We start from the raw sequence: 144,179 nt of genomic DNA, 5'->3' as shown, positions 1-144,179 counted from the left end.
TCCGTGCCTGTTTTGTGTTAAATCTACATCATTGGGAGCAGCCATTCCGTGCCTGTTTTGTGTTAAACCTGCTTCACTGGGAGCAGCCATTCCGTGCCTGTTTTGTGTTAAATCTACATAATTGGGAGCAGCCATTCCGTGCCTGTTTTGTGTTAAACCTGCTTCACTGGGAGCAGCCATTCCGTGCCTGTTTTGTGTTAAACCTGCTTCACTGGGAGCAGCCATTCCGTGGTGACACATTGTGCTGTGACTAACCCATCCTTGACACACACCAGGGACCGTGTCAAAAAAGAGTCCTGAGAGCACAGGGATCTGTGTCTGAGAAACCTCTCCTGCACAGGAAATAATCAAACGCGCAAACCACACAGCACCCAATTTAGACAGGATGAGTACACGGAATAGGATATCGATTTCTTCTTTATTGAGAGACCATGCTCGAAAAGCCCCCTTGTTCAGGTTAAAGAGGCACGCAGAACATAATTCTACCTCTGATTTAGTGGGGGGGATATTCTGTTCTCAGATTGAGTCATTGCCTCAGAGAACAGATGGGCTGAAACAATTAGGGTTGGAAATAAATTGCGCCATTTTCTAACATTTCATCCACATTCCCTAGCATCTAACATCTGTCTTTCTGGGGTAGTGTTGAAGTGGATAAAGGTCTGATCTGTCCTTGATCAGACTATTTGCCCACCTGGCAGTGCACCTTCCAGAATGCTTTGCTGTTGAAGCCAGTGTCTGTGTGAGGAGTTTTGTAAATCAATTGAATTTTATATATAATATAAGGAATAACATTTTAAATCAACAATAATGTTTATATCAATACAGTTAGACTACATTTTCATAGATTAGATTTGGTCCCTGCAGAAGTAAACACTGCTCATTTCATATTTTGATAATTCGAGAACCGAGTAACTGATTGAATTACACAGACCAAAATTCACACATCAATTATCAATTAATACCTGAATATTTGCTTTTTTCTGTGACCTCTGAATAAACATTTGCAATTAAATGTTTGCCTAATAAGGCCCAATGTTTTCAATTCTGGTACACAGTAGCACCCCTGGCTTTGAGAATCTCTGCCTGTTAGCAACAAAAGAAACATATTCAGTTAGTGTCACAGTTTTCAGATATGCCAGGGCTGAGGGAATGTATTGTATGGGCTAAGTTACTTGTGGAGATTTGAAATCTGTCTGTTGGCCCAGACACAGCAGCAGCTTTTGATATAAAAAACACACACAGTGCCAGGAAGAGCATTATTGAAAAGAGCCCTGTGAAGTGAGGAAGAGCAAGTGGAAGTGACTAGAAAGCATGTTGTTGGCCTGTCCTTACATCTGAAGGACAGGCCAACAAAACCCAAAAGGGTCCAAATGTAAAACAATTAATGCTAATAATAACACCAACATGAAGACGAATAATAATAATAATAATAATAATAATAAGAATCAGTTAAATATGCGCTGTCCTGATTGACCATAAATGGAACAAAAATAGACCTATGATTAAATTCCAGGAAGGCTATTAATGTTAAACTTGAAGTTTGAGAGAACCAAAAATGTCATTAATATTTCTTGCACAAGTATGAGACCTCCTGTGAAGTCTATCAGGGAGCAGGGCAAGTATGCTGCTAGATTTGCTGATAATAATATAATACCAACTTTACAGACGAGAACCACAATTCTTCTGAGAGGCACGGTGGCCAAGCTGCAAAGAATGGTCTTGGTTGCTTAAACAACGAGGGCATAGTTGCATTTGCAACTTTGTTTCTTTTGTCTTCTTTCGTGTCTTCTCAGACAGACTGTACAACAAACACCCAATTTATCCCCACCCTGAAGTGCAGAGCAGACCTTTAATTGTACAGGTCTGTTTTACTGCTTGGATGAGATTGGGGTCGATGGGACAGATGATATAACTTATCGATTGCTGAATCGGGGTTGTTTTTAATTAAAGAATGTGAGCTGAGGTTGCAAATGGCAGCACAGTTCAGGAACATGAAGGGAGTCTACAGATCCACTCATCTCACCTGTAAGGGAGGGAGTGGTAAGAGCAGTCATCGTAGGGCTGCCAGTTCGATCCCGCCCTGGGTGTGTCAAAGTGTCCCTGGGCAAGACACCTAACCCGGAAATGCTCCTGATGAGCTGGTTGGTGCCTTGCATGGCAGCCAATTGCCGTTGGTGTTTGAGTGTGAGTGTGAACGGGTGAATGAGAAGCATCAGTTGTACAGTGCTTTGGATAAAAGCACTATATTAATGCCAACCATTTACCATTTGCCATATGGAGGGAGCTGTGCTGCTGCATGCCACTCAATCACACCCACGCTCTGCTCTGCTCTACAGCCTGACTAACCCAAAAAGGGTCCAGGAATAAAGGTGCCTTGGCCAGGGAGGAGCATGCAGGACCATTATGAGCGATACTGAGGTCTGCAAAAAGCGCTTTCTCTGCGCCACCAGTCCATTTGTTTCAAAGGAACATTTAACATTTAAATGCTTCTTTACATCCTTAAAAATTATTGCAAGTTCTTAAACATTTCCCAATGTGAGAATTGTCTATATAAATCCACATTGCTTTAACCTAGCAATTCTCATAACAATTTCCTGATTCAGTGAGTACTGCAACACAAAGGTGGGCACCGGTACTCAGTTGTAATATAAAAGCATTCCTTGTATCTCAGCTCAATATTTGGATTAGGAATTATATACAGTAGGTGAATCTACTGTGCAGGAAAGACTTGTAGAATGATAGCAGTATTTTTCTACTAATGAGAAATGTGTGAAGAATCAGTTGCTTTGGGAGCACTACACAAAGTAGCATTCACTTAGAGGCTGTTTGAACACAATCTTATTTGATCTAACTTCAGTGCATTTTCATATAATTCCCGGTCAGTATTTACATATTGAAAGCAGAAACACAAGCATTTAAGGTTGCGTAGTGTTATGGCTATTAACATGGCAAAAAAAGATGCCTTCACATCAGATGCCTTTAAAATGAAATTATCTCCTCTCAGAGCTGCCAGCAGACAGATGATAATTGTTCTTATGATGAGAGAGACTCATCTGGCCGTGTGTATAGGGGACCGTCAGCCTACTGCAGTGTGTTAAGCAGTATCCCCCAGGCAATGAAGGACCTCTAATCAAATCTTAGACATGATTGTTTAATAAATGGTGAATACTGAACTGAATCACAGCAATATGCTAAAGTAATTACTTGTATAGTCTTGCTTCAGTCATGCGGCAATAATCTCCAAGGATTCTCGGAAAAGGTTATCGGCTTGGAAGGTCAATGGCAAAGATGAATCAATCAATTGTGTATGCAGATGTGTTTGTCTTCTCCTTGAAAGCATTATGCTTATCCTCTAGATTCACTTCAACTTTTTATGGGCTACTTATTCTAAATAGATCTTTCAATCAGCAGAGGAAACCTCTTTCTCTCCATTACTTCAGTTCAGTTTTTGGATATTGTTCATATTATTTCCAGTTTTCATGTATGGTTTGGATTAGCCCAGATAGTTTTAGCCTGTGATGAATGATATTTTACATATTTACAGAAGTTTCTTCGGGCATTTGGGAGTTAGCCTAAAGCCAGAAAATACACTTCAAGAACATAAGGAGAAAGTAACTCCAATAGCAGCCAGTGCAGTTACATTGTGCCTCCAGAGGTCATACATGCTGTATGTATATTCTCAAGCTAGCAACATGCTATACCTTCTCCATATTTGATAAAATAGTCTTTTGGTTACTTTCAACAGTACCCCTTGGCCAGACCAGCTTTATCTCTGGTCATTGGGAGTGAAGTGCTTACACCAATGTAGAATGAAGTACCAGCAAGATATAAAATGTATGTTTATAATGTGAATAAAAGCAATATTCATTTGTATTGTGTAAACATAATGCTGGTGTGCAGGCTGCCTTCTGCCTATTTACCTGGTGTCATTTCTTGACCATATTTCCCCAAAACTAGTCATAGTAAAACCGGAGGTCACCAGAAAACTTTGAATCTAAAATATCAGTTTCACAAAAAACTGTCTCAATTAAAATGATACATTAAAAATGTAATCATATTAAAAAGAAAAAAACACCAAAAATGTAACTAGTCCTTTTAGTCTACCAGACACATACAGAAAATAAATGTGTTCCCAATTAACTGCAGTGTCACAGTTACAGTGACACACAGAGAATTAGGAATGAAAATGAGCATTGCTTGTAAGCCCATGTGCTTAAATTGCTCTGGGTCTGTTGTTTGCTGAGTGTTGTGCTGCTCATTATAATGAACTTTATTTTGGCGTTGTATTACTGAGGAAAGCAGAGAATAAAACATTGCACATATACTGTATCTCCTGTCGCCTGCTTGGCTTCATTTTGATGTTTCTGTTTTAATTCAATTTTGCAGCATAACATTAATTAGTAGTACAGCAGTGATTTTGCCCTTTCCAGTGCTCTCAGACACAGACAGGGATGCAATGTGGTTTTCAGACAGAAATATGACCTATGAGGTATTTTCGAGTAAAGACGATAAATGCAAGATGCGGTTTAGTGTTTTTCTCCCCGCAGACCAAGGACCCAGCTGTAACTGCTGGCAAGTGACAGATGTCATAAGGTATAACATTTTGAGTGCTGTATGCAGGCCCTAGATAATAAAATAAATATTGTGTGGAGAGCCGGTTGTTCTAGACTGTTGCTCTTGTGCCTTTGCCTCAGCTGCTAGCTGACAGAGAAATAGAAATTAAAAGAGTTTACGATGTTGGCAGGGGATACCCATCACCCCGACAACAGCCTCGGCCAAGGCCATATCCCCATATCCCGCTGTTCACAATAACGCATCTGTTTCCCACGTTCAGACATTACAGCAGCATCCCTGCTCCGCTCCCAGCTCTGCCCCTGAATGAAGCATCGTTCTGATCCGTCGTTCAGCTGAACAAGGCCTCCTGAGCGCACTCTGAACACGGCCTGGTGAAGCGCGGCAGCCGCATATCCGGCCGGGCGCTGTGGGAGAGAGAGACATCGCGCAGTCCGAGGGGAGCACTCTCCGCTGCAGCTGTCCTGAGGCTCCAGGACAGGAGAAGTGCCCTCAGGCACTCTCGGAGAGACAGGCTGCTGGATAGCAGGGCCGCTGTGTCCAGTTTGAATGATCTTGGGGATGATGATGTCAGAACGCTTGAGTAATTGCGCATTCTTTTTTTCTCTCAATTCAGTTCAATTCAATTCACATAAGCTTAATTGGCATGGTAAGGGTGCACTTACTTTGCCAAAGCATACACCGACATAGCAAATGATATATGCAATTACAAATTGAACTACAATAAACATACAGAAGAAAGACATTTAATTTAATTTTAAATCTAGAATGATGACTTATACATCTGCTTTCTCTGTCATCGTGGCTATTTACTTTGAAAAGAGATGATCTTATATTGTGCTGAATAAAGTGGTTTCAAGGCATGTGTGTTTTTTTATGGAGGAGGGAGGCTCAGCTTCTTTAAAAGACTGTTCTCTGAATGGTGCGTTTGAAATGTCATTGGGTAGAGCTGCCAGTGCTCTCAGCCAGTCGAGGGAAGAATGTCTATAATTTTAAATCAGATGATCCACTTCTGTCATCTCCTGGCTTTATTACAGCCTGCTGTCTCTATTATATTTCATCTTGTTTTCTTTCTGCCTTCGTTGTTCCTGTCAGAAGATATGGAGGTCTGTGTCGTCTATATCAGAGCTGATCAACCTGTCCTGTCTTCATATACCACCTTCTTCAGTGTGTGCTGATCAACTTCGATTCGACTAAGCAATGAGCAATGCCGGGTTAAGGGCCTTGCTCCAGGGCCCTTATCCTGGCTACACCATGATTGAACCACCGACCTTGCGGGTCTTAGTCATGTACTTTAACCACTACGCTACAGGCTGCCCCTATTGGGTTTATTGGATTCATTTGTTTGTCTTACCTGTAGCTGAAATATAGAGGAATGGCATATTCAGTTCAGGAACAGCTCCAGATCCTTGTTCAAACCATCTGCTTTGCTGTCTGTGCTGTACACAAAGGCCAAAAGCCATGCAAGATGTAAACTGTTGCAGCCTTTGGCGGAGTATTGTTGTTTTTGTTTAATGAAAATCCATGTATATTTGTTCAGTTCATTATTATTTAACAAACAATCTTGATCAAAATGTAGGTTACAGCTAATTAACCATATTTATTTATTTTTGTTGCCAAACATGTTAGTTCATGTGTTTAGTTAATATTCTATATGCTTCTATTCATGAATACAGAAGCTATTTTCATGCTGAAAGAAAATATATTTTAGCCTTCATGCTTTTTTTAACATTTTCAATATAAAAGTTTAAAGCAGGCAATTGTAACCTTATAATCAATTAATTCCGGAAGACATGCTTGCTAGATTGCTTTATAAGACATATTTTAAAGTATACACAACTATTGCCTACAGCAAGAAAAAGTATTCAATAATTATCTTTAAAAATTATGCAAAGCATAGCTTTCAAACTGGCAGAATGTCTTGAATTATTTCTGCCAGTTATTATTTTCTGAAGGGAGAAGTGTCTCAGTCATAGGGAGTTGTGTGGTGTGATGTACATCACCAACAAATACTGAAAACTGCTTTTTTATTCTGCTCTCTTCATTTGTCTAAATTACCTTCATAATTTATGTATTTGAAGGGCAAAATTACTTTTTGGAACGAAAAATGGTCCAACAGAGCCATACAGATGGCTGGTTGATTACACTTTTGTGAATTTACTGAGTTATAACTGTTGAAGTTTATAACATCACAGAATGTCACTGCTCAAATGGCCTGACCCATGCAGAATCTACAATGAGGCATTCTGTGTTTCAACTGAACATCACCAGAGGGACTATGGTAGTGAATATGATTTGTTTTCCTCTGTCAATAATATGTCTGCAGGCTTATCCTGACAGCTAAGCATATAGAGCAGATTGAGGCTGGGCTCATTTAATGCAGTGGTTGTGGGGACCCCTGTGCATGCAGGTTTTCATTCCAACCACAATTGGAATCCCAGAATTTAACAAGCTGTTCAGTTTTTCTTTATTGGAAGCTTTTCATATTTTTGAAGGAACATGTACCCTCTTGAGCCACATCAGTATGTTCATCTTGTGCTTTCAGAATGGGAAAGTAATGCGATTTAAGTTACTTCCACCGTGGAATAATTGTTGATGCCAGATAGGGTGGTTCTCAGAAACTGGTGATCACTTGGGATTACAGTCTATACAGAGTTTACAGAGAATGGTACAAAAACATCCAGTGCACGGCAGTTTTGTGGGCAAAAATGCCTTGTTATTGCAAAGCCAAACTGGTTGACAGGAAGGTGACATTAACTCAAATAACATGCATTACAACGGTGGTATGCAGAAGAGTTTCTCTGAACACACAACACGTTGAACAGGCAGAGACAAAAACAGGCATAGACAACTATAAGCTTACCAAAATAACCTGTTTGGAACATCATTGTGTATTCATTGATTCATCAAATTTTTTCATATCCCAGGAAGGGATTTGTTTGGATTATTTTGCTTCAGTTGGCCAAACCTATTCAACATGTTAGTAGATACTCATTATAATGCTACCTGCTGTTCTTGCCAGCACAATGTACAAATTCCAACTACGTTACATGTTAAACCACTCACATGCATATAATTACCTCATAAATTTGAGTTGAAAAAGCAGATTTACTGCTGTCTGTTATGTTGGAGGGGAAATTATGGTTTAGGAGATGGTGCTATGATGAACACAGACAGGCTGAACTGCACGGTTGATCAGACCAGGCCGAGAATTTCCACATGAAAGAAATTACATTATGTGCCTTCCTTATGCAACCAGAAAACCATAATTCATGTCCAATTAAACAGTGCCCCAACTTAATATGAGTGAATATTAATTCTGTGAGTTTGAATTTAATCTGAGGCCAGAATTTGTAAAAATGAGAGATTTTACAAATGCAGAATGAAATTATGATGCCTTTTCCCTCCCCCTTTGCAAAGTGGCAAGTCACACATGCTTTGGGGTGATATATTGTGCCTTTTTCAATCAGTCAATGCACTTCCACTGTTGGCAGTAGACTAATCCAGATTGTGCCTCTTCAGAGTGTTCAAATGGGAACACATAAATAAAACTGCATTATTGTAATTACAGTCACTGTTACTCTATAAGCAAAGGCCAATTTAATGCAGCCATAGGATACACTGTGTTGTATTCACCCTGGTGTTTTTCATTTTTGTTTAATCATTAAAACTTCTTTGTGACAGTGCCTCTGTAAAAAGAGTGGAAGGGGGGTGGCTGGGAGGGGGTTTGGAAGGGGGGTGGCTGGGAGGTGGGAAGGTTTGGAAGGGGTAGTTATGATTGGGAATGTCATGGCACATCAGCTGTTTGATTTTCAGACTCTCCTCTCCTCTCTGATTTACTATTTTCACCCCCATACCACCCCCTCCCCCCTGCTCCCCATCTCTACCCTCCTGTCAAAGGTTAGACGGGGAGGCATCTCCTAATCAATCATCCTCAGATGGCTCATCAGATCACAGCTTCAAATACAAGGCCCTTTAATCTACTCCATTAGATGCTGACTTTATCTGGGGGCTAACAGTGAGACTTCTCTTAATACCCTGTCACACCAAGGAAGCAAGCGCAGACACAGGAAATTTGCAGAACAGACACAATGCAGTTAGGACAGGACATTTTTTATACAGCCAGATATAAACAGCAAATCTCTCAGGTACGATAGTTTCTCCAGATATTTTGAAAATACATAGATTTCACCAGAATAGATCCACTTAGGTTGATTATTGCGTTTTACCTGAAGTAATATGATTGGCATTTCTGCATAGCTAGCCATGGTTGGTGCTGATGTATGGTTATAGTTGGGTCACACTTTACAGTAAGGTTCATGAATTGGCATTAATTAATGTGGTCATTTTCATAAGTTAATGCATGTCTTAAAACAACTAACATATTTGTACATTAATATTTATACATTAGCAAACCATTCATTACAATATGAATTGGCAATAACTAATGTAGTTGCCATCATGAATTAATGATGTGCAAATACATTAAGAGAGGTGTACAGATTAATTTACAGGTAGTAGTGAGTTAACAACTGCATTAGTCAATGGTAATTGATGGAACCTTACTGTAAATAACTGTAGCTGAAACTGCTGGAGATTTTCTTGCACCCTGGTCCCTGCCACACCCGGAATATTCCCCAGGCTCTAGTACAGCCCAGGTGCACTGCAGACCTTTGTCTGCAGTTGATCGAACTGAGGGGCGGAACAGCCTGCTATATTCAAAGCATGGAGCCGCGTTGTGCACTGAATATCAAAGGGCCACAGTAAAGGTGTGAATGGGTAACCCTGTTGGCCCTGAGTGGAGACTTTATTTACCCTCTGAGCTGCAGTCTTCTTTGGATCCATTGTCTCCCTGCCGCCCTCTGTCCCCTTCTGGCACCAATGCATATTTCTGGTGCCCAGACTTTAAATTAAATGAACCCATGTAGTTTAAGGCGGCCTGCATTATAATCAGCTTCCTTTCCTCTGAGGGGCCCAGTCAGGAGAGGTGCAATGCACTGGGAACCTGCAGCAAACGGAGCTCGGGAATCGGTTCAATGGCCACGCTGAGGCTCCATCTCAAACCCCAATTACATTGTGCTCATTTAGTAGACTCTCTCATTTGAAGTCACTCTGATAACAGCCACTTATAATGCGAGAGAATACACAGCTGCAACATTCCCAGACCACATAGTGTATAGTACAATATTGTTTAAGTTCTAAAAGTTAGCTTTTACCTAACTTATAATAATATATATTGATTCAGACAGTTAATACCCATATGAATCCATAATGCATCCGATTGCAATCCAAAAATAGGTGCTGTGTATTGGAGTTTCCAATCATGGTGCCTGACAGCCATCCACAGAGATTAGGTGTAAATTAAAAGTGCTAGGTGGATAACCGACATGTCTATCGCTTTTTTAAATCAAACTCCAATTTCAAAAAGTAACAAGTATTAATTTGATACTTTGCATGGAACACCATTTGTGAAAATCTAATTTTATGACTGCATGCAATGGCCATGCAATGGATTACAAACAAAAATGCAACACCCTTTAAGGTTTTACTTTAACCAAAGTGTTTCTCAAAAGGACTTCATATAGCACACAGAATGCCTTTACAAGCATGATCTAATGGCTTCATAAATCATATATAAGCAAATGTCATGCTTCATAAAGGGTGATACAACACCTTCTTATGTGACATGTCATGCCAAATGTAACATAACCCAAAATGTCCCCATGCTAAATACCATAAGGATAACATAATGTATGCTTGTGTAGGATGCTAGGCCAACTGTGACGTAACTTTGGTCAGCGAAGATAATTTGATTGATGAGAAAACAGTTTTTGTGGGTCATGGACTGCAGGGCCTTGGGTCACTTAGGCCAACAGTGGAGGAGAAGAGCCACAATACATCATACACTAAAATTATGTCAGATGCCGGCCAACATATTAGAGAGAAATATATACAGCCAACTTGCTTTTTATTTTGGCCAGTAGTTTTTAATTCCCGAAGGATCACTGATATCTGCATTTGAATTACTGCTAGACAGGCACCAGCCAGGCTCTCTACAATGACTCCTGCCAAAGGATGCTATTTTCAGATTTTTTATTGTCAACTGAGTAGTTTATGCTCAATTATTTAATGTCTTTCAGAGAAGTTAATCTGTCAATCAACTATATACCCAGGCGGTCTGTAAGTATTTGGACAGTGGCACAATTTTTATTGATTTGGCTCTGTACTGCAGCACATTGGATTAAAAATGAAACAGTGAATATGACGGTCAACTATAAGAGGATATTTACATCCATATCTGGTGAATCTTTACTTTTACTCCATTTTAGAGTTACTCCATTTTTGGCCACAAAATAGGGCACTGTGGACTGTGGCGGTGGGGGTGTCAGCAGCAATAGCAGACCAGGAAACCAAACACAGAAGCATGAATAACAATAAACAGTAGCAAAACTTTTATTTGTTGTTTGGGATATATCATATTTTGGATGTATTGCTTTTTTTTTTGTATGCTTGAAAAGCACATGTAAAGAATAAATGTTATGTGTCACTTGCCATTCCACAAGCCATGAATCAGAACCATAATTTCGAACATAATTTACAACTTCGGCAATAATGTTCTTCGCTGCCGTTGTTTTTCATCAGATTAGAGATGTTGAACAGCAAAGGAACCATTTGTTCCCTCATGCCCAGGGACAGGCACTTTGAATGATAACGTCAGCGAAACGAGGTTACCGCCGCTGTTTTCATGGAGTCTGACTGCTGAAGTGGAGCGTGTGATCAACAGCGCTGCGCTTCGGCTTACCACACAGCCTGTAGACGTGCATTATGAAGCTGACAAATTCTAAGGTGTGTTGACAAGTTGACACAGCAAGAAAAAACCAAAAACAAGTGTAGCGGTCTGTAAAGTCGATATAAAACCGGGTCTCTTCTGACAGAAGGTGAAGCAGCGGGTGTGGTTAAGAAAGGGCAGCGGCAGGGTCAGTATTTATTTGGAAAACATCAAGAGTAGGAGTGGGATCTGGGATCATATTTCCTGTCGATATCTTAGCCATATACATTATGAGCTGCAAGACAAAACTGATCCTAATTTGCCACTCCTACACAGCGATGTTTTATGAATACGGGCTGTGGAACCTGCTAATGAATATTAATGAGCATTAAAGCATTATGCTGCAGGACCCATGAGGGCACAAAGATCCATACTAAAATAGCACACCTTGGCCTTACCTTGAGACTTGGATTGAGCCATTGGGTTTGTAATTTGTTTCGGAGAGGGCAGCAGCAAATGGTATGGTGTCTGTCTGCTCTATTGAAACCTGTCAAATCGAATATTGATCTAAGGTTGGTGTCTCTCTGCTGTGGGTCATGTTGACACTTGCTTTGCAAAAAAGCCTGTTCACTCCTATTAGTCAATTTTGCTGTAAGACTTGCTGACATTTTTGCTGGTTATTCTGTCAACGAACTGCCCCATCTCTGGCCACATATTTGTTTATTACTGTTATGTTACTTTTTCAGAGTTTGAATTTACCATGTGAACAAGTCATCAGTTAACGTTCAGCCTCAGAACTACAAGGTCAACGGCGCAGAGAGGAGACATAGGACCTGCTGCCCATGTGACCATGCTCTGCTGAAAAAAACAGCTCAGGCTTGGTGCCTTATTTCTCTCCCAGCTTAGCGAGAGCCCACACGAAGAGTGTAGCAGCTTTCCACTCTAATGTTTCATCTAATTTAATGATCATTATTCAATGTTTCCCAGATGGCAGTGCCAAGAACAAGACCGATGGCAGAATGACCTTGACGTGATTGAGCTTTTGAAAAAAACTGTCCCAGGAGACTCCTTGTTCTTACTGTTGTTTCATGTCAAATCCCACCGAACTCCTGAGACGCAGTGGGCTGATGTATCAGTGGCCCCTGGAGTCATTATTGCGGTGGATCAAGCAGAGTGTGGACTCTTTGTCCGCTGGGTGGGAATCAATGAGACCCAGGCTCGCTCAGCTCTATTTTGATTGGGAGGAACTCAAAGTTGCCCAGGCTGCCGGTAACCTATTTTTAGGTTGGTCATGTGACAGTGGGACAGAGATGTGATTGATTGGATGGGTTTACAGCCTGCAGTTGAGGATTTTTGCCAAGGGGCATCATTCTATTTCCTCAGTCCATTGGGAGTCCTCTGCCTGTAGTTAATGTGCATTGTGGCTGAAACATGCTACAGCCATGAACCGGTCTCTACCGTTATCTACCGCTCTGAGAAGATTAGCAAGCCCCACTAGCAATTCATGTTCACATAAACATATTCATGTTTTCTGTGGTAAACCATATTGGGAAATATATTATTTGAATGAAATGAATATTATTTTAAAGTAAATAACACATTTCCATGTAGTCATTGACCATTTTAAACCAATGTTTAACCTAAAATCTCTTTCTCTTTTTGTTCACTTTGACGTGACCAGCCATATTTGTTTACCACTCACATAATTCTTCCGAAGTGGGCACTACTCCTCACCCCTTCTTCTCACTCCATCTGCTCAGCTGCGCAGTCATTGTGTTTGAGAGCCCCTTTGGTGCAGTGTGACTGCAGGTGTCCTATCAAGGGTTCAACAGCATGCCATAATAAGAGGAAAAAACCCACCAACAGAAACCCTCCCTCCATGAATCATATGGGCAATTAAGCCCTGCCCTGCAGGATTGCAGCCCACAGTCAGATTTTTTGATACAGTTTTCATTTGTCCCACCCCCTTCGTGATACCGCTATTTATACCTCATTGCATTCATGACACAAGTAATTATGTAAATAATGTAGAAGAAATGATCTGAAGGGCCTGGCAGTTACAAGGCATCGTGTTTCTGAAGGCGGGTGTCCCACTGAGCCGGTTCAATAAGACACCGCAGGAGCGGAGACCCTGGTGAGAGGATCAGCCCTGCCCGCGGAGACGGGGGCTGTTTCCACAAGTGTTACAAACAGCATGCTACACGGAGACAGTAGAGACATGACATCCAAAACCTGGCCTAATAGATAGAGGCAGATGTACCAATCGCACTTGGGTGCTGTTCTTTTTGCTCTGGTCCTGGCATTTGGATAAGGGAGAAAACGATGTTGTATTTTGTTCAATACACAGTATAATATTTTTAACAAAAGTTATAGTTTCTTAAGTGCGTGTTATGTTTATATTTGTCTACTGAATGTTGATATATGGATAAAGTATGTGTGTAAGGGTTCCTGTGGCTGCCTGGTGTGGTGTGCAGATTCCAGTCTGTGGGGAGTTTCTCAAAGAGAGCAGACTGGAGCGGCCCTGTCGCTCGCCTGCAGAGTTCCTTTCTGTCTCTGAAAGAAGTAGAATGTGAATGAAACACCTGGGAGTCAGACACACCTTAAAAAGAGCCTGTGTGTGTGTGCCAGCGTGTGTGTGCGTGTGTGTGTGGTATGTGTGTGTATGGGCTTGCGAGGGGGAACAGCGACGGAAGATCAGCGGTGCTCAAACAGAATGCCAAACAGCAGAATTAAAGGCAATTGCTTGTTTTGTAAATATTTGCTGTTTGCTCTGCCTCGTCTGTTCTGATCACGGACACCGATTGCGACTGAGAATCGAAACTTCCCTCTCGGGGAAGGGTGTAGGCGTGAGGGGAGGGAATGGGTTTTGGCTTTCACCTGTAGTCTGTACAGTGATAGGAACTGGACTGTGACTTCGTCCTTGTGTTCGGTATTTAAAGCCCTGCTCTCCGTGTGCCAGTCGGCTGTAACTTGTAAAGTGCCATGTAACGGGGAAGCTCCTCTCCATATTAAGCGTGTCCTTGGTTCCTCTCCCTTTCCTGCTCTTATGAATCATGCAGTGCCTTCAGCTCCGGCAGCAGCCACTCCTCTCTCCTCCTTCCCCTCTCTGTCCCTTCCTTCCTCACTCCCCCGCTTCTGCTTGAAAACTTACTCCTCATTTCTCACTTTTATTTGACAAGCACTAATGTTTCGACATTTTCGATATCTGTCGGAAAGCATTAGCGTTTTGCTTCTGCTCTGAGACTGGTTTTAGACCTGCCGGAGATCCACTGGGATGGAAACGTTGGTCTGTAAAAGGTGTGTAAGGAGCATTTCAGTGCGCAGGCTTCCTTCTTTTCATTTTTGCCCTTTTCAACCCAGCGCCTTACTAAATGTGTGTATGCTGACCATCTTTGACATTTGGGTACATATGTATGTGATTGCAGGTCCATGAACAGATTTGTCTAGTTTAATTTGCATATGTTTTGTATGTATAGTATGTGTGGCTGTGCATTTTGTATTCATGAATTTGTGTGCATTTGTGTGTAAAGGTAGGTATGGTATGTTTGTTTGTATTTATGCATGGGCTGGTGTGTTTGCATAAGTGTGTATGCATATGCATATGCATGTCACTGTGTATGTATGTTTTGTTTGCCTATGTAATGCGAGCATGTGTAAATATGTGTTTGTGTCTGTACATGCTCAGTCAATGTATCCTTATACATGTGTGTGTGAGAGTTTGTGTGTGTGTGTGTGTGTGTGTGTGTTCTGGAGTAGAGGCATGTTTGCACTTGTTTGTGCATGTGTGTGTGAGAGTTTGTGTGTGTGCGTGTGTGTGTGGGAGTGGGGGCATGTTTGCGCTTGTTTGTGTGTGTGTGAGAGTTTGTGTGTGTGTGTCTGTGTGTGCGTGTGTGTGTGTGCATGTGTGTGTGTATGTGAGAGAGTTTGTGTGTGTGCGTGTGTGTGTGTGTGTGTGTGAGTGTGGGAGCGGGGGCATGTTTGCGCTTGTTTGTGCATGTGTGTGTGTGAGAGAGTGTGCTGGCACCGCTGTTTCTCTCACAGATAGGGCACACTTGTGCTCAAGCCCATTGTGTTTCATTCTGTACCTGCCCTCTAAATCCCCCCAGTCCCACCCTGCAAAGGAAATGCATCTTCCAGCCCTCCCCTATGAATGGGCAGCACCTCTGACTACAAAAACATTCCAGCTGCAGATGCCTCCTGCCCCATCCAGCCACCTACTGTATCTCTCCCACCTGCTGCAGTGGCAGCCCGGTCCAGCAGAATGCATTCCCTGGTGAAGGATACACACTAATTTACTAAGGAAAAGAGCCAATGATTGTATCCATTCACTCTGGTGGTGTGGCCAGTCGTGCAGTAGCCTTGGAAGCTGTGAGGCAGATTGAGTACTTGCCTTGATCTCTCTCTCTCTCTCTTTCTCTCTCTCTGTCTCTCTCTCCCTCTCTCTTTCTCTGTCTCTCTCTATGTAACACTCTCTACCTCTCTCTCCCTCTCTCTTTCTCTCTCTGCCTCTCTCTCTCACTTTCTTTCTGTCTGTCTCGCTCCATCTATTTATCTATCTGTCTCACAGTTGTGTGTCTCTCTCTGGTCGCTCCATACTGAAAGAAATATTATGTTTGTTTGTTTGTTTTTTTGTTTATTTGAATGATTCAGGTATTTCATGAGGCACCAGCATCTTGACAGCTGTCACCTGCCGGCATTTTAAGGCTGGCAGGTCTTCAATAGAAGGGCCTCTGGCGGAAACACGTACCCTCATTTCCCTGTTTCTCTGAAATTGAGGACTAAAGCCTAAAGGAAAAAAAAAAACGAGAACTAGCTCTTAATGATGTCAGTGAAAGGCCAGGTTTCAAACCCTGATTCATGACTGAGATCAATATGCTTTTGTGATTCATATTCGTGTGCGGTCATTCCTGGAGGCAAACACTGTATCGTGCAATTTACTGGGAAGCACCCCAAGGACATTTGCCCGGTAATTACAGTCCAACAGTATCGATGATACAGCCCTAACTGAATAACTATAGCGCTTTCATTTCACCTCGGATGTTCATTAAAGATGATTTCTTATCCATCTGTGTGAAATGCAGCACAAATTGAGAATATTTTGCAAGTTTTATTTTCTTTGTCGTCATTAGAACAGTTTTTTCATCATTAATTTCTAAAAACACATTCACATTCATTCATTTCAGCTTGGTTGTGTGATCTTACACCCATATGTGTGAGAAAAGCATAAATGTATGATTTTTGTATTTTTCAGTTTTTTCACATGAATGAATGTTGACAAGTTAACTGAATGAACACATTAATAGGGCATTGTTACAGAAGAGCATGTGTGCTCAGTCAACCTACCCTTTACCAATAAAGGTTAATTAATTAATAAATAAGTGAAAATATAGCTTCATTTTATTTTGTGTGAACTGCCCCTTTAATCAATCAATTAAAAGGAAATGGTCAATTGTATCAAAGGCCTTGGAAAGGCCAATAAAAAGGGCCACACAGTGCTGTTTATTGTCACAGGCTTGGACAATGTCATTGAGTATGCTGAGGTAGCAGACATTGGACTATGGCCATGATTATGGACCTAAAAGCAATAAACCAGGACAATCCATGCAGTTGGTTCGGTGGTGCAGTAGATGAGCTGTGGTGTTTGTTATGGAACGTTTTGATTGTGTTTTAACAAGTAATAAACAGGTAATATTGATCCTTGTTTAAAAGGCCAGTATTGTGCCCTTTTTTACTATGCCATATAGCAGTGACCAGACGATATTAAATCATTTAACAGGGTGTTGGGCCAACAAGTCCCTAAACAGCTGATCTTCCAAGGCCACAAGGAAGTTAAACATTGTTCCTGAATCTCCCATAAAGGCTCATTTGGGTCCAGATCTGGTGACAAAACGGCATAATGGATCACAGCCACGATAATGAAACCACTGGGTGACTGCTCGTGGTCTGTAAATAGGACCATTGTCACTGAGGAACACTATTCTCCCACACCCCTGGGGCAATTAAGGGGTGGAGGTGAACCAATAAGCAGTGCTCCGCTTTGACCTTGGGGCAGTACGCTCCACATTATGGAGCTACCAGAGCACTTCACTGTTGGAGCCAAGCACTTAGGCTTTTAGGCTTCTTCATGTGCACTTGTCCTTTTGTTGAGTACATGTTTAAGCATGTTTCATACATGACTGTATCACATTGCTCTACATCCATTGACTGTGCCCTTTGTACTTATGTACTTGCAAATATGCATATGCAAGTACATTGTGCAGTGCACAATGAATGGATTGTGCACTGCAACCTGACTACGGTATCCTTCTCTGTACAGTTCTCTATGGACTGTTTGCGACTCAAATGCACCAACGTCATGATCCAGGAGTGCACAGTTAAAACCACAGTTCCCTCAGAGCATCACCAGTGACTGTTGCAGCAGAAAATTGAGTTGTCTTCTTCACTGAAGCTTCTGGCAACATTCCCCAACAATCACCCCTCTTTCAAAGTCACTAAGCTATCACTATGATAGCCATAATAACCAAAATACTACATAGGGTTTTTGTACTTGACCGTAAGTATGCCTAAGCAGTGCCAAGGTGCGTTATTGGGACCTGGATGGTTGTCGAGCCTCTGTGTAGCCACAATAACATCCATGCACCTGTTAGGCCCTCCCTAGAGCAAGGCCCTTAACCCCACATTTCTCCATGGGGTACTGTCCCCTGCTTAGTCTAATCAACAAGTTGCTTTGGATAAAAGCCTCCGCTAAACTGCTGCTCTCTGGATGTTTTTTGTTTTTCATACAATTCTCTAGAGACCATTCTGCATGAAAATCCCAGGCGATCTGCAGTTTCTGAGATACTGGAACCGCCATTAACTGAAGCTCCTCACCCGAATCAGCATGATTTTATGCACTGCAGTGTTGATCAATCGCACTAATAAAGTGCTCAGTGAGTGTAATTGTCTTTTCCAAACTAATAATACATAATAAAATACATAGACTAACAAAACACAAACAAAAATAGCAATCCTACTGTACATAAGAAATGAATGCTCGGGGTGGGAATGGGATGAGTGCCCAGATGAAGTCTGAAGAGGCTAGTCTTCAGTCTGCGTCAGAAGACGGCCACATAAATATACATATTAAGTATTTGAGTGCAGCTTCAAAAAGGCCCTTCAGGCAGTTTCTCTCTTATGTAATATCTTACGCTCTTGCAGTAGTTTCTCTCACTGGCAGAATGTGACTTTTTCACAGTGTGATATGCACATAAATTCATTTCTTGTATTGATAGACAGTCTGTAGCCAGGTGGGGATATTGTCACAATGTCCTTGTGAATTTGAAATAGTTGAAATATCTTTATACTTCGGTTTTATGCCATTTAGCAGTCGCTAATTGGAGTCTGTGCTAATTCCCTCAGGGGCCATGCCCCCACTCTTCCTCTCCTATCTGCAGCATTAGCTGATTGTTCTCTTCTAAGAAGAGAACATGATTTCTCTAAGATGCGATATTTTACATAATCACATTACCTGCAACAGCCTGTAAGCATGAGTTTGATCTAGAGGGAACAACATGCATTGTCATTCAAAGCAAGGGCCCTTGAAACACTGCAGTTTTAAACTATGACATACTGTTACCTAGCAACAATAATCGCCCACTTTGATGGACTGCGAGAGCTTGAGAATTTACACGGGTCCCTCCGGGCTGTAATAAAAGCCATAAAAGAGCTAAAGAAATATGGCTGAATAAAAGTATACTGCTCCTGACTGTCGAGGAAAAACAGGACTCTGCTCTGTAATGCGTTTTCACCCTGGAATTTATAATAAGGCTGTGTCACCTTCAGGACATAGCTAGGGCTGCCCTTGTTCAAAGAACAAAATGTTTTTTTTTCATTTGTATGTGTATGTAAATGTATGTGTGCTTGTGTGCGTGTTTGTGTCTGTATCTGTGGATATGTATACATGTGTGTTTGTCTGTCACTGTATGTGTATATGCTGTTTTCTATGCTTTTTGTTATACATCAGCGATTTTTACAGCCACAATATAGGGAAACATTACTATATTTAATGCTATCATAACTTCAGCTTGTGCAATGTTACTATGCCCAAAATGCCAAAAGACAATTCAAATAAATATAATACTTTGTTTTAAAGTGTTTTTGCATGTGTCTGGTCTGATAGTTCTCTAACTCAGTGGTTCCAAAACTCAATCCTGGGGGCCCCATGTGTATGCAAGTTCTTGTTCCAACCACAGCTGCAATCACAGAACTTTAACAATCTATTCATTTTTCTTATTTGCTTTTCATATTCAGAGGGATTATTTACCCTTTTAAGCCACATTTTCTCAGACATAGCTATGCATACCATGAAGAATAAAACTCATGTTTTTATTGTACTATATTGCAAACAATTACATAAAAAGAGGTCCCATTTTTTGATCAAATGTTAGACTGAGGTTAAACAATGGGCTCCTAATTAGGTTGCTGAACACATGTGTTTAATTTCTATCATTATGCTTTTAGTGGCCAGGTGTCCACAATTTCATCAATTAGCAGCCTATCTTGGTCTTTAGTTTGATCAGTTAAAAATAAGTTGCCTTTCAATGTAATTGCTTACAATATAGCACAATAAGCCAAATATGAACATAGGAATTGTATTATTCATGGCCATGTCTGACATAACATGGTTTAAGAGGGTAAATAACCCCTTGAAACATCAATAGCACATAATTAAGAAAAAATAGCAGCTTGTTAAGGTTCTAGGAATGCAATTGTGGTTGGAACAAAAACCAGCATACACAGGGGTCCCCCAGGACTGAGTTTGGGAACTTTTGCTCTAACTGCAGTGTCTGCGGGTTTTTGTGGTTTCCTTTCAATCAGCTGCCAATTAAGGCCAATTAAGGCCTTGAGAACAAGGTGTGTGGATTCTTTAACCAATCAATGACTTGAATGAACCCAGAACACCCCAAAAACCAGCGGACACTGCGGCCCTCCAGGACTGGACACCTGTGCTCTAACTAGTTAATTTATTTGCTTGCTCATCAAGTTAGCCGGTATTGCCACAGTAGGAAGCCACTGCTGTTCAGAGCGCAAGTTAATCATGTAACTACCTGAAACAATATAATCCCTGACATAAAATTTGGACTATCAAAGTGTCAGTGATGGATCCATTCTTACCAAGCCAGCTGTTTATGCATGTGTGCCCATGTGTGCATGTATATGTAATATGTGTTTATCTGTGCATGCATGAGTTTGTGTGTATGTTGTAAAAGTGTACTTTTGACATGATTTCACCATGGGCCTAATCTCAAACAGCTATGCAGTCACAGCTTATGTTTTTCATACCTTTTGTAAAATGAAATGTCATTAAAATGAATGAAATGCTGTACTGTATGCATCACACAAGCACACTATCATGCGCACTGATGAAACAAGAGGTGAGTTGCCTCCTCCAGTATAAGTGCTTTAAAGTTTTATCATGAATGAAAGGCATACAAATCAAGTTAATGATTATAACAGAAGTTAATCATTATTACGCTTATTTTATCACTTTTTCTAGCAGTATCAGTAAGTACTAGAATTATAATAGCTTGGAGCTGCAGCGTAACTATCCGCAATCTCTGCACTGTGTGTGTGTGTGTGTGTGTGCGTGTGTGTATACACTTCTTTTTGGGGGTAGAGGAGGGAGAGGGTGTGGAGAAAAGCAACATTGGGTACAATAAGCATAATTAAATGTTTTACTTGGACAAGAGCCAGCATGTGTGGGCTGGAGTTGCAGCTCGTTGTAAGTAGCACTGATTCATCTAATAGCCAACAGTGGAGCTGACCATTCACACCATGCTGAATGCATATTTACAGACTGGATGGTGCTCATATATACAGGCTGGATGGTGCTCATATATACAGGCTGAATGCCTATGTACAGGCTGGATGGTGCTCATATATACAGGCTGAATGCTTATGTACAGGCTGGATGGTGCTCCTATGTTGAAGCTCAGGTCGCAGTACCCAGGCTGCTCCCATGTTTTCAAGACCTGCTTTAATTAATTAATTAATTAATTAATTAATTAATTAATTAATTAATGCCAACGTGCCCCCCTCCCCAGCCCATAATTTGCTATTTATAGTTTACTAATTTTTCAGCCTAAAGCTACTTTAAAAATGCATGTCATAGGGTAACCAAACACCACAAGCACAAGAGATACACAAAGTTACAATTATGGAAGTGCAAGACAAAGACAAAGAGAGAAAAAAGTATGATTTTTCCTTCCTGACTGGGGAAGGTCATTCCACCACCAGGGTGCAGGGGTAGGGGAGGCCCAGGGCCTAAGGAGCAGCTGGCAGGTGCTGAAGGAACTCACACAGAGAGGCAGATCCATAACTTTTCTTTCCTGATAAACAGTACCCCTCACAAACCCCCTTCTGCTTCAGCTCCTGCTTGAAGGGCAAACAGTTAAAATTGATAAGCGAGAACAAACTTTTGAATGGGAGATAGGTGCAGACATTGGGGGAGTGGTGGGGGGTAGTGTTAAATTGCTGATAGCAGGCAAGTATAGATGTGAAGTGCAAAGTGACCAGCTCATTATCGCCCTCAGACTGTAGCGGTACCAGGGGATAGCGGGCTATGGCGGGTGTGGTCTCTGGGGCTTCGTTCAGGAAGACTTTGACAGCACACTGCAGGCACTCTTTGTCTAACAGCACACTTCGGGCTCTTTGGGTTTTTTTACTCCATTTTCTTTTTTTTTCCTACTTTCAGAGAAGAACACAGCATATTATTATTATCTATTTATTTTTCTACAATCCATCATTCAGTAATTATGATTTCTACTAAGGTGTTTTATGCTCAGCATTTAAAAAGAACAGGGTGGATGCTGAAATGAGATGAGTGAGAGAAACAGAGAATTTTTATGTTTAACAAAAGCAATAGAGAAAAACATGAGGAGGGGAGAAAGAGAGAAAGGTGAAAGAGAGGGGGTTGAGGTCAGTTCTGATAAGAGTGTGAGATACTGGCGCCATTCCTTGGCCAAGTCCAGAAATTAATCTCAACAGAATCCTCCACGGGCTTGGTGTTGGCACCCCGTAAATATTATACTTCCTACACACCCACTTTTAAAACAATCGCGTTTGTGCTGAGTGAGTCTTTTTGGACATTTCTCTTCCTTTAAAACAGCATTTACCCCTCACAAAAATGCTGTCTGACCAAAATGTTAGATGTCCGTACAAAGCCTTACACAGCTATAAGAACATAATCCCTCGGAGGACTGTGAGCACGGTTCTATTATCCCACTGCCATTTTCCTGTGCCAAGACAAATGTCTCGTATCCTATCCACAGATGCGGAATTACCAGAACAGACACTATGTTCTGTCTGACAAACTGCTCCTGAATGCACACAGATGCTAAATGCAGAAATGACCAGATTGAGGTCCGCAGGTTAAATTTTTATGGACATTTTATACAGCTGGACATCACTTCAGGTTAAGTACCTTTCCTCAAAGGTGAAATGGCACTGACTCGCCTGGGAATTGGACCTGGAACCTGCAAGCATGTTGTGTATCTAGATATCCTACAGGCATCCCATGAACACCCCCACCAGCTCCATACAGCTCCCAGTCCAGGGCCTTCCCTACACATGGTGTTCGTATGCTCTACCCCTCCGCCCTGACCCCATCCCCTCAGGAACAGAGAACACTGCTGGCGTAGATCAGTGGCGGGCCCATTCCTGCATAATTAAGTATATTACATGTGTGGTTGAGCTGACATGACAGTTAGATGCGACAAAATGACTGAACTTTAAAAGAGCTTTGAATTAACCATGGAACAGTGGCTCGTGAAAGGACATTCATCCATGAAGAGGTGGTAAGTTGTGGGCGTGTGTGTACAATGTGTGTGTGTGTGTTTTGTTTTTGTATATCCGTGACCGTTGGGGACAGGGTAGTGGGGTTGGGCGGTAGGGGAATTGTAATGTCTGACATAGTAAATGTTCATTAAACCACTCAGTCCCTTCTGCCACTTTGATATTCCCTGCAGTATCTCCAGGTGTGATTCTCTCCCTCTGAAAGCAGAATGACTATGCTAACATGGCAGAGTTTATTTTGAGAGATTGAACATGATGATGGATTCAGAGCCAGGAGGCTTGCAATCAGTGCACCGCTGGTTTGCGTTAGCGTGTTTCGCGGATAATCACTGCTCTGCAGTGCCGGCTGACAGGACCTGGGAGTTCGTGCATCCCGTACGGCAGGAACTTATCTTCCGCGGAAATCGGCTGCAGCCCACAGAACAGACACCGCGCGGAATGGGAAAGCCGCGCATTGATCCCCTTGAACTCTCCTCAGCTCATTATCCACTCAAAAGCTCCCTGTTTGCAGCAGTCTGGTGGCGTTCAGAAAGATATATTTATTTATTTTGATCTGGCGAAATTGATTTTTGGCTTCCTCGGTTCAGTGGAAGTGTAAAGAGCTGAGACTCAACTGCAACGGTTTCGACAAGAACGATGGAATTGTTCGCGCTAATAGAAATTTCATTAGGCTCAGATAACTTGTCAAGACACGGGAGAGACGAGAGAAAACAAAAATGAATGGCCTTGGCACATTTTTCCCCAGATCATCGGGGAGAGGGAAATTAAACAGCTTAGCGCGGGGCCTCAATCTTTCCAAGAAATTAAAAGAAATGTATGATGCTTAAAAGTAAGGTCGTTTTTGTATGATCAGCGACCAAGGAGCTTGGTTGCAGCGGTTGAACCAGTTAGCAAGGGTTGATCTCTTGAAGTGGTGATCAGTGAAATGCTCACATTTAATAACCTGACTTGGACACTGCAACCTTGAACTGCCATTCATTCATAGATAGATAGATAGATATGGAGGGAGAGAACAATGTTTCTTGCCAATTGAATCGGGATGATTAGGTGGCAGGTTGAAAGAGCCAGGGTTGGGATTTTAGCCAGCACACCAGGGAACACCCTACTCTTTGCAAAGAGTGTCATGGGATCTTTAATGGCCACAGTGAGACAGAACCTCGGTTTAACATCTCATCTGAAAGACATTGCATGCCTTACAGTTATTTTTGGTTTGTTCCCCATTACAGTGCAACACAACCTTCAAAGCTTCCTGTTTCTGTCAATCGTCATTGTGCATTTGGCCTATGCAATACAGGACCATTCCAGAACAATTGATTATGCCTGAATGGTATCTAATTTCATTTGGAGAGGCATGCCAATGGCTGTCAGGTGGTTGGTGTGAAGCTGAAGCCCTGGAAGAGTTTAATTGTTCTCGTTCAGCTCATTATCCTCTCCATTTTAGAGGACCAACAGGGGAGGTGGTTATGATTTATTTATGGTACCAGAGTGAAATCTGAAATCATGTTTTATTTTACAGTAATTATTTCATTTTAATATTAACATGTAACATTTTCAGTCTGAATATGGTCAAAGCTTTTAACTTTGAATTAATTTCTCCTGCTGCAATGAAATTCTGGAAAAAAACATCTGTCTATTGCAATTTTTCTCACAAGATGGAGAACATTCTAATTACACCTGGTTCATGCCTCCCTGCTTACAACCATCTTCCTTGTCCCTAACCTCTCAATGTTCGTTTTCTTTGAAAACCACTTTCTTTTCAGTTCCTTGTTAAAAGAAGCCTGTTAATGCCAGCATGCGCTTCAGTTGATTTGCTTTTGTTTGTCCCTGAAGCAGAGCACAGTGACTGGCCATTTAGGCTTGGATGCGATTCATCTGAATACTCTCTGTACTAAACTCTGCATTCTCAATCAAAGGTTATTTCAGTTTGTGGGCAAAGCCTTTATTCCCTGAGAAGCTCTTTATAGTGCTATACTGTGAGGTATTGTGGGTGTAATTACGAGTGGCAGTATGTGGGGACCACACAAGCTTCAATATGAACATATACTGCGCTGTGTCTCAAAAGCTGCATCCTAGCTGGCATTGAGGGTGTGTGTGAAGTGTGAGATGACTGAGCCCCTGTGTTATACGTGCGTCTGGATGCTGGACTTGGCTCTCTGCTCTCTCTCCCTGCCAGCTTTGCTCTGACTCATGTGGATGCCTGCCCGTGGTACACCAGAGCAGCTGGGGTAGGCTGGCAGAAGTGCCTGCATCGACAGTCACGTGTGTGTGTGTGTGTGTGTGTGTGTGTGTGTGTGTGTGTGTGTGTGTGCGTGCACCTGCACGTGTAGGTGGAAGTGCAAGTGTGTGTATGTTTGAGTGTGTCAATGAATGTGTGTGAATATGTGTGAGGGTGTGCACATGTGAGCGTGATTGTGTGAGCGCGTGCATGTACACTCAAACACACACACACACACACACACACACGCTCATCAGGCTAGTCTTTCACTGGGGAGAGAGCCGTTTGCAGCTCTGATTGAATCACTGTTGGTTGTCATTCTGTCTTCCTTGCTTTCCTGGAGAATGTTCAGCTGTACAAAGAACCAGAGCCCAATTTACCCATGGCACTTTGAGCTGTAAATGCACAATTTAGTCTCAAACTGTGTGATCACCACTTATATCCATTCACCCATGGTCAACCACTATTGCCACTCCCAATGCAGGGCTCTTTTCTCCCTCCACATCACAATGTAACACAACGCACCATTCACACTAGTGATACAGTATATACCTTAAAAAATGGAGAGGATGGTAAATTAAGAGTGTCATAAACAGTATAAATAGTGGGGCAATATATGGTAGGAGTGCTGGGTCTCTGGCCCTGCCTTTTAAAAGGGACGTTGACTGTTCTTGGTAACCAGGGGTGTACTTGTCTACCTTTCCCAGACAGGTTGATACTACAAGCTGAGCACTGAATGTTAATTTTCTCCTTTTAGTCCTCTCCATTTCCTGATTTTGTGTACTAATTTTAATTTGTCCTGCTTTGTTTTGCCTTTCAGTGGCCATGGCTCACCCTGCCCCCACTTCACTTCATTTAACATTTTAATTTAAATTTGTGTGATGTATTTACTACGAGGCGGAACATGGCCACATCTGTTCAACAACTCTTTCTTTATTGCAACCAAATCCCAAGATGCCCTAGCTAGCTTTTTTCAAAATATTGCAATCCCAAGCGTCCAAATAACATTTAGCTCAGTACACCACAATTTGATACTTTATCACTCTTGATCGTACTATGCAGGATTTTTTGTCTTTTTTATGTGCAGTGTTTAATCAACTCTGACTGGAAGCCCATTTTACTCTGCTATAGTAATGTCATCCCTATTGGACACAATTGTTGATCCATCACAATAATACTATTCTTTCTTCTAAATGACAGTGGGCTGACAGTACAGTATGTCTGTGGGGGGCCAGGACACGAGTATCATTGTTTTGATTTCACCCTATCCGACAAAGAAGCCATAGCAGGAAGTAAGTCTTTCTTTTACTCTGTGTAATGCATCCTACCCTCTCTCCTGCTGAATTAATGTAATGTGGCAGGACAAAATCTGCTTCAGTCATTTATAAATTATGATTAATTTAGTCATAGTTCCCTGAACACAGCAAAATTAATCACTTCAAAGAATTGTTATGCTCTCTTGTGGCCAAGAATATACCATGCTTATGATGCAGCACACCTACTTCAACACAAAGCTAAATATCTAATTTTGTCTGTTTCCTTCCGATTTACACACAAAATCCATTTTGTTTAATGCTGCTGGATGGTTCCAAATTTGCTCATTTTCAAAATGCATTCTCCGTAATAATAATATGTAGCTTCTGGTAGGAAGTATGTAGTGTCCACTGTCTGACGGACCACTGGTTGTGTGGTACATTATATACTGTACGAGGGCTGTGCCTTTCTGGTTGAGTGGACTGCGGAGAATGGTTTTCTTTCTGCTTGGGTACAATGGCTATATATTCAATCGATTTTTTTGTAATGAGACGAAGCTGATGCATTTTCAGCAGTAAGTTTGAGAGCACTTGAATAATACAGTTTAATGCTGTGAGAGGGAGATACGTTTTGTGCATTTCATGTGAATAATCGTAGTTTCACAGCTTTGGCATATTTGAAGAGAGCCTATTAAGTTTGGCACATTTATCTGACTAATTGAAGTTTGACACATTTGATTTCAGTGAGACTGGTTAGACATTGGTCGAGGAAGACAGGTTTGTAACTGGACTGGTCGAGTTCCAGTATGAATGAGACAGGTTTTTATTTGAGAGACAACAAGTCATCACAGTTTGAGTGAGACAGGCTTGTCACATTTGACTGGTATGGTACCGGTCTGGTTCAGTTTGAGCGAGACAGATTGGTCACGTTTAAACACTGCTGGTTTTGTGTGGTGTGAATGTGCCACTATAAAGCTAATGGAGAACGAACGAGAAGGGAGCATTTGGGGTTCTGGAGCCACTCCCACACTCCCTTCCACACGCAGCAGCTATTGAGTGCGGATTATCAGTCAACGACGGCCAGTCTCCACCCTGGGGGGATATGATGTCAGTTCTGCAGTAACATGGCGGAATGTGTGTGGTGCTTTGTAACTGCGACAAAAACAGACAAATACAACACTCACAGTAGACAAGACTAAATAACTGAAGGCACACGTCACACAAGGCGCATCCCTTGCTCCTGACCATGGGAGACCATGGTGTCGTTTTGCAATTTTCACCAACTGCACCTCACCCAGTATCTCAGCTGACATGCAGGGTGACCTCTGCTGTCATGGGCTGGAGAAAAGAGAGCGCGCAAAGCGTGCGTCGTCTCCAGAAGCGAACGTCTCGTTCCTCTGATGAAAAGGAACAAATTCCGGACTCGTCCTTGGCATGCCACGCGCGAGGGGAATGTAGGGTCGCGTGCTGCCGCGGAGCCGTCTGTAGGGTCACGCTAATGCCGCCGATTTTCACAAAGTACTCCTAAAGACCAGGCCCATGACGCGCAATTACATGCACAGAACTGCTGATTTATGTTAGTGTCGCCTGCATTTTTCCACACCAATAGGTAGCACGCGGCAGAGAGATGGAATCTGAGCTGGCTCACCCAGCAGAACTCAGTACTGCCACCTAGGGGTCGGATGCATGTGGGCATGAGGCCCAGAGGGAAGTACGGGGGTCATTTCTTTCAGGGGGAATGAACAGCCAAAAAACTATTTGTGAATTCTCATAGGAGAGAAGATAGGAAACTTACACCTGTGCCATGAGCAGCGAATGCACTTGCACCTCTGTCATTAGCAACAGATGAAAGTCCTCCTCAACAACACGGCATTATCAGATGCTGGTGTGGAAGGTGACTTTGTGAGTTTTTCTCTGAAAATAAGAAATAATCACCAATGTGCTCTGGCAAATGAAGTAGCAGTGAACTCCTGTGGTTTCGGAGTGCCTCTTTTGTTGCCGTGGTGAAAGGTTGGAGCGGCCCGTTATCCTCCCAGCATACAGCAATGGCGTTTCTGCATGGAAAAAGCTCTCACAAAAAGCCCTTCATTTCCCATCTTTTAGTGTGTTTTATACAAATCACTTTTCATGTACAAATGATGGGGGAAGATGCATCTGTGACTCAAAGGTTTTTTGAAGCAGTGTTTGTGAAGACATCCTTTCTGCCTGCACGTGGCTTCTGCTGTTAACGCTTGATCTCCACATGTGTGTCATCTGTTGTTGACAGGAACACGCACTTGGTTTATTTGCCTGTTGGTTCATCTGCCACATATTTACAGTTAAATTGGAGGGTAAGTGATGGGTATAGATCAGCCCTAAGCTCTTCCCAGAGCTCATCCCCCTGCACGAGGAAGACTGTCACAACCATGCATTTATTCAGGCTGTGTTTAATTATTAATGGCTTTTTATTTATATTATTTATTAATGGCTTACGGTTTCTCAACAGATTGGAATGCCGGAGGTCAACTGTAGGTCTGTCTCATTGCTGTTTTTGTCTGTCACACATCAGTCCAATAGATTCTAAGCCAGGGTTGCACTTCCAAATGCTGGGCTAAAACTGGCCCAGATGAAATGTATCTACACTCTCTATAAATACACTGCAGTCCGTAAGTATTTGGACACAACGCTCCAGCAAACAGTTGTAGACAAACTATGTGGTGAAATTGCAGCCTTTCAGCTTTCATCTGAAAGAGTTTTTCCCTTTTTTTTACACAGCCAATTGTCCAAAAACCCTCAAATTAAAGTAATTATACTATACTATATAACTGCATAGCGGACATTAGGCAAATGTGGAGAGTTAGCACTGTGTGACACAGATTGGTTTGGCGGAAGGAGACGGGGAGATTGAGGGAGGGAGGGCGCTCTGCCTGTTCATGTGTGGGGTCGGCGGGACCTTGGAGGCTTGCCTTGCTCCGGTGGGCCTCCAGCAGGCTAATGCACGCATTAGCGCCTGCCGGCTGGGCCGTCACTGCAGCTCCCCAGTGTGTGCTCACACTGCCCTGAAATTAAACTACCCATCAGCATCAAGCCTTCACTCAGATTATAATTACCACAAATGTAAATGGACTTGAGAGGAAAATAATGGACTTTTCTGTTGTTTTTTTAATAACCTCCCCCCCACCCTTACTTGCTTGTTTATTTTTTTATAAAGGCTCCAGTGCAAACCTAGATGTGATTTGTCAATAATATTGCATTTTTACCAATGTGGATTTTTTTTCCCTTGCAGAAGAGTAGTGAGATGGCTCTCTTCCTAGGACCTGGCTCCCCCTGGTTAAACTAACTCTTCCAATATCCACTCGAGCATGATTCATCTGTAGAGGCTGTGTGATCTCAGCAGCCATCAACAAAACCTGTCTGCGCCTAAGTCAGCTTTAAGCTTGCAACAGACAGCATTCATCATCTGTCGTACCCGTTTCTGTTCGGTTAAAATGACTCTTGGCTGAAATGGTGACACAATTTGATTTCTCAGAAAATGTGACTCACCTCATTTCCGCTAGCGCGGCACCAGTTCCTCGAATTACAGTTCCCTCGTCCCTGTTTATTGCCATGTTGGTCGCTGTGAGCCTTCACCTCATGCAGGGCAGAGGGCAATAGGCTCCCTGGGGTGTACGATCAAGCAATGTGAAATATTGTGATACATGAGAAATATTTTGCCATTTTAACTACATTTGATTTATTATTTGATTTGATTTAGCATAGTTGTCTTATTTTGTTTAATTTGAATGGCAGGCAAAAGCAGACATGGATTTTTTGCGTATATTTCTTCATATATTTTTCCTCCGTCTTACCAGGTAGGTCAACTGAATACTCACTTTTATTTACAGTGACTGCTTGGGAATTTGCATTGTTTTACAAGTTTGTCTCCCAAACCCATACACCAAAAAAAACAACACACACATGTACGTATATATACACACACACACACACACACAAATGCACATACGTACACATATACACACACCCACACACAAACGTCATCAGAGCTATGTGCCCCTAGCAGACTTCAGAGGCAGATGCCTCGGTGGCACAGAAGGGAAGTTGTGGTGGAGTGACAGAAGGGAACAGGCGGCTCCGCTTACCAGCCCCACCATCATGGCTTGCCTTTACTGCCTGTTTTTGCTTTGTGGTCAACGTTATCAGCTCATGTAAACGCGGTCAGCCATGTCAGCCCTCTGTTAACCAGCACATCTCACAATGTAATGGGACGTCGTGATCCCTCCTCTGCACCTTACAGGACCCTGAACACGATGCATTAGAAGGTCGCAGTGCTTTGCTATCAGTCAATGTAATTAAGGTCTCTATTGTGACTGATATTTTTCCCTCCGCCTCAAACTTAAATGAGAAAATAATGTCAGTCTTCAGCAAAGCCAATGAGGTCCTTTCTCATGCTCAGAAGCCTAATAGAGTTCCCCTGCCAAAATGATTACTTTTTTATTGATCTGTCAAGGGTTATAGAAAAACTCCCTGGTCTCCTTCCTGGGCATAAATGGAGTGGATGGCCATCAGGGCGAAGGAGAGGCACTTTTGCTTTCAAGGCATGCCCCTCCACACCTTTTGATACGGCACATGATTAACCTTTTACTTCAGTTGTAACCTTTATTTAATTTTTTTATTTTATTTTTCCTCCCTCCTTCTGTCTTCACCTCTATCCTTTCTAGTAATTTCCTCATCTTTCTGAACTGCAGGGCATGGCCACGCTGTACCTGTGTGTGAGCTCCTAAGTGTTCATATTCGCATCTGACAGAATGATATACATACACCACTTCATTAGGTAGACCTGTACACAAATTCATTCATGCAAATGTTTAATCAGCTAATCATGTGGCAGCAGCTCAGTGCATAAAAGCATTCAGACATGGTGAAGAGGTTCAGTTGTTGTTCAGACCAAATATCAGAATGGGGAAGAAATGTGATTTTGACCGTGGAATGATTGTTGGTGCCAGAGGGCGGTGAGGTTCTCAAAAAATGCTGATCTCCTGGAATTTTCATGCGCAGTCTAATACAAGCCGCCAAACCTCTTAGTGGATGGGTTACAGTAGCAGAAGACCAATAAGTAAAAAAACTAATAAAAAAATACAAATGAAGTGGTCACTGAGTATGTATATACGTACACTCACTGAGCATTTTAGTCGGTATTTATTAGACTTATTATTTTACTTATTGGTCTTCTGCTGCTGCAGCCTATCCACTAAAAGGTTGTGTTCAGAGATGCTCTTCTGCATACCACCATAGTAATGTGTTGTTATTTGCTTTACTGTCACCTTCCTGTCTGCTTTGACCAGTCTGGCCCTTAACAATGGATTTGGATTAACAATGCATTTTGCTATATATAGATAGGAGGATATACAGTATCTACTGTTACCTCCTGCCCCGGAAAGCTCAAAACAATTCTATTCTGCCACCCCCAAGCAAGAAGAAATCTTGTTGGAGTGAATACCAAGAGTGGCTGCCAGCATACACCGGTGATATCCTTCTTTGTAGAGCTCTTCAGTGCTAATATCAAATTAATTCTTGCCCTAGGATTGGATCAGCATACATCAGTACTCTAGGGATGATTGCTTACTTTCTCAGTTAACCACATCTTTTAAAACATAACATTTTATAGTCTGTTGTAATGATCCTGTCATTTTGGATTGTATTATATGGACATTTGTGTTTTACTATACAATACAAGTACCATGCTCAATGTAAATGTATGTAAATTTTATTGCCTCTTTAAGAACAGCTGTTGGAAACTCGCCTCAGCCAAAAAACATTATAATAGCTGTTCCACCGCACAATGTACATACAGTATAAAAATTCAGCCACATCTGTGCTTATCTTAAATTCATAAGGGAAGGTCTGCATCAATACCAATGTCACAACCTCATTTCCACACATTTCTGCATAACCCTGTGATCACTACACCTAAATTGGGAAGAGAATTAGTCAGCATAAAGGCTTGGTCTCCAGCCGCAAGCACTATATGCACAAGGAAAGCGGGAGTGTTTGGCAGTGGAAGTGTGGTTTCTTATGTGACATGCATGCTGGAGGCAAGGTTTGCTTCTGAGCTGGGAATGGGCTACACGATTCATCTAATATTCAACTGCTAGCTCATATCTAATGGGAACATTTCTGCTGTTCTGTAGGTTCAAAGTATGTTTTAAAGTGAATCTGTGTGGATCACATTGTGTAATGTGGTTTGTTTTGGTCCATTCCAGGAAGAAATGTTCGCACACAGGTGTGAGCGTGTGCGTGTGTGTGTTTGTGTACGAATGTGTGTGCGTGTGAGTGCTGGTGTCTGCATTCCTCTATTATTACACTATTATGTGTGTTATATCTTTTATTATTTATGTATGCTTCTGCTGCATACTGTAACACTGTTCACTGTGCTGATAAAGATGCTTTGATTACTTGAAATATTTATCTTTTCTGGGAATTTTGAATCCCGTAAGAATCAAAATATATTTATTTTGTTTACTTTACAGGGAAAGAGGACAGAATCTTAGCTGTGGCAGAGTTAGACATAATATAATTCACATCTACAGTCCTTAGGCAGGCAGCTGTGATTATATGCTGCTAGAGTAGGAGATGCCAATCATTTTGGAGACGGAGTGATGCATTTCATTTAACCACCATAACAGAAACGCGGTCGCAGAATTCTGGGAATTGTAGCACACTAACAGGGTTTTGAACCTGGGGTTTCATCTAATGCCAGAGGTAGTAGGTCTCAATTGCCGGCTGGAAATTGATATCAAATGATAAAAATCCCTTAATGCAAAGGAACAGGATTGAAGACCCAAACAGATTGTAGTAGAAAACTTAGTGCAGATGGCTGAAAGATAATATTATATTTAATTCTAATTTCTGTATTTTATTTTTCAACTATACACCATCTTTATGAGTTTTTCTGCCCCTGAAGGGTTTGGCTTTATTGGATTTACACAGCAAGAGAGTGAAAGCTTTCTCAGAGAGCTTTTATTATTGCATTATAAAAATTTTTTTTACAAGTGTGTCTCTGCAATGTAAAGCCATAATGTAATACCAAAGAAACAATGCAATGCCCTATTCATTAAGAAATGCCTATTTCTCGTATGCCATAAGGCCACCATCATCTAGTAACAGCTTTCAAGCCTAGAACCCAAAGGTTATTACAATTTGACGGAGTTTCAACTGCTAGATTTCATTGAAATGCATTGATTTTGATAAAAGAATATACAGCACCCTTTGCTGCTTGCTGGCCAGAGAATCTATGTTCCCCCATGTGCTTTCACATACTGAACAGGTGAAGTGCCACTGTAAACAGTAGCATGATACATAGACAAGGCCACACCTGATAGGTGAATACCCTCTTAGATATGGAGAATGTTTCCTGGTGTTTCATGGGTATGCATAGGTAAAATCTGTAAGCACCCATCATTTGTCATCATTTGCCAAATGAGCAGAGGTGGGAAAGTAATCCTCCCCAGCATTTTGTTCCAATCACATGGATTTGCTAATTAGCAGTTTTTCAGCCAGGAGGTAGAACTAATGAGTTAAATCAACGGGCTGAGTTCATGAGTGGAAGAAACACATGGCAGGACTTTTGCTTTCTGAACCCTGGACTTTCCTCCTGTGAGTCTCTGAGAAGCAGTTATGCAAATGATAATTACCCGACTAACTAAGGGAACTACGGACCCGAAAAAATGCAAAACTAGCACCTGGCATAGAATACTGATGTCTACTTGGCAAGGAGATTAGCATTTTAATGTCACGGTGAACTTTAAAGTCTTATGAATTTCAATGAATGTGAATGAATCTATCATTATCTGTCACAATTACAATGATGGAGCGAAGGCCAAGTCTGGGTTCTTTTTTGGTACCCTTGCTTTAACAGTTGTTTTGGAAACATTGACTTCTTATTTTTTGTTTGTGACCTTTGGCAGAATGACAGGCTGCAGTGGGAGTTGCATGCCTAAGTGTCCCTCAGCACGCCTTGTCAGGTGAGGCGACCTCCCTCACACGCTCTGCTCTGCTGAAGCACTGGTCATCTGCCGTGGTATTGCCGTATCGGAGGCCAATCTGTGTGCAAATGGAGCACAGATGCCCTGTCTTTTTGAGCCCAGTCGGATGTTATCAAGAGCAACTGCCTGCCCAGTTGGAGTTGTACTAGAGATGCTGGCAGTCCTGAAATGTCCTGAAAATAGTCTGTGCGCCTGCAGCCATGAAAAGAGAGTGAGAGTGAGAGAGTGCGAGAGACAGAGAGAGAGAGAGTGAGGAGACAGCAAAATAGTTCCAAACTAATTCCCTCTTTCCTTTTCAGCACACACCATCTTGCCTCAAATGTGGTGACACAACCCATCCCACATCATCTCAGGAGAACCCCCTCCCCCCATATTCACATTCACTGCAGTATGTCCGTTTACTCCACCCACACCCTTCCTCAGCTTCCAAAGGTCCTGAAACTGCACTGTGAGATATCACTCATCTCCAATCTCCATGGCCTCTACAGTACGATCATACAGGAACTGCAACATGTAATGTGTTTGTCACAAATGAATATATTGCTGCTATATATCTGCTGCAGGAGTCTCTGGGCAGAATATACAGGGTGAGAGAAATATGTTTTCTTCAACCAGTGCCAGTATGATCACCATGTTACAGTCAGAGTGAAGAACAGAATTTGACATTGTTATGTCTAAAAAAACTTGATTTAATGCCATATATTTGTTTGAGACATAGATACAGGTTATGCAGGCATCGATATTGTGGTCTGGATGGTTACCCATGGATATTTACAGATGCAAGGTGCAAAGATCTCAAAATTGTAATGAATGAAACTACCTAAATAGAAATACATGGCTTATTCACACCATGGTGCCTAAACTGGGTTTGTATTTCTTCTCTGCTGTTATGCGATTCAACCGGAACCAGGTCATGAGCACAGCTGCATGTGTTGTGTAGTGTGCTTATGAGCTTTAACTTGCAAGTGTGACCATGTGTAATTAACTACTAATAGCACTGTGGTTACACAGCAAGTGATATGATGGAATTGACTTTGTGACTGGACAACAACTAAAGGTTTCATTGTACTTGAGGTTTTTGAGGAAATTGCCAGTTTTAAACCAAAAGAGGTTAAAAACAAAGAGGAAATACAGTAAACACAAAAGCAACAGAAAGGTTAGGTTGGACTTTGTTGTGTGATGATTGGTCTGTGAGACCTGGCAGATTATTTAATGCATGCATTCATTGTCAATGACTACAGAAAACAAAATGCATGAGTCAAACAAAATTTCCTGAAATATGAATGAGTATTGTCAGCGAGCCCTGTAGTTGTGTGTGTGTGTACCGCTTGGTACATTTTATCTATGCAGATGTTCAGCTATGATAGGTCTACAGGGTGTATAGAAAGCAGCCAACACATACAAATCTTTTTATACAGAAAACACAGGGGGAAAAAGTGCAGGTCAGGGTGTACTACAAAGAAAACCATTTCAAACCCTGCACATAACAAAGAACATATCAATCCCTGAACAATAAATGCACTAACAGCAAAAAGTAATTCAGTGGTATAAGTGATCATGGGAGAACAGAGTTAAACAGTGAAAGTATAGTAAGTACTGCAGTTCTCCAGCGTCTTCATCATTTCCCCTGTGCAACACAATGCACAGAACCAAACACATCCAGTACACGTATGCAAAGTGTTCAGCCTAAAGTCAACTGATAAAGAACAATGAACTAATAGAGTATATTCGGTCACTTGTCGACTTATATCAAATAATCTATCAATAGTTAATTTAACACTGAGAATGATTGTGTGTACAGTACTTTACTATGACAAACTACAGTAATGTGCTTCATCGCTGTTTCTAATGGCATAGTTGTAGCTGATTAAACAAAAAATGGAAGGCCAGTATAGTAGGACAGAGGCAGACACCTGATATTTTACTGTATTTCCCATGAACACTCGTTTAGACACCTCCGGCGGTTCAGACTGGCACACACTGGAGCCTTCTTCTGCACCTGCTAGCTGTCCATCTCCTCCTCATCGTCACTGCCCGCTTCAGTGGCACCACAGCAGGGACCGGCAGATCATCCCCCCCCCTCCATCAGCGTCCCGCTGCATCTGTGCCGTCTCACCGTCTCATCTGTAGAGCACAGATTTCCTCACAGATACGGCACGCCTTACCTCCTGATCTCAAACGCGAGGCTCCTTTCCGTTGCCGGGGAAGATTGCAGTGGTTTTAAAAGGTTCTTCATTAGTATGCGTGTGTGTGTGTATGCACTGTACAGTGTTCCTGGGATGGGCGAGGCCAGGGGCACACGGAAATGGATGGGCTGTCTGTCTAATGCGATTCCCCCCGACCCCACCTCCTCTTTGCCTAATGCACCTACCCCTCCTCCGCGTACATGCGGTGACAGCCTCACAATATGTCCCGATTCATAAAGTTAATCTAATTGATCAGTGGTTATATCACAGGCACTGTCAGAGATGTATGGAAACTGTTCCTGATCTCAGAGCCACACCTCCATAGGTTTCCAGATCCTTGCACATTCTGACCCCCATGGGGATTCAACATGCTGCGATATCCTATATCCTCAATATATTTAGTAAAATGATGATTACAATCTTTAGTAAAAAATATATAGAATATATAGAATTTACATAAAATGCTTTTCATATACGACTGTGCCTTTCAGAGAAATTGAATACTGTATGTGTTTTTAAATAACATATATAAACAAACTATACTGCAACATACAGTATATAAGCAGAGTATATGCATTTATTGCAATTTACAAATATTGCGCTGATCTTTGTCATCTTTGTTAGTGAATATTATTGTCATCTTTTTAAGTCATGTTGTTCATCAGACATCATTGTCATCAACTCTATCTAAAGTGAGAATGCTGTTAGCACATCGTCCTCATCGGAAGTGCAGAATCTTTTAGCCTCTTTATCCTAAAGACAAAGGATTTGATTTATTTCACAAGATAACTGAGAGAAATACAGCCACCTGGAAGCTTGAGGAATGTGATTTTGTTTTTACATTTTAGTAGATAAACACTGTTATTGCGTGTTACTACTATCAAGTATTATGCTATTTGCCCTAAAAAAAGGCTCTATTCATACTGTATGTTAGCAATATTTTGAAAACAGGCACACTATAATGCACAAATACCACTCCCTCAGTTTAGCTGATGTGACCAATGTTTTTGATAGCCACAGTTTTTTGGGCTGTTTGTGCTTTGAGAGGGTTGCTTTTTGAGACGGGTAGGTCTTTTTTTTTCCCTCTCCATCCCTTGTAGTGTTTCTTCGCTGTTGATTCTCCTAATACGTGCGTTTCTCCATTCCTCGCACGTCATGATTCTGCACCAGCCTCGCCGTGCCGTGGCACCCATCAGCACGCGGAGCGGTCCGCTTGCTTGATCCGCTTCTGTGAATCTGTGAAGAGGGAATGAGTCAGTGCTCCTACAGCACTCTTTCTGCTCTGCCTCCGTTCCCTACACCTCGCCGGGCCCGCGCTGCCTTCCAAAACGCCTGTCTCCTCCCGTGTCAAGCTAAACCGTGACTGCTAAAGCTGTCACAGTGTGCTGAATTTCTCAGTTCACAGGGAAAAGGCAGGACTTTCTCAATGACAGCCAGCCTAGTCCTGCCTTTAGCGCCGTGGCTAGCGCAGCAACTTTATTTTGTAGCACTGTGCAATTCTGAGCGAATGCCAATGCTGTCATCCTTAGGGCAGGCCATCTACACCGTGCTACTGTCCCTGAGGGAGCAGGTAGCGCACGGCTGAAAGGCTGACGGCCCACTGACTGAAGTGGGGCTGAACTAATGAGAGATACTGGCTCTTAACCAACTGCCGATGCCAATGGGTTTGATTGATGGACTGAGTCAACCCAAGCGACAAACCCAAATGACCATTCTTTTCCTTAATGATTTGTAACCTTAAGCTTAGGAAAATAAATGCATCATTAGTTTGATGTCTACTTGAGTGATACGTATGTCAAAATGACTTAATATCGGTCATATAATGTATACAATTTCTGACTTGTTTTTTTAATGAACAGATGTTTTCAGGGATTTGGAACACAAACACTCCCAATGACCAGTCATAAGCCAGCGAGTTGTAGCTGATTTCATATGCCCTGCATGTCAATGCTAGCGTGTCAGGGCTGCTGAGGTTCATTCAGTATATCAGTGCTCATTGGTTCTGTAGCTCACTAATCAATGTTCCATTGAAACTACTGGCTAAATGTATGAAAGTCAAATTGTACAAATTTCTCATCAATAAGTGCTAATTGCATAATTCCAATCTAGTCATTATTGTCCACCATCTATCCTTGACTACATGTGATTCTTACCCCAGGGGAAAGAATCAGTCATCAGTCAGTGCTCCTCCATCATGTACAGCCAAAGGGTCTTCCAGAAAGCAAAGCCTGTTTAATCCCGATTTTCATGTCAACAAAACCAGCATGCTCACCCATAAATCAGCGCTCAGAATACAATCCTATTGACTGAAGAGATAACAAATTAACACCTCTGAGTCTTTAGTTCAGTGAATATGCTGTATTTACTCTTACCCAGTGCCAGCCCTAGCCTGCTCATTGGATTTTAAATAAAACAGTGAATATGAGGTTTTCGGAAAGTGCTAAGCAGCTTATTCTGTCACTTACTGGATTGAGTAGGCTCTCCTCATACTGTACCTCTGTATGTACATACAGTGGTGTGTTGGGATTCACAATAGCACATAATATGCATGTGGGGTAAAGTTGATCCCTGAGGACAGGCTAAACTCTTTGAATGCCCTCAGTGGATATCTTGGATTAGCAAAATGTATAAATAAATAAAAAAGCAAGTGTTTACTTGAGACCCACACAGGTAAAGTCACAGAGGACTGACAGCTTTATCACTGCATAAATGAGTGTGAAAGAGCGAGAACTTAATTTAACACCCATTAATCGGTAATGAGAATGTGTGGGTTAGCCCTTTGGCAATGAGTGGGGGAGGATAGACAGTAGTGATCTTACTGTGAAATCAGATGATTGTGGGTTTGGAACCCAAATGGAGCGGTGGTATTTAATTTTTGGAAAAAGTGCTAATCCATTTTCCCCATGTGGGTTGTGGTTGTCGCATGTGGAGAAGGGAAAGGAAGCAGATTTTCTCCCCTTCAATGGGAATTCTCTCCTGAATTCCTGGACCACCTCAACAGGGTCCAGGGGAGGGGTGAGCCATTGTTCTCAGAGAAACTTCTGGATTGCTGAGTGCCCCTAAGAAAGTCATACCTAGGACCTTAAAGAGGGAACACACTTCAAATGCCCACTCCTCCATGATATCATACTTAGCCATAACACATGACCAAAGGTGAGAATACTAACACAGACCTCCCATTATTAATATCTTATTATATAATTATTATTTTATGCTTTTGTTTTAAAACCTGAATTAGTATACACAGAACTTGTTTGTCTTCACTGGTGACTCATTGGTGTGTGTTTCTCATCTTCGCCATATGTTGACAAATGGGGTTGTCCTTGAATCAGGGTGCCTGGGTTGTACTTTAGGAAGACAAAATCTGCTGTGCTTTTGAGCAGAGATGCCCTTTTGTTCAGTCCTTTTCTTAGTTATCTCAAATACACATTGCAAGGTTAAGTGTTTTGCTTATTTGCCAGGCATCCTAATCCAGGCCAAAATATGAATCCATAGCACAGATTTCATAACATGGTCCATCACCATCACAATTCAAAGAAAAAGGGTGAGACTACAGGTATGTACTTCCTCCCCTGACCCAAATTAGATGACCCCAAGGTACAGGATATACACTTTACAGACGGGGTCCCCAAGCATGGTCCTGGAGAACTGCAGGGTGATCTGGTGTGCACTTTATCAACCAATTAAAGCAGCTGATTACTTTTGTGTCTGATTTTAGATGAAATCAAAACCCCAGAGACCCAGCTGCTTTCCAGGACCAGGGTTAGGCACCCCTGCTCTACAGAAATGAGTCATCAGAAGGTGAGATGATGGACTGAGTGCTTCTGTTCAGCTGACAAAAGCTGATTGTTGCACTACTGTAGTGATGCAATCAGGACTGCCTACCACCAGTCCAGTTATTCTGATGCCAGGCTCACATAAGTGGTAGGGGGTGAAGTGCATTTTACAACAAGGTCTCTGCACACTATACAAATCAAGGAGTGAAAATTAGAACAAAAGAGGCAGATGAAATGTGAGAAACACGTGGTCTATGAAAAATGATTTAACTGACAGTGTTCACAATGATGGAATAAAACAGTAAATAAGTGTGAGCACACAGCCACTGATTAAACTGAAAGTGTATTTTCAGTCCTGATTTGAAAATGGTGGCAATTTCTGATTCTGTAACTATGGCTGTAAGCCTGTGCCATAAAGTGGGATCTTTAGAAGGGAAGGACCTAACACCTGCAGACTTTTTGGAAACGGAAAGCTGAGAGATGAGCAGAATGCCTTATAGGCTCGTCAGACGTCTATAAACTCAATCTGATATTTTATGCAGGAATGCAGGAATGCAGGAATATAACATTCGTAGAGTTGTTGGAAGACAGCTTAGAAATGGTAGTTTGGATATATGTACACAATCCCCCCCAATTCTTCCCTCCATATAGATTTTCTAGTTTACCTACTAGTATAATATATCAAACTTATAGGCCAGCGGAGGATGGGCATGCCCCTAGAGCCGGGATCCACCAAAGATTTCTTCCCATCAGGGAGTTTTTTCTTGCCACTGTTCGAGGGTTGTTTACTGCATGCTTTTCGGGGGCTTAGAGCTAATATGTTTTATTCTATTCTGTGTTACTCCACAAAGTGTATTTGTGACAGTCTTCTGTGAAAAGCAGTATACAAATAAAATTGAATTGAATTGAATTGAACGTATGTCTACAATTTTTTTAAAATATTAGGGTGATGGTTACATTTTTTGATTTACGGAACTATACAATCTAGCAACCACAACTATGTGCATTTGTTTATGTGTGGCGTTACCTCATTTGCATATCAGTGGAATGCCCAGAAGTATCTGCCAAAATCTCCTTTTCTGCTGTAGGATAACAGTGCCTACCACCGATCCCATTATAATGTTGCTGGAGCACCTAATACATTACATGGAGAAACTGATTACGGTCGGGTGCAGCTGATTAAAATCCGGTGCAGCTGATTAAATTAATAGGTATCTGAGTTTTAATCCAATTAACGCTTTAATTAAGTGATTAAGATGTTAGGCACATGCATTTAAAGCAGAAATCCTTGCAGTGGACAGGGCAGACAGATAGAATTTGGTGTTTGAGCATTTCTCTCTGAATCTGGATATTGCAAATGAAGGTTTAATTATATATTCAAATTAAATTTTGTAAAATATGTTGGAGGAATGAATATATTACCAGAGGTCCACACATCGCTTAGACGGAGCAGTATTGCCCATGCTTAAGGGTGGGAAGCACATTTCTATGCCTCTCACAAATCAGATTAATATCGTGCCCATTTCTAATTACTAATATGCAACGAAAGGCAAGTTGGAAAATTGGTTTCTAATGAGCTCCTATTGATTACCCAGAAAGATGGTAGTTTTTTTTTTTTAATAAACAGTAAACTACTAAGTTGTTCACTGTAATTATCTTTCCTGGAATATAGTTATCAAGCGCAATTTGGTGCTGCTGTGTGGTGTCTGAATATTTTCTTATGGTTCTATTACAAGTTAGATAGAGTTGGTAGCAATGTCATTGTAACCTGGCCAGCCAATCTGGTAGAGAACAGGTCGGACAATTGAATCTGTTCAGATTGTACAGTATATGCAGGAAAATGTTATTTCACTCATATTATTTTAACTCTAATAGTGTCTGAGACTAATCGAATTTACTCAACTGGAATCCCAAAAACCCCTCCAGCCAAGACAAACAGAAATGAAAAACATATATAGTATGCAAACAATGTTTATAGTGTGGGTGAAAATCTTTGGGGTGGGAGTTCCACTTCAACTTCTACATTGTGCCCGCAGAGTGATGCTATATTTTAGCATTTGCTTCACCAAATATTTTGTTTCGTTTTGAGAAAATAATTATATTGGAAATAATGTGCGGCATTTTCACAATGATAACTACTATTTGAAGAGTCAATAAGATATCAATGCCAGCTCTACATCACATTAATGTTAGCTCCTATATATGAACCATTATGGCTGTTATATGAAATACACTACACCTAGAATTTTGCAATTCATTTAGCTCATATTGAAAATTATACTGCATCTTTTTATACTTGGGGATGCAAAATAAAGTGTGTGCAACTAAAACAAACAGGAGTGTCACCTATTTTTAATTGGAAAAATCTATTGTTTAACTAGGTAGCTAACTTGTCTCCTTAACTGGTAGCAAATTCATACTATCATACTAAGATAAATAATATTAGTTTTAATAAAGAATGAATAAGAATCAGTATTATCTTACTTTAAGGAAAAGGATGCTATGATAGTTTAATCTTTGCTACTGGTGCTATAGCTAATGTTAGCAGTATGGGTTCACTTGGTTCTCCATCTCACTTTCAGTATGAATTAGCTTTATTGAGCTCTTTTTATGGAAGTTAGTTGGAAAACTGTTGCAGAAACAAAACGCAATGGCTACATTAAGTGTTCCTGCACTGTAGCACTAGGCATACATTATATTAGTTAGGTGAAATACATGCTTGGTAGGTTAGTAACAAAGCTTTAATCTGCTTTGTTCGTCAGTGCATATAAAACGCCCATTGTACACTTTCCTATCCTTGGTGACACCTGGGAAGCAACGGCTTTTAGAACTACTGAACTAATACTGACAAATGACCAAAGTAACATAGCTACAGATATATTTGATAAAATACATTAAAGCAAAACTGCCTGTGAAGACGTATGTACACATCATCTGTGGTTGGCTGAGCTGAACCCGGCTGCAGCGTCACTACCATGGGCGTATAAAACTGCTTCGCCAGGCCTGTTCATTTGGCGCGCTTCCTGTCCTCTAGAGTTGGCTCCAGCTATCAGCCATTGTTTTGTCGGGTTGTCTAATCATTCTGACCTGTGCAGAAAATTGTTTCACTTTATAACCTGGAAGTGTTTTAACGTAGTAAGTAAGTGTTGCATATGAGAAGACAGGACAAAAAGGCTTTTATCTGATTAAACACAAACATCCGACGGAGTCATCTTCCTGCTCATGCTGTTCGTCCCGTACTGACTTTGCCTCCAGTTAGCTAATTATGCCTAGTATTTCCCCAGTGCGCCTGGTAATATCTACTGTTCCCTGTAGGAGTATACCCCCTTGGGAATTGCGGTTAAATACGATTAAATTTGCATCACTCAGATGTAAGTAGTATTCTATCTATGTTGCCACAGAATAATGACACCTTTTCCCCTGACATTTACTATTAATGAAGGCTGGACCTTAGGCACTCCGTAAAATGCCAAAATTCAAGTCGCGCATATGAACCCTCAAATTGACTCTGACCATTATTTATTAGCCTAATGGACAGCTTTTTTTCAAGAATGTATCATTCATATTTTTTAGCCTACGCGTTGACTTTCGTTATGATCATACATTTTACATCGCGATTCAAAACGATAGGCTTAGGCTATATTTTAAACGATTTAATGGTTTTAGCCTACCTTTGGTAATTAGCCTACACATAAGGTGACATAGGCCTATGTTATAATAGTTGGTTTATTCTGGGGCATGAATGCAAACAAATACAAAAAGTATTTATTGTATCTATTGTAAACCTATTGAGGAAAGCTATATTTATTTTTAAAAAAGAGATTTGTCATGTTTCTGATTAATGCTCACCATATTGGTGACTAGCACGGTGGAGATGCGCACGTCTACAGTGGAGGTGGATGAATCTGTTGTCATAGACCGGACATACTATCAGCAAGTAGGTTATTATAGAGTTACCCAGGGTTCTATTTAACCTCTACTATAAGTGTACAAATGCAACAGTTTAAACGTCCGCGTCAACTCCCGTATTAGCATTTTTGTTCCTATTCTAGCGAACAAAGCCATATTCTCCGCAGTTGATTCCTGAGGAAATTGATAACTGCGCATAGGATGTGATTAATTGTGGGAAAGTGATGGCAAGACCATCGCTGTGTCACACTGGGACAAATGTTAAAGTGTAAACGGCCAGAGACTACCTGAATATTATTAATCAGGAATACAAGTATTATCTTAATTACTGAAATCTAACACCTTTTTTTTTTAACTTAATTTCAGTGGTGTCAAAATAATGTATTTTATTCTGTGCTATTTGTTCACCGCCATGAAAAGGAATTGTGAAAGTGTAGTCAAATGAAATCTAGGCTCTTTTTTACGAGATAGGGGCTTGCATTCCTGTTCTTACACATAGCCTAGTGAATAAAATAAGATTGCGTCACTGTCTGTACTCAGTTCAACTCAGTTCAATCGGGGCATGATTGTTGGTACCAGACGGGCTGGTTTTAGTAGTTCTGTAACAGCTGATCTTCTGGGATATTCACTCACAACAGCCTCTAGAGTTTACTAAGAATGGTGCGAAAAACAATAAACATCCAGTGAGCGGCAGTTCTGCGGACGGAAACGCCTTGTTGATGAGAGAGGTCAGGGCCAGAGAAGGGCCAGGCTGGTCTAAGCTGACAGGATAGGTGACAGTAACGCAAATAACTACGCATTACAACACTGGTATCCAGAAAAGCATCCATGAACACACAACGCGTCAAACCTCAGCAGAAGACCGAATAAGTCTTCTGCTGACTTCTGGCTACAGCAGCAGAAGACCGAATAAGTCTAAAACAATACGTCTAAAAAATACCTAATAAAGTGCTCACTGAGTGTATATCATTATTATACATACATCATTATGTCTACTGAAATGAACTGTATGGCGAAGCTTGCCAATCCTTGGGAAATAGAAAATCTACGTTTCACTTAATCTGTAGTGTGATTCAAATGAAAAGTGCCATCACTGACAATTATGGTAATTTAAAGCAATCAGTCGCTGGTCACCGCTCTGATTCAAGCTCCTCCGCTTCAATTTCTCATGCAGATATCACAGATTCTCAGCCCACCTGGTAATGATCAGGAACGATAACGTAACAGACTGCCTGCACCAGTTGACTCATGCATCCGTGCTTCTATAGGCAAAGTGTGCATCCTTCTCAAACCGTACCATGGGTTAATTCTGTCACGGAAATAATTATTAATGGATTGGTAACAAAACGGACCCAGTTTCTCTGAGCCGTGTTTGTATCTGTGTGCATGTGATTCGGTATTGAAAACAGAAACTGCTTGTTGGGCTATTTGGAGGGAAGCAGCTCTGAATTTATTGGTGATTTCTCTTGAATCTGACCACCAGCATGCCATAAATAGCGATCTATCTGAAGATGTGAACAGGGAGAACCCGTCTGTAATATTGGAGTGAGTACAAAGGTGGAGTCTCGTTTGTTAAACCAAAATACATTTTTAACTTCGGAAATGGAGATGATGAAGACAGACAAGGGACATTGAAATTGATGGGAGTAGCGGGGAGAATGCGACTCCAGTTGGATGGTTTGGGCTGGAACTGGGGCATCGAACACACATGGACGTGTCATCGGAGAAGGCGATCAGTCTAACCTTTTGTAGCGATGGAACGATAGCTAAAACCGCGAAGAAAGGGAATGGACATTTTCTTTTTTACCAATATTGCTTCACCAGAATCTGAGTGTTGCACGTTGCCATAAAACAGCTTGACTATAGTTATCTTCTTACAGTAGCGACGGATTTAATATTTTGAAGGTTACCTTAACAGGTAAGTTGTTTTGCACGGATATGGCGATTGTATATTTTCATAATTATATCACTTCACTTTATCACTGGTCATTAATATTTCATGCCCTGAGTAGGAAGGTGGCGGTATTTAAGCGTCTCCCACGGCCATTAAATTCACCGGCACAGATCAAGATATTTCACCTGTTGTAATTGAAATTACTCAAATACTCAAAAGAACACATGGTGCGGTGACGTTCAATATAAATGTAACAAATTCATGTGGATTAATATCGATTAAAGATGTTACAATGTTTTGTTTTGTTTTTTCATTCCACGTTTTACGCGTTTTTGCTTGTGGAGTGATGAAACTTAATTTCCAGTCACTGCTGAACGCATTGCAAACAGCCAGTTTTGTTTGCTGTATCAGCACAATCGATAGATTACATTTTCTAGTCAGAACCATTTAAAGGCCGATAACCCTTTATGTGTGGAAGCGCTTACGTAAATCCAGTTGATGGGGGGTGTGGGGGTAGGCTTTAGTGCAGACGGCGCATCTTAATAGGCTGCTGGGTAACTTTCAACAGACAATTTTAAAGGTCATTGCATTATGTCCCAGATGCATACTCTTGCAGTAATACTTTATTCTATATTGTGTTTCGAATTTCATCATGAACCAAAAAATACATATTTTATGTGATTAAACCATACAAGCATTGTTGTTTTTTCCCATCATCGGGTGACGAATTATAAGGAACATCTCATTTTAAACTAATAAATAATTCCAAAGATTTCTTAAATAATAAAGAATTCCTCATCAAAAAGCCACTAGAGCGCATTTCTGCCTAGACAACTCTGTCCTCTGTTACATCGAAGGGGACTAATTGCTCTTGCAAGTGAAGAATAGAGGGGGGGCGGGGGCAGGTTGTGTGGGAGCAATGTGTCCGGTCCTTTTCACACAAATCAAGGAGAGTGCCGTGGCTTGGCGCATGGGCTTGGACCTGAAGGTTGTAGTGATGCGGGGCTGCAGGGCTCCTGCTCTCATTAGGCGCGTTCTAATGAGTCCGGTCTCACATGTTGTGGAACATGGGCGCGGGCGAGTACCTGCTTCTCCACGCCGCTGAATTATTAACCTCGAGGTCCCCGGTGCCGATGCTGTACTTGGATAGTCCCAAATTCGGCGAGGCAGTTAGGGTGAGCCGTCCAGCGGACACACTGCCGCTCTCGAGAGTCTCCCCTCTGGCTGGATATGGAGGTCACCGATCCGCTTAAGACGGAGGGAGAGGGGCCGTGTGCCCTAGACGAAGTGGCGGTGGAGACCCCGACTTTGGAGCCGGTCATGCTGCAGTATCCCTCGGAGTACGATCCGTACGGGTAAGCACGCCAGCAGACCGGTCGGAGCTGTGCAAGAATAACATGTGCAGCAAGCGTGGCAGTGGACTTAGGTTCTGTATTCCTCCACTCGCACGGTAAGACGCTTGTGTCTTACCTTATCTGAGTAAGGACCTGGGTTGTGAGGATTTTCCTCTGAATAGCTGTTGTCATTGCTTTTTATATATTTTCCCTTTTACAACCTTGTTTATATAGTGAGGCACTCAGTATATGTTTCCAGCAGCCTTGGTCCATTGTGTGCCCAAGGGGGTTACATACTTAAAGACTGCATTTATGAGAAACCGCCATGGGATGTAATCAAATCTGGAGCGCTCTATGACCAAAGAAGTATTTTTTCTTGCTTCTTTGCATTCAGACACTGATTGCATAAGTGTAATACTGTACTTGTCAATTGAAGTAAGACTGATTTCTCCAGTCCAGTTTTATTTATGCAGTGCCAGAAGTGGTTTTGATTGGGTCTGCTGCAAAAAGCACTGAAGCTGATTATGCATTTCCTTTGCTGGCCAGGAAGGGATATATTTTCTTGTCTAAATACAGAGCAATATAATTTATTTTCTTGTCTTGGCATGCTGCAGGTAGGGGTTTGTGTATGGCAGTACAGGGTGCCAGGTTAAAGGAGTCTGTGCTCAGTGTGAAAATTGACCGGCTCAGTGTTTGGGAGCCTGTAAGCTTGGGAGTGAATGTACGCACACAGAATAGTCCCAAAGTCCTGGACTGTGTGTTTACCCTGGATGTCAGGAACAAGCATCCGTGCCATCTAAGTGCTTGTTTAATAACACTGCTCTTGGGTGCCCCAAAATGTTACAGTGGTTAGGATACTGGGCTTGTAGCTCAATAGTGGTGGGTTTGATTCTCAGGTGGGGCACCGCCACAGTACCCATGAGTATGGTACTTAACCTGAATTGATTCAGTCAAATATCTAAATGCTGTATAGATGCACTGTTTGTAAAAATGTAAGCCATACAAGCCATTCTGGATAAGAACATCTACTAAATGGCCAAATATAAACATGTCAGTTGGGAATGCATTCTCATAAATATGAATGTTGTCATCCATGGCTATTTAAGCATTTTAATGATACGCTGGGAAACTTCAGAATTTCAATATTATTGATGCTGGCTAGGAAAACTGCGTTTAGTGTGTGCACCTCTGCAGTATACACAATCGATATAATGAACTTTAAATAAAGAATGCTTCTCCCCAGCCAGAATTTGTGGAGACCTGATGTAGAGGAAAGCTTTTGACATTTGAACAAGTGCAAGTTGGGCAAGTTGTGTGGGAGTTGTGATTGAAGTTGCAATTTGAAAGCACTTCGCTCTCACCTGAGAATTCAATGGCAAGAGAATTCAAAAAGCCAGAAGATGCTTCAGCCTTTTTCTGCCCAAACTGAAAATAGGACTTCATATTTCCTTTCAGACAGAAATTGCTGCCTAATTAAGTCTCTCCAGGTATCTGAAGAGACAGTAAATAAAAAAATCAAAAGAAGGTAAAAAATGTGGCTCAGCGATCACTTTATGAACAATTTATTAGGTATTAGACATGACTTATTGTTCATTTGCTGCTGTAGCCTGTCCACTTAGAGGTTTGAAGCATTGTGTGTTCAGAGATGCTCTTCTGCATACCACTGTTGTAATGTGTGGTTATTTACATTACTGTCACCTTCCTGTTAGCTTAGACCAGTCTGCCCCTTTACCTCTCTCATTAACGATGCATTTTTGCCTACAGAACTGCTGCACCATTCTCTGAAAACTCTTGAGACTGTTTTGCATGAAAATCCCGGGAGATCAGCAGTTTCTGAGCTACTCAAACCAACCTTTCTGGCACCAACAATCATGGTCAAATCAAAATAAAACAAACATCAAATAAACGGTGGCATTTCTATTACTCAGAGGTAGATTGCAGAGGTAGTCTATCTCAGTTTATCTGACCAAGGATTGCAATCTGTGTGCTGAAGTTTCTTTTGTATACTTTTGATGATTGTTGTAACTGGGTATATTTTGACTTTCAGATGACTCCTGTTACTGATTTAAAAACTACAAAATCCCATATTCTCAAAGACCATTTTCGAATGTGTGAACAAATCATTTCCTTGTATAATGCCTACATCTAAACACCTTGGTATTAATAGTACAGTAACAAGTGATTGAAAACCAGGTGATTGATCAGTCTAGCAATGGATTTTGCAAGACTGATCAATCGCCTCCACTGATCAATCACCTACACAGATCCAGTTTGTGCATGATAGATGTTGGGTAAGGATTTACATTTCTAATTGAATTATTTATAAGTAATTGCTTTGATCTGAAATGCATCTGTCCCGTGCATTTTCACACTTGTCTCACAGAGAGGAACAAACAATGTGCCTGTGATCACTGAGCCTGTATGGATGACAGGTTTGTAGTTGGTGAGCAGAGGAGGCACTGTGTGCAAGGCTCTGCAGGGGATATCTCTCAGACAGGGAACTTTGAAGGGCATAGTGCAGGTGAAGTGGAGATTGGCTGTTTGTTAATGTCCTGTGCAGTCCGTTTGGCCTCTGGAATAGGGTATAATAATAAAAAATACTCCTTTCTGGATAATGTAAGTCCTGTCATGAGACAGCACTGCTGTCATAATGAACCTCTGGGTGCCCAAGAGGACATCTACACTGTAGTGTCTTCCCTCAAGTGAACCGTGTGATAGCCATTTCCTTTCACAGTGCCTGAAGCGTGCCTTCAGATCTCACAGCGGCGGTTAAGTTAAACTTAAAATGGGCCAGGGAATAACATTTGTGCTGTCGTGCTTCTAGTGATATTGGGGGAACTGTCAGTTTGCTTCTCTTGAGGCCAGATGTTCTGGCAAAAGCACATCACCCCAGTCCCATTCATGCCCATACGGTCCTCTATGCTGTTCTTTTATTTGACATAGTAGAGGTTAGATGTAATGGGCCATACTTTACATTCACATTGATTCATTTGGCAGAAGCTTTTATCTAGCCTGGCAAAAAAAAGAAACATGTTGTCAAAATGTAAATGTTCAGGTGGTCACATACCTGATTCACTATTTAAAAATACAACTTGAGTCATATGCTGGCATTTCAGGTGATTATACTGAGCAACAGAGTGTAAACAGCCTCAGAGGTGGCTGTGCACTTGGCAGCTTTGTCAGCATTCGTTTGGGGCCGTACCCTAGCTGACCTCCAGAGCTGTTGAGGGGCTCAGTGAGATCCATCCCAGCAAGCAAGACCATGCTTTGAGACTTCCCATTGATTGTCATTAGAGCAAATTCTGACTTGTTTTGTGTGTGTATGATTGTGTGTGTAATTTCAGCCTGGTTGCTCAAATTCATTTGCTTAATAATGCTGTGTAACACTGGTGCTGGTGTGAACATGAATTGATAGTTGTTCCTGTCATTTTGCACTGATTTCATTACCACTGAATCACTCTCACCACCTGATACAGCCAATCTACTGTAGCCTTTGCTACTCGTTTTCTGACTATTACTGGCTAATCTAAATACACTCAGTGACCACGCTTACGTATTTATTAGACTTATCTTTTAGATTATTGGTCTTCTGTTGCTGTATCCCATCCACTTCAAGGTTTGAATTGCTATGTATTCAGAGATGATCTTGTGCATACCACTGTTGCTCTTGTAACGTACTGCTTATTTGAGTTACTGTCTTAAAACATAAAAAAAGCCAATCATAACAATACCTAGACAGCAGCAGCTGCCGAATGCCAGGCATCCAACTTATCAGCTCCATGAATCCGAGCGATCGATGTCTATATGTAGACAATATGGAGAAAACCATTTCCCAGTGAGACTAGGACAGGGAGTTTACATAAATCAGCTGCAGTGTCTCCTCTTTTGTAGCCCAATAATGAGGTAAAGGGCCACAGCTACAGTGATTACAATTGATCACAGCTACCTGTCTGTTGGGCCAGTGCTGCCGCCTGGTGAACAGCACCGTAATATTCCCATCCTGGTGCCACATGGCCCAAAACACAATTTAGCTTGAGGCAGGGATTACGTCCTCTCGTCAATAGGTCACCGAGAAACCCAGGCATTTGGATCTAGCCAAGTTGTAATTGGGCCAAAAAATATAATTTAAAATTGCACAGGGACAGCCCTCTAGATGACATTTTGCGTTGTATTTAACGATTTTGCTTTAACCATTCTGGCCATTCTCCTCTGATCTCTCTCAGTAACAAGGTGGTTTTTCCCTCAAAACTGCCCCTGGATATTTTTTCGCTGTCTAGAGTCTTGAGACTATTGTCTATCCCAGGATATCAGCAGTTTCTGAGATACTCTAATCACATTTCTTCAACTCTGATGATTGGTCTGAACAACAACTGAACCTCTTAACCTATTATGCATTGAGTTGCCGCCACATGATTGACTGATTAGATATTTGCATTAATTAACTGGTGTACTGGTCAACCAAAATACTTGTATAGACTTCTGCCAAATAAATTTTGCCGCTTGACTAACAAACACCCACACACACAAAAACACACCCTCATACACACACAAACACACACACACACACACACACGCACGCACGCACACAAACACACACACACACAATCACACATGCAGCATGTCTGTGCAAAATCGCCATGCTGCTGAACATTTCTGGCCCAAACAGGCCACTGCACCAAGATCTTTTCTGGGCAACATTCAGATCTCTGTCATGAAGCTGCGGAAGCCAACCCCCGTTATTTATCTTTCTGTCACGACCATAGATTTCACATACGTTTCACATACGTTTTCTCACTGAGTATCGACCCCTCCAGCAAAAAAGAGGACACTCTTCACTGTGATGTATACATTCAAGTGACATGGTGTTTGTAATTTTTGAGGGGTTAGATGCTAAATGTTTTTATTATAAGCTTGGCAACTCTTGATCCCCATTTATGACCCATCTCTGTGAGTAGACAGACGAGGGGTGTATATAAAGATGGAACCCAACCAATAGGTGAAGGATACTCTTGAAAATGAAAAGTTGAAGTGAAAAGTTATTTCTCCCAAATGTCACCAGAATGATGCTGTACGACGTGGATTATATTGATAACCCCCACCCTGGTAACACGTTTCCTTATTTGTTCCCTGTGGAGAAGGATGTTCTCTCTGCTCACAGAAATAGAATCTTGAGCAACGAAGGAAAAGCAATGTTCATGTTCCCCTCGGATTAAGATTGACGTGTTTGGTTGTTTGTTGTATGACCTAGTATGACTGCTAAATAAAATGAAATTGAATGTAAAAGCTGGTGTTTATATCCTTGTTAATAAGTTAGATTTACTTGAATTCTAATATACCAAGCTGTCCCTCACTATATTTTGCTTGAAGCTTAAAGATTCCATTTCAGGTTAAGGCCTTGTCATAAGAGATTGGTAGGTGCACAGGTGTTCTCCCATGTCAGATATAACATGGAAAAATTTGTCACACTCCACTAAAAATACATATTTACCCTTCTTTGCTCATTTAGTATACAAATAGACAGGCCATCATTGAAAATATTAATGAATTGAACAAAACTAATGTGCAAGTATTTCCTTAGCATCCTCCTGTGAGGAGTTTCCATAGGCAATGAGGGTTTCCACAGGTGATGCATCCGTGTGTTACAGCTGCATTTGCGCTTCCCAGTGAAGTCCAAGCTGCCTATAGGCTGCCACTTGCTCTCAGTTGGAGATCTGCCTCTTCAGTGAGAACTGCCAGTTATAGGGGTGTAAAGGGCTGTTTCGGGAAGGACACCTCCAGTATACTGCTCCCTATTAAATAGAGCGGCAAAAGTTAAATATAAGCAAAGTACATAGCATTGAATTGAAACAATTGCACTATCCTAATGCCACCAACAGTGCCGTTTGTATTAATTTATCGTCTCGACTCGTGCGATTTAAAGATCCAACTCAACTGGCATTAAGTTGGAAGTGTAACGTAGAAACTTAATTACAATTACACACCTTGTGATTTTTTGGTTACGAACAATTTAATGCTTTGTTTGCTTATCGGAAGTTGTCGCTGCTGCCGTCTATGATGAAATGTGCTAGCATATACCAGAAATGCTATTCAGCGGGACATCCGCCTTTCCTCCCCATAGTGTTGTAGTGCTGTACTGTATGACCTGTAGTGTGCGAAACACTGGCTGCCTCAGGGGCAAGTGCATCATAATTCACACTCAGAATAAGTTCCCCTCGCCTGAATGAGCGTGGTGCATATTGAGAGGTGCTGTTGCTGATTCAAAACTAGGGACAACTTTTTAACAATCTTGTGCAGCAAACCCAACAATTAAAATCATTAAAAAAACTAAATATTTTAATGAATCAATTTTGTGCAATGGAAAAGATACCAAGTGAAAAATATAAAATAGCTTTTTCACAGGGCAGCCATATTGAGATAATTATTTGATTGAAAGGACTGATAATTATGACACATGCTGTAATTAAATATTTTAAATACCACCCATCAGTGCTGCCAGTAGCTTTTGACTTAAAGGGATTTAATTTTGAATCATCACCTCGTTTAATAATACATTTAAACATATTGGCCATCTTCTGCTACTTTATCTGGGCTTGTAATCAGGTTTTGAATGGTGTACACTTACAGTATATAATAATATACTGTGATTTCAAAACTCTGGATGTGTTTTCAGATTAAAGGAATCCTTTTTTACGGATGTGGTGCATTATGCTGCAAAAATGTCAGAAATATCCCATCTACAGGATTTAATGACCTTTGGGTTGAGTAATAGAGCTAAAAGCACAAAGTCACACAGCATTAGCAAAGCCAAGTGTTTGTGTGTGTGTTTTAGTTCACTGCCAAGTTAGTTCACACCCTCTCGCATTGCAAATACATGATGAGAATAATGAAAAATGTCTCATGGTAAATTACTCTAACATTTAATAGCAAGGGGAACATATAGAGCAGGCACCAGTCTATTAGTATCTGTCTTACAGATGTGTTTAAGCACACTCAAGGCTATACCATTTCACTCTATGATATTTGGCAAGAGCCCATTGTTCAGTTTATTTAAGAGAGTTGTCTTCTTTATTTCTGAGCTTATTTTATCTGGCACAGCTCAAGAGATTTAGCCTTTCAGCAAGACAATAAAAACTGCTCCTTCCACTTAATTTTATCTGTCTTAGATCTGACCTTTATTTCACAGAACGGCCACAGCATTTATACAACCTAGCTTTGCAATACAATTTGAATATAATCCATGACCACATTTGCATTGCAGCTGTAATTCAAGTGAATGCAAGAAATGATGACTACTGTATGTGCATGATTGTTACCAGTGCTAATACAAATGACCAAGCTCGCATTTCATCTGCGCTGTTGATTTCAAGGTGACCAGCATACAGTATTTAAAAACTTATCAGGTCTAAGGTTATGCATGTTTGCTCAGATGTTTCCGTGACGGGGGGTTTGTCGGGGTAGGGAAAGCCTTTATCCCGTTTGGAAACTGGGACAATGAGAGAAGGCTCAGTCCTGGGATATAACAAGGGGAATTCTGTGAATGAGCCAAGGACGTGTCCTGTGTGCGGTGTGGTGGAACCCCCGAAAGCCTCCCTCTCTCTCACTCTCTCCCTCTCTCCCTCTCTCTCCCTCTCTCTCACTCTCTCTCCCTCTTTCTCACTCTCTCCCTCGGTGCCCCTCAGGGGGAAGATGCCATTCCACCACGTGACAGCTGGCCTGCTGTACAAGGGGAACTACCTGAGCAGCTCTCTGTCTGAGGGCAGCGACAGTGACCAGTTGGCCAACATCTCTGCCGAGGAGCTCAGGGGTGAGTACCTGTGTCTGCAGGGATCAGCTATGAGTGCTACAGTGCCCATACACCCATACACTGCAAGCCATGTCTAAAAGGCTCATGCATACACACACACACATGCACACACACACCCATACATGAAGTAATGTCTGAAAGGCTCATCCAGACACATAGTCACAAACACACACCTACGCACAAAAACGCTGTCTAAAAGACTCATGTGTACACATACAATCACACACATGTACACATCATGCCCTGTCTAAAAGGCTCATGCATACACATACTACACACAAAGACATACATACATGCACACACATATACACTCATACACACACTCCACATCAAGTGGGGGAAACATGCACCCGTGCAGGGTGCATTCCACAATGACTCATTACAGATGAGCCTCCACACCTGAGTGTAGCACATCTACAAGCTGCTACTGCGAAGGTGTTCACAGGTGTTTCAGACAAAATGTTTGTGTCCCACTGAAGAAAGCTGAACAACACTGCTGGCTCAAGGGAAATACAACTATGGAGTTAATGTGGCAGAATAGATTGGGCACTACAAGCTGCAAATATTAATGTGGCGAGAAAATGTCATTTGGCCCCTTGTGATGTGGTTAGAGAGTGCCACAATCGTAATTCCTTCTTCTAGCTGAAGCTATTACTTATGAACTGCTGTGATCCCGATTCATTTTTCAGTCCTGATTGTTATTTTCTTTTTTGTTTGTGTGAACACGGAAGCATCCAGCAACAGACGAAAAAGGTAGCTAACAGTAATAGGGCATGAACCAATTATTTGCCGGTGGTGGAACATGTAGCAGCGGGGTATCTTGGGAAGTCGATAAGTTCAGGTCCCATTGGACTGGCTGTCTTCATGGGAAGCAGTTAGCATCCACCTGTAGTGATGTTGCCATGGCGATACCCCCCCCCCCCCCATCCATTCCCGCGTAAACTCCATCTCCCATGAGCCTCCTGTCGTACCCGTAGACCGGGCCCCCGGGGAGACACTGCGCCGGCTGCAGAAGCAGCAGGGCTCGCGGTCACGCACGCCCTGCTTGCGGGATGTGGCGCGCAGGAGTGCAATCTGTGCCGCGAGGCATGTGTGGCGTTCCCACGCGCTGTTCACGGCTCCCCCCACTGCATCCTGCCCGGCGACTGCCTGGCTGTGCGTCTCCATTGGTCTGAGGTAATAAGCCTGTCAGATTCCAGCCACAGACCGTTTATCATAAACTCACAACATGGAACTCCCAGCCTAATGCAGTCATGTAATGGAAGTTGTAGATTGTGGATTCTGCTGTCGTTCCCGTATTTGCATTGCCCTGGAGCTATAAAATGAAGTATGTTGCCTTAATATTAAAATCATCATCATTGGCCATAAATAATTTCACTGGCATCATACTACACTACATGGCCAGTCTAGACACAGGGAGAGATGACCATAGATACAAATATGTTGAAGCACAATACAATCCTTACATTTGTCTCAGTTATCAGAGAAACTTAATGTTAATGTTCTGTGAGTGGAAAAGCTGGCTTTTGGAGGGTGAATGACAGCTGCACATTGGCCACATGTGGCCTGGTGGCAGCTGGGTAACAGCTTGTGTGTTGTATTGCATTTAAATGAGCCACATTCATAATCCAACCGTACATTTTACTGTAAAACGTTTCCCATGTGCTCTGGACTTAGTGCTAACGCCTTTATGATAAAACAAACAGAGGCTACAATATCAAATTAAGGGAAAAAAAAATATTACATAGGGAAATGTGCAGTAACCTCTCATGGATTTTTCACATTTACATACTGTATAATTAATCATATATTTGAACTGTTCATTTTCAGTATATTCATGAATGTTAATTAAATAAGGATGAAAGTTCCAATGATTTATATATTGTTCAAGTTCTATGTATTTGGGGAAAAAAGGAATTGCAGCAACAAACACGCTCAAACCACAACACAGTTTATCCCACCCCTCCTCCGTGAATGCGCTGAAGTGGAAATGCCATTGGCTGTGGCAATTTGAACCAATTTTTAACCAATGAGCTTGAATTATTGTACAGCTATACAATGTTTTGGTCCAGAGTGCCGGCCCGTCAACTGCATATTTTAAAACCCGAATTTAAGGACTATAAACACAGGCAGAGGGTGAGTCAACATGTCAGTGAGCCCTTGGGAAATCAATGATAGGAAGGGATTTACAGTGGTCTTGTAACAATGTTTTAACCCAAAGATCTTACCTGTTGTACCTTTAAATTTGAAAACTCCTTATTTTGACGCATTTTTTAACGGATATTGTAGTTTTGGTAGAGGCCTGTACCTGCCTGCTGTGCAGTGGGGGAATGAGGGAGGCAGGCGCTCTGGACGGGGGGACTTCCATGTGAAGAACAGGATCTGAGACTGCGGTGTGAAAGTCTCATTAGCACAGAATGCGCGACTCATTTGGTGGGTCACTCCGCTGAAGAGATGAAGAAATGTCTCATTAACCTGAGGATGAAAAGAAATGGGCATTCCTGCGGAGCGTCAGATCTGGCTCCGGTGCGGTGGAGTGTGCAGAGTGTGGTGGGGTGTGTGCAGAGTGTGTGCAGAGTGTGGTGGAGTGTGTGCAGAGTGTGTGCAGAGTGTGTGCAGTGTGTGGTGGAGTGTGTGCAGAGTGTGCAGAGTATGGTGGAGTGTGTGCAGTGTGTGCAGTGTGTGCAGAGTGTGGTGGAGTGTGTGCAGTGTGATGGAGTGTGTGCAGTGTGTGCAGTGTGTGCAGAGTGTGGTGGAGTGTGTGCAGTGTGATGGAGTGTGTGCAGTGTGTGCAGAGTGTGGTGGAGTGTGTGCAGTGTGATGGAGTGTGTGCAGTGTGTGCAGAGTGTGGTGGAGTGTGTGCAGAGTGTGTGCAGTGTTTGGTGGTGTGTGTGCAGAGTGTGTGCAGTGTGTGGTGGTGTGTGTGCAGAGTGTGTGCAGTGTGTGGTGGAGTGTGTGCAGAGTGTGCAGAGTGTGGTGGGGTGTGTGCAGTGTGTGCAGAGTGTGGTGGGGTGTGTGCAGAGTGTATGCAGAGTGTGCAGAGTGTGGTGGAGTGTGTGCAGAGTGTGTGCAGAGTGTGCAGAGTGTGGTGGGGTGTGTGCAGAGTGTGGTGGAGTGTGTGCAGAGTGTGGTGGAGTGTGTGCAGAGTGTGCAGAGTGCGGTGGAGTGTGTGCAGAGTGTGGTGGAGTGTGTGCAGAGTGTGGTGGAGTGTGTGCAGAGACCAGTCACCGTTTCACCAGCAGGGGCTGGCTGAGGGGCGGCTGCTGTGGCCGTTCTGTGTTTGCTCTTGTTTTATGTGGAAGGGGTTCGATTATGGATGCTGTCCGAGCACGGTGCTAAATAAACGCACCTCCACGGCGCGGTCTGGGGTCCCTGCAGGAGGTCTCCCCGGGGACTGCTTATAGCACCGCTGACTGATAGAGAGTATCTGCAGCAGTATCTGCTTGTAGAATTTGTGGTACTATTAAATATTTGGGTTTGAGTCTCCAGCCCAAGTATAATTTGTGAATGCTTTGGTATGGCAGGAAATTGGGAGGTGAATCTTATTTATGAAACTATTCAGTCTAGACCTGTAGAACCAACAGAATCCTGTACTTCTATGTACTAAAAGGGGCCACTTGCATGGAATTATACTGTAGCTATTGAATTGTAGTGAAATAGTTAAAGTATAAAATGTCAACTGCTCTATGAATGCAAGGAATTGTTATAGAACAAGATCAAGAAAAGAGACTGGAAAACAGAAATACAAATAGATCTATATTGTTCCTTTTTGGGTATCACCGCACATAATTTCATTAAAGTGCAAAGTAATTAAATAATGTTAAGAATTTTTAATAAAAACATTAATTGAATGGAATTTTATTGTTTGACATGCCTTGTAATGAAAGACAAATGAGAGGGGAAGCTGTATCCAAGGGTACCAGCTGGTGTATTAAATGCTTTGAGTTATTAATGAACTATTAGCATGAATGTTAATTGGTTAGTGCAGGGATACAGATACGACTGGATCATTCGTGGTAATACATCAAAATTACTCTCCATGGGATTAAATAGGTGATGGGGAGAGTTATTTTGTTTTGAGCGAGGTGCAATCCGCTGGAAATTCAGATCACAAAATTGCAATGGGCATTTGTATTGAGTATGTATTAAATAAGAGTAGTGAGAATGCTGCTCACATGATGTTCATTTCTACTTTTCTTCTGTTTTTCTCTGGGGGCCAGTATGTTTGACTGTGCTTTGGTCAGTTGCACAAATCTTCACCGTCCACTATTAGGACATTTGATGGGTTGATGTTTTTGCCATTTTAGAGAGAAGCTTTTTCATTCAGCCTTCCTCTTAGAAAATTGTCGTTCAAAATTCCTTATCTTGTGAACATTTGGGGCAATGTCACCCGGCAATTGGTGGGAATCCCGATCTTATATCCTTTTTTTTTTTTTACTTAAGTCCTTTAAAACAAGTGTATTTTGATCTATTTTGGTTAAGTGGGTAAAGCAGTAAATGTAAGACAGTGGGGTGCCACAGGCCGGCTCGTTAATGGCAGATATAGGATTACTGGATCTGAAATCTGGCTTTGGAAGAAAGGAGGGCGACTCATCAATTACCAATTAATTGAACGTACCTTGCGAGCACGCCACTGGAGCTACTCCTCAGCAAAGACGGCCTCGTTAAAGTGGTGTAGTAATGCATCTCTTTCAGTGCCCACGCATGACAAAACAAATGATCGCTGTTTTTAACCTGGGGTAGGAACTGGAATGCTAAGTCAGGCAGCAGACAGTTAAAATACATCTCAACTGGCAATAAAACGCTCACTGATGACTGCATATGGATTTATGCATAAGCAGGCATCTTCCTCATACCCAGATACATTTTGTGCTGTATGATGTTCAGACAGTCCTAGAATGAGTTATTGTGTGGTGATGAGATCAATTTGTTGTTTTGGCTCTGTAGTCCAACACAAGGGATTTGAATCAAAACAATGAAAATGGGGTTGAAGTGCAAAACCGGCATCTTTAATTTGCTGGTATTTACATCCATATTGGGTGATCAGTGGGGGGACTATGTGTAAAAAACATTTTTTTTACGTATAGTCCCCCCATTTAGGGGAGCAACAGTTAAATTATTATTGGCTGCTCAGTGGTTTCTTGGCCAGTGATGTGTCTTTGCATCATTCATTCTCAAAAAAGCTATCGAAAGGTTTCGATTTTTTGATGTGTGGCATTTGCATTTGGAGTCTGTTGCTGTTGTCTCCCGGAATGAGGACCAAATAAAGTAGTGTCAATGCCAGTAAAGCAGACCATAATGAGACTGAAAAATTAGAATAAATCAATCAGAGTCAAAGCACACTTTGGATGTGTCAAATTGTTTCAGACATTGTGTTATTTAGAGTAACTGTATGTTGTCGTGTTACGAATTTGACAGCTGTTCATGTTTTGGATTTTATCATTACATACAATTAATTTTTTAGAAGGGATGTGACTGAATACATGCCCGGTTTTCAGTCAGAAATAATTAACCTTGCTTTTCACTTCAACAAAGATTGGGATTTATAAATGATTTAATAGTGAACCCAAATTTACCGTGCAATCCCAACTCTTAATGAAATTACAAAAAAACTGTCTGACCATCTCAGCTGCTATGTTCATGGAGCCCATGATTGGTACAGCACAGTTTGGAGTCTGCTCTTCTCAGCTCCAGCTTATTTGTAGAGAATTTAAGAGTTTAAATTCTCTTTTTCTTGTGATGACCTTGGGGTGGTTGGAGAGTGCCTCAGATAGTGTCACAAATCAGCTGTTGGACAAGTGATTGTAGGACAACTGATTGTAGTCAATCAGCTTTTACGATTTTGATAAGTTAACCAGGTCCGCGATTTAAGCACTTTTGATGAGTGTCATGACGTTTATATTGACCATATTAGAATTGAGTCAGAGCCACAGTTCTCACAAAATATACGAGTTAGTGTCATAACACTTGTTGCAGTATGTATAAGCCATGCTCAAACAATGCTCCTTCTAAACCAAACATTTAATGCAGATTCATGATTTATGAATGCAGAAAAACACCAGGGGGCCTTTGCCCAGCAGAACTGACAGAAGCTAGTCCAACACACAGGTGTAAACTGTGGAATGTTTTTAATGTTTTCACTTTTAAAATTTACAAATTTAAACTTCAATTTAACATTTGAACTTAGCATTCAATGTTTTGGCTGTAACTTTCAGGCATAGACAGGGTCTGAAAATTCTAGATTGTCCTGCTGTTTGATACAACACTGGAGAGTATTCTGCAGTATTAGAGTGGTCAAACTCCAGACTCACCGTGGGTGAGTAGTCTCTTTGTCACAGTAATAAGAATGTCAACTTTTTATCTGTCCTCTCTGGTGTTTGGGTGTCTGTTAGGCGGTTTAATCTGTCCTCTGTAAGTTGTTTTGTTTTTGGCGGTACCAAATGGTACAGTGATGAATGGTACGGTGCCTGCATTTTTCACCACAAAAAAGTTCAATTTTTCAAAATTTTGTTTCAATAAACGCCCACAGCTGTAGTCTTGTCAGACAGAGCATACATTAATTATTTTTTCCCTGCTGCACTTAGACATGACAAGTTTTATAACTCTAAATGGCAGCAGTTGCTTTGGATGTAGCCTATATACTGCAGCTGCTTTTTTTGTATTTTCAGATGTACGTTTGTGGCATCTACAACCTTTTTCAATTAAGGCTGCCTTTTCCCTAAATAAATGGCAGCAGTTGTTCTAGTAACTCCAGTCAGAAAGCGAGAGATATTTTTAAGCTGTCAGAGTGTGATTTATTGCTCTTTACTGGTTGTAAAATGATGAAGAAACACTGTTTTCCACCAATGTTGTTAATGCCGACAGGCTATGGGGGTTTTGGGAGTGCGTGGACTTCTGTTCTATGCCTGCTCAGTCATTCACTCCTACAAGGTTGGTGCGATTACAATCATACTGTTTAGGTCTCTTTTTTAAGATGGTTTGGTTTCTTTAAGATGGTTATATCTCACTTTTCCGTAACGCAGTTAGGTTCTTGTAAGATGATTAGGTCTCTCTTCTCTATAAGATGGAGAGGTTTCTCTGTTCGATTGTTAGGTCTCTTCTCTGTGGGTTGGTGAGGTTTATTCTACATCTATTCCCATGGTGTGGTCAGTATGTGTTGAACCTTGGTGGTGAAATTACCAATTATCCTGTGACTGAAAGATTCTGTATTTGCTGAGGTTGTTGAACACTGAAAGGGCAGATCTAACAGGCCGAGAGAAGTGGAGCACAGAAGTTGTTAGCTGGGGAAAATCCCAATCACTGGAAAACCAAGCACTCCAGGGGGGCTGCAGGCTGTGTTCTGAGAAAAACTATACCCAGGGAACAGTTTTAACACCACATAATAAGCAGTTCATTATTGGCTCAGGAAGAAAAAAATCTACTTGGTGTGTTCCTGCTACCTCTAACCGAACATCTCTTTTGGGATCAATTTCAAGTTTAAGTTGTCTTGAGATATACGGTACAGAGAAAGAGATAAAAACTTTTTTTTTAAACACTGAGGGAAACAGGAATAGAGAAACATATTTACATTGAGATGAAGTGAGAAAAAAATAGAGAGACGGGTAGAAAGAGAGAGAGAGAGATACAATTAATTTCCTGTTTGTTTGTTCTGGCAGAAATCCGGGAAGCATTCAGGGTTCTGGACCGCGATGGAAACGGGTTCATATCCAAGCAGGAGCTCGGCATGGCCATGCGCTCTCTGGGTTACATGCCCAGTGAGGTGGAGCTGGCCATTATCATGCAGAGACTGGACATGGATGGTGAGTCCTTCACTCTAATTATAATTATAGTGATCCTGTTTGACGCTTGTTATTTGCACACTTACAGTTTCTGCATGCTTTTTCATTTTGCACCCCGCTGCCAGGTCTTCCTTGCAATCAAATTTGATCATGAAGTTCACATTGATAAATCTTAACACCTTGCAGAAGAAAATGTATACAAAGTTTTATCTGCTATTGTGATAACATAACCGCAGACTGGGTGTCTGGTGCAAGTGGAGTTGCTAGTTTAATCAAATGGAAACTGAATGTGTTGCCTTCACCAGTGTTGGTAGTTTGGTGGTCTGCAGCGCAGACAGCATGGCTCAACATGGGTTGATGCCGCAATAGCAGGTGTATCAATAGAAGCATTCGGTGCTGTGCAAGATTGGTGTCCATTAATGCATTCAACTTTTAAACCAATCTAGGTTAAACTGAAATGCTAACACCATTGTGATATTTTTTTGGCATTAGGATTATGAATGCATAAACACAAAACAAATACATTTATTATTTGAATTTGACCATTTGATATTCAAGCTGTGCTCAGTTATGCAGTCACATGCTATCTTTTTAGGTATTGCTCTTGTGTGGAGTAATTAATCACTGTAAGCTACTTGAAGGAGTGACACAAGAAACCTGGGAGACTTGCTGTATATAGTGTAAACTATGCAAATCTGTGTACTGTAGGTGCACTCATTGTTGTTATGTTACTTTTTTAAACTCTCACTACTGTGAAGTGGAGTAGATAGCTACATAATGGGATGTATGAGGGAGTGCTACAACGAGTGCATTTACAGGATATGTTCAGCATTGAACATTGAACACTGAGCACACTGACAACTTGTTTTTATTCATGCATTTGGCAGGGCTATGTCAATGATTGAGCTCACATTTGGAATGTTAAATGTTGTTTCAGATGTTTAGACCACTCAGCTGGTACAGTACAATATAGCCCATAGAAAGTGCATTCTTTATGGCATCCAAAGCCATTCATAGGCAAGGCAAGTTTATTTACAATATACAAAGATAATTCAAAATGCTTTACATAGGCATAAAAAGACAAAGTAAAATGGATACATTATATTGTAGTAATTCATACTGTAATATTGTCATGAGTTTCTGTGCTTTTTCATTAAGTAGTTACGTAATTCACAATGAGATATGTGTAATGTCTCCTCCCTGCAGAGAAGGAGGACACACTTAGCAACCCATTAAGGAAACACATGTAAAATGCCTGTATTGGGCCAGGGTTAGCACTGTCAATGGAAATAATGATACCACATGCTTTCTTACAGCTAGCAGCAGGAGGCCTGGAGCACCCTGCCCTCTTTGTGCAGTGAGGTTCTTTCATGTGCGGCAGCTCATTTAATTTGTAGCCTCTTCTGGACTTCAAAAACCTCACCTTTTCTGACCCGTCTAATTAATGTGTCATCTTGCCACATTTACATATGAATTTTCTAGCATGGCCTTATCACATATGGTAATGTGAGAAGGTGTTTTTATGTTAATTTCAAAGTGGGCGCACGCATTTTACGCTAATTTACAATCAAGCGGAGTGCTACAATACATGCTCAAACATAACCTTGGCTAAAATGTTACGGGAAGTGTTTCATAAAGATGGCTGCGTGTAAGCAATGAATGTGAAAAGTGTGGTCAATGTTACTGCCACTGGATTCCTATACTGTTGTGGGAACGCTGCACTTTCTCTGTATTCAGGGTACAGAGCTGGAAATCAGTTAAAATGGGCTGCACATGATTTCCCTAATGACCTCTATCTATAGTTCATTTGTGTAGCATCTGCTTCCATCAACAAGTTCACGGTCAGTTGAATAAAAGCTTAACTCCAGAAATGTGAGCTGTTTACGGTATGTCTCAATTTATTTCAGCTATATAAATTGGCCAGACTCAAGGATGCATTATTGAAACAAATAGGAATATCTACATGCGTTACTGTCACCTTCCTGTTGAAAGTTTGGCCCTTCTCCTCTGACCTCTCTTGTTAACAACATGTTTTTGCCCATAGAACTGTTGTTCACATGATGTTTTTAGTTTTTCTCACCATTCTCTGAAAAGTATAGAGACTGTGGTGTGTGGAAATCCCAGGAGATCAGCAGTTTCTGAGATACTCAACAACCCTGTCTGGCACCAACAATCATTTCATGGTCAAAGTCACTTAGATCACATGTCTTCCCCATTCTGATATTTGGTCTGAAAAACAACGGAACTCCTTGGCCATGCTTTAATACGATATTACATTAGCAAGCTGGTGTACAGGTTATCTAAAATGATTAATTGAGTGTATATCAGACTATTTCAGTATGTTTGTATTGAATTAGACATTCAGCATCAAACTGGGCCTTGATCTCCACTCATGGGATTGTTGATATGAGCACCTCTCCTATCTCCTCCAGGTACATGGAAAGAAGGCAGCTTGTAAGTCCTCCTCTACATCAAGTGAAAACATACTGAAACTAGAAACGATCTTCTGTAGATATTGAGTAGTGTCTGACGGAAATATGCTGTATTTATATAGGCAATTCTCTGAGGGGGAGGATGCATTTTTCACCCCTGAAAGCTTTCTGTTGCCAGCCAATATTATAGCAGCGAGAAAGTGTCTACTATGTGTAGACTGCCCATGTTGAATTACAATGATTTCAGTGTGACCATTACTATGCTGATGTGGCTGTTGGTATTCATGGAACACACATTGCAGTTCTGCAAATAGACTTTTGGGGACTTGAGGTATTAAATAATTGATTTTCAATACTTCAAGTTCATTAAAATATGCTAGTATTTTTTAGGAGCAAAAGGAAAATAAATAAAAGTACTTATAATAAAAGTACTCTTGCAAATTAACCAAACCCTTTCAATTGGGTAAGTAGTGAATCTGAAAATCACATGTGAATAGATTTACAAAGAATTGAACATTTCTATAAGTTTTGGTCTTCCTTAAGTTCCACAATTATGTACTATCGGCTTCACACAGTGTACACCAGATATCGACTAGCCTCTGATGGTTCATGTGAGCTCCTGACTTGATGGGAACACCTGTTGTTCTTGGTGTCAGGTGACTGGTGATTGAGATTTTATTGATATACTACAGCAACACGATCGTCTCCTGCCAGCTGGAGTGGACAGCTGGTTCACTCCTGAATTTATGTGACCGCTGATTGGACGATGAACACGTTTGCTAATTTGATGATATACAGTGCATAGGGGAGCCATGTACTCGTTAGTGACTAACTTTGGCCTTACTTGGAGGCTGACATCAGCATGCAGAGGAGAATATAGCCGGTGATTTTATGCTAACTTTGCAGTAAGAATCATCCTACTTGGTATTCTGTGGCCTATAGTTGTGACATTATTCCGTATATTCAATCTTAGAACTGGAAATTGCATTCTTCCTTATACCAACATTGGAGGAATACAGGTATGGCTGCTCCACATAAATGTTACATTATTACTCAAACTGAATAATAATCAATAGTTTCATTAAATTGATAGTGTACATAAATTCTTTACAGATATCTGGCTGCATAAGCAGAAAATGACATTGTAATCTCAAGCTATCTAATGGTTCAATACAACCCATTTAGGTCATTGTTGTTTATCCAGTTCCTTATTGCAATTCAAAGCTGACTAGCTAGATAACTAGATCAGTAAATGCAGCTTAATTATTTGCCAAAGTGGCCAATGTCAAGCATGAACTCCTTACCATATTTTGAAATGTTGAATGTACTTATATTTACTTTGTACCTTATCCTAACCTTTCTTGTTATAAAGTAGCCCCTCAGTGACTTAATCTATTAATGGCTACTATCTACTGAGGCCATTAAAATGAAGGGAAAGCGGGATATTGGCATCTCCTGTTGCCAATATGACAGTTGCAAGGTAGACCATTTATAGATCAGTGCTGTACAGGCTGTGAATCTGCAGATTCAGAGCACTCAGCGAATAGGATGAGCCATCCTGGTGATTTAAAGGTCAGTGATTCTGCTCAGGATTGATCTAGAAAAAAAAGCAATCCCTAAGGTATACAGCGCTGAAGCACAAATATGTATGTATACGAGAGGCTTACTGTGGAGTCCTGCACGGACATTGAAATTCATGCGTAGGTTTGAATTGCATGCGTTTCTGCGGATTTACTTTGAAGGCACACTTTTCTTTGTTTACAGGTGATTTTTCTATTTAAATCCTCACAGCAGTGGTCATAAATTATCTCATTATCAGCCATGTTGACACAGGAATTAGTAATTGCACTTGAGAGAATCGTTGTTTGTTGAGGATAGTGTGGCTTATCAGTTTGTAATCTAATTTCTTTTTAAGCTGTTTATGTCCCTTGAGTCATAGTTCTAGCAGTCTTTTTTGTAATAATAATATGTGACCAGAATTCAGGCACGAACAGAATGGTCAACATCATTATAACCTGCCAAGTAAACGCAACAATTTATCTGCATCATAAATTTATATCTCCATCTTTCCATTTTTTGAGTTTCATACACAGCAGCAAGCTTGTATCATATTTTATGTACTGTCAGTGTTTCATAGTTTATGACTAATAAAGTTCACTCAAAACACCACATACTAAAACTTCAATAAAGCAATGTAATTTACTAACTTTACTTTTTTATGGCTAAAGCTCACCATAGCAAACAAATCTTTGACTTGACGTTTAACTCTAGTTAGATACAGAGGGGACCACGGGGGTGAAAATTGCTCACACGTACAGCAGGCCTGCCTCCTTGCCTCCAGCCCTGCTCCCATATCCATCAGTGTAGCTGGAGTTCACCCTGCCTTCTGTCACCTTCAATGAGGCGTGGGACTCCATATGCACGGGCTGATCGATGCCATCCGATGTGCCAGTGCTCCGGCTCCAGAGGGTTCACTTTCAGGAGAGCGAATGAGGTGTAATGAGTCAGACTGAGTCATCAGGGAGATCAGGGGATGATTGAATGGAAGTGCTCAGAATTCAATTTGATAACTTTTAAGGGGTCTGAATATTTTGGCAAGCACTGCAGTCCTGCCAATCACAATATTTCTATATGCCGAACAGATTTAAATGGTTTTAAGTGAATCCAAACGGGTGTTCACACTTTGCAATATTTGCTCTTGTAGGCACAGGCAGGGATTTTGGGCCCCATGATAAGATTTCACATTGGGCCCCACCACCTCAAATTTAAGTGGTAGTCAGTATTGTGCAACTATAAGCCTTTCAGTAAGAGGAACGATAACGATTTTTACTGTTCTTCTGCAACTTTTATGCTCAGGGCTTTTATACTCTGTTTTCAAGCTAGGAATGGGCATCACGTACAGTAAAAACAGATACTTTGGCTTTATTGGCAAAAAATGTGAAGCTCACAACTTATTTTTCATAATGCATTACTTTCATATGATGCCAATGGGGCCTATCAAAGGGATGTTATGGAAACCATCTCACACTCATTTTTCTCTATGTTATTTTTATTTTCTTGTGTATACTTTTATACAAAACACAATTTAAGCAAAACACAAGCTAAACAAAACACGAACAACATTTTTATTGTTGATCCTTGTAAATGTATTACGCACTTGTTTCAGCAGAAATCTGGAGGCTTTAAGATTAATTGCTTCCGATGAATTCAGCTAAACAGACTTGCATTATATGAAGGAATGCTGAGATAGAGGGTCAGGTTATGGCAAACAAAACACTCCTACAAAATTGAAATATTGGGCTTGGATATACACTACTGAGAGACAGAAGGGAATGGTAGTGTTCTGGAAATTGATTAATTACTTGATACTTTATTTACATCATATATTTAAGTTATGTGAATTATAACAGCTGTTAGGCATGCTGGAAGCAGAAACTTACTTCCACAAGCATTTAGCCCCTTATGGTTGGATGCGACCTGCATGTTACATCTCCCTTAACAGGTGGCTGCGACCTGCGTGTCATATCTCCTTTAACAGACCGATGCGACCTGCATGTTATATCTCCTTTAACAGACCGATGCAACCTGCATGTTATATCTCCTTTAACAGACGGATGTGACCTGCATGTTATATCTCCTTTAACAGACGGATGTGACCTGCATGTTATATCTCCTTTAACAGACCGCTGTGACCTGCATGTTATATCTCCTTTAACAGACCGATGTGACCTGCATGTTATATCTCCTTTAACAGACGGATGTGACCTGCATGTTATATCTCCTTTAACAGACCGATGCAACCTGCATGTTATATCTCCTTTAACAGACGGATGTGACCTGCATGTTATATCTCCTTTAACAGACGGATGTGACCTGCATGTTATATCTCCTTTAACAGACCGATGTGACCTGCATGTTACAGCACCCTTAACAGACGGATGCGTTAAGGGAGATCATATGGTCGTTCAAGACTCATGACCGTTGAAATGCATTGTGATCCCTAGGCCTTTCTATAGGATTTGTATAGGGTGCCTCAGTCCATAATGGGTTAATATGAAAGAGGGCTTGTGTAGCAGTAGAGTGATTAAAGTGTTCCTGCTCAGTATAAATCTCCAAAGACAATACATTTGACATGCAGGTTAAATCATTATTTGCAGAAGTGTGTGTGCTGACTTAATATTAAACTAATTGAATCCTGTCTTGCAGGGGACGGCCAGGTGGATTTTGATGAGTTCATGACAATACTGGGTCCTAAGCTCCTATCTTCTGAAACAAGAGAAGGATTCCTGGGAAATACAATAGACAGTATATTCTGGCAGGTAAGAACTTCATGGGCATGCTGGCACTTTTATGACCTTTTCCAAGGAGCGATTTTGGGTGTGTGTGTTTTTTAGCTTCCTGCATTGGTTGATGTCAGACATAGCTGTGTACAAAGTTTTAATCTGAGATTGATTATAATTATTATGATTGTTATTAGATTAGTAGATTTATGTCAGTATATTAATAAGTTTACATATGCCAGCAATGGCATGGAAACTTGATACTCAAAAGTAAAACAAACTGTCTAGAATTGTGAGAATGCCAGGTAAAGTAATTGAGAAATGGAAAGCCCAGCCCAGTAACCTCGCAAAAAGGCAAAGAGTTGAACAGCTGATACTCCCACCCACTGTGCCTTCCGTTTGAAATATGTGCTCCTTTGAGGAAAACAAGTACCAAACTCAGATTACCAAGGGCTAGTGACAAAATACAAAAATATTTATATACAGTCCTTCATGCTTTTTGCTTGACTTGGTGTAATGAATGTACTGTATTTACTGTATATTTGCTTTCCATTTTATTTATATCCTGCTGCTATGACACATTTTATATGAATAAGTACTGTGCATGAGATTCAAAGTTCTTTTTGTGAAGCCATAAAATGTTTATGTGGAGAATTTCCACTGCTTTGGATGTTAAAGTTCTTCTAATTTAATGTAATCTAGTCTAATCTAATCAGATTTAATATAATAATGTCACAATTAATTGGTTATTAAGTATTAGTTTCAATCAATGTATATTGATAAACAGTTCAGCAATTCATAAGCTGCTTTAACTGGAGCTTTACTTTCAAAGCTGCATCTTAGTAAACAAATCATCAGAATTCCATGCAGTGATAGTGGAGGCTAGTGCATGCAATTACTTTGCTCCATCATGGCAAAAAATGTTGTAGTCTATGTTGTGTGGTTTGGGTCTTTGATGGAGTGCCTGTTGTTACCATAACGGGTTAGCATAACATAGTTGAAACACTCTGCAGTAGGCTAGCCTATGTTATTGTTGACAGTTACCACCGGGAACTGCTAAAAAATCATGGAAAGCGTCTTTTGTTCTATATAATCCCGACATAATTACTGTGACAGCTTCCATCCTCCATCAGGTTTAATCAGTCTGCCCAATTAAAAGTTCATTATTACAGAACTATTAAGTTATATTGCTCAGAAGTGTCTGGATGATGCTTGTTTTTCTAATGAAATGCATTCTGATTATTTTGTCACTTGAAACGAAGCAGACTGGCTTGACAGGTGGTCTAAATTAGAAGAGATATGACACATTGTAATTACAGTATGTGGAACGCATGAACGCAGTTACTGTTACTGTTGAATGGAAGATTACATCAAAACAAAACGCATTCTTCAAAAAGCACCATTTGCCTGTTTGCGTTTTTTCCGACACTGCTGACATTTTGGTTGATTTAAAATGTATAGAGCAAACATAATTTATTAATAATGGGAAGCAACCAAATGCTATTGGCATGCAAACACTTCTAATCTAATTAATCTCCAAAGAAATAAAACATTAGGCTTTCATATTGAATAGAGACCCATTGGAGGAAAATGTCCATCCAGTGGCAGTGAGCACACAGCATGGCTTTTCACACATGGTGGGCGCAAATCGGTTGTTTTCCTGGGACAGCGCTTGCAATTACAGGCTCTTGCCAGGAAATATATATGACTGGCCACATCAGTGGATCCATAAGCAGAAGTGATCCATTATGGAAAAAACATGTCATGCATATGAACTGCAATGAGCAGCACAATATGTTGCCGATTACATCTTCCTATTGGTGGCTTATGAGACATTTATGTCAACTCTACCCAGCCAGCCCATGTAACAAAAGATAGCAGCACCTTTTAAAATATAGGACATGAATGTTTTTCAGAGCTTAAAGACAAAAATATGTTTCAGGTTATGAAAGCCAGCATTACTACTGAATGGACGTTATACACCTGTGCATGAGACAGGAACACTTTGTAATAAGTAACATTGTGAATAAAATGTGTATCATTGTTTATCTGATATCCAGTTTCAATTGTTGTGTTCAATTACAATGACATTTTTAATGCATGATTAAAAAAATATTTATAATATGCATGAATTTGCATAGTGTAATTCTTTTCACTTATTTGATGAACAAATTAGTAAACAAATGGCAGTTGGTGCATGAAGGGACAATTCATGAATTCATGATTATTATAAATCCATTAGATACTGTTGGTGAGAATAGTGGCTTCAAATTACATATTCATTGAAGCCAAATATAGACTTTACGACTAAAGTATATAATAAATATCAGGTCATGCAGTGTTTAAACATTTTCATATAAAAACATGATGTCTAAGACATCATTTTTAACTGCTCAGATTTTATAGTCTTTTTTCACAGCACAGCATAGTAGTCCATCATAAAGACTAGGTGTTTATATGTGTGTTGAATAAATTATGCCGAATGTGTTCGTTTGTTTTCCAATTGCACATAAATTTACACGGATTCATGAAAATATTGATAAATGAGGCCCAATAATAAGTCCCCTATACTTCATAAAACTGTGTGCAACCACTGTTCATTATTTCATTCATTTTTAGTGTAGAACTGTATTAGGAGGGAATAAACAATATTTGATAACAAAAAAATACAAAACCATAAATTAATGTCTTTTAAACCTTATCTTTTAAATCAAGAGTTTTGATTGTTTGATGCTGCAAAAACCCATATTTACTGTCCACATGCCTGCCCATATTTATTCATACAATTTTATGGGCATGTTACAAAATGTGGGAAGCACTTTGGTTGTATAATATTTAACTGATATCTTTGCCTTGCTCTTGTACGCATTTAACCGTACTGTCAGTTGAAACAATTGAATATCTATGATTTTACTTTTATGAATAGAAACAAGCACAGAACCGAACACAGAACAGTCATGTGAGCAGAAAAAAAGAAATAAGTTGTTTTACATGGTTCTTTCTATGCTGTGTTTCTACCTCAGAGTACTCACACCCATGGTTATGTTTCAGTAATGTTTGAATGAACATGTTTATTGCGCTTAATTGACTGCAACCCAGCCTTTCACATCAGCTGGAGTACCAAAATATTTGTGCACTCTCTGTTATGAATGAACTCAGAGTAATTAGCTCAAGCAGTTTTGGGAGTCTCTTAAAGTAATTAGTTGCATTCGGTAAAAAGAACACAGAAATGAACGAGGACATGATACGTATAGGAGATAATTAACACATTGTATAAGTTAATGACGGGGAAATCGTCTTAGTAGCTCATGCTAATACCTAATTGACTAAATTGCTAGAGCATTATAAACAATTAATCATCATGCACAAGCAACATGCTTGTAAAACATTAGTGCCACTGTAACCTTGTGAAACTCGGATTCTGTTAATGGCTTGATAATGTTTTATGAATGTCATTCTCAGCTGCTGAGGATTTGTATTTTCCTCACTTCTTTTGGCAGCGTTTGTCTGTCCTTCAGGATTGGGGAGCGTAGGCATTTTATGAGGAAAAAGAAATTGGAGCCTTTTTCATTTGCATTCATAACATCACATCATTTATAAGCTCTTTGGTGGGGCTGGGTAGGGTGGCGAGACGTGGCTAGACGAAAAATGGTGTTTCAGTTCTATCTCCTCATCTTTTTTATGTTTTTTTTTTTCCGAACCATGCTAAAGGAATAGTTCCCCCTTTTTGAAATGTTGCTGTTTATTTCTATACAGACACCTTACCATATTCATGTATAGCTCCAACTCAATGGGATTATGTTCCACAATGACTTTATCCCTTACAATTTATCTGTGTTAGTCATGTCTAAAGACAGGCAGTTCTGCCATTTTGTACTTATTCCCCCAGCATTCTGTTCCGAGTGTGTGTCTGAGCTAAATGGAAATGGAGTGGTGAAGATTTAGTTTGTGAGTTATCACATGTACAGGGATAATGGGAGGTTGGTTTTTCTCTAGAAGACACTTCAGACACTGTGATGGATCAATAAATAGCTAAGAGATTATGAGAACGTAACGAGTAAGTTGGTGCGGAGGCCACAGTCATTCATTGTTTTAGAGCAATTGAGTTCCATTTGTAAACTCAATTGAATCCGGCCAAAACTAATGAAGATCCATTGAAAAGGATGTCTCGATCGACCTTAGTGATGATGTGTTGCCTGAGCACCTTGCGAATAAAGAGGAGCTCTTTCCTCTATTGAGCTGTGCTACATGGACTTAAAGATGTTTGAAGGATTGTTCAATGTGGGCATTTTTTTTACTGGGTTAAACCCACAATAAATTGCAGTCTCATCAATGTGCTGTGAAAGGATTTATCAGATATGGAAATAGTGTTGTTATTATTGCATGTTAAGAGAAATAACCTATTAAGGAAGTAACCTGTTAAGTACCAGTACTTAATGTCCTCTGTAGTCTCAACTACCTCATCATTGCGATGCTCCTCACAGACTTAATTACCTGAAGCTGGCAAAGGGGGAAACTATTATTGTGAGCATAAATTCCAAGCCCTGAAAAACAACGAGGTGAACAAAACAAAGGGATATTTCCAAACTGGCACATTGGTATAGTTGCGAGTGTGAGCAGTCACGACATTGGTCCAGCCAGTGGAAAGGGCATTCTGGAAAGCAGAGTAATTATTGAATTGATTATGCCTGGGTACAGCCAGGTTGTGCAGAATAGTTTCCCACAGTGCACCGTGGTAGTAGCATGTGTTGTAAAAGGCAATGGTGTGGGGGATGTTGGTAACACTGAGCTACTTACGTGTTCTTTTCTGTGAGAACTTTATATTCTTTGTTCCATTCCAAACTGAAATGAACAGAAAATATGGTGTAAGTAACCGAACAGGTAGTATTGCAGTAAAGCTGTTAACCCTTCAGCACCATCCTTTCTCATTCCACTGCCGTTGTTGTTCAGTGAATCTTCTCTACTTTCCATTCAGGATTTGTCAAAGGACATGATGAATGTGGTTTCATCCTTTCTGGTTTTCTGATCAAATAAACGTTAGGGCACTCTAAGAGGAAGATTCTTTTCAGGAAGTATACATACTGTAATAATGGGATTTTTGGCTGGCCTGTTTCTAACAGGAACCTATCTTCCAACAGGAATTAGACAGAAACGTCTAATGGAAGACAATTAACTTCTCAAACCCCCTTGATAAAAGCCAGCAGGTCTGAGATTAGCTGGCCTTGTTCCATCATTAGCTCGATACTTCCCCGAACTTTGTTCATTAGGCTAGTAGTGCACTTTTGAGAACTGTTTGTCCTCTTGTTCTCACAACAAAGCTTTGCACTTGAGCAGAAAAAAAGATTCAGATGTAAATTTACTTTCAGGTCTTAGCTGTTAATTTTGTAAAATACAGACACTTTTTTTTTGTTGTAAAATACAGACTTCATTTTTGTTTTGAAAAAATGCATAACCCTAGATACCTTTCTCATTAATAAAGGGATATTTATTCCTTAAAGGGGTTTTTCTTATATTATTTGAGTTTTAGTGTACGTTTTTGATTCTACACTCAAAGACACATTACTACATAGATTTTAGAAAGTGAAGAGTTTGTACTGCTTTTGAGCTGGGAAGGAAGGAAGTACTGCCACAATATAAAAACTGATATTTCTTTTTATGATTCTGAATAAACATTGTAAAATGAATATGTACAGCATCTGAAACAAATATCAATGTGTAGAAGCTGCTGTGAAGTGTAGTTTCTTGGTTTAGATCACAAACCCCTGAATGCCCCGATGCCAGCCAGCTGTTATATTACAGTATACTAAGCCATCTGTTGTAGGTACCTAAAGTATTCTTCATTGCACATGGAACTTGATCAAAAATAGAAAAAAGGGAACGATATGTTTAAACATTTGGGTGTTCTTGTATTCTAAATAATGCACCATTGCATTCTCAGCTAGACTAAGCAACACTTGAACTGGATATCTACAGTATATGAAGCCCTTGATTTGGAGGATACATACACTTATTATTATTTTTTATTAGACTTCTGCCCATCCACTTCAAGGTTCACCATGTTGTGTGTTCAGACATGCTCCTCTGTATACCACTGTTAGTAGTTATTTGAGTTACTGCCTCCTCCCTGTCAGCTTGAATCAGTCAGTCTTGTCCTCTGACCTCTCTTATTGACCTCTCTCATGAACTGACACTCACAGAATGTTTTTTAGTTTTTTCACACCATTCTGTCACATGTCTTCCCCAATTTAATGTTTGGTTATGAACAGCAAATGAACCTTGACCATGTCTGCATGCGTTTATGCACTGAATTGCTACCACATGATTGGCTGATTAGATATTTGCATTGACAAGCTGGTGTACAGGTCTACCTAATGAAGTGGTCACTGAGTGTACATGGAACTCCGGCTAACACAGTGATGCTACAGTCTCTGTGAACTGCGTTGTTGGCCGTTGGCTCAAACTCAAGCCATTCAGGGGATTCTTGGACTAATGAGTTATTTGATCCACAAGAGAGGAAGAAAAAAGGCCCCCAAAGTGGCTGCACTTTTCCTAATACAATGCTTCCTTCAGTGCCATAAATATTTGCAAGTGTGTGCCAGCTATCTAAGATTAATCTAATCAAAAGCAATTAAATATGATTAAAGACCGACGTGAGTAAGTCTGGGTTTTCTTGTCAGAATGCGCCAAAGAAAACCTCACACAACAAAACAGTAGCACGAGGCTTTGAAGCCCCGTAAATCAGATTTTCATTTAATCCCTGTTTCCATTAATCTTTGATTTCTATTCCTCGGTGCCAGGGTTCTGTCTGTTTATAATGATTCAACAAATCAAATGTGAATAATGTATGAACAGCATTGATTTTTAACGGAGAAGAGAAATATCACTGTGCGTCCGTTAGACGTACTGGGACGTAGCAAGTGTGTATTTATCATCTGCTACAGTACATCAGCATCATTTTCTGAGGAAACTTAATGCCGCTCTTCGAATGAACATCATTTGCTAGTTCTTGGTGCTCACAGTAGCATAAATACTTGCTAAAATGATAGCAATGCACCATTGTGCTAAGCAAACACATTAGCATGGACAATCCAATTTCCTCCTTACTATTTGAACTCTGCATGAATTGTGCTTGTGTGCTTGTTTGTTTGAAAATTCACAATGAATGTTGTTTTCAGACTGCCTCCGGCCTATGTTCTGAAAATCATCAGAACCATTTTACTAATAAAAAATACACATTTCTGCTTATAGGTCCAACGTTTCTCCTCCACCCCATTGCCACTAACTGTTTCTGAATGTTCCTGCTCTAAGTTGCCAGTCGAGGGAATCAGCACCCTTGTTATAACCGCCATATGTGATCCATTTATAGTTCCCCAAGTTAAGGGATCACTCTTCCATATGCCTGCCACTGTGTCTACTGTACTTCACTGTTAATAAATGCCACCAATGCAATGTTGCATGATTTATAGGAAATGCATTACTAAAATTATACTTAATTTTTTCATATCAAATCAAATACATTATATCACATTATGTCTAATAAAACATTATATTATTGGCACAAGCTGTATAACAATCCAAACCAGTGTAAACAACAGTGTTAGGCGGCACGGATGGTGCAGTGGGTAGCACTGCCGCCTCACAGCAAGGAGGTCCTGGGTTCAAATCCCCGTCGGCCGGGGCCTCTCTGTGCGGAGTTTGCATGTTCTCCCCGTGTCTGCGTGGGTTTCCTCCGGGTACTCCGGTTTCCTCCCACAGTCCAAAGACATGCACGTTAGGCTGATTGGAGAGTCTAAATTGCCTGTAGGTATGAGTGTGTGAGTGAATGGTGTGTGTGCCCTGCGATAGACTGGCGACCTGTCCAGGGTGTATTCCTGCCTTTCGCCCAATGTATGCTGGGATAGGCTCCAGCCCCCCTGCGACCCTGATCAGGATAAGCGGGTTCAGATAATGGATGGATGGATGGACAACAGTGTTATTACCTTGCAAACTGTCAGCTTATCTGTCCTAATGCATGCTGCTGAATGAGGAAACCTAGTTCATGACGGCAAGCTGACAGTTAATGTTGTGCTGTACGCCTGAGAAACAGCCTGCCAGTTGGAAGGACTGGATGGTGTAATTTTTTGTAGTGGGGGCGGCTGGCTAGGAGGGAGATTATTATTTTTTTAGTAATATTCTTTCTGTTAAACATGCCCTGAATAAGAATGAGAAACAACACATCATGCCCGGTTGATCGGTCCCAACCGCCATCATAATTACACTCCCCGAAACAGCCACATCCACTTCAAGCAGTAAGTGTCTAATGTGGCCATTTCTACATCATGACAGTGCCACTTGGCAGAGGATTATGGGACATTATTACCGATGGTGGCGGTGATCTGCTTGATCTCAATTTTGCCAGGTTCAGATGTCTTTGTTGGCAAAAATCATTGAAGTCCTTTTAGGTGTCCATTAGGGCCACCTACGTAATAACGTACAATAAGAACAATGATGCAGTCATATCCGTGTCTTTTTTTCCCACATGCTTTTCCAGTTCCAGTTGGAGCTTGGCTGAACACACCTGTGCTGTCACACCCAAGAAGGAGTGAGACATGCTGAATTTATTAAGATTCATGCAGAGGGAGCAATAGCTAAGAGCCATTATTTTTTGTAAGATTATCCGGCGTCTTCATTTTTTTACACTGAGTAAAAAAGCAGTCACCATCTTCATCATAAGTGGCCATTAAGATTAATCGCTTGTTGTGCAAGCTATGTGAAGCCAGGTGACTCATGAGCAGAGAAAGGGAAAATAAGAAAGGAGAGGGAGAGAGATAACAAAAAGGAGAGAGTGAGTGAGAGAATAAAAGGGAGAGAGAGAACGGGGTGAAAGGGAGTGGAACGAAGGTGGTCTTCTGCTGCAGGATACCAGGGAGCCCAGGGCTGTGTGGTGATTCTGTGTGAAAGAAAGATTGCACTGAAGAGACTGAGGTGAAACAGGGGACATTTCAGTGGAGAAGGAAAGCAATTTCCTTGTGAAATTAACAGCGCCATTTTCATAGTAAGTAAATAAGTTAATATGTCAAACTGGAAAACTTTGGCTTTCTAGTAGGAGTTAGGAGCACATAGGGGACTCACTGTCTGTGTGTGTTTCAGCAGGTAATTTGCACATTCCTCAGCAGAACATTAAGCATTTGTTTTTCATTCCCGAGTGGGCACACAGTACATTTGATTATGACTGAGTCAAACACTTCGCACCATGGATCTTGACCAATCACAGTCGGGAAAAGCACGTTCATACACAATCCAGCTGTCAGCCCCTGCATTATGAGCCTTCTGAAAATGCAACACATGCAGAAATTATAAGGAATAAAAAGGCTTATTGAACATTTTGTGCTGAGAACAGAAGGTGGCATTTAACAGTAGCCCCGAGGCCCATCAGACGCATGGAGGAATGCCCTGGAAATTGACATGTTTTCATGGAAGGGCAGATGTACCTGGTGAGCCAGGCCAATGCGTTCAGTGAGACGACAGCATGCGCATATTAAAGCTGGGGTTTGAGAGCGGGTGAAGAGACTGACATCTTAATGGAGCTGATTTTAATTTCAGATATGAAAATGGGCTGTGGAGAGTGTGCTGAAAGGCCTGTACTGTTGGGATGTGTCTGCATCGCTTGTAGAGTGGGAAGGACAGAATGTGTGTGTGAGGGAGAAAACGAGAGAGAGAGGCCGAGTAGTAAAAGATACAGAGAAAAGGTGAAGCAAGAAGGAGAGAGATTATATTCTGTTATTTTTTTTTTTTACCCATTCCTGCCCCCCCCCCCACACTTTTTTAGGCTATAGTCCCAATCTCTAAAATCCTGTGAATTTTGCATTGCTGAAGTCGAGTTAATTTCCTGTCTGACTCAGCAATGAAGCATCTCCTCGCACTGTCTCAGAAGCTGCAGATGCAACTACCATAGATATCAGTAAGCAGAGGGGGATGTGTGGAAAACATTTGAGGTTAAGCTTAAAATGTGCTGGTTTCCTTATTCCTAGTCCTACTTTCTTGTCTGGGACTGAGGCCGGTAATCCACAGCTAAAGTACATTTTCAAATTGTCTGCCACTCAGAGACAGAGTCTGCGAAAAGGCCATTGCGGACCCACTGATCCCTAAGCTATCTAAACGGTCGGAGCACCAGAGATGAGTGAAATTGTGCAGCCTCACCCCTCGGGATAGAGACACATTGACGATGTGCTTTGGTTCCAGAATTATGGGTTCAATTTGAGACAAGGAAAGCAAAAACCCGGGAGAAGGATACCAGCTGTGTTTTAAAAAGGAAAAAAAAAAGATCTTTAAACTCTTTGATCTGCCACATGGATATTTTTACCTTTCCAATGGGTGCTGTGATTAATTTATATGTAACTCAGCTCACTGAGGTATAATACAGTGAGCTCCACAGAGTACCAGGCTGTCTTTAGATTCCTTGGAGCAAACAGGTATGATAGGATCACTGCCGGTTTGATTACGTGAAATGGTGCGCAGTGATCCATGCAGGTGGCTATGTTAGCCTTGGTCCTTGCTGTCCTCTGTCTCCTTGGTGTAACTGGCAAGGGCAAACTGACATAGTATGACAAAGCATTGCACAACCCAATAATGTTTATAACGTTGTCAAAGTACAGTATGTGTCATATATTATGTGTCAGGTCTGTCATCCATACACATAAATAATAATATAATTATATCTACTAATTATTCTACATGTTACAATAATGCATGTACAATTTACTTTATCTTCATCTTGTATATTTTAAAGATATTTTTTATTTTTATCTTAGTTGGAACATACATTAACTTTATAAATTTCAGGTGATTAAAACATGGTAAATGCGCTGGCTTTGAGTTGGTTTGCTCTGGGAGCACAGTGTGGGTGGATGGTGTTGGTTTGTTTCTCACTTCCAGGGCTCCAGTTCGTACAGTTCTGAGGAGGAAGCCGGAAAGAACAGTCAGCCGTTTTGTCACCATGACGATTTGTTTAATATCCAAATAGCAGAAGCCCACGTAGTATGCCATCCCATTTCCTGTCATTTATGGCCTGAACGTTTTGAACCAGAAGCACACATTCATTCACTCAGACTACACTGCAGTCTCAATATAGTCAATGGGAAGGGGGGAGAAACACTTTTTTTTTTTTTTAATCTTCGCTGAGTTATTATTCATGTCACCCTTAAGGAGCTTGACCTAAAATGGAGACACGGATACTCGGAAGCTAAAGTCTCTTCCACGAGGCTTAATTACAGGTCTGTTTCTCTCCGACTTCCCCTATCACCATGTTGGATAACACTGGCATTGCCCCTTTGCAGCAAGAGGTATCAACAGCAAAGCACCATGAATAATGAGCCTACATGATCCTAAACAATGCGCATTGCATCGCTTTAATAATTTAGTTGCTGTACTGTATATTACCCCAGGTCACCCATGATTCACCCTGCCTCTGCCATGCAGGACTGCTGATTGGCTTAGAGCTCAAAAACAAATCAATAAAGTGAGGGGCAGGTAGGAGCCCAGAGGAGAGCCAAGTACACACCTTGTTAGTAGCACATGATGATTAACCCATCTGGACACCTTCAATACGCCGATTACACTTCCGTCACCAGTCTACCATTGATGAAAAGCATCTGTCCAGTCCATTTTCACCCCTCATCTCTCACAGGAATAATGTTAGCACAGATATGTCTCTTCAGGCAATTAGAAACAGTATTAATGTTTCATCACCTGAAGCTGGACCTCGTGACCACTGTAGAAACATTGACAAATAACCAGGTATGGATTTTCTCATCTGGATCTCAGCATATTATCGGCTTCAAAACATCTCACCCCGCTGTATGCCTGATGTAGTTTAAAACAAATATACTTGCCATTGTTAGCGCCTCAGATTTGTTTAGCCTGGCTCCATTGATCACCTTCAGTGGGTTTATTCATGTTAGATTGTGTTTCGTTCTTTTATTAATCTTCCACCTAATGATGTGTTACCATGCCTTGGTAATGAAAACATAAATTATTCAGTCAGCCCTGTGTTCTGGGAGGATTGATAACCCGCCATCCAAATTCAATGTGGCTTCAAACCGGCAGTTCCACAACCACTACCCTTAAAGAAATTAAGTTGTTGTTTTTGTTAAATCAGATTATACCTGTGGTCACATTCAGCTCTGGGTAAATTCTGTCTGTGATGCTTTACTTTCTCACCAATGTGTTTGGTGCGCATTGCAGTTGCATTGCGGTACTTTTTCAGGAAAGAAAATTATGATTAAATAACTAAGAATGATGTGAAATACTACATTCAAAAGTGGTAGACTGTGCATCAAAATTTTATAAAGAATTTGAGATATTCCATGGGTATGTTGTACCATAAATTAAAATGCAATAGGTGACACATATATAATTTATCCTCTTTTTGGTTATTACTTAATTGCATCTTGGCTTTGATCTTAAGCTATGCCACATCATTACTGTTATTAATCATATTATTATAATTTGTCCCTTTGAAAAATTGTAGTCATAATACTTACTAGTTATATAGATTATTTATAAAACAAGCAGTTACTCTTGTTCTTTTGGGTTGTGGAAACAGTTTGGAAGTCAGTCTGTCATGAATAGTAAAGCATTTTGTGATGTACTGCATTACTGAGGATTTTATATTCTTTTTTTCTGTGAAATCCTTTCCATGCAACCTTGTAACTGTTCCGAATTGTCAGTATGATCCTGTTGTTTAATGTTCCGAGTTTAGTGGTGCGTCTAACTGAAAGTAGTGCTGACTTAAACCAAAGTGACACACCTAAGTTCAGCCATTAAAGAAATTCAGCCCAGGTTCAGCCACCAATAAAGAACTTGGCTGTTCTCCTTTTCCGCTGACAAGCATAACAACTCTCATTCCTACATAAAAGGTGGCCTACAGCAGTGAGTCCTCGGGACCCACTTGCCAGAAGGTTTTTGTTGTAAGCAGAAACTCACACACCTGTTGTAACTAATAAAGGGCATTTTTGATGGTTTGAATTGTTCAGTCATTAAATCAGGTGTGTGAGTTTCTGGTTATAACAAAAACCTTCTGGAAAATGGGTCCTGATGAGTTGAGAAACACTGGCCTACAGTATATATAGGGACAGGAGGCAGAGCTGCTCTGTGCCGAACCAATAAACAGCAAGGGCGTGTCTTAGCCCCGTTTGGTTGATGGAAGTATATGAACTTTTCCTGGCTGAAGCAGAAAGAGAGAAAGAAATTTCAGAATCATAGCGCAACACTCAAGTGCTCAAAGTTTCAGAGCCGTCAAGCCTGTTGCCTGGCGACATGCATTACCGTCGTGCTTGTGTGAAAAGATAACCTTGGTCACCTTGTCAAAATATTCGCTGCAAGAGAGACCTAGCCTGAAGGTACTGTTTTCTCTGTAGTCTCTAAAAGTGACTGCTGATTTCATCAGGCGGGTGTCATTTCTGGTTGGGTTTTGAAGTGAGAAGTTAATCTGGTGGGCTATTGACCCTACTTGAAAACAGAAGCACTTTTTCCGTCCTGTACTGTCACCTTCAGAGACACATCTCAGCAGTTTAGTCACATAGTCTGTAGAGCCAAACTGCAACCTCACCAAAATGATGAAGTAGGACGTTCGCTACGGTGCTGTTGTGAGCTACAGAACCTCTGGAATACACTGGTTTGTCAAAGGTACCTCCAAACAGAGTTAAACAGGGTGCATTTGCATGTCTATCTATGAAGACTGCAAATGTTTTCACTGCAATCAATATTCAATATTCAGATTACTGCCTAAAACAAATCCAATTAATGACTATTGGTGATTAATTGATGCCAAGGAAATGCAAAGGATAAATTCTCAAAGGTTAAATTCACTGGGACAATTCCCATACAAAAAAAGTTTTTATAAAACTGAGACAGCAGAGTAGCCTAATAAATACAGGGATTTATGCAATTCTGTTTTACATACTATTGCAATAACTGTATTTATTATTGAAGTGATTTATCTGAAAGAATACATTTGAATATATAGTACGTGTTGACCTACATTAATAACATAAGACTTATGGAAGGAAAACTGCCAAATCCCTGTATTTATATTAGCACAAATTACTAAAAAAATAAAGCAGTCATGAATAAGATTATCAGACAGTGGCAATTTGTTACCATTTTGTCGGATCAAAAAAAGAAAATTAGGGTCGTTCACTAAACACCACTTACATTTTTGTATTGGCAATTTAACATTAAACCCATGTAGGGCCTTGGGGGCATGCACAATGACAGTTTGCAGAAGTAAATTTTAACGGAATAAAGGGAAAAAATAAAACTCTAAATCAAGAAACATATCTTCCCAACAGTAGTATGATTGGAAGGACAGGGTGGCTTGACCTTCATGGCTTGAACATATCTCTTATATGATAAATTTGATAAAGAAAATTCACAGTTTCAAATGTAACATGATTCTACTCGTAATTATTCAGAAGAGCATTTTCAGGGGATGAATGTCTAGTGTCTGCAGTCAGTCCTCCTCATGAAGGGAAATGGAACACAATGTTGGAGAGAGGTGTTTGATCGGAAAGGAAAGCAGGGCACGGAATCATGCCACTAATTCCTGTTAAGTAGATTGATTCACAAATTCAATAGGCTCCCTGCTGTTTACAGGAGGCTCAATGCAGCAATCTGTGCCCAGTCGGCGAATTGTTAGGGTTACTGTTTTCAAAACAGAAGGCTTCATTTTTGCCTGTTTTTTTCTCATATTAGCCATTAGTTGCGTTCAGACCTGGGTCAAGTACATAATTGCTTTGGATTCAAATGCTTTCCTGTGCTCGATTGACCTTGTCTGGTGCAATTGAGCCAACCAAGACAACAAGAAGGTGGAGTTTGCACTTTTTGAGTATATTTAGTAGGTTGAAATAAACCAAACTCAAACCAAGCAGTGTGTAGAAAAGTATCTGAATCCAAAACAATTACGTATTTCACCCAGGTCTGGTTGTGTTCTTAAGAGATCAATTCTGTCCTGTGTCCTTGGCACTTTTTTCTACTGTTGTCTATTGATTAGTAGTCAAGACAAGAGTTTGCAGAAGTGCAACATGGCTCCTTTGAAATGGCATGGGACGTACTATATTCTGCTCATTCATGCTTTGCGTTTCCTCAGACCATGGGAAACGTGCGTAAATGGTATGCTATTTTTGCAATATAAGTCCTTGATCAGGGCCAGTGTTTGTGTCCTTGCTGTCAGTTAAAGTGGCTGACTGTAAAGTATGAAAGCTGCTCAGTACCTTTCCTGTAAAGTGTGTGAGGATAGCTGTTTGTCTCCTGCGGGGATAATACAATAAGCATAATGCAGACCTGATGTCATCTTGCCTTTATAAAACAGGCAGGAGCGCCACAGGTCACATGGTGCATTGTTAACAACCAATAGAACAGGGATTGTTAACTCTAGCCCTCAAATCCAAATCCAGCCCTGGTTTTCTTTTCTCTCGGGTAATTAGTGCTACTGATTGGCTAGACTGCCTCCACACCCGACTCCCAGGTAAAGGAAGGGTTGAAAACTAGCACCAGTTCTCGCCCCTTGAGGACTGTGAGTTGCTGATCTCTGCAGTAGGACAATACAGGCCAGTGACCAGTGGATACTTTCTGGCCATACTTATGGGCTTGGTATTAGCAAGAATTGGTATTATTTTTTACGTTTGTTTGAATTCAGTCTGAAAATAATAATGGGAGCTGCAGGTATGCATAATCGAAGACCAGGATTGATTTCCTTTTTTTGTGAATGGTGTAGGGTTGCCATATGGACGCTGAAATAGAGTCCATTCCTCCGCTCCCACATACATCCTGCACATTTCACAAAACACTCCTGCTGCCCAGACAGCCTCCTTCTCCTCAGAAGATGAGAAAGCTAGCAGCAACCGTGGATTAGTATGCTGCCAGCATCTCAGGCTTTTCAAAGCATTTTTCAGTCTGCCTTGGACAGGGGCGGAGTGAGGTTCTCGGGCTGGCTAGGGGAAACAGCGGTGTCTCCGCTGATGGCTTCAGGAGATTCTGGCCATTGCTAGGCTTTGATTGACACTGAGTAGAAGGCACAGGCTGACTTGATGTAGCATCACTGTAGTTGCCGTAGTGTCCTGTGGAGGCCAAAGTACTTTACGGTCCTCCAATTAGCTAACCAAGCATTAGGTTGCATCTGGAATCTCTGCTGTTACGCAGAACAGAAGAATAGGCTTGAGCCCAGATATCCCGGTCCAGGCCACCGGGTCACTCTCCACTCTGCCTGCCCCGCCCCTTTCCCTGCCCATGTTCTGGCATCTGGTCTCTGCCTCCTTGCACCTGCCCATGTTTCCTTCCCATGACCACCCACCTATCGCTTTCATTGCATAAAAACATGTACAGATTTGCCACTGTTTGCACTGGTCAAAAAAAAAAAGGATTATGAAACAAATCTCCCTGGCATTCCCTTGAGTGAAGTTTGGGTTGTGAGAAGGTCAAGCAAATACAACTAGGGCCTGATCATCCTCTGTGAGAACACACACTGCATGTGTCCCAGAAAAACAACAATGCAAAGCTCATCTGCTTGGCTGATATGTTCAGTCTCAGTTGGAAATAAATCATGAGCAGTGCTGGATAAGGACTGCTTAGAGGGAAAGGACAAACGGGGGAATCTGGCACTTCAGAGCCACATCAATGAGATCACTATAGTAATCACACCAATGGCCACAGTGAATATAGCCTTGAATTTATAAACTTGTTTTCTGATAACATGCTACTGGAGTGGTTTTCTGATGCAAGGTAGGATTATGAAAATGGGTTTAAGACAGATGTATTCAATTCTGCGAAGCAAGTGGAGCCTTAATTATTGAGTATTACAAAGGTGGATTTTTTTATTTAAGATTGTAATTGTCTGTGCTGAGTCTCTCAAGTGTGTGATTCCTCCTGCGTTTTTCCTTTTCTTTGTGTGGCTGCAGCCTTGGCCAGGTCTCTCATGAAAAAGAGTCTTCTTTTTTAAATCTCAAGGCACTTCCTGGTTACATAAAGGTTAAATAAATAAAATAAAGTAAATAGAGCTACTTATTTCCAGTGCGGCCCCAAATAGTAGAGATATGTCAGGGTCTGTCTTCACATTACTTTGAATAAGTCTAGTGCTAGAGCTCTCACAGCAGGAGAAAATGTTATTTTACAGCGGTCGCACACAAGCAGGATGCTGTATCTTAGCAGACAAAGACAAGATTGTTCTGCTCTTTCTGGCACATTACAAACACTTTGTTAATAATTAAAAACCAGATACAATAAGCAATTTCATTTATTTATGCATTAAATAAATACTTTTAAAAATAAATACATTTTAAAAACATGTGGTTGTATTCTCAATCCAGTGCTTGCAAATGTTTATTTGCTTGACATGGGATTTATCCCTTTTCAAGCCATTTTAAGAGTAGGAAATGTGTCATTGTCAAATCATTCTATGTAACCTCTGGAGCAGCGATACTTAACGTCCTGTGGGCCACAGTTTGCTTCAGTCGTGCGCTACACCTCCTGATTTTACTAATTAGCTTATTTTCTGGAGCAGGAAAATAATTAGCGGATGTGGATGTGTTAAGTATCGCTGCTCTCGAGACTGTTGTGTGTGAAGGAGATCAGCAGTTTCTGAGATTCTCAACCACCCTGCCTGGCACCAACAATCATTCAACAGTCAAAGTCACTTAGATCATATTTCATCCCCATTCTGATGTTTGGTCTGATCAACAACTAAACCTCTTGACCATGTCTGCATGCTTTTATGAGTTGCTGCCACATGATGGGCTGATTAGATATCTGCATTAACAAGCTGGTGTACAGGTCTAGCTAATAAACTGGTCACTGAGTCTATATCCAAGTTTTTTCACAATGTTCTGCTTTTAGAAATTTGGCTGTGTGCTTATAAATATTTTGTTTTTTAAAAATGTTTTCAAACAACAGCAGTATTTCTTAATCTTACAGTTTCAGCCAATTGTTTTTGTTTGCTCATTCCATTGTGTGGCACTGTTTGCGGTCCAAGAACAGTCTTTGTTGAAAGATGCTGACGTGGCCAGTTTCCTAAAAATGATGGCCTTTTTTTCAAAATAGGGAGCTACTCTCTGTACTGTATTCGTTAAGGAACTTGCAAGTGGCACATCCAGATGAGGCACTTGCTCTCAGTACAGAGGTGCTCAGTGGAGCTTAGCTAGCGCCCCCTCCTGGATAGAATGAGGACATTGCAGCAATGCTACAGCCCTTGAGCATTATAAACGAGCAATTCAGGAAAAACAGGTAAACATGTTTTCAGCCACAGAAAGGCTTTTTTAAATTCAATTTGGCACCCAACGTGGGACTGTGTATTTCCAATTCCCAAAGCAATTTAGAATGTCTGATAAGGCACGTTCATACATGATCCCACTGCCAATTCTGGAGAGTGTAGACATCTGTGGTTCTCCTCCAAAACACGTGGTGTCTCCAGCCTGCTTCTTTTCACACTGCAGCCCAGACCCAAGCTCACACTGGCCAGAATCAGAGGAAGACCATTTCTCTGTGGTTTTGACGTGCAGTCCACAGGTACAGGATTGACGAGCAGGGGTCGCAAACAACGACCGCTACTTTACTGAACCCTCCTGTACCCTGGGCGATGCAATTGGCAACTATGCATTGCCCTATGGAGCTACCGGATATAGTCAGCACTGGCACAGTCCAGATTCGAGCCGAGACCAAAGGTGGCTTAATTAAACACCACAAAAGGGGGAGTAACAGGCCAATTCCATCCAGAAATGTCTATCAACTGGTTATGTGGCTAGCTATCCTAAATAAAAAACCTGAAAAAAAGCAGTGATGACAGATGAACTGGAAGCTGATTTGGGAATGAAAGAGCCTGCTTCTGAAAAGATGGTTATGTTACATGAGCTGCCAGGAAGCTACTCTTTTGGAAGAAAACTAGCCAGAAGGCAGGAAACGGGCACTTCATAAGCACTAACTAGGCTTCCTTCATAATCAGTTTTTTCCCTCCAAACCATTTTCGTCTCTCTTAATAAATCACTAGCAAAAAAGGGATTAAAGGAAGGATTGTGAGTTGCTGCTGCTATTGTACTATTGCGTGGGCTGAGTTTGTTTGTATCCGTCTTTCCCAGCATGTGATTTGTGCTTTTTTCCCCTTTTCGTTCTAGTTTGACATGCAGAGAATAACGCTGGAAGAGCTGAAGCACATCCTGTTCCATGCCTTTAAGGACCACCTGACGATGAAGGACATTGAGAACATCATCATCACGGAGGAGGAGAGTCTGAACGAGAACTCCGGGAACTGCCAGACGGAGTTTGAAGGAGGTGAGGGGAGATGTCCGATAGGCTGGGACAGCCTGCCCTCCCATGACCATTTGCTCTTTGTGTCTCTCTTCCCGTCAGTAGGAATCCCGGTCCGTGTGCATTTTGCCAGCATCGGTTACTGTCAAAAGAGTGGTTTGTAAGTTATTGATGAAGTGCCTACATTACCGTTTTTGAAACCTTGGTCATCCATGGATCAGGCAGTAAGTATAGTATCACCAATCTGCGTTCTAGCTGTGCGTGCGTTTTGCATTTTTCTCATTAAGATAATGTGAGTATGCTGGAAGAATTTTTTTTTGGGTGTGTTAATAAGGCAATTATAAAAATGGATTGTGCTTTACATTGTAACTGTTAGTATTTTATGAAGGAGTGCGTTTTTTTTGTTTGCCATTCAATTCCCTGCACAAATTGTCTCACTTTGAAAATAGGGCTGATTGGTCACACTTTTATTGCATACAGGAAGGCAACTATTTAGGTGTATGGGTAAAAAAGAAAATTGCATGACTGTAGATCAACCTTTGTACCTGACTCATATGCGAGAACCCCATTTATCTTACCTTTATAAAATCCGCCCTCACAAATGACATTTCATTACATTAAGTAAGGAGAGAGCAGACTATGAGAAGCTGACTGTGTATTAAACCTGGCTGCACCAGCACTATGTTAAAATGTGAGTGAAGAAAGGCAGATATTGTTCCATGATTTCCACATTATTTACCCATCATGCTGCATTTGTTATAGTGCCCTTAGCATTAGAGCTACCCCAGTGTTCTCTGTACACAAGGGACTGGAGATTAGAGTTGCAGTAAAGTGTTTCAAAATAAATGAGAAATATGAAACATAAGAAAAACAAGAACGTTTAATTATGAGACATGCCAGGAAGTGGCGAAAACAATTGATGGTTTTCAACAAAGCCAACAGCAGAATGGAGTGAGTAACAATGCTGATGGCAACAGAAAACCTTTCACAGTCCCTGGGCCTGAGCCAGGTGCCAAATAATGGTGTGCATTTAAAGCGTGTGTGTGGGGGGTGGGGGGGGGGGGGGGTCACGTGCATGTGGTGGGGATGACTCAGCTCAAAACTGCGTCTGATGCTGGGGTTAGGGTCATAAATAACACGATGTGCCCAACATGCCACTCTGACTGGCACTACTGTTGGCGTGGGACATGGACCAGCCCTGTCTGGTAGTCTCACCCTCACATTACATTTACATTTTAGTCATTTGGCAGACGCTTTTAATCCAAAGCGACTTACAAGTGCATAGGTTCTACCATAAGTCAAAGCATCACATCCAGAACTAGCAAAATACACATGAAATGCTGTTCTAAACATAGTTGTCATCATAAGTTTTTTTTTTTTTTTTTTTGGGGGGGGGGTGGGGGTTAGACAAGGATAGGGATATCAGAAAGGAGGGGCAGGGGAAATCAGGAGGGAGGACTAAGGTAGAGTTTAAAAAGGTGGGTTTTAAGTCTGCATCGAAATAGGGGGAGGGATTCTGCTGTTCTGACAGTGGTAGGCAAGTCATTCCACCACTGAGGAACCAGAACAGAAAACAGGCGTGAACGTGCAGCTCGACCGCCAGGTGCACGTAGAGAGGGAACCATAAGGCCACCAGAGCTGGCAGACCGGAGTGGTCTAGCTGGGGAGTAGGGAGTGATCAAGGATTGTATATAAGGTGGGGCAGTCCCCTTAGCAGCCCGAAATGCCAACACTAGGGCCTTGAAACGGATGCGTGCGGCAATAGGAAGCCAGTGGAGGCCAATGAGAAGCGGGGTGACATGAGCCGACCTGGGCTGACTGGTGATCAGGCGGGCTGCAGCATTCTGGACCAGCTGGAGGGGCTTGATGGCACACGCTGGGAGACCGGCTAGGAGGGAGTTGCAGTAATCCAGGCGGGAAATGACGAGCGCCTGGACTAGGAGCTGGGTGGCTTTCTCAGTCAGGAGATGACGGGTACGGCGTATATTATACAGAAAGAACCTGCAGGTTCTGGCAGTGGAGGATACTTCTGGAGCCAGGGTGAGGCAGTTATCAAGAGTCACCCCAAGATTCTTTGCCGGACGGGAGGAGGAAACTACAAAGTCCTCAACAGTCAATGAGAGGTCGATTGACAGAGAGGACTTAGCAGGGATGTAGAGAAGCTCAGTTTTGGCAAGGTTGAGCTTCAGGTGGTGAGAAGTCATCCACGCAGAGATATCAGCCAAGCAGGCAGAGATTCGTGTGGTGACTTGGGTGTCGGGGGGGAAGGAGATAAAGAGTTGGGTGTCATCAGCGTAAGTGATAAGAAAAGCCATGGGAAGAGATAACAGAACCAAGAGACATGGTGTATAGCGAGAAGAGGAGAGCCCTGCGGGACTCCAGTTCGTAGGGGGTGAGGGTCGGAGACTGAGCCCCTCCAAGTCACCTGGTAGGAGCGACCAGAGAGGTAGGAGGAAAACCAAGCGAGTGCAGACCCTGTGACACCCATCCCAGACAGCGATGAGAGCAGAATCTCATGGTTGACTGTATCGAAGGCGGCCGACAGGTCGAGGAAGATGAGAACAGAGGAGAGGGATTTGGCTTTAGCAGAGTGGAGTGCCTCAGTGACCGCGAGCAGGGCGGTCTCAGTGGAGTGGCCACTCTTGAAGCCAGACTGGTTGGGGTCATGGAGATTGTTCTGGAGAAGATAAGTGGACAGTTGGGAGCAGACCGCCTGATCCAGAGTTTTAGCGAGAAAGGGAAGAAGAGAGACAGGCCGGTAGTTGTTCAGGGCAGAGGGGTCAAGAGTAGGTTTTTTGAGCAGGGGAGTGACTCTGGCCCTCTTCAGGGAAGAGGGCATGGTGCCGGAAGAGAGGGAGGTGTTGATTAGAGAGGAGAGAAAAGGGAGAATGTCATCAGATATAGATTGTAGGAGGGGAGAGGGGATGGGGTCAAGAGGACAGGTGGTCGGGTGGTGGGATGTAAGGAGTTTCAGTGTGTCGGCGTCAGAGAGGGGAGAAAAGGAGGTTAGGGAGTTGGGGAGGGTAGGAGGGTCAGCAGGGGTGGAGGGTTGGGAGAAGGAATTGTGAATAGCATCGACCTTCTTTTCAAAGAAGGAGACAAAGTCATCAGGTGTGAGTGATGAGGGGGATGGGGGGCCAGAAGAGAGGAGAAAGTTGAGAACAGTACACTAGTACACTACCGAAACATTTGTCTTTACACACATTTTAGTCTTATAATGAGACTTGAGACTCACAAGTAGAAAATATGAGATTGTTTTATTGTTTTATTGATAGGTCAAATTTTCTTACCCATTGGCAAATCTTGAGCTGAGTCAAACTGTCTCACCTCTTTGGCAATATTTTTATTTCGAAAAAATGTGACAGAAATAAGGTTTTAAGTCTAAATATGAGCCTAAAATGCTTGCTGAGATTGATTTATTTTGGGTTTTTGCAGTGTCGGAACGTACATCTGCAATCCTGAATCTGTGTTCTGCTGGGGGGATTTTTTTGAAACTATGAATTATTGATGAATTCATGTGCGCATGCCGTGTTACTTCCCGTGGCATTGTTCGGTCTTTGAGTGCTGAGATATTTTTTGGCACTGCGTGGCCTCTTAGGCCCAGGATTGAGAATTATGCTGTCACTTCACACAAGTTCGGCAGTACTCTGGGGTGAACTCCCGTGGCACAGTGCTTTTATCAGTAAGTGTTGTGTCCTGGGAAACAGACTCTGTGTAAGTGCTGTGTAAGTACATACTGGTGTAACTACTTAAAAGGCTAGGGCGTTGTTTGGGGTTGGCTTTGGTTAAGTGGCCCTGTGTATAGGATTGATGATATAGTGTAAGGTGTGGTTCAGGTGGTGGAAAGGGTTAGCATTAAGGGAATGCATTATTGAGGAAATATCCAAACTAATGCAAAATAAAAATGAAATAAGAAATTGCTATTTACATTTACATTTACATTTTTGTCATTTGCAGACGCAAATAATCCAAAGCGATTTACAAGTGCATAGGTTCTTCCACAAGTTAAAGCATCACATTCATAACTAGTAAAATACACATGAAGTGTTGTTCTAAACATATAATCATCATAAGTGCAATTTTGTTTTCTTCTTTTTTTTTTGGGGGGGGGGGGGGGTTAGACAAGAGGGATAGGGATATCAGAAAGGGGGGCGGGGGAAATCAGGAGGGAGGACTAAGGTACAGTTTGAAAAGGTGTGTTTTTAGTCTGTGTTGAAATAGGGGGAGGGATTCTGCTGTCTTGACAGTGGTAGGCAAGTCATTCCACCACTGAGGAACCAGAACGGAAAACAGGCGTGAACCCTGCAGCTCGACCGCCAGGTGCTTGTAGAGAGGGAACCATAAGGCCACCAGAGCTGGCAGACCGGAGTGGTCTAGCTGGGGAGTAGGGAGTGATCAAGGATTGTATATAAGGTGGGGCAGTCCCCTTAGCAGCCTGAAATGCCAACACTAGGGCCTTGAATCGGATGCGTGCGGCAATAGGAAGCCAGTGGAGGCCAATGAGGAGTGGGGTGACATAAGCTGACCTGGGCTGACTGGTGATCAGGCGGGCTGCAGCATTCTGGACCAGCTGGAGGGGCTTGATGGCACAAGCTGGGAGACCGGCTAGGAGGGAGTTGCAGTAATCCAGGCGGGAAATGACGAGCGCCTGGACTAGGAGCTGGGTGGCTTTTTCCGTTAGGAGATGACGGATACGGCGTATATTGTAGAGGAAGAACCTGCAGGTTCTGGCAGTGGAGTATACTTGTGGAGCCAGGGTGAGGCAGTTATCAAGAGTCACCCAAAGATTCTTTGCCGTATGGGAGGAGGAAACTACAAAGTCCTCAACAGTCAGTGAGAGGTCGATTGCAGGGATGTAGAGAAGCTCAGTTTTGGCAAGGTTAAGCTTCAGGTGGTGGGAAGTCATCCACACAGAGATATCAGTCAAGCAGGCAGAGATCTGTGTGGTGACCTGGGTATCGGGGGGGAAGGAAATAAAGAGTTGGGTGTCATCGGCGTAAGAATGGTAAGAAAGACGGTTAACTTTGGACTGTGACGCTTGGTTTGCTTTGCTTTGGTTGATGCTTTTATCCAAAGCAACTTACACACATTCTAACAACACTAAATGATGGTTATCATTTAGTGAAGGAAAATACATTTAGATAATAGAGAAGAAAAACCAAGGCATGCTTCGTTGGGACACACTTTATGAAAAGGCTTTTCTTCCATGTCACATATCCACATAACCGTATCCAGATAGCACTCCTTCCTATATTTTTAATTGTTCTACATTTAAAGTATGTGCCAAAAGTGAGTATTAAAATGGTAAAAAAAAATTTAACATTGCTAAAATTCCTGATAAAATTGAGACAAATGATCTTCTACAATTTTAATGTTTTTTCACTTAAATAAAAAATGTATGTATTGCAATGTTCCTTGTGACTTAAAAATGCCATTCAAGAAAAATCCAGACAATTGTACGAATGCACATGCTGTTACATTTCTTAATATTTGAAGAATGGCCCAATAATTACAAATGTTTTATAAATGATCTTGTATGTTCTTATAAAATGATCTTATGAAACACAATGTGCACTACTCTTTACTAACATAGTGTTACCTATTGTTTACTCCACCATAACTTCTGAGGAACATAAAGTAGGACTGACTCCTTCCTGACACCAGGTGCATTAGTCCCAAATTTAAACTGGGTGCTATCCAAACTCTTTAATCTGTGACGTGAATCACCCCAAAACAAACCTCAAGCAAAATGTCAGTGACCTTGCGGGGGAGGTGGCTATCTTAGCCAATCTGTAGCTCAGCATAAATTCTTTTTTTTTCAAAGTCAAGGGTTTTGAGGGGCAGTGGAGGTTGGGAGAAGGAGGCTTGACATCTCTAAAGAAATGCAAAATAACAACGGTGGGAATGAGTGAGTAGAGAGAGACACAGAAAGGACATAGTCTCTCGGGGAGAAAGGAAGCACGGTGAGGCGTGTGATTACTGAGTGGGAGGTCACTGCAGGTCGACTGCAGCCTTCGTCACTTACCATCGCCTCAGCCTCTCACCGGAGCGGCTGGGTGTCACCTGGGATTCGGCCCTGTGTTCTGTCTGCGAGGTAGCAGCAGAACAGCACATCATCTGAACCAGAAACTATTCGATGGCATGGAACAGATGCCTCTCTGGAGCCATGATGGCTCTGTAAAGGCTGGTTTCCTTGGGCCCATTGTTCAGGCAGGCAGTCATCTGAAACTGTGACACAGGGTGGGTGTGTTAAATACGACGGGTTCGCTATGCGTACACTGCCTTTCTCCCAATGCTGCTTACCTGAACAGTATTTGCTGCCTCAATTCTTCTAAATGTATCTCTCCGCTTAGGAAAAGATTTTATTAGCCAGATTGTGAGTCTCTTATGTACAATGTTTTGTCAGTGCACCTTGGTGTTCATATTCACATTTTATCACATTTTTACTCAGCACACTGTGATGCATTTCAAGTCTCTGTACAGATTATACTGTGTGACAATTTGTCTCTCTAGGTTTTGCTTGGTATTGCTTGCTGTACTGATGTGCTGTTTTCTCTTTGCTTTTGTTTAAACCGCAGTCCATTCCAAAAAGAAGAACCGGCAGACGTGTGTGCGCAAGAGCCTGATCTGCGCTTTCGCCATGGCCTTCATCATCAGCGTCATGCTCATTGCAGCCAATCAGATGCTGCGCAATGGCATGGAATAGCCACACCCACTGTGAGAAAGGAGGGGGGGGGGGGGGGGTGTTCCAGAACATATCATGGGCAAAGTAATTTCTCCTCAAAAATACTTCAGAACAACAACAGAAAACAAACACCTCACTTAGTAAAAAAGAAGAAAAAAGATCCTAGGATGTTTTTTCCATGTGAGTGACACGCTAATGTCCAGCAAAACTGAAGCCAGCCGAGGGCCTCCATTTGGGGACGCCTCTTCATCTTCCTGGCAGGGACATTAAAGGGCTGACTTTCGCCTTGACCGTACTGGTTCCTTTGATGCAATAAAGTACAGGAGTTCAGAACTATCTCTCCCTGGCGGTCGCTTTGGTGTGGAAGTCTGGGACCGTATCCTCAAACGGGCTGCTGATTTAGAACCCTCACTGACGACTGGTTTTGAATCTTCTGGTTAATGTTGAATCCTGGTCGGATCTCTCTCTTCATTAACTGTTGGGATTTCTTACCGTCTAGTGGACATGATGGGTAAAGGAGCGTGAAATGGGACTCATTCATCTGCTTCTTGCTGGGTACAGTATATGTGTGTGCGCCCGTGTGTCTGTGTGTGTATGTGTGTGTCCAGGGGTCTCTCAATATAGGTCATATCTCTGTTTTTAGAGCTCACAGTTATTAGAAGTCTGATGTGTATTTATTTCTTGTGAACAGTGGATGTGTTTTATATTACAGGGGCTGTCTCTTCTTCTGTACCTAATGCATAGATACCAGCATTTACTGTAGGGGGCAGGCCATTCAGAATCAAACAGGGGCTGTGTTTTTTTTGTGTATGTAATGTTTAATTTTGAATGACTCAGGACCAGACTGCGTGCTCATTGGATCACAAAGCATAGGTCACATGGTCTCTTCATATTAGCGGTAACGAAACTGTGTGGGGCATTTTGACCTACCGGACTGTGTCTGTGGGTATAACTCGAGCATCTTCAGCAAGAGAACAAGCTTTGGCTTCCTGTGGCGATTAAATTATCTCAGAAAAGTCCTAATGTTCTCTGACAGTGGCCATGACAGCAGTGTACACATCTCACTGTCTATTTCACACTTGATCCACATCTTATTTTAATAAACACTTGCTTGCGTGCATGTGAATTGGCACCAGCCGAACATGCTCACCAATAAAGCCTGTACTACGATGGTCACACACAGAAGCTTGTTTGATAATCACAGGGTGAGGGAGGGGGGGATTTAAGGAGTTAGCTGACTCATGGTGGCACATTTTCAAGGCTGAAATCTAATTATACAAAAGCCCCAAATTAATTTCAAAGTATTTACAAAAGTTAGCTGGCTAACTCCTTAATCCTGCTCTATAAACATATTTTCCAGTTTCCTTGATAGTTTTATTTTTTTGTATTTACTCTCTCTCTACCATAATCCTCATGGACCCAGACAACAAGATGACACATCATCCCTTTATGACATTTTATATTGTGTAAAATGTTTTTTTTACATGTCTAATTTTGCCCATTAATTGAAGCCCAGACATTTTCAAATGTTCTTGTCAAAAGCTTGCGAATGTGCAAATGCAGGCTCCTAAGCTTTGCTAGTCTTTCTCTTCACCTGCAGTGCACGCCTCATCAGTGGCATAATCAAATGGTAGTGAGCTACCTAGAGGTATGGAGGTCTTATGCAAGCCATATCAGATGGACACAACTGGGCACTGAGGAAGTGGCTCTTATCAAAGGAAACTGGCTCGTATGTCACTCACAGACTCAGAACTCATGCTCAGATGGCTTGATATGTTCGTTTTCCTTGTGGGAGCAGGTCCACACTGGTGTGTGGGAGCAGGCACCCTCTGTCTGCTTTTCAGAGGATACTTCCGAACTCCTGTATAAACTCTTGTCGTAATGTAGACATTTTAACCGCCTCAAATTTTCTGAGGACTGTTTATATTTATTGCATGTTAATAAATGGAATACTGTAAATATACCCTAGACCAGGGGTTCTGCAACTCAGTCCTGTGGAACCAGAGTGTGTGCTGGTTTTCGTTACTGCCAATCTCTTGATCAATTAAGGCCGCCTTAAACATGTGTTTTAGTTATTTTCTCATTTTTCTTTAACTTACTAAGGTAATGCAGCTAAGCTATGGCTTGTTGCCATTTGCTATTTATTTTTCAGTGACTGGTTATCCACTCTTTCAGCATTTTCAGACCCTACTGATTTCACCTGTCTGCCTATCAGTTGAACAATGTAACCTCTTTCTAAAGCAATCATATGCCATAAAGCACATGAAAGACAAAATAATTTGTTTATCTCTTTAAAAGTCTTGGGATGTCAACCTGAGACAGTTAGAAATAGGTATGCATTGCACAAAGACTATGTCAGTGGTGCAATTATAGTTGTAACAAAAACCAGTATAAACCTTGTGTCTCCCACGGTTGAGTTTGAGAATCCCTGCCTTAGACTATACTAGCTGTCTCAAGTCTAGCTGATGACAGTGTGGATGTGCATGATAATGATAATTGTTAGCGCATTGTGGCATTCTGCTCAAACAGAATCAGAGATACAAGGTGGGTCGAGGACCAGACAAGGTCAATACATTGCACCCACCTGCACCTTCTGAGACAAGCCATAGAATACTGCAGGGATACTAATGCCACAAACAATAAATATCACACAGTATTGTATTCTCTACTAGTATCTGTAGAAAACAGTGTGGTTTGAAGGCCAGGGTCATAGTCAACCTTGTACAGGATAATCTGGTTGGTGGTGGTGAACCACCAAGCTGAGAAAACGGAAAACGTGTGGTTGACCAATAGGCCCATCTGGTGCCCATTTCATGAATTACAATGAATGTTTGTAATATTGGAATGTTTTCTGTCATTGGTGGTTCAATCCAAGCTAAAAAATGAATAATGGTTTTCATTTTAATGACGCATTAGTGTATTTTTGTCATTTCAGAAAATGTTTTATTTTGTTTATTTCATCTTGAAAAAAAAAAGAATAATTCAAATAATGTGTTGTATACCATAAAAGAAAACCATTTCAATAATTTACTTTTCAGTTAAATCAGCCCGCTCTGTTTGGATTGAACCACCCTACTGTCTCTAATCCACACAAAATGTAACTGTGAAATCAGAATGTTAATTTTCATTTAGATAATTAATCCAGATTATAAATGTAGTTACATAATCCGTGTTATATACATTTGCCATTTCTGATGAAGATATAAAATATTATATGTGCAATATACCGTAATTAAAGATGAATGAAATACACTTTTCAATTCCTTATGTAGTTCCATAATGTAGTTATACCACTGGGCCTTTCTGATTAAGGCTATGAAAATGTAAAAATAATATTGTAAAACCAATGAAAAGTCATTTTGTCGATCTTTTTTTCTTCTTCCTTTGTAAATTGTATCTCTGTTTCTTTTTCATGCCTCTGATGGGAATGTTATTCAGTACGAACTTGTTGGTCTTAGCCAAAGCGAAGGTTTGCTATCCATTGTGAATGAAAACATGTATTTTGGAGGGTGTAGATTACATTTGAATGTTATCATTGAGTTTTAATTACGGTGTTTTATTGGAACTTCTTTCATGGTGAAATTCATAATTGGACTACCAAGCTTGCAGCACTATTTTGGCCACTACAACTGAAATGCACACAAACTTTATTTGTATAAATTGAATAGGTAGGGGAATTTTTGAAACAGCATTTAATAGTCTTAAATATCAGTAGCATGGGGATACATTATGAACCTGTATAAACACATGTACAGTGTCTATACATATATTTACAAAATACACACAAAATTTATGGAAACTTGGCATGCAGGTAATATATGTAGACATTACGCAAGAATATATTAATAGATTAATATCTAAAAATAAATGGCTCAAATAAGCTGTAAATATTTACATCTGTACAAAATAAAATTAATGGAAATCATTTATGCAATAAAACTTTTTTTAGTAACCTGTGTATTTGTGTTTTTGTAATATTGCCTAAAAGATTGCTTTGTTGCCAAAAATGGAAGTGCATTTTGAATACATATAATGCATTTGCAGTACATAAAAAGCAGCAGAATAAATAGGCTATATGATATTGTCAAGTACAACTAAATATGAGAGAAGCAAAATGAAGATATTATTCTTGTTGATGTTTTGTTTACAACAGGTTGTTGGTGAAGTTGAACAGAACCAGTTCAGCCATCGAACACATTTTATAGCACATGCCCCTGTACTAGATTTATACTTTGTTTATTCCCTGCCCAGACCTCTGTGGTAAATTAAAACTGCCCAGAAGAACTTGGCCATAACAGAAACGTCATGAGGATACGTAATTTATATAAATGATAGTGGCAGGTTCTGAGCAGTGAAGTGCTTTTGTGAGTGGTCAAGCCTTGTGTGGCAAAAGTGCCTTCCTCTCTCTAATATAGTGAAGTCACGGCCTATGCCTTTTTCCCCCCACAGTCAGAAAATGTTCTTCTGACATGATGCACATCCTCAGAGGGAGGCCAAAGTGCTGCAGATTGCACAGGGGAACAGCATATCACACAACATTAGCCTGTCTTGGATGGCACAAGTGTGACCCATCACGACCAGCTACAAGTACAAGACCATGAATCAATATCAAGTCGAATACATACATGTTTGTTTGTTTTTTTGCCTCTATATTACATTCTGATTGAAAACTAGACTGGGACTGTACAGTATGTACAGACACCCAAACAAAACAAACATAGGCTGCTGTTGAAGGGGGTTCTGGGAGTCAATAGGGGGCACAGCTGAGTGCTGTGTAGGACATTGCATTTCACGTGCGTGAGGGGAATGGACTAAGACAAGGACCTGACTGATCCTGGTCAATCTGGCAGAAATTCTCACCTTGTAATGCTTATTTTAAATTTAGCCAATGGATTGTTCCCAACATAGGTTCACTGAATGTTCACTGCATGTCCCCTCTAGAACTTCCTCTTGAACTTGCAATTCCTCCTCTCTCTGAAATCTCTTTTAAAATCAGTAGGGAAAAATAAGTTTGAATTTCAATAAAACTTTTGGCTATGAAGCTACGGTTCTCAGACACAATAAGGTCAACTGGCTCTTTTAGCTATTGTTTTTTCTTCTTTTCTTTTCCAAGGGGATAGGCACTGGAGAGATGGAAATAGTCCATACTATTTTCTCCTCTCCTTATTTTTTCCATAAAACTCAACTAGTACAAAACCAAAAAGAAATGCAAATAATAAAGCTATGGACCTGCAGTTTTGACAGTGTGCGGACACACAGCTGGGCTTTCCCTGGTAATGAGAAGAATCTATTCTCGGGGAGAAACCGAGAGCGAGACACTTAATGGAAACTGAAAAGAGCTTGAGGCAGAAACGGAGAAGGAAGTGTCAGTGATGATCATATCCTGCTGGAGTACAGAATGTGGGCTTTTTCAGTCTTGTTTAATTATTTCCATTTTTCCTGGTTTATTTACTCGTTTGTCCCCCATTTTGCTCTTAAACATTGTTTTTGATGCATCATTTGCAATATAATCGGAATTTTCAAAATATTCAAACCCTTGCATGCCTTTCTCTGCAGTCACACAAACATAAGAGTCATTTCCAGGAAGTGTTTTCAAACACCTCTAGACCTCTAGAGTGATAGGTGGCTGGGCAGGTGATAGTAGCAAATGTATAAAAGTCATATTCGCTCACAGTTTTGATTAACAAAATATTAACCAGAGCCATGAAATCATGCTATGCATTTAAGATACGTTCATCAAACAGCAAAATTCTAGTTTCCAAGCATAGTTATTTTTCCCTTGATACCAGTTGATTAGACATTGTGAATGGGGGAACAATATCTATTGGAGCCAGTTAAGCCCTATTGCTAAATGGGAAAACTTCAACTGGACCTTAACAAATAACAGACGTTTAGAGAACATGAGAAGTTGTTTATTTGAGGTATATCTTACATTTGTTTCTGGTACAAACCAAGTGAAAATATTGCAACACAAACATACATACAGTGAGATTAAAAATTAAATAAAAACACTGCATGTTTTCCAGAGCTTTGCCATTGCAGTTGAAAAGTGACAATACTGATAGTGTTAACACTGAACTTAAAGCACCGGGTTTCAATGGCTTTCTTTTATTGTGACAAATCACTCATCACTATGCAGGAGTGTAACTGTAAAAAAACATGGATTGAATGGCTTTAAAACACTGCATCATAGATTTACAAATCAGGGTAAAACACAGTAAATAAAGGTAAAACACATTACTCATTTAAAAATAAAGTTTTTTCAGTTCGTTACCCTATTCACGCCTTAACTTACTTGCAAGTTAAAGTTAAGGACAAATGTTGATTGAATTTCAAAATTATATAACAGAAAATAGGAAATATTTATCAAAAAAGTAATGGGAAATGGCTGACAAATCAACTTTTACGGCCAAACAGATGATTGTGTAAATGTGCATGCATACTCAACAAGAAAACCTACGGATTAATTACTACAGGCTCAAGGTATACTGCCGTAATGCAGGTCCTACAGAGTTTTAATGTCTTTTTTAAAAGATGCATTCATACATACTATGAATCACTGCTTACCTGTACCCTGACCGCCTTTTATTCGAAACAAGTCAACATATACTACAGCGGACATCCAGCAAAAAACAATATGCGATTCATCAGGTATGGTGGTTCATTTGTTCAGATGTAAATTCCGCTGTGTATCGAGTTACCACAACAGAATATCAAAGCTGTTTAATGCAGCAGCTTAAAGTCCAATAAGTAAGTTTGCTCAGTGGCCCCAGGTCTGAAGTATATAAATGAACCAGTAAGTTTGTAAATCTAATAACAAAGGTATTTGGGGAACTGGAGAGATGGAGAGCCCTAACCTTTATAAACAAGATTTATGGGACTTCATCCATTTTTGCAACTGTGCAACTACTTCATCACATACAGACCCAGAATTCATTATGGGCATTTGATGAAAAAGAAAAAGAAAGACCCATATACCATTTTTGTCAACAAATGCCCATTACCAATTCAGGGCCTGTATAGAATGACGAAGCAGTTGCGCAGTACACACACACAAACACACACAAAAACATGTTTTGAGATCTGGGTGCTGTTGCCAACTCAATACTTTGACTCTGTAGGGAATGGAAACCAACCGCCTACATTCCACATTCGTCGTATGGTAAACAGGCAGCATTGCGGCAGGGCTGAATGAATTCACTGATTGATTTGCCAGTGATATTTGGCAGTTCTCACACACCTACTTCTGTTCTGTTTTACTTTTTTCGCGCAGTTCAGGCCTCCTGACTGTCCAGACAGCCCAGACCTTGCGGCACTTGTGCGTAGATTTGCCGGCAGCAAGGGGGAGGAGCGAGACGGCGGCGGTCAAAACTCGGTGTGGAGGGGGCTGCCGTTGTCCCTGGCCCCGGGGGTCTCGCTGGGCTTCATGAACACGCCCTCCATGGCTCTCCAGTAGTTGTGCTGGTTGGCGTTGAGCATGGCGTGCACCTCGCGCTGACCGTGGATGGGACGGCCGTACTGCTCGCCCGTCACGGACAGGAGCCCCTCGGTGGCGGTGTGCCTGAACCTCACCGACTCCTCCCGCTCCCACACCGCACCCCCGCACACCACCGTCCACTCGTCCAGGGAGTCTCCCTCGCCCTCCTCCCCAAATGCACTCACTTCCTGCGGCACAAGCACAACCAACGCAACGCTGACACATGCAGGCAACTAAATACTCCTCCTCTTGACAGTGATACCACATTAATTTTGATACTTTATTTCCCATTCATTACAGCATAAATCTCACATAAAACCTTCACTTCATAATACACTGGCTTCAGTACAGGGAAAGTGTCTTTTTCAATGCCTTGGATTCTCTTTTGTTTCACCTGAGCCCCAGTATGGATGTTCAATTATTAGTAGTTCATTAGGACTGAGCATTCAGATGTGGTATACTGTACGTGAATGCACTCAAATACAAATAGTACACCAAATGACTGTTGGAGACTATGGAGTGCCCAACTGTCAGGATCAATGAGCATTTTATCACTGAGTCCTGATATATTACAACTCCTCCAGTCATAAATTGTTCTCCCGGAATGTCTTTGCAAGAACAACCAGAAAGTAAGGATTGATGGTTACAATTAGTTTAGGACTGTCTACTATTAAATATTAAAGGATAAAGACAAATGTTATTAAAAATGTATTACCTCCAGCCAAGTACTGCACTTTCAAATGTCTTTTGAATAGTTGCAACGTGTTGTGCTGTGTATGGACTCTTTTCTCATTCAGATCCAACTCCTCTTACTTAGCTGTGTCTTGATTGTGTATTAATGTCACTATTGTGTTCTACTTTTGTTACTGTCCATCATAAATATACACATGATGCATACTCTGCATGTAGAGTAAAAGCCAGACCCGTGTTACATTAGCATAGTTAAATACCTACTGTCTGGTAATGAGTTAGCATAGCTAAGTGTTCCTTACATAGTAAAGTACCTACTGGGTCTGGCGGTGCGTTTAAAATACAGCAGCTAAGTACCTATTGGGTACGTTAATATGTTAGCATAGTGAAGTACCTACTGGGTCTGGTCATGCTCTTTTTCAGCTATAGCGGAATCCCATTATAAATGGTAATATTTGCCCAATAAATGGTCATGTACTGTACGTGTCCTTCCCTGTTGTATCTGACAAGCTTAATCATGGCCCCTGACTGTAAAATACAAGGCTCTCCTCTTTTCCCTACTGCACAGACTCTGGCTCCAATTCTTACAACATTGCAGCGCAAAAATAAGTACTTCAAGATGCTTTTCACAAGCCCATGGAAAGTCATTGGGTGACTGTTTTCTTTGAAACTTGCTAGCCATGCTATCCGAGGGAGTTTTGGCATTAGCCTGTCTGCTACCTAACATTGCTTGATAACAGCATCTAGCAGTAGCCTACTAATGTTAATGTGTGGCACTGTAGATATAATGTTGTTTGCGAACATTAGCCTACTAACACTATTGTGGGGGGAAGTCATAATCTGAATATCAGAGTTTATGCATATGTTATCGGTATAAAACCATTTGCCCGCCATGAACAACAACATGGCAAATCTTCAAGTGCTTCCACTCAGACTACCATCTGCACTGCTTTAGCCATTGACCTGCTATTACACTGGGACCTGGGGATAATACCCTGAGGCTAATTGTTGCCACAGGGCCAACAGCATTACCTACAGTGATCCCCAGCCAGCTACATCCTCAGCCTCTGGTCCAGCTCTGTGGCTGAAGCAGTTCTAAATACAGTAGCACAGGTGCCAACCTATGTCATCTCAAACAACTGGTGATGGCTGATGCCCCTGTAGTGGGTTCCCCACCCCCCATAACCAGGCACAAACAGCTAGGTTACCTCTCATCAACACTCTTCCCCTTAACAACAAATCCCACTGCATGAAAGATATCATTCCAAACAACAAGCTAGATATCAGGTGCCTCACTGAAACCCGTCTTCAACAAAATGAGTTCCTTGCACTCAACCAGCCATTCAACCTGGCTACACTTACCTGTGTGGCTTGTGGCCTGTGAGCCAGGGAAAGGGGCTTGCCATTCTCCACCATTCCTGTTTTTAGGTTACGACATTCTCCGTCCCTGCTGCTACATCTTTTGAATGCCTTGCTTTAAACTTAATGACGCCCAGCCCATGCTAACCATCCTGCTTTGTCAGTCCCCAGACCCTCCTATCCTCCTATGTGTTATCTCAGAACTGTCTTTTGCTTACTTCCATCAGCTCCTCCACCTCATCCATCCTCTCGTTTAGAGACTTTAACATCCATGTGGACACCAACAACACCCTCTCCAAAGAGTTTCTGTCCTTGCTAAACCGAGACTGCCACAACATCTCCCAGCATGTTAACATCCCCACCCATAACAAAGGCCATACACTTGACCGTGCGTGCTCATCGAAGTCCATCACCCCCACCACTCTCTACGGCTTCAATCATCATGTTGCTGACCAGCTCTCCATCCAATTATAATTATCCAGAAGTGGCAGCTGATGAAATGTGCTTCACAGAGAGCACTCACAAATCGGCAATAGAGGGTGCAATGAGCAGCATGAGTATGCATTCCAAATTCGGAAGAAAAGGCGGAAAAGCCATATAAAAAAAAGTTATGGTCAAAATACAAAAAGCTTTAGTCAATGCTAGCAGTATGCCTGAGGGTCTGGGCCCTTAGCTTCCCCACAAGCAATTTACATCTCAGACTGACTCAGGGACACCTTTTCAAGATTAAACATGTGTAACACTGGCGGGTGGATCCCTCACTAATCTAGCTATTCACTTTCAACGGTTCCCTTCTAGGGCTGCCGTCTTTCTTTGTGTTTCCAGCTAAGTACAACTACTTAATTTGACAGTTTTATTCACTATAAAGCAAATGCAGTCAGGTTAAAATGGAATCTGAAAAAGAAGGGCAAATTGCTCCTGTGATGTCTTCTAATATGACGCATTTGCCTTGGCCCTTAGCACCCCCCCTCCCTCCTCCGTTTTTCCAGATACCACTTGTGAATCACTTCCAAAAGAATAATGTCACAACGCAGTCTTTCACTTCAGTACAATTCTATTGCTGAAAGCACCAAATAACTCATAGGAGAAGACAAACAACATTCAGGGTGTCTGTACTGGTATATTGTCAAGAGCACTTTGGTTGCAGGTAAACAGTGAGTGACATTTGTTTCTTGGTAACCATTTGTAGTTCTTTGCCAGACTGAATTTGACACCAGATGCCCATTCAACAAGCTCTTAGGCTCTTTGGAACAATTTAAATGAAATGTTTTCTTATCTAGGCATGGTTTTAAAAGAATAACATTCTTGAACTTCAGAATGGTAATTACAGTGTAGTATAGTAAGACACATGTATGTCAAAACATCCTCACCTGGTTGGATGAAAGTGGTGAGGCGAAATAGTGACTGTGCAGATTGCGCCCGGTGTTGACGTGAGTGAGTCGAATGATCTGGCCGCATCTGACCGGTGTCCCGCGCTGGCACACAGCAGTACTTGTGCCTCGTACACTCCAGTAGCTGTTGCTGTCTTCCACCGTAGTCACTCCTGTCACCGACTGCTGACCGCTACCTGACAATAACATACAAGACGAATTTACTTTTTCGTCTTATGACAGTCAACAGGTGCAACGAATAAATCTAGCTAAGACTGTTATCTAGCTATAAAATGTAACAAGTAAATGGCACTGTGATAAATTCGTGTAAAACAAGTTGCTGGGTGCAACAGTTTGCTAGCTACTTACTAGCTACCTATACGCGCCAATCAATTCTGAATAAGAATAATAAGTTATGAGTTAAAGTCTGCTAACGAACAAGTTACATATCTTGCTAGCTAGTTCAGCTTCAAGTAACGTTAAATTGAATTAAATGTATATCCATCTAATTTAGCTAACTATCATGTCAGAAGTTACAAGGCGAAATTGGTCATCTAAGTTAACGTTAATTAGTGTGCAACTTAATCTATAAAAACCATTTGAATTGACACGTAACTTACCAGAACCATACCGGACATCGTGAGAATGTAATCTTACATTGTGTCTAACATTTAGTAGTTTGACGACTGATCCGCAAGTCACAAAGCCTAGTTCAGTTCCAAATGCTCGCGTACATAACCACAAAATGAGGATCGTATTTAAAAGCGTGTGTGCAGAAGTTGTACAATGATCCATTACAGCAACCAGCTCACACCGTAGTTAGCGACAGTAAAATAAATGAATTGCAAAATGCGTACGTCATCAAAGATCCTCTGGTCTAAAGGAAAAACGTGTTTTATGACAAGAGCGCCGTCTGTTGTCTAGGCATGGTAGTTACAGTTAAAAGGACACTGACCCGCATGCTGAGATTAAATTCTGTTCATTATGGGCAAGGATTTAACAAGTCAATGAATTGTGAAACCAAATTATGAGAATCTAAATTTATTTTGCATATTTAAAACTTATGCATATTTTTGTTATTTTTGTAATATGTCAGTCGGAGTTCCTTCTTTCTAAATAATGCACAGTAACAAGACGCGGCATTTATATAAATGTCCAGCAGGTGGGTTGAGGTTCACTAAATAGACCGGAAGTTCATTCTCGGTATCCCGGAATTATTATTATCACGCCGAACTTCGCAGCCATTTTTTAATAGGGAGCTACTTTTATTTGCTGGGATTGTACATCTTCGTCAATATTTTTGTGGTTCGTTTAATTTTTCATCGGATAACTAACTGTAGGACAACAGGTAGGTAACTCTTTAAGGTCAATGTATTTCTAAGTCGTGTTACCGTAAGTATAGCAGTGAATATTTCGATGATGTACCATGTTCGTTTTTCTCTTTATTTCGCGTGATCTTCTGCGGTGCTTGTTGTTTATCGGGTCGAATAGCTTATGAAACAGGCCTTGATGTTTTGTTCTGTATTTTGCTAGCATAAAGGCACACTGCAGTGACTGGTGTCAGCGAACATGATATTGCGGTGTAGCATCGTTGACGCATTAAGGCGCTGGTTAGCCAACCAACACGCTAACATTAGCTAATTGGCTAGCTGACTAGTTAACAATAGCCAGCAGTCTCAATGGTCGAACCATTTATTTGACTACATTTTCATTTTAATATTGTGCAAAGACAACTAGCGAAAGATGTTAATCTGGGAGAGGCTACTTTGTAATCTAGATAGCCATTACCGTTTTATTTAACAGCTAAATTACACTGCTAGCTAGCTAACAGAGTTAGCTGTGTTTTCTAGGTAACGGCGTATGTAGTGCGGAATTTGTCGATGCTGGTTATTCGGCAAGTTGAATTAGCTAGCCTAGCTACCTGTTAAGTTAGTGAGTTGACTAGCTAATGATGCTCCAGAGTTAGATGGGCTAGCACGCGCAATAATCAGTCTTGCTTGTACCACGCCGTGGTCTCGTTTGGTAGCTGGCGTTATAGATTTGAAATAACGTTTGGGTGTTTATATGCAATTTGTCTGCGTTATGTAGACGATACTGTAAGCATCACCAGTAAAGCGCACTCCATTATTCTCTTCATGTTGTTTCTCATCTGCCGTGCATTCAATGGTCTATTTACCTTATAACGGTAACGTAATGTCACGACTGGCTACATCTGGCTTCGTAATGTCAAAATGCCGTGCATTCAGTGGCCTATTTATCTGATAACGGTAACGTAATGTCAAGACTGACTACATCTGACTTCGTAATAGTGACTTAAGTGTAATTGTGACAGATAGTCAGGAGGCAATAAGCTTTTCCACCCAGCCTATTTTTTATTTGCTATAACGTAGTTATTATTGCTATTGAATCGGCTGTGTTAAACCGTAAGACCACGTGCTACTGACATGTAATGCTAATATATTGATTCTTTTTTTAGGGTTGGGTTTTCAAAAGACCCTACCGTCATGTCTGACTTTATTGAAAGCGAGGCCGAGGAGTCCGAGGAGGAATTCGAGGAGCAAGAGATACAACCGAAAAAGAAACCGAAGATTGTGGAAGTTGATGATGGTAAGAGGGAACATTTTAAATTAAACGTTGAAATTGTTTTCAGTCTCAGCTAATGAGGCTGTTAAAAGACCTGATCAAGTGTCTTGTGTTATAGTCAGCTTGTGAATAACCTGGGTAATGAATTTGTGTCTTGCCCAGATGAGGAGGAGGAAGAGGAAAACACAGAGGACCAGGACGAGCACGGAAACCTGCTGGGGCTGATTGATGACGATGTGGATGATGACGATGTGGATGATGACGAAGAGGAGGAGGACAATGATGGGGGAAGAAGTGCAGGAGCTGCGAGTGACTCGGGGGAAGAGATCGGGCATCGTAAGAAGAAGCGCAGTAAGTGACCGTGCCCCCTGACTTGAGCTTTTAGTGTTCACCCCAAAATGACACAAAACCAGGTCATTTTGTTATATCTATCTCATTCCTTTAATTCTCTGATTATTTAACCAGATAAAATGAATGGCAGGTTTTAGGTTCAGGCTCACTCATGTCATGTCATGTCATGTATTGTATTGTAACTGTTGATTTTACTGTGCTTGTTATTGAGTGCATCACTCTTATTTGCTCTCCAGCCCATGACTATCGCTTGGATGATGATGACATTGATCTTATTGAGGAGAACTTGGGTGTGAAAGTTAAGAGGGTAAATATCAGAATTTCTGGTCATTGCTCAGTTTATTTTTTTACATAGTGCCTAGGTGAATGCATGCATTATGTTTTGCTATGTCTTAAAAGGCAGTAACTTCTCAAGTTTGGTTGAAGTAGACATGTAGCTACATGACTTGGGGTTTCCTCATTTAATTGTCAATCATTAAAATCACTTTGAGTGCGGCCACTGTTGAAAGGGATCTTGTCTGAAAGTTAATGCGATGTGTGCACAGTACAGTTTTTTAGTTTGTCTAATATGTGTAGAAGACAATTTTTGAAGTGTATCTGTCATAGTAAAACACAGTTACATTGCTGCCAATATTTAGCAGCGGAATGTCTGAATATTTCTTCTATTCTAATAGTTCCCTGGTCATTGCTTCAGAATTGTTATTTTGAGCAGACACATCTTTTTTTATGCTGTAAGTGATATATTTATTAGTAAATATTTTTCTCCACCACAACAGAAAAAATTCAGCCGTGTACGAAACATGGCTGACGATGAAGATGAGGAAGATGATGATGGCAGGGAAGCCCACGAGAAGGACCTGATCGCCGACGAGATCTTCACGGGCGATGGCGATGTCGAAGAGGGGGAGGCCGTGGACATGCCCCTTCGCCACGGGGAGGAAGAGGAAGAGGAGGAAGAGTCTGGTGAGGAAGGGGAAAATTGGGCATTGGCAGGGCATTGTGGTTGTGTAATCCGTTACATTCAACACCTGCACAAGAGTTGGCTTAGGTGCCTTGTTTATAAGGATACCTCATTTCGGAGCTGAACTACCAATTAATTTTTGGCTATCCAGAGACAGCAACAAGACAGTACATTTGATAATTGCCATTGACACTCTTGAACTGCATTGCCAATCTGTTTTATTAATGACTGTTAATGGCAGTTTGTTTTGCACTCCGGTGAAATTGGCTTCATGTCGTAATAGCCTGCAGAGTTCAGTGTTACCTCTGGCCATAGCCTTCTCCATGACTTCCACACGTTTGCCTTCAATGAATTAATTAATCTTAATGAGACTGGTCTAATTCAGTGATGTGTGTGTTGTACTCAGATATTGATGACTTCATTGTGGATGATGACGGACAACCATTAAGGAAACCCAAATGGGGGAAGAAGCTCCCAGGGTACACAGACGCGTAAGTGTGTTGGGGCTTCCGAGAGAGCCCATTTCAGTAAGCTAAGCGTGTCCTCGGATGCCTCTGGTGCATTTCATTCTGAGCAGGCATCGACACAGACGGTCTGTCCTCACAGGGCCCTGCAGGAGGCCCAGGAGATTTTCGGCGGGGACTTTGACTTTCCGGAGTTTGACACGGAGGCGTACGATCATGCTGAGGAGGAGGAGGAGGATCCGGACGAGGAGTCCTGGGACAGGCCCAAGAAGCAGACCAAGAAGCGCGTGGGCAGACGCAGCATCTTCGAGATCTACGAGCCCAGCGAGCTGGAGAGCAGCCACATGACGGACCAGGACAACGAGATCCGCTCCACTGACATGCCCGAGAGGTTCCAGGTGTGTGACTGTGTGTGACTGTGTGTGACTGTGTGTGACTGTGTGTGACTGTGTGTGACTGTGTGTGACTGTGTGTGGCTGTGTGCGGCTGTGTGCGGCTGCACACGCAAGAGACAGGTAGAATTTCTGGGGTGCGTGTGGGGATATGCGTGAGGGACAGGTCTGGAGGGTGATTGTACACAGTGTTTTGGGAGGGGGGTGAAGTCTCCTCTGCTTGTACCTGGATGACGGTTGTTGCCGTTCTCAGCTGCGCTCCATCCCGGTGAAACCCGCCGAGGATGAGGAACTGGAGGAAGAGGCGGACTGGATCTACAGGAACGCTTTCTCCACTCCTACCATCTCCATGCAGGTACGGAATTGCCCCTGCCCTTAGCACGGAATGTGCTACGCTAACAGTAATATAAAATCAGCTACGGATTGTATGAAATCGGAAAAGTCTATGACCCAGACTTATTGATAGCAACATATCTAACTTTCTGTACTTAGAGAAGTTGAAAAAATTGAACACAGTTTTTTTTGCTTTCTGCAACACGCCTCTCTGCATCTTACCATAAGACAAGCGGGAGCAACCAGCTGAATGTTTTCCAGTTTGATTGCAATTCCCCCACAGAACGCTGCAAGAAGCAGTATATTTTGAATTGTAAACGAGTGAATGCACCCAAACATTCACAGTCCTCCGTGGGTATCTGAAGTGGCTTCTGCTGGTGTTTCAGGAAAGTACGGACTACCTGGACAGAGGCCAGACCAGCAGCTTTAGCCGGAAAGGGCCCAGCACCATCCAAAAGATAAAAGAGGCTCTGAACTTCATGAGGAACCAGCACTTTGAGGTGGGAACCCTGTGCATGGCATTTATTTGTTTATTTGCTCTTGAAATTAGCAAAGTTTATGATAATGGCGGTGACAACATAACCCTACAATTATGGAAACCGTTGTCTTGTGAAGACCCTGTTCTTATAATCTTCCATGTTAAGATTTTAAGGTCATAAGATGTTTTGTATGCTTTATTGCTGATATTCATTCAATTCCGCACAAGGTATCCAAATGTCTTTACAGTAGTTATGTGTGTAACAAGAATAATTTGTAGAATAGGTAGTTACAATTTGCCAAGTTAATTTCTCATTTCAAGAGTAGCAAACTCATTTACATCAAGTGCATTAATCACATTGAAAGTACATTTTTCTTATGTAATTGGAAATTAAACATTATCCCGAAACTACTGTAGTTTATTCTGGCTAGACAGTGGACCTCTCACCATGATGGATAACACTGCATAATCCCATTTTTTGTTGGCAAAAGAAATGCAAGTAATGCAACACCTGTTTGTGCACTTGATTTTCTTTGTTGATGTCAGGTAAATGTTACTCTAATGGCCTCTTGGTCTGTCAGTTGGAAAGTTTGTGTGTTCTTTGGAGCAGAGGCAATGTCTCCTCTTCATACCGCAACCGTTTGTGTCTGTCACTGCCACTTCTACTGACATTTTTTTACAGCACTTAAAATATTGTTATTAATGTTATTCCATTTTTACGAAAAATTTAATATGTTGTGATTTCTACAGGTTCCCTTCATAGCATTCTACAGGAAGGAGTATGTAGAACCGGAGCTCAACATCAATGATCTTTGGAAAGTCTGGCAGTGGGATGAGAAGGTACCTTCATTAGCTATGTTTTATTGGTTTGTTTTTCTGAACTGAGCGTGCCCTAGAGTGAGAGAACATACTGTTAGTGTTTGCCTCCAGTGCTACTGAACAGAAACCTGACTTGTTTATGTTCTCTTTGCTTTTCCACAGTGGACCCAGCTGAAAACCCGCAAACAGAACCTGACCCGCCTCTTCCAGAAGATGCAGGCCTTCCAGTTTGAGCAGATCTCTGCCGACCCCGACAAGCCACTTGCTGATGGCGTCCGGCCACTGGACACTGCTGACATGGAGAGGTATAGCCGGCTGGATGTTGTGTGATGTTGAAATTGAATTGATTAATCTGTCCCGTTGATAAAATAATAGTTATAATTTTCCTCCGAAAATATATGGACTATTTGCTGATGATGTACACACCCAGCGCACAATAATTTAAGACCTTTCTTGCCAAGAAATGTGTACCAGCTTTTGCACATAATGCATACATGAACAGTCCACAATCCGGTACTATGCCAGATGTAATCATGTACATGCATACATGCACTTGTCCGTTATCAGTCAAGGAAATTGCCATGTGTACGTTCCTAACTTTATAATGGAATTGTATTTTTTGATGTCAGCCTATAGTTAATTGTAAAGTAACTGCCTGTGATATGAGAAATTTGTGAAACACTGATAGAAATTGTATTACGGTGCCGAACCGGAAGCCTGATTTTTGCCAAGCATAACCGAATGTTAATAAATTTACTTGACTGTGCACAGATTGAGCGAAACGTGGTTAATTCTCCCCTGAAGAGCTTTCTGTCCTCTGTCCTTGGCAGACTAAAGGATGTGCAGTCCATCGACGAGCTGGGCGACGTCTACAACCACTTCCTGCTTTACTACGGCCGGGACATCCCCAAGATGCAGAACGCTGCCAAGGCCAGCAAGAAGAAGCTGAAGAAGATCAAGGAGGTCTCGGAGGAGGATGGTAGGGCTCGTACACCAAGGGGAAACCTGGCCACTTTCTGCCTTCTGCAGTGGTGAAAGACAATGTCCACTACTATGAAGTTTTCTGCACTGCTGTCATTACTGCCATTGCGGTAGAGACGCACCAGGGTGAGCCACCGGTGTCCTTCTCCCACACAGGAGAACAGGAAGCGGAGCTGGAGGAAGAGGAAGAGGAGGAGGAGCAGAAGGGACCGGATCTGAAGCTGGCCTCTCGCAGGGACATGTACAGTATCTGTCAGACTGCTGGGCTGGGTGAGCTCCTATCAAACCTGCCTTCATTAGACACTTAAAGAATAATTTACAAAAGTACATCCCGCTATCTTAGTCGTACCTGTCGTTTGAAAAGAGAAACACTTGCACGATGAAATTGCTTCCCAATTAATGTAATTGCAACCTATTGATCCCGCTGGGGATAGGCCTGATGAAGATCCCAGCAGAACTGAAGCCTTGCCATTAAATCTGTTGTGGGACACTTTCATTGTGTGTGTTTCTCTTCCTGAGAAGACTGGCGTTTAACACTTGAACTATATACTAAATTACTTGTGCTTGCCTCAGGAATAACTGCCTGAATCATTGTGGCTATATCTTTGCACTTTGTCCGTGTCTTGCATTCGGGATAGTGGTCATAATGAATTATTTTTCCTCCATTCAGATGGGCTGGCTAAGAAATTTGGTCTAACCCCGGAGCAGTTTGGAGAGAATCTGCGTGACAGTTACCAGCGGCACGAGACAGAGCAGTTTCCGGCTGAGCCTGTGGAGCTGGCCAAGGACTACGTGTGCAGGTAGGCCGGCCAAATACACTTTCATACGCCCCGGCCACAGTGGAGCTCTGAACGATGGGACGCTGACAGTACGTGTTAATAATCCGTTAGGGGGCAGTAGTAGGAGTTTTATACGTTTCATCCCCTTTAAGACAAATGGAGTCAGGCACTGGGATTAGTGTGTTCCTGCCATTTCCACAGTAAGCATCTGGCTGACGTTTAGCATCCTCGTACATATTTACGCCTGTATGTGGAGCGGGCCGTGAGCAGTGGTTCTGCCCTGTGTCCCTGCAGTCAGTTCAGCACCCCCGAGGCAGTGCTGGAGGGGACGCGCTACATGGTGGCCATGCAGATCGCCCGCGAGCCGCTGGTCCGCCACGTCCTCCGCCAGACCTTCCAGGAGAGGGCCAAGATCAACATCAAACCCACCAAGAAGGGCAAGAAGGTACGGCCCGTCCCAGCTCGTCTGTCTGGATGCGTGCTTCCCATGGAAATATTAAGAGTTCAGCTGAGCTGCAGTTTGAAGACCCTTTTTTCTTGCATTTTAAAATGACTTTAAATGACATTCAATTGGCAGACATTCTTATCCAGAGCAACTTATAGGAGTGGAGAACTTCAGTTACGCTCGGGTATTAACTAAGCCAGTTAAATGAACGTGGATTTTCTTTTTATGGAATAACGAGAAATTATGACAGTTATTTATTGATGTAAAGGATGTCATTGCTATACGTGAGGGCTGGCGGTCTGACGCATGTCTGTGATATGCTCTTAAAGACCACGTGCATGAATTGCTGTCTGTAGGCCATACAAATTTTATGTTTCCAAAAAAACAACCTGTTCCACAAAGCAGGATTATTGGGTTAGCTGGATGACTGAACCAAGTTCCAAGACCCTTCCCAAATCTGGCACGTAAAAAGAATTTCAATTATCTGTCTAACTCCGTAATCCTGCTTTGTGGTACAGGCCCCAGATCTTCTGTCACGGCTATTATAAGAAATGCATTGCTTTTAGGGTAAAAACATCAAAATAGGGGAATAAAATAAGCTTAAAATCACACTGTATGAATGTGTATGTACATGACTTTACGCATCGTAGTTACAGAAGCTTGTATTCAGAGGCTGAGAGGCCGCAGTGTTGTCCTGCGCTTGGGTGAGCATCGCTGGGCCTGCAGGCCTGACCCCCTCCCCCCTGTGTTCCAGGACGTGGATGAGGCGCATTACTCCTACTCCTTCAAGTACCTGAAGAACAAGCCCGTGAAGGAGCTCAACGGAGACCAGTTCCTGAAGATGTGCCAGGCCGAGGAGGAGGGCCTGCTGGCCATCGACATCTGCATCGACCTGGTGGGAGTGAAGGGGTGAGCAAGAGCCTCAGGCTCCTTCACTACGGTGCGCTTAGTGTAGCTGGATTCACCGACTGTGCATTTAGCAGGGCTTCAAGGCCTCCCATGGAGCAAAGGATGAGTAAAGCTTCAGTTAGATAACACCTGCAAGAAAAGGGAGAGTGGGGTTAGGCCTCCTCCACATGAATGAGAATTCTTCGGACGTTTCTGATACAGAAAATGTTTTTTGGGCTGAATGTGTAAACGGCAAGAAATGTGGAATGTGCTGTTAATTTTCAATTTACACAATAGTCTGTATGTGATATTTATAAATTTCAGCTTGCATACGAATTGTTTGTGTACAGCTGAATTTCCCATTTCATACTTGCAGCATGAAATGCATAAAAGCATCCAGATATGGTCAAGGGGTTCAGCTGTTGTTCAGACCAAATGTCTGAATAGGGAAGTAATCTAAGTGACTTTGACCGTGCAATGATTATTGGTGCCAGACAGGGTGTTTTGAGCATCTCAGAAACTGCTGATCTCCTGGGATTTTCACACACAACACAACAGTCTCTAGAGTTTGCAGAAAATGAAAAAACAAAAAAAAAAAAACATCCAATGAGCAGCAGTTCTGCAGGCAAAAACACCTTGTTCATGAGAGGTCAGTGGAGAAGGGCCTGGCTGGTCAAAGCTGACAGGAAGGTGACGGTAATACAAACAACCACCCATTACAACAGTGGTATACAGAAGAGCATTTGAACACACAATGTGTCAAACCTCCAAGTGGATAGGCTACAGCAGCAGAAGACCAATAAAATAATTGAAAGAACAAAAAAATAAGGAATACATTTTTGCGCAGGTACGGCGACCAGACCTACTTCGAGGAGATCAAGCAGTTCTACTACAGAGACGAGTTCAGCCACCAGGTGCAGGAGTGGAACAGGCAGCGTACCCTGGCCATCGAACGTTCCCTGCAGCAGTTCCTCTACCCACAGATGGCCAAGGAGCTGAAGAACAAGCTCATCAGCGAGGCCAAGGAAAACATCGTCAAGGTAGCCTGGGCTCACATGAAGTTCAGATATACTTGGATTGTCAGTGTCACACAAGTTTGTAAATAGTGTGCAAACCAGTATAATTCTTTTCTAGTCTTACCTGTCCAGCAGGTAAAAGTGAACGGCGTTGGCTGCTCTCAGTTATTTACTTTTTTGAAATCTAAATTTGGCAGGCAACATGGGCTTGCATATATGCAATTCCCACCCTAATTTAAAATGTTCAATCTGCAACTGTAGCCACGGTAATGCGAGGGAGTGCAGCGGGTCACCGTTTGGATGTAGGTTGGTGTCCACAGTGTCACGCTCTTTGCTCCTCCACAGGGCTGCTGTAGGAAGCTGTACAACTGGCTGAAGGTGGCGCCCTACAAGCCCGACCAGCAGGTGGAGGAGGACGATGACCTCATGGACGAGAGCCAGGGCAAGGGCATCCGCGTGCTGGGCGTGGCCTTCGCCTCCAGCAGGTAGAGCCCCGTCCCCGCCTGTCTGTCGCCCTCTGTTGACAGCTGTCACATCCAGAACTTTCTCTCAGTCGCTCGCTGTCACTCGGTTGCTTACTCCAGGGGTGATTGAGAGATCCTGTACTCTAGGATGGCTCCCCAAAGAGGCCAGAACTGGTCATGTCTGTGTTTCGCCTGACTTGTTGGACATGGGACGAGCATTCTTTTGGTGTCGTCGACAGAGACACCCCGGTATTCTGCTCCCTCATCAATGGCGAAGGAGAGGTGGTGGACTTCCTGCGGCTGCCCTACTTCCTGAAGAGGAGGAACGCGTGGAGGGAGGAGGAGCGGGAGAAAAAGGTAAAGTGAACGTGCTGTTTTGAGAGGAAAGCATAGTTGGTGGAATTTCAGAGGGATGAAAACATTTTTATAAACCCTGCAAAATTAGTTCAGCAGCCTAGTGAAAAATGTCTCATCCATTGCCTGAGGTTCTCAAACACTGCCAATGGCCTCGCAACATTCATAAGTGGTAGTAGTTGATGGAACCTCTCATTCCATGCCCCCAGATGCAGGACATTGAGAACCTGAAGAAGTTTCTGATCAGCAAGAAGCCGCACGTGGTGGCGGTGGCAGGGGAGAACAGGTAAGCCGGTGTTCTGCTCGCCGGGTTTGGGGATGTCTAAGGCAGCCAGGCCGTACCAAAACATGCTCCCCCCACCCCTGTGCCCACAGGGATGCCCACATGGTGATGGAGGACATCAAACGCACGGTGAGCGAGCTGGAGCAGGAGGCGTCTCTCCCGCCCGTGGGCGTGGAGCTGGTGGACAACGAGCTGGCCCAGCTCTACATGAACAGCAAGAAGTCTGAGGTAACCGGGACTGCTCCCCCAAAACACCTCCACTCCCTGCTCAGGGAAACATGTGTACAACCTCAGGTTTAGTAGTGCATTCACTGCTTGTGTCAGAAGGTTGGAACTTGGATTAAAAGCACAATGTAATTGGCATCGCTCCAACCCTGCCACATTCATGCATGCTCAGAATAATGGGTGTCATTAAAACACGATGATGCTCAGCTTTGTTCAGCTGAGACGCGTGTTGCCACTCTGGAGGCGCCAAAGTTTCCGACTTCCGAAGAAACAGTTATAGCCTAGGACATTATAGTTATAGTTATAGATAGGACATTTCCTACTTTTAAGTGGGAAGCTGCCGAACGCACCGTAAGCCCTGTTACGTTTGCTCCAGGCGGATTTCAGGGACTACCCGCCCCTCCTGCGCCAGGCAGTGTCTGTGGCCCGTAAGATCCAGGACCCCCTGGTGGAGTACGCCCAGGTGTGCAGCAGTGACGAGGACATCCTGTGTCTCAAACTCCACCCACTTCAGGTAACCCTCAACCTTCATCGGTTTCCTGCATTAAAGCTGCTGCCAAGGCTGGTTTTCACCGTTATGCCATTTGGCACATGTTGGCCCAGCCTGCACACAATCTGGGAATTCAGAACCATGCCATTTTGCCACAGTGAGATTAGAACGGCATCGTTATGAATAATCAGAGTTGTAGGTCTGTTGCATGGTTGTAAGGGTAAGTGCGATTCTGTAGGATTGCATTGGTGTTCTGGATTTGTCAGTATGTGCTCCGTGTGTCACATGACCGTGCGTCTCCTCCTCAGGAGCACGTGGTGAAGGAGGACCTGCTCAGCGCTCTGTACTGTGAGTTCATCAACCGGGTGAACGAGGTGGGCGTGGACGTGAACCGGGCCATCTCGCACCCCTACACGCAGAGCCTGGTGCAGTACGTCTGCGGCCTGGGGCCCAGGAAGGGCTCCCACCTGCTCAAGGTGAGGCCTGCACCCCCTGCAACCCTCAAGGGCCGAGACCCGCAGCTGACATGGGAGTGCGTCAGCAGCGCTAATTGTTCAATTAATGGCCTGGGAGGAAAGAAAACCAGAGCTGGATTTGGATTCTAGGGCCAAATTTGACTGTCCCTGCCCTACACTGTCCGCGAGCACAGTGACCTGAATGGGAAAACGGCGTTAACGAAAATGATTGTAGGATGATTTGTTACAATTTCAATTCATCAGCTTAACCAGCTGGTGGCAGAGAAAGTACTGTAGTTAAAAGAAAATGCTTTGGAAAAACATTATGCTGGCAAGATGAGTTTCACATCGCCTCTGATCCTATTTTTATGCAGTATATACATGATCAATATTTTTGTTGGCTTTTCCTGGGCTGTTTTTATTTATAATATTTATTATATTTTATTTTTCACTATTTGGTAATGCCACACTTTGGTAAATGAATGCCTCAGAAACGGGAGTGTACCGTGCTGACTTATTCAAAACGGTTGATTTATTATATCACATGCTCTTCAGTACACCCTAGCAATATGGATGCTGCTGTTTTTCGGTCATGTCTGTCATGATGTTCTCCTGTTGTGGGTTGCATCTGTAAAATGTCCGCTGTGCTTGGTAATCAGATCCTGAAGCAGAACAACACTCGCCTGGAGAACCGCACCCAGCTGGTCACCATGTGCCACATGGGGCCCAAGGTGTTTATCAACTGTGCCGGCTTCATCAAGATCGACACGGCGTCCCTGGGAGACAGGTCAGAATCAGGGCCTGTGGGTGGCTGGAGATTTATAATGATGCTGCTGTAAATTTCTGTTGGCAAACATCCTTCTTGTATTTATGGCCAGTATGTTTATGTAGCTGGTAAAAACAGATCTTACAGAATCTGTTCCTTGATAATTAATGTGCATTTGAAATGATTATGTATTTGAACATATTTATGACCAGTACCGTATTTTCTTACTGTAGTGGTGTTAGAAGCTTTTTAAGAATCCCGACACAGACATTCCCTACATTTATCCTGAGGATACACAGAAATGAACTCGCAGAAGCAGAGCCTGGTAATAGCATCCGTTGTAAAGAAGGCCATTCTGTAGTAACGTTACCCGTAACGTTTTTGTGCGCAGCACGGACTCCTACATCGAGGTTCTGGACGGGTCGCGCGTGCACCCGGAGACGTACGAGTGGGCCCGCAAGATGGCGGTGGACGCGCTGGAGTACGACGAGTCTGCTGAAGACGCCAATCCCGCCGGGGCGCTGGAGGAGATCCTGGAGAACCCGGAGAGGCTGAAGGACCTGGATCTGGACGCCTTCGCCGAGGAGCTGGAGAGACAGGTCCGTCACCATTTTACCATATCTGCCCACCACCACTGAAGCATATTTCCCCCCTCTTTTATACATTTTCCCCCAAAGTCTTTATTGAGTCACAAAATAAAGACCGTGTATGACTTTCACTCAATCACTTAACATCAGTATATCACGCACTGATGTTATGTGCAATGTAAGTGTGCTAGAAGAGCTGCAGATTATGCCCATAATATTCTGTAAAATATTTAAAAACTCACACTTCGTAATATCTTTACCGTCTGTGCATTGTGTCTTCAGGGCTATGGTAACAAGGGCATTACCCTGTATGACATCCGCGCCGAGCTGAGCTGCAGGTACAAGGACCTGAGGGCCCCGTACCGGCCCCCCAACACAGAGGAGGTGTTCAACCTGCTCACCAAGGAGACGCCCGAGACATTCTACATCGGTAATTATTATTATTATTATTATTATTATTATTATTAGATTTTTTTAGTTTTCCATGTTAATTACTAGTCATATTCATATAGTTATTGCAAATTTTACCCAGCTCAATCTCTTTATTAATTTAGCCAGAACAGTTGATGAATCAGTGTGTGGGAGTTAGCCCTTTTCTTTCCAGTGTAATAAGAGCATCTGGATTCAAAAGCTCAGCTTCCTCCATAAGTTCTGAGAGCAGTACCTGAAGCTGAAGCTGCAGCTGAAGCAGGTTCTGTTTTTCCATGCCCTTCACATACTTCCCGTGTTTCCGCTCCTCCCGCCCTAGGTAAACTGATTACCAGCGTGGTAACGGGCATAGCTCACCGGCGCCCCCAGGGCGAGAGTTACGACCAGGCCATTCGCAATGATGAGACGGGGCTGTGGCAGTGCCCCTTCTGCCAGCAGGACAACTTCCCTGAGCTCAGTGAGGTGAGACCGCCATACCCAGGCCCCTGACCACGTACGGTAAACTTCACCATGTCATGTATGTGAGGAAAGCCTCTGGAGCATAGTGAGCTCTAAACCTTTTTCAGTCATCCTAATTTGAGGTTATCCAGGTTGAGTAAAGGTACAAAGAAAGCATGAACTCTGTTAACCAGTAATACTTCGTTCTCCAAATATATGGGGATTTGGCAGTTTTGTGTTGTTTCTCTGTATTGTGAAAGACTTTTGGGTTCAACAGTAATGCTCCCTGGGGCAGGTTAAGTCAGGTGTTAAACAGGTCGAACTGCATGGCCTCTTGATGGATTGACTATTAACCATTAATTATCCCTTAAAAGTGCCGTGTTTTTCCTGTTCCGCCCTCTCCCCGCGCAGGTGTGGAATCATTTTGACAGCGGCTCCTGTCCGGGGCAGGCCATCGGCGTGCGGTCGCGCATGGACAACGGCGTCACCGGATTCATCCCCACCAAGTTCCTGAGCGACAAAGTGGTGAAGCACCCGGAGGAGAGAGTGAAGGTAACACAGTGGCCCTGGACTCATGTACTGCACCTGTCGTGTCTAGGAAACGACAGAGTCCAAATCTTCAATTTGTCGAAAAACATCTTCGCGAGGGAAAAGACGACACAACGGCAGCAAGATCTTCAGGAAAATCAGACTTTATTAGCACACGTGCATAAAGCCGGATCAGCTCCCCAGAACTGAACCTCGACTGTCATTTTTACACCCATTTTATACACAGTTACTCCACCTACCACTCCTCCTCAAACCTCATTCTGGCAAATCACCCACACTTCTTCTTCTTTCGTATATCGTCAGATGGCCAACTCAGTGTCATGCAGCCACGCCCTCGTCTCCGGTCCTAAGTCGAAAAGGCCAGCTTCTGAGGGTGGGCTGTATAGGGGGCAGCCGGTGATTATGTGCTCGGCAGTCTGTTCAGGCTCGCCACACTCACATGCCGCACTGTCCGATAGGCCCCACTTCTTCAGAGATGACTTGAAGCGTCCGACGCCAGGGCGCAGACGGTTCAGTGAGGTCCATAGATGGCGTGGCATGTCTTCTCCTTTTACACTGCCTCCTGGGTCCCGGATGTATCGTTGAATGCGGGAGGGCCCAGCCGTCTCCCACGTCTGTTTCCAGGATGCTGCCAGCCTGGCGTCTCTGGACAAGTCCTCAGGGATAGACTGTAGCATCTCTTTTGCTGCCTTGTTGTAGGGATGGCGAGACTTAAGCCTGCATGGTGGTGCCGGTGTTGTTGTGGCTTTGTGTAGGATGTGCCAGTCGTGCTTCTGGGCTTTTCTTGCCAGGGCGAGGGTAGCCGCATCCCGTCGGAGACTGGCTGGGGCGATTCCAGCTAGGACTGGCAGGTAGGACACAGGGGTGGGTTTCAGACAACCAGTATCTATACGGAGGGCGCTGTTGATGACCGTATCTACCTTCTTCACATGTGGACTTCTGCTCCAGGCTGGGGCGCAGTATTCTGCTACGGGTAAGACCAGGGCTTGCGTGGATATGCGTAGGGTCTGGGGGGAAGCTCCCCAAGTCGAACCCGCCAGGCGGCGGATGAGCGAGACCCTTGCTGTTGTCTTGGCCTTCACTTCATCCAGGTGTTGCTTGTAGGACAGTGTCCGGTCCAAGCATACGCCGAGGTACTTGGGGGCTTGCTGGAACTCCAGGCGGTTGTTGCCAACATGCATGTCCAGTTCCCTTCTTGCTTCCCGATTGTTAAGCTGGTAAGCTGCAGACACTGTCTTGCCCATGCTGAGCTGAAGGTGCCACTTCTGGAGGTAGTCTGCCAGGATGCCCATGTCTCGGTTGAGGCCATCTTCCATCGCCTTCCATGTTGGGCGTCGAAGCATGATGGCCAAGTCGTCCGCATAGCCATACTTGGTAGATGTTGTATCTGGCAGGTCGTGAATGTATATGTTGAACAACATTGGTGAGAGGACGGAGCCTTGCGGGACACCGTTCTTCAACTTTCTGAGCCTGCTGGTCTGGCCATCGCTGGTCTGTAGGATGAAGCTACGGTTCGATAGCATCTCCATAATGAACCTCACCATGTGCCGGTCCGGGATTGTCTTCAACAGTTTCAGATGTAGTCCACGGTGCCACACGGTGTCATAGGTGGCTGTCAGGTCCAGGAATACTACTCCAGCTTTTTCGTTATCCTGAAAGCTGTCCTCGATGTCCTGAGTGAGTAGCGTTACCTGATCCACTGTTGACCTGCCTCGGCGGAAGCCGGCTTGTTCCGGTGGGAGTTGTGGGTCCACCACTGGCTCGATGCGGCTGTGAATCAGCCTCTCCAGGATCTTATATGGGACACAGAGCAGAGAGATGGGCCTGTAGGACTTCGGGTCTTCGGCAGGTTTGTTCGGCTTTGGCAAGGCTATGACGGAAGAACGAGCATAGCCAGTAAGATGTTCTTTCACTTTGGTGTATGACAAACTCTGGGTGGATATTGTCTCGACCTGATGACTTGCCCGGCTTCAGTTTGTTGATTGCTGCACTTAGTTCGGCTACTGTGAAGTCTCCTGAGAGGTTAGCATCGACGCTGGCTGCCCTAGAGAGAGACGATACCTCACACGAGGTCAATCGTGTGACGTTTCTGTCAGCATCAGGGAAGCGACCATTTTTCAGGAGCTGGGAAGCAATGGCATCTGCTGTCACTGGACACCTGTTCTTATCATAACTCCTCCCAATGCTCCAACGTCATTGTGGCAAATTGCCAACGGTCCTTATGCTCTGCCAACTCTGTACAAAGTTCAGGGCGTTCTGCCAACTAGAACAAAGTTCAGGACTCCCCCTGTCCTCACTTCACCCCGCACCTGCTCTTGGCAAACTACCAGATCTCATGAAGTTCTGGATGCCCCCCCTCAAACACACGTCATCCATACACGTCACTCTGTATCTTTCGCTTTTATAAGACGAACCAAGCAGCAGTAATCATTGAAAATATACAGACAAACTAAACATTTAATTAATTATTCTCTTCTAAGGGAGTAAATGTACGTTTCATTCTTTGCTCTCATTTCAACAGTTTTCACTGTGGTTTCTTGTGTTTTCATAAGCTTAGCTATAATTAATGTTCTAGGTCAAATAGATACACTTCTGGCATAAAACATTGAGAGTCCTGGAGAACTCAGCTGTAAAGTCATATCTCGCTCTGTGTCCTTGGATACGCAGTTTGAGACGCCTCCCCCGCCCCAGCTGGCTCACTGTAATTCTAGCACAATTTAGCAGTTAATCAGTTTGAAACTATACAGGGTACATATCATACTTTAATATGGATATATTGATACATTGATATATTTTAGCATACATCGTCGAGAGTTTTGGAGGAACCAGCCTGCTCACTAAGGTGGAGTCTGATTTTGACTTGTGATTGTTTATCATGCTTTAAGGAGGGAGATCTTTTGTTCTGTAAATTTTCCCCTACACACAGAGGAAGGTGTGTCATCTGGGGATAAGAAAAAGGTGGATAGGATGGTCATAGGATCCAATGTCTCATAGACCAATCAGAACAGGCCCCCAACCAGTCAGAGTGCATAAATGACAGCAAATCAAAGGTGATTGCATAATACTTTCTGGCTGCCTCCTGGTGATTCCCGCATGGATCTTGAAAGTACAGTCAAAAGGTATCCACCAACTGTATTGTTTGTTAGTTTTGCTCTGTGACTGGTGTAAGGTTTCTTTTGCCCTTTTCTGTGGAGTCAAATGCAGGACGAAACACTCTGAATACTTCAAGAGAATTTAGCTTTATTTACAGTGGACAAGGGAGACAAGCGCACCACATTCGGGCGTCTGTGGTGGGAGAGTGTGAGTGGTGTGTTCAAAATGCAGTCCGTGGTCATAAAACATCAAATTTGAGACTGAAAGTGGTTGGCTGGTGACGAATGGTCTTGGCCCTCTGTGGGAGCCCATTTAGCAAGGGTGCGTGACATCACTTATACAGGGACAAATTGCAGGAAATGCTAATGTCAGAGGAAGAAATATAAGACTGTATGTCCATGGTAAGGATAAAACTGGGAAACTATCCCAGTTCCTGTTTTCTATGAGTAAGGTGACATCCCAACAGTCCCAATTAACCTTCCTTGGTTAATCTGAGGTTCTCCTCACGTATGCCTTTACCTCAATTTATTTGCTTCTGTTTGGATCTAATAAATCTTGTCCCAGACTGGAAACCAGAGTAACCTCCTTGGCTGTTTTTATTACAGGTTGGAATGACCGTCCACTGCCGGATCATGAAGATCGACATCGAGAAGTTCAGCGTGGACCTCACCTGCAGAACGTCGGACTTGATGGACAAGAACAACGAGTGGAAGCTGCCCAAGGACACATACTATGACTTCGACGCCGAGACGGAGGACGTGAAACACGAGGAGGACCTGAAGAAGAAGCAGCAGCGCACCAGTACGTCTCCTGCAGCTTTCCTGCCCTCATTCCTCACAGACGGGGCCTGTATCGGGCGTCTCCTCTGTGCTGTCTGCACATTTCTGTGATTAAAAAAATATATCTCCTGACGTCAAATGAGGAGGGGCACATCAAATGAGGATGCACGCAGCTGTGTGAAAAGGATATTGATTGGGGTTCATCAGAAAATTGACAGTCATTTCATTGACATACATGCTCACTGGTATACGATGGTAAAATATTGTTTTCCAAGAAGTGGATCGAAAAAAACTTTGTATTACAATTTGATGTACTTGATACGTGCTTCAAGACGTGTTCATATGGTCTGAGTTGAGGAAAAGATTCATTGTGATTTCACCTTGTCTTTAAAGCCTTGGAAATGTGGAGCGCGTTAGTCCTTAAACCGGGTGCGAAAGCGCTAAGCTTTTCTGTTCCCACACAGCCTACATCAAGAGGGTGATCGCACACCCGTCCTTCCACAACATCAACTTCAAGCAGGCGGAGAAGATGATGGAGTCCATGGACCAGGGCGACGTCATCATCCGGCCCAGCAGCAAGGGGGAGAACCACCTGACCGTCACCTGGAAGGTGGCCGACGGGATCTATCAGCACGTGGACGTGCGCGAGGAGGGCAAGGAGAATGCCTTCAGCCTGGGACACACCCTCTGGATCAACAACGAGGTGGGCATGGCGCTTGACTTCCTGTCTGCACTCACTTCCTGTGTCCTCTGAGACGGGCATTACACTGCCCCCTATCCTTCAGTAATTTTAACATAATGTTAACATACTGAAATAAAATGTCATCAAGGTCAGATATATGGCAAAATGTACAGATCATTGCTGCTAACTGATATTGCGATATACTGTAAATATTGTGTTCATATGTAAAAAGATTGTATAATTACAATTATTTTCTTCAAATTCCTCATTTACAATTGACTAACTATATGTTCATTGTATATATTTATTTCTTATTTTTATTTAAATATTTTCTTTCCCTTTTGCCCATCTTTCCCGTCTTTGTAGGAATTTGAAGATTTGGATGAAATTACAGCTCGTTATGTTCAGCCAATGGCAGCATTTGCACGCGACCTCCTCAGCCACAAGTATTTCCAAGACTGCCATGGTGGAGACAGAAAGGTTTGTTGAGTCCAGTGTTAAGCAGAGTTTGAGTTTATATGAGATTAATGTCTTGAACCATGCAAATGCTTTCTTTTTTAGTATTTCAACATGTCCTTTTTGGAGTTGGGTGCAACTTTTAAATTGGCGTCCCCAATGGTAGGGTAAGGGTCTCTGTTTCTCTGTTTCTTGTAGAAAATGGAGGAGGTCCTGGTGAAAACTAAGAAGGACAAGCCCACATTTATCCCCTACTATGTGTCTGCATGCAAGGACCTACCAGGGAAGTTCCTGTTGGGCTACCAGCCCCGAGGAAAACCAAGGTTACCATCTCTCCCTTGCAGATCATCCACCGTCCCTTGTGTCCGTTTTGCAGCACTGCAAAAATGTTTTTTTGTCTTGCAATGAGATGTAAAACATTGTTTTGTCAAATAGAAAATATTTGCTCATTTTAAGTACTGTTTGCTTGATAACTGAAATTCTTACCCTGTTGCCAAATCTTGAAATGATTGGTTTTTGTCTGTAGAGTATGCAGTTTCGCATCTTTCTACTGTGCAACTAGCATAGCTCCAATTCTTGCAATATACTGCACAGACTATTCAGCCCATTTCTGCTGAATTTCCCCCTTTACTGCAGATGAGTGTATACTGCGTCTAGTCTGGCCCTGAACAACCCTGAAGGGGGTTATATTTAATGCTGTTCCACACCAGCTCGTGCAGTGACCTTCCTGGTGTGAACAGGAGACACTGCTGGGATAGGGTTAGACACTACACCGTCATTCCGTTATTGAAAAATGGCATTTGTTAAGGTACATTTTAATACTAACAACTGAAAACTGTTTATAGTTCTACCCACTGTTTATAATACAGTCCGTTTTCACAGCTGATGCTATTGTAAACATTTCAGGTCAGCAGCTTCCCTCATTTAAATTTGAGTGTTTCTTGTCGCATTGTTTTGGCAACCACATGTTTGGGCCGCCGTGTTGCCTCTACTCCCATCTCATCTGCCACCAATAGGAACGCTCGAAATGAATTAATAGTAATTTACTCCCACAGCTGCTCATATGGTGCGTGTGGCCCTGTGTCACGTTTGTAACAGTGGTAGTGCTTTTCATGCAGAATCTTATTCCAAGGAAAGATTATATATATGGACTAACACTAACAATCTGGATTGTATTGAAATAACACGGTCTGTTTTTCTGGACCTTGCTATGTAGTATTACCAGATACTGCTATAGAGTTAAATATTTACCCCTAATGGTGAGTCTAGATAGGCTGAATGGCATGTTATCATTATGCTTTTTTATTTTGGGATCTTATCTATACAATATGTACTTGACATGTTGTTATAAAGGATGCCTGCCCTGCAGATCCAATAAATACTGTTTCACACGCAATCACAATGCAGTATATTTTGTTAGAGACTGAGTGTAACTTTCAGCTGATGCAGGTGTTGCACTGTGTTCTGCAGGGTGGAGTTTGTGACCATCACCCCCGATGGGTTCAGATACAGATCCCAGATATTCCCCACAGTCAACGGACTCTTCCGTTGGTTCAAGGACCATTACCAGGAACCAGTACCAGGTATCCCCTGCCAGTCACACTCAGAACCGCCGGATGGGTCAGGTACTGATGTTCATGAAGAGCAAAAAATAACTCCTCCTTGTCCTCTGACAGGCATCACGCCAAGCAGCAGTAGCCGAACGCGAACACCTGCATCGGTCAATGCCACACCGGCTAACATCAACATCGCAGGTCAGTTGTCCTTTCACAGTAAAACAATGTGTAGCCTGTTTCTGATCATGTAGACCCGAGTTCAACGGCTGGAAAACAACATGGGTAGAGTATCATGGATCAGCCAGATGTGAGAGATGTTTTGTAGAGTTCATGCAACACTTCCTAAACAAATTAACTGCCTTCAGTGAAATGGTTGTTCTGTCTGTTTTTAAATTGGCAGAGCTAGGCAGAAAGTAGCCGGGTTTGTACCGGCAAACAATGTGGCACTGTTTGCGCTTAAACATGGCAATATCTTTAGACCATTCAGGTCTTTTCAGACAGCGTTGCATAAAATGAAACCAGAGATAGTTTGACATCGTTTCTGCTCCTGATTGTCTGTGCCCCTCCCCACCACAGACCTGACTCGAGCGGTCAGTGCCCTCCCGCGGAACATGACCTCGCAGATGTTCAACGCCATCGCCGCGGTAACGGGGCAGGGGCAGAATCCCAACTCCACGCCAGCGCAGTGGGCCTCCAGCCAGTATGGCTACACTGGCGGGAGCAGCGGAGGTGGAGGGGGCAGCAGCAGTGCTTACCACGTACGTCTCTTTAGCCCTCCTCTCCTCCTCCTCCTCTCCTCTCCACTGCTTGGCTTAGCATGACACACTTCCCTTGGGCTTCCATTGTGGCTCACTGTTCAACTTCTCTGCTTAACACCCCCCCCCCCCCCCCCCCAAATATCCCTCTTTCATACCCTGTATTAAAATACAATAAAAAATGAAATGCAAAAAAATAGCTTGCTCTTAAGATGACTATTGTTTGTGGTTATAACTGCTCTGCATGTGTGTTTTGCTGTTTATACACCAGCCTATAAGCCGCTGTGTTGTGTGTATGGGGGAGGCCTTGTGGAGGGTGAGCTGGTTTAATGTTGGTCCGCTCAAACACCCTCTCGCACCCCGTTCTCTCCTCAGGTTTTCGCCACCCCGGCACAGCAGCCCATCGCGACACCCCTGATGACCCCTAGCTACTCGTACACCACCCCCAGCCAGCAGCAGGCCATGACCACGCCCCAGTACCCCAGCAGCACCCCCCAGTCCTCGCACGGGCACCACCCTTCCTCCACCCCCTCCTCGTCCTCGTCACGCATCAGAACGCCGCAGCCAAAGTAAGCGTCTCCGACATTAATGTTACCAGGGCGACGGGATGCTGTTGGGTTTCAGGCACTGGGCTAGCAGGCTCTAGTCCTGGGGATTACTGCTCTCATACCTTCCAGGAAGCGAGATGCACAAGCTGTGTTATTTTGGCAAATCTTTCAGCACAAATGGATGTTTTAACCTTCAGATTAGGTCCTCAAAAGCCCTAGGTCCTCAAAAGCCCCAGGCTCTGTTGATTTTTGTTGTCACCTTAAAATTGGCAGCAAATTTGGATCCGTTGTTTACTTTACAGTATACTCAGTGCTAGGTTAACATTGATGTCTCTTTATTAACATGTATTGGTCATGTATAGCACTTTTTGTGTGAAAAATGTACAAACGCAGCAGGAGGCCTGCTGTAGGACTGTTAGGTACTGGCAGCTCTGGTGTCAGGACTAATGGGAGCTCTTTCCTCCTCCCCCTTGCAGGACGAACACTCACACAGCGGTGGACTGGGGGAAGATGGCAGAGCAGTGGCTCCAGGAGAAAGAGGCAGAGCGGAAAAAGCAGAAGCCCCGGATGACGCCTCGGCCCTCGCCCAGCCCCATGATCGAGAGCACGCCCATGTCCATCGCAGGGGACGCCACCCCTCTGCTGGATGAGATGGACCGATAGTCCCCCCCCCAAAACACAAACACAAACCCTTCTGTCCCCCACAGTCCCGCCCAGCCCCGTGCCCCGTGCCCCTACGCACTCGCCATCTCTCCTCAGCCCTCAAAGCTACTTTATTTTGTGATAACAGTACTGGAGCAAAGAGCTTACGTGACGTAGAGATACAGATGAACATTTCAAACGGGCAGACAAACACGTTTAGGAAATGGACCTATGATGAAAGTTTGTCGTGTGGGTTTTACTTTTAATCAAGAAAAAGGATTTTTTTTTTTTTTGGTTTTTTTTTTTTTTGAGAAAAAAATAATAATTAGGAAGAATTGCTGACTAAATGAATCATCTTGACTGTTTAAAAGGCTGTGCAGTATCGCAGTACGATGTTCAGTAGGCCACCCTTGTCATCACTGTGAGCACCAACCACAGCAGGGTGCTGGATACTAATGACACGTCCTCACACTTTGCCAAGCCAATGGGGCGAAAGGCTGTCTGTGTTTTGTATGCATGCATCAAAACAAATAAAACCTTTTTTTTTTTTTTTTTTTTTTTATAAACTTTAATCCGGGACGTGTCGCTGTAACATACTATGCACTGGTGAATACACTGAACACCCTGCTCCTACAAGCTTGTGAACCTCATTAACACTCTTGCTCTCTCTCCCATGTGAAACGTGCGGCCTTTGGCCTTGTGTTAACCGGTTATCTTTTGGACAGTGTTGCTCGTTCTACATGTCTGTCGTCATGAACGCTCTCCTTGTTGGTTAAGAACAGGAGCCCACAGCTGAATTTCAGCCTGTTGCTTGGAATCCGACCACGGGAATGCGTTACCATGACGATGCAGGCAAAGCCACGGGCTTGCCCATCTTGCATGGGAAATCAGGGAGGGCGCGCTGAGGACTGTTTACTTGCTCCCTTTCCTTTACAGCAATTCAGATTTTCTTCTTTTTATGTATGTGTAACCTTTGGCCCTTGGGCTTTCTCAACAGTTTAATAGATGGAAAATACTGTATTTGTGGAAATCCACCATTTTGAGTGTTCTCCCGTCTACCATTTTTTTCTATCATTGAGTTTTAACATTTAAGCAAAGTGACTAGAAGGTGTTAAGTTTATTCCATCTTAATTTTGGCAAGAATCACAGTAAACGCACGTTTAGGCCTTTCACTACTCAAGAACTACAAGGATTATTCGTATACTCAGTACACAAGCTGTGAATGTGGGATTTTCGGCTTTTGTAGAGTGCAACAGCCACACATTCTATTGGTGGCCTGAAATTGTATTTGTCATTATTACATAATACTTATGAATTCCCATCAGTGGTTGAATGTTTCTGTGGCATCACCTTGCTTTTCTCTTGATAAAAAAGGAAAAATACCAAATAGCTTGTGGTCATTTTTTCCAGCAGTGTGTGTAAATGCATTTCCTGTGGTTGTGCTCTGAGGTTTGTGGTGTGGGGGTGGTCATCCAAAGTTGAGGCATTTATTCTTTATCTAATGGAGTGAGGAATTGTATTCACACACATAACTTTATGCATGCCATGCCATGTCACGGTCATCCCAAGAGAAAGAACATGACTGCAAAGGCACCTTTTCATTCTGTGCCATTTCTTTCCATTTTTTTTTCTAAATGGGTTGTTAAAATGAAGCTGCCCTTGTATTGTAGCTTTGAGTCATACAATATTTACTTATGTGGCCAGTTGGCTGTATGGTTGCTTCTAATGTGAGACCATGCTTACTTTTGTTCAGTGAATGATGGCTGCTGTCTGCAACCACAAATTGCTAAAATGTCCACAGAAAACAAAAATATCCCTTATTAATAACCTTTAATTATTTTTGTACATTTGCATTGTATTGTTTTCCATTGTTTATTTCACGTTTTGTTCATGTGGTTTGTCATTTCTGTATGAGACTAATCTCTCCAACATAATCTTTCCTGGCTGAGGTCACAGACCAGCACGTGCATTTTCCAAAAATACCTGTATTGCTCCCAACCTAAAGGTTGGCATTTTAGGGTCAAATTCTCAATTCCAGGGTGGCCAGTTATTGTTGTGTGTGGCAGATGACACGATCGTTTTTATTTATTTATTCATTTTTAATCGCATTCCGGTAGTTGTACAATTCTACACACACACAGCCTACTTGTGTAAATGCTTATTCCTGTGCATACTGTAATTTCAATTTTGTAAAGCTGTCAATCTTTTAGAAAGGATATTTGCCTTCGAATTTCATTGTAAAAAAAAAAAAAAAACAAGTTATGACCACGCGCATTAAGTAAATCGTAAAAAGAAAAAACATGAATAAAATAAATAAAAATTGTAACTATTAGGTAGCAAATCACCATAAAGCAGTTGCAGCTAAACTTGTTTCACCTCTGATTTGGAATATTTAAGTGTTCAGGCGTCTCAAAGAATTCCCAAAGTGGATAAACTCAGTGAAACAGAAGCGTCCTGAAGTATTTTCGATCCTAGTTGATGCTTTACGAACAACTGGTGAGGTTCTGCTATAATGACACACCGGTAGGTAATCGGCGCCCTTAAGCGGAGAAATCGTTTAAATGTAGAGTAATGTGTTCACAGCAAGACAAGCAGGCAGTATTGGCAACACAACCCAGGTTCAGCGTCCGTACGTATTACGCGAGTAGGCTACCACAAAAAAAGTTAATGTAGACTTTGTAATTGATTTGGGCTTAAATACTGATGCTTTTTTTATATATCTCCTTAAAAGTACCTTTGGTTGTCTGTCGGTTAACCTTGGGTTACTTTGGTTACGTAACAACAGTAACATAGCTGCCAACTCTCAAGTCTAGCATCACCACTTGCCAACCATGCCTAGCTAGCATTAAGCTGTGACCGGTTTTTTAACCAGTATTTTTCGATATGATCCATCATATTTATGTTCGATACAAAACGAGATATTGATATTATGGCACAGCCCCCTTTAGTTTGCCCCTGGCTTATTGGCCTAAATATAAATCTGACCTGAATTTTACAGGCCCGAAGATAAAGAAGGACAAAGGTGCGTATCTATTCATTCGGTTTCGGTAGAAAGATTAATGAAAGTGGGATGAGTTTGGCCTATAGCCCGTTTTGAAGGGGTTAACACTCCGAATAACACTCCCACCCCAGACTTTGGAATGATTGTGCTCCAGTGTTCTGCTGCTTGCCTATTAACTGAGGGCAACGTATAAATAAGCAAGCAACCACATCCAGCTAAAAGTGTAATCCAACAGACTTGTATCCCCTAGTGTAATCTGGCTGTTGACAGCTTCTGAATCAAGACATTATTGTAAGTATACTTTGATATCATCTTTACGTAATGTAATGCTTTATACGTTTAATGCACATTTTCTAATGGGCTTCATGAACTTAAGATTCTGAATGTGCTTCATGAATTCTGATTCTGAGACCCTGTCAATTGTTACTTTTATGTTGTTAACAATTTTAATTAAAGTGTCAAAGTGACATTTACAGTAAGGTAATACCTCTATGTCTACAGTGCAAGGTTAAAATTAATGTCTCTTAACATATCATGGAATGTACAAAGGCAGCAGTAGGCCTACTGTGGAGCAGTACTAATGGCATATATTTCCAGATATTGCAGGGCAGAGGTAATGGGGTACCAAGTGCTATAGAACAGTTAGCGACCCCAGACCCACCTGCTTCCTGGAGTGTAGTCACATGGACACCCTGACTGGATAAATATGACTCTGGTAACAGATTCCCCTGCCCTGTGCCTCTCACTTGCTCGCTGCAGTGTCTCCATCTATCCTTCCAGGCAGTCCCAATGGACGTATTGTCTGTTCCAGAGGAGAGGGGGAGAGGCTGGTACCTCTCACTCATGGCACCAAATACAAAGGGAAGTAACTTTGCCTGGCTGGACCCATCCAGACTTTACTGCAATCACCAGGTAATGGGTACTGGCTTTGCTTTTTGCTTTGCTAAATGTACTGTAGAATGCTAGTGCATTAGCTGTTCATAAACTGAGAGCCCTGTTTAGGCAGAGTACACTACTCTTCACGTTGGATAATTGTGGAGTGTTTTGTTATTGTTATGTACTCTATAATTGTGTATGAGTAACTTACTATTGATAAGTGGTTACAGTGTATTTGTTTATGTTTATTTCGTTTATTCCTGTTCTACCCTCACTGTTGATACTTGCTCTAAAGACCAAATTGGATGAGTACCTTATTTTCTGGGTTTGGTCTAGGCTTTTTCAGACTGTGTGAAGGAGCTTCTCCAGCCATTCCAGAATGAGTCCGTTGACCTGGTGGCTGGCATTGATGCCATGGGATTCATCCTAGGTAAAAAAAAACGAAACAGGTCATGCTCAGTGATGGAGGGAGCCAGGTAGCAAGAGGGAAGCACAGAGATGGTCCAATTTTTTATTTCTATTGTCCGAAGAGTCAGGATCCCAGTTAATATCCCAGAAAGGAAGGTGACACAGTACGAAATGTGATCCCTCAGAAGAAGACACTAAATTTAAATGTTGCCCCACCCCCTTTTCCAGAAATAGAAGGGGCAGTACTTGGTGAGAGAATCAAGTATATGCACACCCCCTACTTGACCCAGCTCCTGGTCCAAGCGATGGTTCTGTCCCGCCTGGACTACTGCAATTCCCTCTTGGCTGGCCTCCCAGCGTCCATCATCAGATCCCTCCAACTTATCCAGAATGCAGCAGCTCGTCTGGTCTTCAGCCTTCCCAAATACTCACGTCACCCCCCTGCTTACTTCCCTTCACTGGCTGCCTGTCATGACTCGCATCAAATTCAAAACATTGGTGCTAGCCTTCCAAGCAACATTGGTGCTAGCCTTCCCCAGCTTACCTACAAAAAAATCATCAGACCCTACACCCCTGCCAGACCTCTTTGTTTACCCTCCACAGGCCGCTTGGCACCTCCCCCTCTCCGAACTTCCACCTCACGCTCACGACTACTGTCTGTTCTGGCTCCACGGTGGTGGAACTCCCTGTTGAGGTCAGAACTGTAGAATCTCTTCCAATCTTCAAGCGCAAACTGAAGACGCACCTTCAAGCAGCACCTCTCCCCGTCCCTCCCTACCTCCCTGTGGACCTTAATTGTTGTCTTTCTGTGATGTACTTTTTTGTGTATCAGTATTTTTAGTTTGGCTAGGTAAGCAGTGTTTGGCTAGTTAAGGGGTTTGGTCATACCTTTGCGTTTGTTTGTTTGTTTGTTTGTTTGTTTGTTTGTTTAAAAAAAAACAAAAAAACAAATAGGCCCTGGTCCTTATCTTTGTTGTGCAGGTAGCAGTTGAAATTGTACTTCCCTCAAGGGTCTTTCAGCACACTTGTCCCTGGTTATGGGTATGCACTTTGTTGTACGTCGCTCTGGATAAGAGTGTCTGCCAAATGCCATTTTAATGTAATGTAAATGATGGAAATTTAGATCTGTTTATGTGATTGGGAAGATAAGATTTCACACTGAGAGGTTGTTGTTGTTTTTTACTCTGGGCTTGCTAGTCCATAGAACAATCACATTCAGTTCCAGCCACACCTTTCAAAGTGATTACTGTCTATTCAATAAGTGTACAGTATGAGTGGATTGCTTTTCTGGGTCTGAAGTTGAAAGGAGCTGATTTCTTTTGACGGTTGTCAGGATCAGCTGTGGCCACTACACTGAGTAAGGGCTTCTTGGCCATCCGTAAAGCAGGACACCTGTGCGTGCCGACGGAGAGCCAGCCGTTCAGTGACTACTCTGGCAGAGAGAAGCTAATGGAGGTGCGAAACGACGTGCTAAGACCAGGTGTGACGGTTGATTCTTGTTTTCCCCTTAAAATTGTCAGGTAAATCAGATCTGTGTGTTTAATTTATCAGTTGAGTACTCACAATGAAAACCACCAGGGGCACAAATACATTTCAGAAACAAGTATCTAAAAACATTAATGTGGTGAGATAAGGTTATGTTTGTCTTACTTGGTCACGAATCAGTAGCCTACCTATTCTTGAGGCAGTCCCGCGGTCAATAACTGCTTTGTAGATGTAAATCTGTGCTACCAAGAAATCATTAACACTAAGTTAAGAGCTACTCTCACTGCAGTGGGGCCAATACTCCACAGTCGTATGCAAAAGTTTGATCAAAAAGCCAATGAATATCTTGGTGAACAGTGAACTTGGTGACCAATTACACATTTCTTCAAATTTTAAAGCAAGATCACTTTCTAGCTTATTTTTTTACAGTTCCAAAATAATTTAAAAAAGGAAAAAGGCCCTGTGCAATAGTTTGGGAACCCTGTCAGTTAGTACTTTGTAACTATGTAACTACTCTGGCAACTATAACAGTTTGCAAAAGCTTCCTGTAGCCAGCTAAAAGTCTCTCAATTCTCGCTTCTCCCCATTTTTCCTAGCGGAATCCAATTAGCTCAGAAATATTCTTCGGTCTCCTTGCATGTACAGCATGTTTGAGATCTCTCCACAAATTTTCAAAATTATTTAAGTCTGGGGACTGTGGTGACCATTCCAAAACCTTAATCCTTCTTTCCATGCTTCACAGCTGGCAAGGTGTTCTCTACAAAGGCTTCACCTTTTTATCTTTGGTGGTGGCCTTCAGAATAGAAAGTTCAGCCCTGGATTTATATTAGTTCACACATTGAAGCCCTAACAAGTAAATCACCTGGGTCTGGGCTTTAGTAATCATCTTTTTAAAAAGTAACAAAGAATAATCCACAAAGGCTTCCCAAACCTTTGCACAGGGCCCTTTTCCTTTTCCTTTTTTTAACATTTATAAACAGTAGAAAAAATTACATTTTGCAGAAAGGTCTCATATTTAACATTTCCATTTCAGATTTGCTTTCCCTCACATACAGATTAATTGTAACAGACATTTAAACCAGGGGTGCCTAAGTTTATGTACCCCACTGTATACTCTATACTCCCAATGGTCTGTTCCACATGTCCCCAAGATTACACGGAAGCCACGGAGGAAAAGATATAATTAATTTTAGTTTTACAGATGTCTTGGAAAATCAAGCAGTTTCAGTTATTATATTCATATATATATATAGCCATGCATTTAGTGAAACATTTCAGATTACGCACCTTGCTCAAGGGTACAAGTTCAGTTTTATGATTTTCTCTTTTTTTTCCTTTTAAACCAAGCCGAACACCTGACATTGATGCATTGGGCCTTCAACACTGAATAAAAACAATTAAAAGTATATAAGGTACTTAAGCAAGTATAAGAAATTAGCTCTGTTGAAGAATTTTATGCACTCAACTTCAGCAAGTTTATTCACTTCTGAGTGACTTGCTGTCATCAAATGATTGTGCTGACTTCTACAGTCGCAGATTTTTCTCGGCCTTGAAATGTGAATGTAAAACATGCAGTTGTAAGAAGGAGACTGCACGCACCCGGGACATAAACTGAGTGCAGAATTCAATAATCTGCATCATAAGATGCCAATTAACCAGACTACATGTTTACAATCTTCCAGCTGAATTCAGTTTGGCAACTTGGCATGTGGATAGTCAATCTGGCCTGAATGTCATTTAGTAAATGTCCATTTCTGTACTCTGTTGTCTGCTGTAGGTTTAGTGGGTCCTGTGGCCCAGTGTTTCTCAACTCCAGACCTCAGGGCCCATTTGCCAGAAGGTTTTTGCCAATCAAACCACCAAAAATCCCATTGATTAGTTAAATCAAGTGTGTCAAGTTCCTAGTCACAACAAAAACCTTCTGGCAAGTGGGTTCTGAGGACTGGCGCTAAGAAACACTGTGAACAGCCTGCCATTCTCTCAGTAAACTGTTCATTTTCGTTGTGGAAGCTTTTCATTTCGTCTCAAAGTTGAAGTTCAGTTTAGCACCTCCATGTTTGGTCATTTGTGTGAATGTTCTGGTTTTAGCTCAACCATTGCATTTTCCTCCCCATTTTGAGAAACCTTCTCGTTTTTGCTCTTTCCCTCCCTCCCTCTCCGGCAGGTCTGCGTGTGCTCCTGGTGGACCAGTGGATAGAAACAGGAGGCACCATGCGGGCGGCCATCTCCCTGGTGGAGAAGCTGGGAGCCACTGTCGTAGGTGAGCTCCAGTTATGACACACCACTGCCCAGTAATGGGGTTTTTGAAAAACTACTCATGATTTAAATATGGCTTTATATATCCAACAAGTCAGTTCAAGCATTGCAAAATCAAACCAAAATCAAAATCAAAGTTCTGGGAATCTCCCAGATTTAAGCCTGGGCTACCAGGCTTATCTGTATCCCAGATCTCATGGAAATGGATCTCTCAGAACACACCAGCTTTATTGAAACAATCAGAAGGTTTTTTTTTACTTTGTTGCAATGGATCACTTACTGTTTTATTAAAACCTGAAGAAATCCAGGCTATAACTGAGGCATTGTCAACAAGACAGGAGGAATAATATAAAATTTTCAGCTGTGCATAATATTAATTTGAATTCAGTCTTATTGTAGGTTTCGTGAATTCTGACATCACCGTACAACTGTATCTTGTCTTCCAGTCCCATTTTCTGTGATTAGCAAGAGCTGTATCTCCCCAATGCATTGAGCTGTCAGTAGTTATTACTTTCCTTGAAAAACAAGCAATTGTCTGTCCCATCTGTTGATTTGTGACCAGATAATCTATCAGTTGTTTTGATCAGTTCATTTAGATTTTCTGCAAATTGTGCAGCATATACTTCTGTCAAAAATGTATGCCAAATCTTGAATGAAATACAGCCACTGCTTATGGCTATATTCTTCCCCTGCTGACATATGATTTCCCCTTCATGTTGATCACACATTTTAAATGTTTGATTGTTTTTGTCCATCATCTTTGCATAATTTCTGAAATTGAAAATTGTGCAACATAATTGAAATCTGCCCATGTGTAGCGTATCAGGCTGATACTCTCTGATATTTGCTCAGACATTTGCTCTACATTTTGTAGTGTGTGCATTTTGACATTCTATCCATCTCTACTTTCCCTTCACTTTCCAACTGATAAGGAACAATTTTTAGAAACATCACCATGAGCCACTCAATGGTACAATAGTACATAAAGGGGCACCTGGAGGATGACGATTGGAATATTAGTTTAAATCCCTGCAGGTCTCGACATTCCATGTTTACAGGGTAGTCCGTTCAGTAATACTGACACTATAATTCAGTAAGACCAGTGCTAATCATTTTGGAGGATTGCATAATTTGGCTGCTGAGAAAAAATGAATTTATTTTTTCTCCACTGACTAGTTACTGATGATGGGTTTCAAGCAAAATAAGGCATGTTCAGGTATATTTGTAGTAATTGAACACCATAGCTTGCTGTACCATATCATTGTGTTCTTTGCTTCATTTCATTAATGTTCATTAGTGACATTTGATTTCAGGTGTAGCAGCAGTTGCCATAGAGAACAGCGAGGGGGGGCGGTGGATCAAAGAGAGGTACAGGTACTCTCACTGCATCCCAGAGGCCCTGCAAGCTCAGATAGACAGGCAGCACCTGGACTCCTTCCACAGCTTCGGCAACTGAACCCGGGCCACTCTGGTGCAGGCCTGCCTCCTCTCCATGAACCTGCGTTTGTCGGAATAAAGCGAGCCTTTCCGAGCCTGTGCAGTGAAGAGGTGCTGGAGAGGCCAAGGTGGCACTACAGAACAAAACATTCACCTCACGTGTACAGAACTGATGCGGTTTGAAAGAAATAAGAAATGACTAGGACTAGTGTATATGCAATTCCGCCATTTGTTCTGGTGTAGATCTTTGTAATAGACAGCAAGCCTGATTTGTCTTGAAGAGAGCAATTGTTTCCTTAAATGATCTCCTTTTTTTACCAATTTATTTCACTGTAAAATCGAAATCTAATCTAAACCAATGTGCCTATACGGTTTCTATTCAGTGTTTTTTTGGTGGAAGGGGGTTAACATAACACTTAACATATTAAGAAAAATGGCATACAAGAATAATTGATTGTTTTACCATTAACACAGAAATTGTAGTTCTGGATTTTCTTTTTATGTGCCGAATTACATTGAGTTCCAATAAACGTTACCTAAAATATTCAACTACAGTTCTTCTATTCAATTAATTTTGTATAGCCTTTTTACAGAGAACTATCACAAAGACACTGTACAGAGAAACAGAACAACCGTTCTAACAACTTAAATAAATATTTAATTGAACCAAATTCTACTAAAATTGTGCCAAATTAATTGCATACATGGTTCATCCAAATGACACTAGGTCAGAAATAACCCTATGAAATGCTCTTGATTAAATTTGAGGCTTATACAATCCAAACAACTTGCCTTGACTTCTATATATTGAATTAATTGCATCGAGTTCAAAACTTGGATTATTTTGAATAGGCAAATACCTTCTTTTTTTTTCCCTTTAAACACTAGAAAATGTGTAATTTGTACCTTGTATCACTGTATTAAGACTTACCATGTAAGGCAATCGCACTAACATTTTCCAAATGTACAATTGGTCACAAACTGAGGTCCCACTTGAACGTGTTTTTTCTTTTTTTTTTTTTTTTTCTTTTTTTTAAACCAGGCATACATGCTATTGGTATACAATATTTTTCAGAATCTCTTGGTCCTGGAAGTAGAGTATTCTCAAAGGCAGTCATTAACTACAGGAATGCAACCCAATAGCACTAAAACTCTACTAATTAATTCAATAACAAATGAAATGCACAAAAATAATTGCCTATCAAGCAACATGTCTGCAACACAAAGATGACTGTCCTGTTAATGCATGAGGCAGTACCATTATAATCAGACCATTAAAAAGGCATTCTTCTTTGTACAGTTGGTTTTGGAAAAAGTTCAAACTAATGATAAAAGCTTGCAACCACATACAATAATGTATTCAAGATGTTTGAAGTCCAGCTCATTTGTGGGAATCATCCACAACTTCCTCACAGACAATTACATTGTTCGTACCATTTGGGGTCCCCTTTGCAATGCTGACATTCGGTTTTCCATGGCAATTCTGCTGTGGACATTTCTCTTGGATGGCTGTGCTGCTATCCATGTGCTTTAGTACCATGCTGTGGTAATTTAGAGTGAAACTTTCTGTCAATGTACAATTCAACCTCACTGGCAACAGTTAGACTGCTTCTTCTGGGATGTTGCGTACAAGTTGCAGGAATTGCTGTTTATTCCTGTAACAGAATGAAAAAGTGTAAGGATGTTGTCCACAAGGCAAATGACCGTTTCTGTCATTCCTCGAGCAGAATAGCTACAGAGCTATGCGTTTCAGCTGCTTGAACAAAGAATTTAGCTTCAGCTGTGACACACGCTGAGGAACGACATGAGAAAAGAAGTGTTTGACTGATCATCAGTTGATCATATTGCCTCCAGGACAATACTCACTGACAACATCGCCGATGCGTCTGGATCCGCTCTTCTCCAACTCAGCCAGAACGTTTGCCTCAAATGTCAGCGCTGCCACGCGGAAGAAGAACTCCTTCACACTCTCTCCTACAGCACCGAGGAGTTCAATCACAGATACCGTACACACACCCACACACAACCTTAACTGTAAAAAGCATGACTAAAATCTAATAGGAGACCACAAGCAATACTGAGGACAGACTGTTCCACTGTTCTACAAATAGGAGTGAAAACAAATCATATGAAGTTCAAAAATATTTATTAAATAATCCAGAATGATGCTTGGACACAGTATCCGTAGCAGTCCTTCCTCAAATCTACAAGTCACATGAGAATGTGTGCACGTGTGTGTGGGGGAGCAGAGGAGAGAAATGCTGCCATGCTAATCACACTCAATGAGCTGGATGATGAGTTTCATTCAGTCTAAAAGGGTGACCTCTATTCAACAGAAAACGGGTCACACCTTCCCGTGGTGAAGGGTGTACATGTTGTGTGTGTAACGGAGTAGCCCACCTGAAAGTGCAGACACCGCCCAGTATTCTGCTCTAATCTCTTCTGACAGTTTAATGGCGTCCTGCTCAATCTGGGAGAACATGGCAGGAGACTGGCACAGGGAGTGGGAGAGAAAAATATGGTGAAGACCTGAACATGCCACAGAGCTACAGCACTAGCTTGCCACAGCGTCATGGCTTTTGAGACGGGCACTCACACTCAGGTCTTTCTTGGTTCCCACCAGGAAGAGCAGCACACTGGAGGGGTCGTTCTCTTTCATGGCATCCTCCAGCCACTGCCTTTGAACACAGATGACAGCATTCACTATACTGACAGGTCAGTGACACCAAACTGCACTACCTCCACCTGACCAGTGGCACAGATTGAGGTCAATCACTACGTCCCTTACCTTGCGTGGTAGAGAGGCTACATCATTGACGTCAAACACAATTATGATGGCTACAAGGAAAGAGAAAAGACACATTAGCCCGGCTACAAAATTTGTCATTAACTGAAGTTATCATCCAAAGTTGAGGCATTTATTCTTTATCTAATGGAGTGAGGAATTGTATTCACACACATAACTTTATGCATGCCATGCCATGTCACGGTCATCCCAAGAGAAAGAACATGACTGCAAAGGCACCTTTTCATTCTGTGCCATTTCTTTCCATTTTTTTTTTTAAATGGGTTGTTAAAATGAGGAAGCTGCCCTTGTATTGTAGCTTTGAGTCATACAATATTTACTTATGTGGCCAGTTGGCCTGTATGGTTGCTTCTAATGTGAGACCATGCTTACTTTTGTTCAGTGAATGATGGCTGCTGTCTGCAACCACAAATTGCTAAAATGTCAAGTACCACAGAAAACAAAAATATCCCTTATTAATAACCTTTCATTATTTTTGTACATTTGTATTGTATTGTTTTCCATTGTTAATATCATGTTTTGTTCATGTGGTTTGTCATTTCTGTATGAGACTAATCTCTCTTCAACATAATCTTTCCTGGCTGAGGTCACAGACCAACACGTGCATTTTCCAAAAATACCAGGAATTGCTCCCAACCTAAAGGTTGGCATTTTAGGGTCAAATTCTCAATTCCAGGGTGGCCAGTTTGCCCCAATAGGAGACCAAATTGTTTTGTGTGGCAGATGACACGATCGTTTTTATTTATTTATTTATTTATTTATTTATTTATTTATTTATTTATTTATTTATTTATTTATTTATTTTTAATCGCATTCCGGTAGTTGTACAATTCTACACACACACAGCCTATTGTGTCAATGCTTATTCCTGTGCATACTGTAATTTCAATTTTCTAAAGCTGTCAATCTTTTAGAAAGGATATTTGTCTTCGAATTTCATTGTAAAAAAAAAAAAAAAAGT

The 144,179-nt window shown here is 42.0% G+C and overlaps 5 protein-coding genes across 16 annotated transcripts; 3 read left to right on the top strand and 2 right to left on the bottom strand.

Annotated features, from left to right (window-relative positions):
* The first annotated feature begins 30,297 nt into the window (after positions 1–30,297).
* caln2 (calneuron 2) lies at positions 30,298–96,033 on the top strand. Of its 4 annotated transcripts, none has more exons than XM_061250027.1 (6): positions 30,298–30,471; positions 55,441–55,565; positions 63,221–63,364; positions 69,982–70,094; positions 89,195–89,351; positions 95,906–96,033. In XM_061250027.1, exons 1-6 carry the CDS (start codon positions 30,422–30,424, stop codon positions 96,031–96,033), a joined length of 717 nt encoding a protein of 238 aa, XP_061106011.1. In that variant the 5' UTR covers positions 30,298–30,421. The 4 variants fall into 4 exon arrangements, with proteins under 4 accessions (XP_061106011.1, XP_061106015.1, XP_061106013.1 ...); XM_061250031.1 differs by lacking the exon at positions 95,906–96,033 and adding an exon at positions 89,430–89,509; XM_061250029.1 differs by lacking the exon at positions 30,298–30,471 and adding an exon at positions 40,569–40,649.
* A 5,869-nt stretch (positions 96,034–101,902) lies between these two features.
* sdf2 (stromal cell-derived factor 2) lies at positions 101,903–107,755 on the bottom strand. Its single transcript, XM_061248377.1, has 3 exons — positions 107,529–107,755; positions 106,909–107,105; positions 101,903–103,677 (listed from the first exon to the last, which is right to left on the bottom strand). The coding sequence occupies exons 1-3, from the start codon at positions 107,701–107,703 to the stop codon at positions 103,378–103,380; spliced, it is 672 nt and encodes a 223-aa protein (XP_061104361.1). The 5' UTR covers positions 107,704–107,755; the 3' UTR covers positions 101,903–103,377.
* Positions 107,756–108,140: 385 nt separating this feature from the next.
* On the top strand, positions 108,141–132,336 carry supt6h (SPT6 homolog, histone chaperone and transcription elongation factor). Its single transcript, XM_061248376.1, has 37 exons — positions 108,141–108,256; positions 109,385–109,515; positions 109,654–109,842; positions 110,079–110,149; positions 110,619–110,805; positions 111,210–111,294; positions 111,410–111,665; positions 111,913–112,014; positions 112,379–112,492; positions 113,221–113,310; positions 113,452–113,594; positions 114,120–114,268; positions 114,427–114,540; positions 114,941–115,070; positions 115,344–115,494; positions 116,249–116,403; positions 117,230–117,422; positions 117,744–117,883; positions 118,102–118,219; positions 118,426–118,502; positions 118,592–118,727; positions 119,101–119,238; positions 119,523–119,690; positions 120,329–120,456; positions 120,827–121,034; positions 121,305–121,452; positions 121,771–121,913; positions 122,301–122,441; positions 126,137–126,332; positions 126,775–127,013; positions 127,359–127,472; positions 127,647–127,771; positions 128,919–129,031; positions 129,125–129,202; positions 129,581–129,762; positions 130,135–130,328; positions 130,784–132,336. The coding sequence occupies exons 2-37, from the start codon at positions 109,413–109,415 to the stop codon at positions 130,968–130,970; spliced, it is 5,205 nt and encodes a 1,734-aa protein (XP_061104360.1). The 5' UTR covers positions 108,141–108,256; positions 109,385–109,412; the 3' UTR covers positions 130,971–132,336.
* Positions 132,337–133,501: 1,165 nt separating this feature from the next.
* On the top strand, positions 133,502–141,020 carry LOC133133857 (adenine phosphoribosyltransferase-like). Of its 9 annotated transcripts, none has more exons than XM_061250115.1 (8): positions 133,502–133,578; positions 133,948–133,971; positions 134,201–134,241; positions 134,731–134,862; positions 135,163–135,256; positions 136,568–136,714; positions 138,884–138,979; positions 140,289–141,019. In XM_061250115.1, exons 4-8 carry the CDS (start codon positions 134,740–134,742, stop codon positions 140,429–140,431), a joined length of 603 nt encoding a protein of 200 aa, XP_061106099.1. In that variant the 5' UTR covers positions 133,502–133,578; positions 133,948–133,971; positions 134,201–134,241; positions 134,731–134,739; the 3' UTR covers positions 140,432–141,019. The 9 variants fall into 9 exon arrangements, with proteins under 9 accessions (XP_061106099.1, XP_061106095.1, XP_061106100.1 ...); XM_061250111.1 differs by having other exon boundaries at positions 134,710–134,862; positions 140,289–141,017; XM_061250112.1 differs by having other exon boundaries at positions 133,517–133,971.
* Positions 141,021–141,752: 732 nt separating this feature from the next.
* Positions 141,753–143,090, bottom strand: LOC133133732 (ras-related protein Rab-34-like). Its single transcript, XM_061249899.1, has 4 exons — positions 143,009–143,090; positions 142,813–142,903; positions 142,279–142,386; positions 141,753–142,067 (listed from the first exon to the last, which is right to left on the bottom strand). The coding sequence occupies exons 1-4, from the start codon at positions 143,069–143,071 to the stop codon at positions 142,000–142,002; spliced, it is 330 nt and encodes a 109-aa protein (XP_061105883.1). The 5' UTR covers positions 143,072–143,090; the 3' UTR covers positions 141,753–141,999.
* Between the last annotated feature and the right edge of the window lie 1,089 nt (positions 143,091–144,179).

This window comes from Conger conger, chromosome 7 (genome assembly GCF_963514075.1).
Source record: "Conger conger chromosome 7, fConCon1.1, whole genome shotgun sequence".
Taxonomy (NCBI): Eukaryota; Metazoa; Chordata; class Actinopteri; order Anguilliformes; family Congridae; genus Conger; species Conger conger.
The sequence above is the reverse complement of the archived record's forward strand: the minus strand, read 5'-3'. Positions and strand labels throughout refer to the sequence as shown.

Excerpts from the sequence above, each read along its gene's own strand:
- supt6h (XM_061248376.1), top strand. The coding sequence starts at position 109,413 with ATGTCTGACTTTATTGAAAGCGAGGCCGAGGAGTCCGAGGAGGAATTC. Across the intron at positions 109,516-109,653 it reads GATTGTGGAAGTTGATGATG|ATGAGGAGGAGGAAGAGGAA; the intron begins GTAAGAGGGAAC and ends TGTCTTGCCCAG. Across the intron at positions 129,032-129,124 it reads TTACCAGGAACCAGTACCAG|GCATCACGCCAAGCAGCAGT; the intron begins GTATCCCCTGCC and ends GTCCTCTGACAG.
- LOC133133857 (XM_061250116.1), top strand. The coding sequence starts at position 134,740 with ATGGACGTATTGTCTGTTCCAGAGGAGAGGGGGAGAGGCTGGTACCTC. Across the intron at positions 135,257-136,567 it reads TGCCATGGGATTCATCCTAG|GATCAGCTGTGGCCACTACA; the intron begins GTAAAAAAAAAC and ends GACGGTTGTCAG. Across the intron at positions 136,715-138,883 it reads AAACGACGTGCTAAGACCAG|GTCTGCGTGTGCTCCTGGTG; the intron begins GTGTGACGGTTG and ends CCTCTCCGGCAG.
- LOC133133732 (XM_061249899.1), bottom strand. The coding sequence starts at position 143,071 with ATGAAAGAGAACGACCCCTCCAGTGTGCTGCTCTTCCTGGTGGGAACC. Across the intron at positions 142,904-143,008 it reads GAACCAAGAAAGACCTGAGT|TCTCCTGCCATGTTCTCCCA; the intron begins GTGAGTGCCCGT and ends TCCCTGTGCCAG. Across the intron at positions 142,068-142,278 it reads ACGCATCGGCGATGTTGTCA|GAATAAACAGCAATTCCTGC; the intron begins GTGAGTATTGTC and ends ATTCTGTTACAG.
- caln2 (XM_061250027.1), top strand. The coding sequence starts at position 30,422 with ATGGATTTTTTGCGTATATTTCTTCATATATTTTTCCTCCGTCTTACC. Across the intron at positions 55,566-63,220 it reads CTCTGCCGAGGAGCTCAGGG|AAATCCGGGAAGCATTCAGG; the intron begins GTGAGTACCTGT and ends TTGTTCTGGCAG. Across the intron at positions 89,352-95,905 it reads CCAGACGGAGTTTGAAGGAG|TCCATTCCAAAAAGAAGAAC; the intron begins GTGAGGGGAGAT and ends TTTAAACCGCAG.
- sdf2 (XM_061248377.1), bottom strand. The coding sequence starts at position 107,703 with ATGGATCATTGTACAACTTCTGCACACACGCTTTTAAATACGATCCTC. Across the intron at positions 107,106-107,528 it reads CGATGTCCGGTATGGTTCTG|GTAGCGGTCAGCAGTCGGTG; the intron begins GTAAGTTACGTG and ends TGTTATTGTCAG. Across the intron at positions 103,678-106,908 it reads CACCACTTTCATCCAACCAG|GAAGTGAGTGCATTTGGGGA; the intron begins GTGAGGATGTTT and ends CTTGTGCCGCAG.